The sequence below is a fragment of the Homalodisca vitripennis genome, chromosome 2 (genome assembly GCF_021130785.1).
Source record: "Homalodisca vitripennis isolate AUS2020 chromosome 2, UT_GWSS_2.1, whole genome shotgun sequence".
In the NCBI taxonomy this organism is placed as follows: domain Eukaryota; kingdom Metazoa; phylum Arthropoda; class Insecta; order Hemiptera; family Cicadellidae; genus Homalodisca; species Homalodisca vitripennis.
In genome coordinates this window covers 10004970-10126865 of record NC_060208.1, presented here as the reverse complement: position 1 = coordinate 10126865, position 121896 = coordinate 10004970, and the positions used below count along the sequence as shown (strand labels likewise).

The 121896-nt window shown below is 33.6% G+C and overlaps 2 protein-coding genes across 5 annotated transcripts; one reads left to right on the top strand and one right to left on the bottom strand.

The window, feature by feature from the left end:
- Positions 1-6762: 6762 nt before the first annotated feature.
- Positions 6763-98280, bottom strand: LOC124353533 (protein lifeguard 1-like). 4 transcript variants are annotated; one of them, XM_046803411.1, is made up of 6 exons: positions 98085-98280; positions 87566-87597; positions 42585-42846; positions 36152-36262; positions 34520-34679; positions 6763-7207 (listed from the first exon to the last, which is right to left on the bottom strand). In XM_046803411.1, the coding sequence occupies exons 2-6, from the start codon at positions 87594-87596 to the stop codon at positions 6845-6847; spliced, it is 927 nt and encodes a 308-aa protein (XP_046659367.1). In that variant the 5' UTR covers position 87597; positions 98085-98280; the 3' UTR covers positions 6763-6844. The 4 variants fall into 4 exon arrangements, with proteins under 4 accessions (XP_046659367.1, XP_046659366.1, XP_046659371.1 ...); XM_046803410.1 differs by lacking the exon at positions 6763-7207 and adding an exon at positions 12725-13154; XM_046803414.1 differs by lacking the exon at positions 6763-7207 and adding an exon at positions 28146-29356 and having other exon boundaries at positions 98085-98276.
- A 3608-nt stretch (positions 98281-101888) lies between these two features.
- On the top strand, positions 101889-119928 carry LOC124353532 (probable RNA 3'-terminal phosphate cyclase-like protein). Its single transcript, XM_046803409.1, is given in 7 exon segments — positions 101889-102281; positions 108845-109080; positions 109348-109518; positions 114074-114248; positions 116389-116433; positions 116436-116637; positions 119755-119928. Coding segments are annotated over 7 exon segments (1116 nt in total). The 5' UTR covers positions 101889-102142; the 3' UTR covers positions 119903-119928.
- The last annotated feature ends 1968 nt before the right edge of the window (positions 119929-121896 follow it).

Below are 121896 nucleotides of genomic sequence, written 5' to 3'. Positions count from 1 at the left end.
GCCGAGTAATGACAACTGTGGTTGGCGCGCCATTTGCTTCCTCACCTTTCCACTTCATTCCTTAATTCCTTCTCTTCCTTAATTCGTTTCATTACATTCATCATTCACATCGTTCATTAATACAACATTACACTTACAAAACACCCGACACAAATTCCCTAATTGAATCTCTCCATCAACTTCTACACAGTAGTTACCAAAGAAAAAATGAGACTTGGGAACAAAAAAATTCCAGAGTCTAAGACCCGAATTACAGCTCCTAGCCATTAACTTGGTTGGACAGTAGCAGTGCAGGGCCAAGTCTCTAAACAATAGACACCGTAGAAGTTGAATGTGATGTGATTCCCATAGCGCAAACACGCACACTAACAACACTACACCAAAGACACAATCATTCATTTTGTCTTTTACAATAATTGATGATGTTCATATTATTCTCTTTCATTCCTTCTAAAACTTCAAAAATATACTCTTTCGTTGATGAAAAATCTCGATTTCTTCCGGAATAATCTTTGTAATCATAGACAAAATATCCTAAATAGTTGTACAATAGAATGAAATTATTTCTATTTATCTCTGTTGTAGAAATGTAAACACAAACATTTGCGCTGAAAAATTTATATCTCGGCAGAGTTAGTTCCATAATCTCCATTTATAAAAAAATCTTTTTGTTTAAATGGAAGAGTATAATGCCAACTGTTACAAGTGTTATAATAGAGGAGAAATTATTGATAAAAAATATTTAGTTTGTAGAGATTGTAATTTAATTTTGTACGAAAGACCTAAACCTAGGAAATTTCGAAATAAACTAACACATTTGAATAATCTGCTTACAAAATTGCAATATGGAGGTAAAAAATAAACAAAATTTGTTACAGAATTTAGAAAACAGAATAAAAATTTTTACTTATCTCTTAGAAACCATTGAAAAAATTATTTTCCTTTTCAAAGAATACATTAGGTTTGTAGGTATCGATACACATGTTTATTATGAGAAGATTTTACCTATAATCTTTCACTATTTGGATATTGAATTTGATTACGATTTTAAGCCTGAAATCTTTGATGATTTTATAGTACATTTGGAGAAATTAAATGAAGAACCTCGTCAAAAGAAATGTGGTTTTTTTACTCACATTCTCCCCGACTTCTCGAGTGATTGTTAGCAAATTCCATCATTTCCGTTTATAAGTTTTAATTTATAGTTTATTCGTAGCAGACATTTCCGATAGATTGATTTGACAGCTCAAGAAAGTAGAAGCAAACAGCTATAGATTCGGTAATTTTTCATTCGTGATTTATGGTTCACTAGAGTAGATACAATAAGCCGGTTCTGGGTCGCTTTTGGAGACGAACGGATGTAGATTCGGTAAATTTTTCATTGAGATTTGCTGTGTTGTTTCTCAGCTTCCTTTATGGTTCAATGAACAGTATTTTACATTGATTTTCGGTCGGCTCCAAAAGTGGTCTAGAAACCCCATATTCATATCTACTAGTATATAGTTGACATTTTATATTTTCAAATGTATTATTAATAAAAAAAATTCAATTATTGGTGTAAAAAGTGGAAACTTTTACTGTATAGTATGTGTGGTAAAACTGAATAATTTAAACCTAAATATCACAGAATGTATTGAGACGAACATACATTCACTATTACAATAACTGATTTTCGTCCCATCCACCCTGAGGGTAACTATAGCATTTGGGAATATAAGATCTTTCCCTGTACACCAGTGCAGTGGCACAAATGTTGGGTGTAAGTTCCTGGGTCTCTCCTAACTTTAGCGTCAAATGCATCAAGATGGAATGGAATGCAGAGATAGTTCATTATAAGGTAAGCAAGCTTTGAGAAATGTAAGCAACCAAATCGATACTCCCCACTGTTGTAGTGGGACTACAGGTAATCTACAGCCGCCCGCTGGTGCTGTATTGAGATTACAGGTTTGAGACTACATCACCCCTCTGTTGTAGTGGGACTACAGGCAGTCTACAGCCTCACACTGCCGCTGTATTGAGATTACATCCCCCCTCTGTTGTAGTGGGACTACAAGCAGTCTACAGCCTCACACTGCCGCTGTATTGAGATTACAACCCCCCTCTGATGTAGTGGGACTACAGGTAATCTACAGCCTCACACTGCTGCTGTATTGAGACTACACCCCCCTCTGTTGTAGTGGGACAACAGGCAGTCTACAGCCTCCCACTGCTGCTGTATTGAGACTACACCCCCCTCTGTTGTAGTGGGACTACAGGCAGTCTACAGCCTCCCACTGCTGCTGTATTGAGACTACACCCCTCCTCTGTTGTATTGGGACTACAGGCAGTCTACAGCCTCACACTGCTGCTGTATTGAGATTACATCCCCCCTCTGTTGTAGTGGGACTACAGGCAGTCTACAGCCTCTCACTGCTGCTGTATTGAGATTACATCCCCCCTCTGTTGTAGTGGGACTACAGGCAAGTCTACAGCCTCACACTGCTGCTGTATTGAGATTACATCCCCCCTCTGTTGTAGTGGGACTACAGGCAGTCTACAGCCTCACACTGCTGCTGTATTGAGATTACATCCCCCCTCTGTTGTAGTGGGACTACAGGAAGTCTACAGCCTCACACTGCTGCTGTATTGAGATTACATCCCCCCTCTGTTGTAGTGGGACTACAGGCAGTCTACAGCCTCATACTGCTGCTGTATTGAGATTACATCCCCCTCTGTTGTAGTGGGACTACAGGCAGTCTACAGCCTCACACTGCTGCTGTATTGAGATTACACCCCCCTCTGTTGTAGTGGGGACTACAGGCAGTCTACAGCCTCACACTGCTGTTGTATTGAGATTACATCCCCCCTCTGTTGTAGTGGGACTACAGGCAGTCTACAGCCTCACACTGCTGCTGTATTGAGATTACATCCCCCCTCTGTTGTAGTGGGACTACAGGCAGTCTACAGCCTCACACTGCTGCTGTATTGAGATTACATCCCCCCTCTGTTGTAGTGGGACTACAGGCAGTCTACAGCCTCACACTGCTGCTGTATTGAGATTACATCCCCCCTTTGTTGAAGTGGGACTACAGGAAGTCTACAGCCTCACACTGCTGCTGTATTGAGATTACATCTCCCCTCTGTTGTAGTGGGACTACAGGCAGTCTATAGCCTCACACTGCTGTTGTATTGAGATTACATCCCCCTCTGTTGTAGTGGGACTACAGGAAGTCTACAGCCTCTCACTGCTGCTGTATTGAGATTACATCCCCCCTCTGTTGAAGTGGGACTACAGGCAGTCTACAGCCTCACACTGCTGCTGTATTGAGATTACATCCCCCCACTGTTGTAGTAGGACTACAGGCAGTCTACAGCCTCACACTGCTGCTGTATTGAGATTACATCCCCCCTCTGTTGTAGTGGGACTACAGGCCGTCTACAGCCTCACACTGCAGCTGTATTGAGATTATATCCCCCCTCTGTTGTAGTGGGACTACAGGCACTCTACAGCCTCATACTGCTGCTGTATTGAGATTACATCCCCCTCTGTTGTAGTGGGACTACAGGCAGTCTACAGCCTCACACTGCTGCTGTATTGAGATTACATCCCCCCTCTGTTGTAGTGGGACTACAGGCAGTCTACAGCCTCACACTGCTGCTGTATTGAGATTACACCCCCCTCTGTTGTAGTGGGACTACAGGCAGTCTACAGCCTCACACTGCTGTTGTATTGAGATTACATCCCCCCTCTGTTGTAGTGGGACTACAGGCAGTCTACAGCCTCACACTGCTGCTGTATTGAGATTACATCCCCCCTCTGTTGTAGTGGGACTACAGGAAGTCTACAGCCTCACACTGCTGCTGTATTGAGATTACATCCCCCCTCTGTTGTAGTGGGGACTACAGGCAGTCTACAGCCTCACACTGCTGCTGTATTGAGATTACATCCCCCCTTTGTTGAAGTGGGACTACAGGAAGTCTACAGCCTCACACTGCTGCTGTATTGAGATTACATCTCCCCTCTGTTGTAGTGGGACTACAGGCAGTCTATAGCCTCACACTGCTGTTGTATTGAGATTACATCCCCCCTCTGTTGTAGTGGGACTACAGGCAGGCTACAGCCTCCCACTGCTGTTGTATTGAGATTACATCCCCCCTCTGTTGTAGTGGGACTACAGGCAGTCTACAGCCTCACACTGCTGCTGTATTGAGATTACATCCCCCCTCTGTTGTAGTGGGACTACAGGCAGTCTACAGCCTCCCACTGCTGTTGTATTGAGATTACATCTCCCCTCTGTTGTAGTGGGACTACAGGCAGTCTATAGCCTCACACTGCTGTTGTATTGAGATTACATCCCCCCTCTGTTGTAGTGAGACTACAGGCAGTCTACAGCCTCACACTGCTGCTGTATTGAGATTACATCCCCCCTCTGTTGTAGTGAGACTACAGGCAGTCTACAGCCTCACACTGCTGCTGTATTGAGATTACATCTCCCCTCTGTTGTAGTGAGACTACAGGCAGTCTACAGCCTCACACTGCTGCTGTATTGAGATTACATCTCCCCCTCTGTTGTAGTGGGACTACAGGCAGTCTACAGCCTCACACTGCTGCTGTATTGAGATTACATCTCCCCTCTGTTGTAGTGAGACTACAGGCAGTCTACAGCCTCACACTGCTGCTGTATTGAGATTACATCTCCCCTCTGTTGTAGTGGGACTACAGGCAGTCTATAGCCTCACACTGCTGTTGTATTGAGATTACATCCCCCCTCTGTTGTAGTGGGACTACAGGCAGTCTACAGCCTCCCACTGCTGCTGTATTGAGATTACTCTCTAGCATGTACTCAAGCATTGGTTTACAGCTTGTTTATAGTATATGATCTAGATCTCCCTAGCATTGGTTTAGGGCTTGTTTATAGTATATGATCTAGATATCCCTAGCATTGGTTTACAGCTTGTTTATAATATATAATCTAGATCTCCCTAGCATTGGTTTAGAGCTTGTTTATAATATATGATCTAGATCTCCCTAGCATTGGTTTAGAGCTTGTTTATAATATATGATCTAGATCTCCCTAGCATTGGTTTAGATCTTGTTTATAGTACAGGGTGGAGCGCGGTAATTTGCTGATTTGGAAATGAAATAAAAAAATTATGAACCTTAGAAAAAATTATTTTTCATTTTAATTATATTGAACAGTAAGGGAATTTTTTAAATTACATGGATTTAAATAATGTATCTGGCAAATGTCGACCTTCGGCATCCGCACACTGCTGCATACGTTTTCTGAAGTTTTCATTAACTCCTACAAGCATGTTGACTGATATTCTGCCAATTTCAGCCTCAATATTGTTCTTTAGGTCTTCCAAGGTGTTGGGACGGTTGATATACACCTTGGACTTCAGGTAACCCCAAAGGAAAAAATCGCATGGGGCTAAGTCTGGTGAGCGTGCCGGCCAGTTCACATCACCCCTCAAAGAGATAAGCCGTCCAGGAAACATTTGCCTGAAAACAATTAATGGTAACCCTCGCTGTGTGTGCAGTGGCACCATCCTGTTGGAACCATGTATCCTCTAATGGCATTGCCTCAAGACCCGGCTGAAAAAAATCCTGTATCATAGTCAAGTACTGTTCGGAGTTCACAGTTATGGCACGACGGTTATTCTGTAAAAAGTAAGGGCCAATGATGCCTACTCGTGGCATGGCGCACCACACAGTGACGCGGTCCGAATGCAGAGGTCTCAGGTGGACTTCTCTGGGGTTTGTTTCACTCCAGTAGCGCATGTTTTGCTTGTTGACACACACCAACTGAGGTGAAAATGTGCCTCATCAGAAAACAACACAATTGCGTCACGCGGAATAGTTGCAAGCATGTCTTCACAAGAAGTATGCCGTGTCAAATAGTCCCGTGCTGACAACTGATGGGACCATGCACATTTTATACCGGTGAAATCTCAGTTCATCATGAAGAATCCGGTGGAGAGAACGTCTTGAAATTCCAAGAGCAAGTGATTGCTTCCGAGCAGAGCGTTTTGGAGATTGCAGTAGTGCTGCTCTAACTCTATCGATGTTTTCCGGTGTTGTAATCCTTCTCTGATGTCCCCTTCGTACACATGACACATTCCCTGCTGTTTCTGAATACGCTACCCCATTTTACAATTGATTGCCGACCAGGAACACGTCCGCGTGGGCGAACAGAGAATCGTAAACGAAAAGCACGCTGCGCTGCAATGATCGAGTGGGCATTTGAAAAATACGCTTCAACACAAAACGACCTCTCCTCTCGTGTCCACTGCATGATGGCAACTGGAACGCGGAGGAATACAAATCTCCCGTCAGCCACTATAACCACGCCCACTCTCCCCTCTCTTCGACCAACAGTGCCGCCACAGCCTACAGTGCAAAAAAGCAAATTACCGCGCTCCACCCTGTATATGATCTAGAACTCCCTAGCATTGGTTTAGATCTCGTTTATAGTATATGATCTAGATCTCCCTAGCATTGGTTTAGATCTCTTATATAGTATATGATCTAGAACTCCCTAGCATTGGTTTACAGCTTGTTTATAGTATATGATCTAGGTCTCCCTAGCATTGGTTTAGATCTCTGTTTATAGTATATGATCTAGAACTCCCAAACATTAGTTTAGAGCCTGTTTATCATCTAGCATTGGTTTATAGCCTGTATAAACAACCCTGTGTATGCTATTTATTCCATCCCAACATAGCACTAACGCTAAATACAAAATAGACCAATCATTGAACAATTAAAAAACACAATTATACATATGTAATAAGTTTATTCATAAAACACAACAAGAAGTCTAAATAAAGAATCATAACACTTTTAAATCCTACCTAATGATCAGTTATCTCTAGACGCACCGAAAATTGTCAAAATGTACAGGAACAAGTTGACTATATCGATGTACAAATTGAGAGCTCCAAAAATGTACTCTTCAGGAGAAATAGAGTACTGATGATCCCCCCCTATCATCATCTGGGTGTCGAACACGATGTAGACTGCGAAGAGAAGAGCGCCAAGGGAAGCGTAGACCATCATCATGGTCTTGCCAGGGAAGAACATACAGACTATTCCGAACACCAGGAGGATTATCGAGGCTACGAACAAGATTCCACCAAGAGCTGTGAAGTCTACTTTGGTCTGAAAGGCGAAAATGGTGAGACCTATGGCAACAATGAATGTGATCACAGCAGCGTAGAATATCTGAAAAATATCCAAATGCATTTTTGTCAATCTTTCTGGATAATATTATTTTCTTATTAAAACGTATTTAAACATAAATTGAGAGTAAATTTTAACAAGGTTATTTTAAGATACGTTGAATTTTTCCTTTAAAGTTAAATGTTTTTAAGGAGAAATTATAAAAAACTAGACTAAAATTTGTACCTTCCTCAAGAATTTATCAAGTAAAAATAAAATAAATATCTGTTATCACTCTATCTACTTTATTAACACACACTGTATTAATTAACTGAATTAATAGAAATTATCAATGCTAGTGTGTTTACATGATCAAGATTGTTTTATGTTAGGTATCATATGTTTATTGGAATGCCACAAGGAATATAAATTTGGTTTAGGAAGGAATAAAAATTACGAAACTGTTGCCATTACTTGTAATTTGGCAGAAGGAGTCTAACCTTACCTGTTTTTTTTCTTCAAAATTGTCATTTTGTTAATATTAGTAATAAACCTCTAATTTTATCTTTTGTAAGCCACTATATGGAGAGAACTTTTTACGAAAGGCTAAATCGAATGTAATTTTACTGGCTAAATCTTTTTATGTATCTGGCCCTTAAATTTCTTTAAACCATCAGTGTTCCTTTTCAAGGATGATGTTATACACAATTTCTTTAATGTAGTCACAAAGTACATAACTAAACTTTTCAAGATTAAAGACATAAAAAATTCAAATAAATTTAAATAAATAGCAAAGAAAAGATTAGTGGGCAACTGGACCACCACCAAAAGCAAAACGAACACAAAAATATAAACAATCGAGGAAACTGTTTATAACTTTTAACCATTAATTAAATATTGTCACCTATTAATGAGATATAACTGTGCATTTTTAGATATGTAATAAATAAGTTACAGACTGAGGAATGTTTTCTCTGTAACTGTCTTGTTTCTTGCTTCAGAAGATAGGAGTATCTCTTGGAGTTGACGAGTCAGCTGGTTGAATCCTAGATCTTCTGTGACAAAAACTACACAGATAAAGGCATTTAATTAGTTTAAAATCAGGATAGCATGGCAGCAATGTAATAAATTGTTTATCATCCTATACCAACTGCACAGTAGATATTTTAACTGTGGTCTTATATAAGGGGGGAGGGGCTCAAACCCCCCACAATTTTTAAAAACAAACAACAATTTTTTCCTAGTAAAAGATTACTGAGCCCCTTATTTTTTTAGGGTTTTTAATATTTTCTAAACCAACCAGAGTCAGCCCCCAAAATAATGTTCTATCTACGCCACTGATGTTTTAACCCTTTCTACCCCAGGTGTACTTCATATATCTGAAAGGTATATCAGCTCCTGTTATAAACACCCACCAAGCCTACATTTTATTCCACCATGGATAGATTCATAATGTTATGTTTGTTTTAATTCTTGATGAATTATGAGGTAATTTATTTTTATTTATTTATTATTCAACTAGCGTTTATTGTTCGGGTAATTTTATTAAAATACGCTATTATTTAAATTCATACATAAACCTGTTTAATCTGATGTTTATAATATAAATATTATTACTATTACTTATTACGTATTAACTCTTGTACAAACCAATCTTGTACAATTTTGTTTGATATTCAAGATCTCTCGGTCTCAGGGATTTATTTTAGAAGATTGTGGAATGAATTTAATGATTGCAACAGTTTAAAATCCAGTGCTTAGAACAATTTCAAAATTGTTGTAACATTACACTGAATCACATTTCATCACAGGAAATTGACTGACAAACACTATACAAAATATGTAACACAATGTAGTTTTAATACAATAACAGAACTTACATCACAAATGTATAACAATATTATTTATATTAAGTAAATTATTTATTTTCATTCTCAAATGAGGAAATAATAGTAATTTTTACACTTACATTTCTTGCACATAATTTTAAAATAATGAATGTTACATTTAACATATGTTTCACACCACAGAATTAAATTTCAGTGATGAATAAAAGTTTAAGTGAACAACGAAGTTTTGTGATCCAAGTGCTTTTGCTAACAGAATTCTCATATAATGATTTTAAACTTCGTACTTTTGAAGTTGGGCATATTTTGAAAGGATCCAGGTTATTACTGAACAACTCTAAAAGGAAAATTCTCCATTAAAGTGTGGACATTCATATTACAGGTGTAAATTTTAGTGTGTGCTTTTCTGTGAATGCATTAGAAATACAATTTTGTAATTGGAGGTATGTCATTCATAATTTATCTCATAAAAGTTATTCAAGAACTAATTTAAACAAACTAATATACTAACTACTAACTAAAACTATAAGATCAATCTCAATTAATTATTGGACTATTATAGCCTATCTGTCTTACAGTTAGACATGATCTGTAGCCTACTTGTAAGGTAGGTTGTGAACCAAGAAAGCACATTATCATGCACCCCACTAAAAAATTAAGTTGAGGGTTTTGATTTCTATTAATGCTGTAAAAAGTCTTTCTCATATACAGAAATATTAGAATAACACGCAAGTTGTTGGACGTAACATCATTAATTTGTCGGTTGACATAAAAAATGTTCTTGTATTCTTTAAGCCCATTTTGACACTCGGAAAAGATCTTGTTATTAGAAAAATAAGCCACAGATTGTTTTCCAACTTTTGTTTAAAGAAACAATAGTACAGTATTCTCTTAAAAAAATTGATGGGCCAGAAGTTATTTTTATGTCAAAAATTATTTTTTATGTAGAAGGAACACCTCCAAACATTGTTGTAGGGGAAACTGATTCTGCTAAATGTCTAGGAATACACATAGACAAAGGGTTAACCTGGAAAGTTCACATTAAAAATGTATGTGCTAAATTGGAATTTTTTTCTTCAAAATTTCTCAAAGCTTTGTACATCGTAAGCGTTTTAATGAAGGCTTACTACAGATTAATATTTACATACCTGTCCTACAGAATTTCTCTGTGTAGTAGCTGTATCATATGAAACTTGATGAGTATTCAGACTGCAAAAAAAGCTGTTTGAACCATCGCAAAATTGAACAACTGAGAGTCATTTCGAAGTGCCTTCAAGGAGCTCAACTAGCTAACTTTATCCAGCTTGTATATTTTAGAGACTTTGTTTTACTGACAATTTCAGTGTATAATGTACACAGATACGAGACAAGAGGTCGGGAGTGCTTTCGAGCCCAACAGCATAGAACAGCAGTGTGTGAACGCCTCCCTTCTCAAGCTGGGATCAAATTCATGAACAGTCTCTGAAACACTAAATTTAGAGACCAATCCAAAAAACATTAAAACCCAATTAAAACACTACCTGGTGTATTGTGCTTTTACTCAGTTGGCGAGTTCATGAAGATTGATATTCTCAGCAGTGTTGCAATCCTGGGGGTTGGTTCCATGAATTTTGGTTGTTTGTATGTGTATGAACATGTGCCTGCGTGCAGCTGTATCGTAAGTTGAGTGAATGAACTGAGTTTAAGATAAACACCGTGAAAATTGGTATTATTATTGACTGTTGCAATGCGATGTAATATATATTGTCAACTCAATAAATATATTCTATTCTATACCTTAGAGGTTTAAAAAATATATGGAAATACAATGCCTGAAGAAATACATTAATTTATTACTAAGTAAATAGGTAATGTTAGATTTAGATTATCTGATAAAAAATATATCAAACTAGGTTCTTGAGTTTTAAACCAAATCACAATTGATAAGACTAGAAAAATATACATTGTATATTTTGATGTTTTAGTTTTACATGACCTTGAATCATGAAAATAATCTAAATGGATTCACTAAGGGCATAAATAGTAAGACTATACAGGGTGTTCAGTAAAAAGTGTTCCAATACTTTGGGATTTTGTTCTACACATAAAAATGAGCAAAAAAGTTCATATGAAGGTATGACCTAAAAAATTTAGTTTTCCGTCTATCAGTCTTTATGCGTTTTTTATCAAAATAATTATATCTTTTGAATCTGTTAAGATAAAGTTATGAAACTTGTTAATTGTACTAACCTTTGGTATAGCTGTCTAAAAATAAAATATTAACAAAATCCTTACACCCGTTTCAAAATGGGAGACTTTTGTCGGTTTTGAGTTATTTTGACGGCATAATTTAAACAGCCGTAAAGTATTAGAACACTTTTACTGAAGACCCTGTATACATACCACTAAAAACACAATTAATGATTAAAATATTGTTTTAGAGGACAATTACAGCTAGCATCAGCATTAGATCACTTTGTTTCTTTTTTCCTTTTGCTATTTGACACTATGAAATTGTCAAAATAATAAAGTGACTGTGTTAGATTTATATACAAGGTGTTTGAAAAGTATGGGTACGGCTTAATATTTTAAAAACCATAGGAGATAACATCTATAAACTTTGCACAGTGTCATATGGCTATGTAAACTATTTTTTCTTGCTATTATTACCATGACATGCCAACCATGGGGGGACGGCCCACAGAGGAAAACATGGAAATCTTAAATTAAAGCATGGGTCGAGTGATACCTCATTCGAAAGAGCTCACTTAGTAGAGTTGAATGCCGCAAACCGCATCTCAAAAGGTTTATCCAATCAGAAATGGCGGGTTGTTTTAGATACACATTGTGAAGTACATTATGTGCTGCTATTTCTGACTTCTTACTTTTTTATGCTCATGCTGTAACAACCAATATTCACAATAATCTTCCTTTAATGTTCTGTGGTGTTTGAAAAAATTCTATCTGGAAAATATCTAAAAATAAAGAACAACGTACAGTGGGTCAACACAGCGCTTTTATCAGCTAAGAGCAGATGCATCCAGCCTGGCATTGCACAGAATTTGTTGTTTTGAAACTTTTTTGTAAGGGCTATAATTTGTTATTTACAAAAAGTAACAATAATAAGGCGTAACTATTAATAACTAACTATAAGAAAGGCTGCCTTGGCATCTGCTTCCAAACTTTTCACATAGATAAATAAGAGGAAACAGAAAAAAATAATTGTGTGATTTGCTTTATATTAACAAAATTGTGCCTGTTATTTAAGTCAAATAACATAAACAACCAGTATTGTTTAAAATACATTCATCAGACACAACTATTTTGCAACTTTTATTACAATTCCAACAGTAATTTTTTCAATGAAATCCATTAACTCAAGTGAGCACGATCACTTTAAACATATTCTTACACAAGCCAGGACCAACAATCATGTCAAAATAACTAATAATGCCTTTAAACTGACAAAATGTTTTTTACTCTTGGCTGAAGAATGGAAAGCAATGTATTAATCAGTATGATCTATCCATAGATTAAGCCCTTATTTAAAATAATTTATTTGATAACAATCTTCGCATCTTAGTGAAAATGTTTTAATCTATTAAAATACCTAGGTAAGGTTTATCAAACACTTTTCTTTCACCTAGTATGAAAAAATATCAAAATCGATTCCCTCAATGTGACAAATCAATGACACATAATTCATCAAAAATACATTAAATAAAAACTAAAACTTAACAATCAATTAAGCACGTTACAGACGACAATGTTTTATTTACGAATGAAAAATAATGAGTACAGAGTGATTTAGGGTGTTATCAGTTATCATCACCTGTCAGTCCTAGGAGAGACAATAAACACATAAACAAGTTGACGATGTCCAAGTACAGATTTAAAGCTGCAAAAACGTACTCTTCAGGAGAGATAGAATATTTGTGTTCACCCCCAATCATCATCTGTGTATCGTAAACTATATAAACGGAGAACAAAAACGCTCCGAACGAAGATATGAGTATACGGAACAATTTATTTGGGTAAAACATTGCAACTATCCCACACACAACCAAGATTATCATCCCCACACACAGCACTCCGCCAATCGTGGTGAAGTCTATCTTGGTCTGGAATGCGAAAATAGTGAGTCCGACGGTAATTATCAGGGTAATCGCTGTTGCGTAGAAAATCTGAAAAAAATGTTGTCATTTATTTTTTTATACATCCTAGACTTTTATTCAATAATAATTGTGTTTTCAAGTTTTCTCCAAGTATTGTATTACTTAATTTAGAAACAAACACTCCAACAGTGATTGAATTTTATTTTTAGTATTGTAATTTTTTGAGTACCTATTGTGTAAAATAATTATTTATAAAGCAGGTACAGCATGGTATCGACTGACCATGGGGCTACATCTACAGCCTGGTTGTCATGGCAACAGTTCAAATAATATAAAACATTATTTATAAAGCGGGTACAGCACGGTATCGACTGACCGTGGGGCTACATCTACAGCCTGGTTGTCATGGCAACAGTTCAAATAATATAAAACATTATTTATAAAGCGGGTACAGCACGGTATCGACTGACCGTGGGGCTACATCTACAGCCTGGTTGTCATGGCAACAGTTCAAATAATATAAAACATTATTTATAAAGCGGGTACAGCACGGTATCGACTGACCGTGGGGCTACATCTACAGCCTGGTTGTCATGGCAACAGTTCAAATAGTATAAAACATTATTTATAAAGCGGGTACAGCACGGTATCGACTGACCGTGGGGCTACATCTACAGCCTGGTTGTCATGGCAACAGTTCAAATAATATAAAACATTATTTATAAAGCGGGTACAGCACGGTATCGACTGACCGTGGGGTTACATCTACAGCCTGGTTGTCATGGCAACAGTTCAAATAGTATAACATTATTTATAAAGTGGGTACAGCACGGTATCGACTGACCGTGGGGCTACATCTACAGCCTGGTTGTCATGGCAACAGTTCAAATAATATAAAACATTATTTATAAAGCGGGTACAGCACGGTATCGACTGACCGTGGGGCTACATCTACAGCCTGGTTGTCATGGCAACAGTTCAAATAATATAAAACAACATTATTTATAAAGCGGTTACAGCACGGTATCGACTGACCGTGGGGCTACATCTACAGCCTGGTTGTCATGGCAACAGTTCAAATAATATAAAACATTATTTATAAAGCGGGTACAGCATGGTATCGACTGACCGTGGGGCTACATCTACAGCCTGGTTGTCATGGCAACAGTTCAAATAATATAAAACATTATTTATAAAGCGGTTACAGCACGGTATCGACTGACCGTGGGGCTACATCTACAGCCTGGTTGTCATGGCAACAGTTCAAATAATATAAAACATTATTTATAAAGCGGTTACAGCACGGTATCGACTGACCGTGGGGCTACATGTACAGCCTGGTTGTCATAGCAACAGTTCAAATAATATAAAACATTATTTATAAAGCGGGTACAGCATGGTATCGACTGACCGTGGGGCTACATCTACAGCCTGGTTGTCATGGCAACAGTTCAAATAATATAAAACATTATTTATAAAGCGGTTACAGCACGGTATCGACTGACCGTGGGGCTACATCTACAGCCTGGTTGTCATGGCAACAGTTCAAATAATATAAAACATTATTTATAAAGCGGGTACAGCATGGTATCGACTGACCGTGGGGCTACATCTACAGCCTGGTTGTCATGGCAACAGTTCAAATAATATAAAACATTATTTATAAAGCGGGTACAGCACGGTATCGACTGACCGTGGGGCTACATCTACAGCCTGGTCGTCATGGCAACACTTCACTTACAACATGGAGTGAAGAAGCAAAAGTCCTCACAGTTTTGAGGGACTGTTAACAAGTAGGGGAATAGTATACAGGATACCCTAGTTGAATGTAACTAATTGTGGTAAAATGTCCATAAAATTATTACATTATTATATTATTATTTACCTTCATTGGAGTAGAAAGTCTTAAAAACAAAAAACTTAAAATATTTTTCAAGAAATGGTTTTACGTGGAAGTTTTATACTGTATAAAAGTTTGATACTGTGAAACACAATGGTAAATTTTACTGTATCTAATATTATTGTATGACACTATACATTTTGCAAATGAATTACTTATGTTGAAATTCTTACAAAAACTATAAAGTAACTACCTACCGGTTTACTTCTTAATATCAATTGGATCGATCCCCATGGGTCACTTGCTCTTAAGAGAAAAGAATAGGATTAAACTGATACAACAGAAAAAGGACTTGATAGAAAATAACAAATGAACGCTCACAGATGAACTGCTCCTTTACCTTGGAAACCAAAATCAATAACAGTCCTTCCTTACGCTAAGAGAAACCTGTCTACCGAGTCTCAAGTTCCTAGAACCTGTTTATCCAGAATGATTGTAGTGGCAAAGAAACACCTTTTGAATCCAAAACTAACAGAAATAAAAATGAAATTAAACTATTAGAGGCGAAGTTAGGACTAAGTCCTCACTTCCACTTAACCTCAACAACAAAGTATTTCCATGGAGCAAGTGGACCTATGTATTTGGTTTAAGACTTTAGAACCCTTATATCAAGATTTATCACACAAATGGGGACAGACAACACAATTAAGGGCCTCATTATAATATTACTGGAGAACCTTTACCTTTGCAGTTAATTCTGCGGCAGTCACCCTCTTTCTGTAACATCTTTGGTTGATCATGGTCTTATGCACAAAGTTTGAGTAATCCTTGGAAAACACTAGCGAAAATTAAATAGAGCTGATAAATTATATAAAACATTTATCTAACAAGTAATTTTAAGTAAAATTCTTTACAATGTCAGATAAGGTATAAAATAAAATATAAAAATTAAAATGAGTGAATGTTGCACTAGTTTTAGTGGTAATCTTTATAAATACTGTGAATGCTGGAAACGTGTCAAAATATCACAATTTTTTATTAGTTGGGTAATAATTTCCAAACAATATGGACTTAATCTTGATCATGTGTATTTTTTATTCCAAAAGCTATGATGAATCTTCATTGTTGCTTTCAAACCTTTTTCTTGATCTTGTTTGAAATGATACTCTCTGAGAAAAGTTATTTTCACACTAACGTAGCATTTCCACCAAGCTAATGTATCATTTCCATTGCTCATGCTGAAGAAGTAACTATTTAACTCACTCAGCGTAAAGGAGGAGATACATTGTTTATATATTCTTATTATTCACCTACAATTTTTTTTCGAAATAGCCTGTAAGTTTTTATTTTTATAAATTAAAAACAATAATTTTAGTTATGATTCACACCGCATAACTTTTTTCACTCACTTCAAAGCATATTTTGTAGCATTCATACGTAATTTTGGTAGAAACAAACACACAACTAAAAACGTCATTTTATTGTTTATTTTTCAAATTATGAAACATTGCAATTATTCACAAAGTACCAGCTTATTTCACAGGTAAAATGTGTTTAAGAGGTTAGCCTTTAGTTTTATGAGAGAACAAAACAGTAATGGTAGCCACAAATAAATGTAAAAATAATATTTGTTAATCTGGTGCAACATATTTCATGGATCATTGATTTAGTTTCAAGGTTTTTAAATTTAATTAACAACTTTAACTACCTTCATTAATAATTGTTTATAATTCCTTAATAAACAACAGCTAATCAATGTTAAATATTTTAATGCTTGTATTAAAATAATACGTTGCCATCCCTTGGAAAAAGCATGTTTTATTTAATTCAACTTACTTTCTTTATTGCTAAAAAAACAATAAAGTTATGTATAATTCTAATTATTGTCACATTCATCATTATCTCCAAGGAAGTTGTTTCATGCAGTTAAAGTTTCAAAATCTAATAATGATCTTACACCCTTCTTGTAGTGATTTGTGAAAATTGTTTTATGTTACATTGCTAACAATAGATTTATGGATTTGGCATCGTTGATGGAAAATTGAGAAGAAACTTTTTCCATCATCCTTCTACTGCAACAACCTTGGTCTACGTTAAAAGCTAAAGCTTTTAGACAGTTCTAAATTTTAATTCCTCCAATTATTCAGTGTTTTAGCACAAATGCTGAACGTTTAATACCAGTGTCTCAGTCAGATTAAACTATAGTCACCTCTTAGTAATCATACAGTTGGGTGAGATACAACAAATTATTTAAATTACAATTAAAACTTTTCTCAAGAAACCAACAGTTTAATTGTACAACCAAATTTAATTTTGGGCTACAATCTAAATTATATCAACCTACCAAACCAATCTATGATGAGATGTAATTTTAAAAGTATATCTAAAAGACTAGATGAGAAGAAATGTGTTTTAAATCAACTCACTACAATAACGCAATACCTCAATTTTAATAAACTGAACTATCCAACATTAAAAAAATCTTTTTCTCTGTTATTAATCAAAGGTGTTCTTTTTTTGCTTTGGAATGAGAAACATGGACAACTATGGCGTGTCTATTACTAGATGTCTCGTAATATTTCTGGCCATGAGTTGTTATACTTAAATGAGATAAATAAATAAGGCTTCGCGAACTTTCGGATCATAGCCATTGCAACATAATTCTGTCATGTTTCATGGGCCACCACTAAAAGATGAAAGGAAGAATATCAATACAGCCAGCTTTTAGATCCTCTTGATCACCAACTCCATCAAAGCTTCCGTAAATCCAAGATATGTTTCCACCCGAAGCTAATCAAATTCATTCCAAACAGATTTCAAACTGTCATCCTTAACAAAACAAAGTAGGAACATTTCTGAAATTCACGTTTGTACTGATAGTTAATTTGTAAATGAAACAAAAAAATCAAATTTTTAGGTTTACATGTGGATAATCTTACATCTTACATGGGACTCCCATATTGATTATATAATGAAAAAAATTAACTCAGGTATTTATTCTCTAAAACGAATATCATTTCTCTGTAATTTATCAGTGCTTCAAACTGTATTTCATGCTCATATTCAGTCACATGTATCCTATGGACAATAAGTGTCTATGGCAGGACCTCAAATCAAAATCTAAATAAAATTCTCTGCCTTCAAAAAAAGTCTGAGAACAATTTTGTGATTAAGGAGTGATGATTCAGTCATGGAGCATTTTACCAACGAATATTGAAAGTGTATAGCCAGTATATTTTTAATACAATCATTTATGCAAAAAATCACAAACTCAATTTAAAATTTTTTAAAGACGTACACTTTTATAATACCAAAAACAAAAAAACCATTATATTACCCCATCATAACCTAGAAAAATTTAAGAAAGGCACTACCTATGCTGGAATACAATTTTTAAACTATATTCCCAAAGCAGTAAGAGAAACAAATGAATTTAGAAATTCAAACTATTATTGAAAGATTTTCTTTTTCAGCATGCTTTTTATTCACTAGATGACTTATATTCAGTAACTCATAAACATACAATACAATATAATAATGTTTTTAAGGTTTTCTTACAATTTTTTACTATATATCATATGAGGTTTTACAGTATGAAGAAGTAACATTTTAATAGTAGTTTTAATGCACTTGACACTATTTATTGTGTATTTATACACAATACTAAATAGTGTACATACTAAATAAAGACTTTTTGATTTGAGTTGATCCTCAATAATTGTAAAGTAACACTGTTGTTTTAGTATCTCAGCATCGAGTACAGGATTTCTCTTAGAAAGACTTTCATAACTGCTAGTCCCACAATGTCAGATCCAGAGGGCGGCCAGGCTTTCTCTCAGATTTAGAAAACATTTTTATGAAAAAATATTTTGTTTCACTCTCATTTTTTTAACTACTCGAAAACACTTATCTTAGCTAAACTTTGAGTATGAGTAGAGTTCTTTCTAAACTTTTATTTTTTTATTGTAACAAAATGCAAAATTACCTGTCACAATAACGATGTTACACTGAAACACAGGTGGCCACTTCAAAAACAGGCTCCATTTAAGCATAGAATATGCTAGTTTCACAACGCCCATATTAAAAATAGCACACGGGATCAGAGTGCATAGACTACTGTCGGAATCAATAATACTTCCACACTTAGGACACAGTGATAGACGCCTATCTATTTTGGGACAGGGCTAACATATCAAACAGCAGTAACCTCACACATGCTTGAGGTTCTGATGAGGTTCAGGATAAAATCTAGTGATAATAATTTCAATGTCAATTTTCTTTTGGAGCTTGCAATAAGCATAACCTAGTAGAAATAATCAAATTTAAAATAAATTTTCAATTGATTTAATTTTTTAAAACATAATATTTTATTATGTTGGTACTCCTGCTCCTGAAGCAAAATTTACAAGCTGTATTCATTGTTTACTTTTTCAGTGGCAGTTGATAAGGTTAGGCGTTTTATGAACTCAGTAATTTCCGTTTGTTAAAATAATTGATCAAATTTGAAATAGTGTTAAAAAGTGTGGGAAATGTTAACAAAGACCTATGGTGATTCTGATATGAGTAAAACAAGGGTTTATGAGTGGTATTAACGTTTCAAAGACGGCCGTGAAGATATTGAAGATGACCAACGCTCCGGATGCCCCAGAAAATTAAGAACTGACAAAAAAGTGGAAGAAATGGTTATGAACGAATGTCGTATTATGATCAGAGAAGTCCCTGATAATGTTGATACTCGTATATCAATTGGCACATGCCATGAAACTTTTTTCCAATTATTTTTGGGTATGAAATGTGTGGCAGCAAAATTAAATTTTGAACAAACACAGCAGCAAATGGAAGTTGCTCAGGAGTCATTAAATTAAGTCAACAATGACAAAGGACTACTGAAACATGTTATAACAGAAAATGAAACATGGGTTTATGGATATGATTCAATCATCTCAGTGGAGGCATTCTGGATCCCCAAGACCGAAAAAGACTTGAAAAGTGCAGTTGAATGTGAAGGTTATGCTCACTTTGTTTTTTGACTTTAACGGTATAGGGCATTATGAAGGTCAAAACGGTTAATAAAGTGTATTGCCTGCAAGTTCAACGCTGTTTGCATGAAGAAATCAGAAAAAAACCCAGATTTGTGGTAAAACAATTCATGGCTTTTGCACCATGACAATGCACTAGCTCACACATTATTGCTGGTTCATGAATTTTTGGCAAAAAAACAGTACTGTAACGATGCCCCAGCCTCCGTATTCTCCAGGCATCACTCCATGTGACTTTTTATATTTCCAGTACAAAGAGAACCTTAAAGGACTGTCATTTTAAAAGCATATTAAAAGTGCATCGCTGAAAGAGCTAAAGGCTATCCAAAAGTTTGAGTTTGAGAATTGGCAGAAGCGCTGGCACAAGTGCATAATATCTAATGGGGTTATTTTGAAAGTTGCAACATTAATGTAGAGGAATAAATATATATATATATATATATATATATATATATATATATATATATATATATATATTTTTCAAAACCTCTTGGACTTGCCAAAAATGGTGATCTGCATGTCTGGCAGAAAAAAAGCAATTAGAATATTAGCTGGATTATCATACCAAGAGTCTTGCAGACAACATTTTTCTAGGCTTAAAATTATGACCTTGGCATGTATTTATTATATTTTCTATAACCTAATATATGTCAAAGAAAATGAAGATAGATTTGAAACACAATGTACACTCCATGAGTATGATACCAGATCAAAAGATAAGGCTAGATAAATATTATAAAAGCCATAAATACCAGCAGTTAAAACTATTTAATAAGCTTCCTCTTTTTATTAGAGCTTTACCTTTCAAACAATTTAAATCAAAAATGTCAGAGTGGCTTAAGCTTAAGGAATTTTACAGTGTTGAGGAGTATATGAAATGTGATATGTTGTAAATAACAAATATATATATATATATATATATATATATATACAGGGTGTATATTATGTCTGGAAACACCCAAATATATCCTTTAATAATTTAAATATAAATTTGAAACCTCTTACAATCGTGATAGAGATTGGGCATCTACTTTTTGGAACAATGTTTTGTTATGTCACACCAACGGGGGACGTCCTGCCGAGGGTATCGTGAATATTCTTAATGGAAGCCTATACCTTGTGATACATAATTTTAAAGGTAATAGCTTACTGAATTGAATGCCACAAACCGCATCTCAAAGGAATTATTCTATCAGAAAATAGAGCATTTTTAGTATTGAAAATTTACTGATGTTCAACAATGTAATTTTAACATGGTTTCTTGCCACAAAATGTGTTACACTAATTTTTTTAGCATTTTTTAAATGTTCAATTAAAATAAAATAAACAATTTATTTTTAAGCTGGTTTCATTAGTACAAATTTACCAGTTTTTATTACAATGAATAAAACTTATGAGTCACTTTCTCTGATTACTTATGAATCTGTACTTGGTGTTTTTCCAGTCAGCAGGAAGGTTTAAAGAGACAAAGGTCACTAGCCTATGAGAAACATTATTGTGTTATTAATCATCTGGTCTACAGGTTTCAGTTTGTTGAGCATGGAGCTTTCACTAGACAGGTCTAAGCTTGGGAATTACAAATGGACAAAGGTCATATCATTCCTGTCGAGTTAATCAGTGTCTCTGAAGCATTGCTTGTCAACAAGTTATCTAATTACAGTAGTTCAGTTTTTATTTGGCATTTTAATGGAATTGTCTGAAAGAGAACGAATTACTCTGTTGATGATGCGAGGATATGGCGATCGTCAAAGATCTTATCGGGAAGTTTGTAATTTTGTTTAATGACACTTTCCCAGAAAGGAATCCCATAAGTGTTTCAACAATATCAAAAACTATTGAGCGTTTTGAAATGACAGGGAGTGTACGTAATCGGCCAAAGTCGGGTAGGATACAATCTGCAACAGATGAAGAACATGCACTAGATGTTTTGCAAACATTTATGAAGACCCACATACATCGCTCAGAAAAGCTGCACAGCAACATGATATGCACCCTATGTCTGTGAGTAAGATTTTGAAAATTAATAAATACAAACCATTTAAAGTTCATTTAGTCCAACAGTTAAGTGAGGATGATTACGACAGAAAGAGTTGAGTTTTGTGAACTTGTGATGCGCAAATGTGATGACAATAGAGATTTTCTGACCAACATACTATTTTCTGATGAGGCAAACTTTTTTTCCTAAATGGCAATGTTAACAGGCACAATTGCCGTTACTGGGCTAGTGAAAAACCCACATTGGATTACTGAGTCCCATTCACAGCAACCACAAAAACTGAACGTATGGTGTGGAATTTTAGGTAACAAAATTGTTGGACCCTTTTTCATCAATGGAAATTTAAATGCCGAACTTTTTACTACAATATGCTCCAAAATGAAATAATCCCAGCTATTCAAATTGCATCAGGAGAATACTTTGATAATGTATGGTTTTCAGCAGGATGGTGCTCCACCCCATTATGGGAGACAGGTAAGAGAGTATTTGGATTTAAGGTTTCCTCATAAAATGGATTGGCCGAAGAGGAGAAATCGAATGGCCTCCAAGATCTCCGGATTTGTCACCAATCGATTATTTCCTATGGGGTCATTTAAAATCCAATGTTTATAGAAGAAAGCCTCATAATTTGGAAGACCTAAGAAACAGGATTATAGAGGAGATTGCTTTTGATAACTGAAGAAATGTTAGGCAACTCTGTCGAATCATTTTTACACAAGATTGGCTCATTGTCAAACCGTAGAAGGAACACAGTTCGAACAATTGCTTTGACACCAAATGCAGGTAAAACGTTTGTTGTAAGACTTTTCTAACAGCATACATTATTTTTTATTTGTAATAAGAAATCAATAACATAAGTATTTCCATAATTGTACTGTAATAAAAGCTGTAAATTTGTACTAATGAAACCAGCTTAAAAATAAATTGTTTTATTTTATTTTAATTGAACATTTAAAAAATGCTAAAAAATTAGTGTAACACATTTTGTGGCAAGAACCATGTTAAAATTAACATTGTTGAACATCAGTAAATTTTCAATACTAAAAATGCTCTATTTTCTGATAGAATAATTCCTTTGAGATGCGGTTTGTGTGCATTCAATTCAGTAAGCTATTACCTTTAAAATTATGTATCACAAGGTATAGGCTTCCATTAAGAATATTCACGATACCCTCGGCAGGACGTCCCCCGTTGGTGTGACATAACAAAACATTGTTCCAAAAAGTAGATGCCCAATCTCTATCACGATTGTAAGAGGTTTCAAATTTATATTTAAATTATTAAAGGATATATTTGGGTGTTTTCCAGACATAATATACACCCTGTATATATATAAGGATATTCCATAATTTATTATATTTATTTTAAATTTTAGATTTTAACTCCATGTCTCTGTGTGTTTTTTGTGCTTTTTATGTTTTATTTATTTGAGTAGATTTAAGTATTTGTTATATATTTATTATAATAGATATGACTGCTAACTAGTATATATTTATACTATATCAATAGAATTACGCTGGTAAATAATGTTATTTTGACGAAGCCTATTGTAATCTTTGGAATACTTAATGGCCAATAAAACTTCTGATTTCTTCAAACTAGACATGCCTGAGACTTCAGGCTGGCATTACACAGAAGATCCCTTTTTTTCTAAAAAAAAACCATCATACACAGGAGCAAAACTCCACAATCTACTCCCACCTACGATGAAGGAAGACAGCCCAGAAATTCTGAAGAGAAGACTGAAGATTTGTTTACTGGGGTAACCTGTCTACAGCATAGAAGATATTTTCACCCATGATAAAGAACTTAAAAAAAACACATACCATGTATTTTTATTAACTTTTTTAACCTGATTTTATATAAAATGTTGATACTTACTCTGTACTTGGATGTTCATGAATAAAGCTTTCTGACTTCTGATTTCAAAAATGAAAATTTTCAGTCACTTTTTGAACATAACTTGTATATCCATTGTCAGACTCCAGTGATCTAACAAGATTTCAATACGTTTATTAATGTAATAATTATTTTACTTTAAATGCTGTGTAACAGATTACAAAAACCTCTCTTAAATTGCTAACACAATCAGCTTCAAAAGACAAAATCACTAAAAACAAACTATATTGAGACAGCACAAACAGACAACAAAAAACAGTTTATAATTAGAAAGCAGGCCTTCACCAAAACAAAATCTACTTTCAAACATATTTACATGGAAAGCTGTTCACGATCTTTTTATGTTCGCCTTATAACAGTTTTTATTCTATTTGACTTACTAAGTAGAACTAAATTATTTTTATATATTATAAAGTAATTTTCAGTCATAATATAGTGGATAGCTGAACGCACACCAGACATCGAATCGACTTAAGAGACTTCAGATTCAACAGATAAGTCATTAAATAAATGGGGATTTATTTATAATTAAATTAAACAATTAGGATACATGGATATTTTTCAAACTTAAAAAACACACACATGCAATGACATAGTCAAATCAAACCATTCTTTATTCAATATATGTACACTGTTATACAACCAATAGAGATGACAACAAAGACAATTAAAAAGATCACTAAATATGATTCTCAATGCTTTTTTTAATGATGTAATATCTTACCTAATTTTTCTTGGATGTTGCTTCTTTATGTATATATATATATATATATATATATATATATATATATATATATATATATATATATATATATATATATATATATATATATATAAAGAAGCAACATCCAAGAAAAATTAGGTAAGATATTGTATATATTATATATATATATATATATATATATATATATATATATATATATATATATATATATATATATATATATAAATATATATATATATATATATATATACAGGGTGAGTTTTTTAAAGTGATCCAATAGCTAACTTTTTAATTACACGTCTTAGCACCACACTTTAAATTTGGAACTTGCTCAATTTTAAGTTTCACTCAGGGATACACTTTCAAATTTTTTGAAGATGGCCGCCATTTTCCAATATGGCGGTCAACTTTAAAATCTCTAATGGAACACCCTGTATTTTATGTTGTTTTTTAGATTCTACTCTAAAAAATAAAACCTTTTTGTACTTGAGAGTTTTTCCATATCTCTAATGGTTCAGGAGCTACGCGGACTGGAAGTTTTCATAATTTTTTCCAATATGGCGCCCAACTTTAAAATCTTTTATGGAACACCCTGTATTTTATGTTGTTTTTAGATTCTACTCTACAAAATAAGACATTTTGGCTTCTGAAAGTTTTTCTATATCTCTAATGGTTCAGGAGCTACGTGGACTGGAAGTTTTCGGATTTTTTCGGACTGATGGTGAAAACTTTCAGTCCACGTAGCTCCTGAACCATTAGAGATATAGAAAAACTTTCAGAAGCCAAAATGTCTTATTTTGTAGAGTAGAATCTAAAAACAACATAAAATACAGGGTGTTCCATAAAAGATTTTAAAGTTGGGCGCCATATTGGAAAAAATTATGAAAACTTCCAGTCCGCGTAGCTCCTGAACCATTAGAGATATGGAAAAACTCTCAAGTACAAAAAGGTTTTATTTTTTAGAGTAGAATCTAAAAACAACATAAAATACAGGGTGTTCCATTAAAGATTTTAAAGTTGGCCCCCATATTGGAAAATGGCGGCCATCTTCAAAAAATTTGAAAGTGTATTCCTGAGGAAAACTTAAAATTGAGCAAGTTCCAAATTTAAAGTGTGGTGCTAAGTCATGTAATTAAAAAGTTAGCTATTGGATCACTTTAAAAAACTCACCCTGTATATATATATATATATATATATATATATATATATATTTTAACCATAAGATATGTGGGATTGAATTAAAGCATAATATATGTGTTGTTATCTAGTTATGGGCAGATTTTAAGACTCTAGGCCTTTGTAATAATGATTATGATTATTTTCCATATTATTTTAATACCCCTGAACTGCAAACGGATAATTAATATCAACACACACCTTCACCAGTCATAACAGCATTTGACTAATGTTTCAACACGTTCAAAAACGTGAAAACGTAGTTCAACGCATTATCAATATGGTTTGACAAAGGTATGAGTTGATATTAATTGCTACCCAGGAGGGTTCACTTCTGGCTGGTGTTTACCTTCCAGTTGAACCCACACTGAGTACAGTAAAAACCGATGTCACTTAATTCTGGGAAATGTTATAGATGTCCAGAAGTGGCACATCACTTATGTTATGTTACGTTATGAAGAGGCAACTGCAAATGTTAGTTACTGGGGTGCAAGGGTAGATCAATAGGTCTAGTCTACTGCGAGAGATGACTTTTGGAGTTGGGGCTCCCTAAGCGTTAAGAGGCTAGCTTAGGCATTAGGGCGTGCCACTCCTGCCTGCTTTGACTGGAGAGGCTGGTACAGAGCTGGCTTCCCCTTCTTCCAAGAAGACATAACTGAGACCAAAGTCCAAAATCCTTCCTCGTGGATCTTGACAGGAGGCAGCCTCTATCCCCAACCTTACCCATCCTGAATATCTTATCACTCCAGGAAAAAGTGCAAAGGTCCTTTTAGGACTAATTCCAATTTCTCAGCGTCTTGCCCTACCAAAAATATCATGAACATATTTTCACAAGTCCTAACTCAATGTTCTTTTTACTGCTGGAAAGAAATCATCTTTCGAAACGGATTTTAATTCAACCACGTTTTTTATATCATTCATTTCTAGACAGACTAAGTCAGGAGAATTTAAACAGTATATTCAAATTAGGAAATATCCAGAAATCACATTCAGCAATATCAGATGAATGTGGTTGTAGCCTATGTATATATTTTCTGTCAAAACTGAATATGCCTCACCAATATCAATTTCTGTCTTATAGCTAATCCCATACTAATACATCAATAACAACAAGCTTGTTCAATGTTTTACTCTTTTAACTTTATGGGCTGCCAGGACAGAATTTACTTCCACTGTTACTGGCCATTTTAGAGCCAGTTGTACCACTCCTTAACTGTACATCAACTTTTTATAATAACAAAAAAATTTAAGGTGAATGTTTCTAAAACCTCACGTTTCTATCCATAAACCTCTAACACTTTCCTAATAGTCACTCAAAAAAATAATCTGGTTCTTTCCAAAATGGATTATATTTAGCTCTGGCAGTAAATGGTACTCTGGTACTAAATCCTATTGTATTATACCAATTATATATCTAGAGTAAACTAATCAGGGCCTATATGATGTATTAAAAGTAGTTAAGTTTCTATACTACTCATTAAGCGAAAACTATAAAACGTATCCACAAGGTCAACAAAAAAAACTAATTTTATTAACATCTAATGGATAGGCTGTTTTCAAAGTGACCTACCCCTTGACTTACACAATACTCCAATCAAGTGACTTGCACCTTGAAGGACACAATACCCCAGTCAAGTGACTTGCACCTCAAAGTACACAATATCCCAATCAAGTGACTTGCACCTCGGAAACCCCAGTCAAGTGACTTGCACCTCGAAGGACACAATACCCCAGTCAAGTGACTTGCACCTCGAAGGACAAAATACCCCAGTCAAGTGACTTGCACCTCGAAGGACAAAATACCCGTCAAGTGACTTGCACCTCGAAGGACACAATACCCCAGTCAAGTGACTTGCACCTCGAAGGACACAATACCCCAGTCAGGTGACTTGCACCTCGAAGGACACAATACCCCAGTCAAGTGACTTACACCTCGAAGGACAAAATACCCCAATCAAGTGACTTGCACCTCGAGGGACACAATACCCCAGTCAAGTGACTTGCACCTCGAAGGACACAATACCCCAGTCAAGTGACTTGCACCTCGAAGGACACAATACCCCAGTCAAGTGACTTGCACCTCGAAGGACAAAATACCCCAATCAAGTGACTTGCACCTCGAGGGACACAATACCCCAGTCAAGTGACTTACACCTCGAAGGACACAATACCCCAGTCAAGTGACTTGCACCTCGAAGGACACAATACCCCAGTCAAGTGATCTACCTAAGCATATGCCAGCTCGCAATACCTTTGTCATTTGAATACAATACATATAGCAAAATAATACCAGATAATTTTTAAAATGCCATATACACATAATAAACAATTAAAACCATTCTAATGTTATTAGGAAGAGTGTCAGGTCAAAAGTAAATACAAACACTACACGCAATCTTTTATTAATACAAAAAATAACACTACAGCAGATATATATATATATATAAATACAACGTGACCACATTATCAAGATTTCATCAGTACACAAAAAAGCTACTTTTTTAGCTGTTATGCAGCTGTCACATTATCAAGATTTCATCAGTTTACAAAAAAGCTACTTTTTTAGCTGTTATGTAGCTGTCACATTATCAAGATTTCATCAGTTCACAAAAAAGCTACTTTTTTAGCTGTTATGCAGCTGTCACATTATCAAGATTTCATCAGTTTACAAAAAAAGCTACTTTTTTAGCTGTTATGCAGCTGCGATCATCAACGAGAATCAAAGAGAAACAGAGTGGGCTTAAGGCATTAAAGTGGAAAGATGCTGTTTTATTGTACAATCAATATTACACTCTGCGGCACTCTTACAATCCAACTTCTCTTGCCATCGTTGTTAGACAAATTATGTGAGATATAATATGAAGTGTCCTCTTATAACATCAAGGTAAGAACAATATAAGTAGTTAAAATTATTTTACTCCCTCAACACAAGAAACTTAACTAGTATCATCAGTCTAAAACAAACACTACAGTCTTGTTTATTAACCGTAACATTAAAATTCTTAACCAGGATTAATTCACATAATAAACATGGATTATTCAACGACACCTCTGGGGCTTCATTGTAATTAAAATGAATGTAAAAAAAAAACAGGAAATCATAAAATAAATCTGTTGAAAATTGAAATAGAGGTAGGATACCTATGTTTCTTTATCCACATATAAACAAACAACAGACAGTCTTGATGTGAAAGCGCCATATTTACAGATACAGACAAGGCTTGTGGAATGTAGAGCCTAGTCTCTGGACGCCCCCAAGATGGTGAGGATGTACAGGAACAGGTTGACGATGTCCATGTAAAGGTTGAGGGAGGCAAAGACGTACTCCTCGGGTGAGATGGAATATTTGTGGTCACCCCCCATCATCATCTGGGTGTCGTACACGATATAGACGGAGAAGAGGAGGGCACCGAGCGAGGAGTACACGAGGATCATGGTCTTGCCGGGGAAAAACAAGCAGATAATACCGAACACCATGAGGATTACGACGGCAACAAAAAGTATCCCTCCGATGGCGGTGAAATCAATCTTGGTCTGGAATGCAAATATGGTGAGCGCAACAGTCACCACAAACGTGATCAGTGCGGCGTAGAAAACCTGCGGGGACAGACATTCTTGATTACACACCACTCCCAATACAGGACACTGGGATGGGGATTAAATATAGAAAGGAAAGGAAGGAAATAACTATGAAACCGATCATTTAACTTCAACAGATTTTACAATATTTCAAAAAGAGCTGTTTAAAACCACAATAAAATTATGTTCTTGCATAGTATCGGATTTTTAAATCCTTTGAAGGCAAGAATACATATACCAGACTTCCCAAGCTATCTGAATCCATAACAGTCATTGCTTATTTAATAATACTATACAAAGCTTATAAGATTTACAATAAACATCGTGATGACAAAAATTAAGCATGTAATGAATGAATTACTACTTATAAGAATATTCCTCTATACTTGCAAGTACCAAATGATACAAATTTGCATGTAGCAAATCCTTATATACCTTAACACGTGTAATAAATAACTTGTCTGTACTTTTAAATGTACATTCAATTACAATAAATACTGAAATGATATACTTTCCAAATGACACTTATTTTCATTTTACACAAACAATTCCGTGGTCATTTGGCATAGCTTACTTAATTCCAATACAAAATTCTGTTGTGTACCAATGTATTTAAAAAAAAATCCAATCTCGTAGTTAAAGCAAAATTTTTAAATGATTAATTTTGTCACAATAGCAAAAAATGTATGCATTGTAGGCTAACATTGGTGCAATAGAAATTCTAGAAAAATTTATATTGTTTTTCAAAAGGTTTTGAATGATTTTAGAGCCATCTTTACTCAGTTAAAAACTTTAGCCAGTAAATGTATACGTTCTTTTTAATGGACAAAGTCTATTCCAAAAACATTGTTCACATTCACTTATACTCATAACATTTTACAACATACAGAATACATTCTCTGCTTGCTAAATGTAATAATCGACTCATAGTTATTTAGCTTCAGGATATTGCCAGGGAAGGAGAAAAAGAATTAGAAGGTGAGATATTTCATTGAGAACTAATACTACCTATCAGAAGAATAAATAACCTTATGTTTGATAGCAGAATATTTTTAGTCTAAAATTAATAGAAGTAGTAATGCATATTATATATACTAACAAATATACTAATGATAATATGAGTGGGACAAAATATTTTTAAAAGACAGTGGTATATTTTATGGATATTAGGATAAAGATGTTTAAAATTGCCACATAAAATAGCACATTAATTATCTTGTAATGTATACCAGGATGGCCACTCAAACCTCTTTTCAAATTTCAACTTCCCAGTTTTTCAATAGTTTTCCGGGTTGAAAATTTCCGATTCTCTAGTCCACTTTTAAGCTAAATAAAAACTGTAATACTGTATTTAACCCTTACACTGAGTGGAAAGCAGAAGGTTTATCGTCACCAGCTGTACATGCAGCGGTGGTGCTTGTAAATGTCACGAAGCAGTGGTGGTCAAGCAAATTTTGTCGTTAGCGATATGCGAGAAATTCAATGACGATTCATTACTACCACCTATTTTAAACTCCTTTTTATCTCTGTCTTTCAATGAGTCGACATAACATCAAGTACACCTAATAACTTTCATTTCTATGCTTTTTGGAAAATATGTATCCAATTTGAAAAACTAAAGGGAACAAACAATTACCAAAACGGCACTACTATATGGGGTAGACTGCAGTCAAGCATTGAGGATCAGAGGTCTGACGTGCACAAACTTTCGGTACTAGACAACAATTTTGCCAGTACACAAGTTTGGTTTGGTACAAACCTTCTCCTTTTAAATAATAGAAAGGTAGCTTATAAAGTTAGTTTCCAGAATATATTCCATTTACATAAAAATGTATGGATATATATTTATGAAGTTGTAAGGTTGTACAACTACACAAAGTATGACGAATAAATAAAATAAAAATTAGCATTCTTCTGTCTACCGCCGAGCAGCTAATGACTGCGCATAGAATCAGTAGACAGTAGGTGATGACAAATACAGACATAAAAAATAAGAACTTAAATGAAAATATTATTTTTACATCAAGTTATTTTGTTAATATATGTTTCAAAATAGTTTTTGTACCCAAAGAAATACAAAAATATGTTTTGGCAATCAGTAATTTTCGAACTGCCGACCAATTCTCTGCTACAGAAGTTACCGAAGTGCGGTTAATTCACTATCTGTAGAATAAGTAGACTCCAGTACAGAACAGAACTTCCATAGTTGCCTCTAGAAATACGAGCACAATTACTGGGTCTGAAATATTTTGGGTTTGGCCTTTAAGACCTTCACCGTAGCGTAGAGATAAGGTGCTGCTTTCTAACCAACAGGTCATGAGTTCAATTCACAGGGAGGTCAATAAATATCTGTAACTGGGTTTGGACCATTTTTCCGTAAAAAAAAGATAATACAATAATAGAATCACCCCATGTGACATCACAACTACAAAGTAAATCAATACAAGAAAGGCGTGGTTCAAAACACAACATGTTTGTTAGATTATAGTCATGGACTACGAAACAACATGATGTATGGCTCCTCATATACGCTGAACTATTTGGTTTGAACGGTTCAAATATTGCCCTACCGATCGTCAAGTATGAGGGAAAGTTGTTCAGATTAATAGTTGATCAGAGAACTGATAAGATTTCTATAAGCCGTCATCCAGCTATGATGACAAAACTGATGTGCGTGGTTGATTCAGTCAGCTGACCGTCTGCATACTGCCGACAATTGTAAGTTATTTTTAGATTAGCAAGTAAAGTTGCGAGAGATTAGAGCAACTACATCGCATAATGTAAACAAGATAAGCAATTTTACTCGTGAGATCTGTCATAAGTACTTTTACTACAGCTATATGGCTGGTTGTTGCAGAAGTCTGGTCACACACGGCAGTGATGTTCAGGCAATGTTTATAATTGAAATTTTAATGGCCTACACTGCTCTTCAGTTCATGCAAACAGCTGACTGACCAACACAGATTGCAGCAACGGTCATGACAGGTCTTGGCCTGTTCAGACTAGCAACTTTTACTGTTGGACACAAAACTTAAACAACTTTTTGCCAGTGTAAATTCAACTAGTTCAGTCGAGGATTGGATATGACCATGATATCAAAACATAACATCACTTTTTTCTAACCTATGTAATCTGATCTCCAATCGGAAGCATCATGTCGCCCCAAACACCTCCTTCACGCCTTTACTTGTTGTCGCAAACACACTATTTCACTACTTTTCTTCTCCAGAAGATGTCTTATCATCTTATCAGGTCTGGTAAAAATTCAACTGATACTCTGGAGTCCTCAAAAAATCGGGTTACATCTCTTATCAAACTGTCAAACAGATGATACTATTCACCAAACTGAACTCTAGCTTCTTTATAGAGTAAAAACTGTACATTTTTGGTATGCACAATCTATCAAACAAACGCCTATTCAAAGTGCTCACTCAAGAAAATTCTTTCTGAGACCCATATCAGTGACTGAAAAACACAAAAAACGCTGTTTGTATCATGGCCACTAATGCTTTGCTGCTTTACCTCTTACAGCTATCACTTGTATAGTGGGCAAGGCACGAGACAATCGGTTGGCCAATTTTGATTGTCCAACGGATTGTTACGTGTTTGAAGGTTTTCCACGACACAAGTGTAGACACTAGTGGAGGCAAACCGGCGTCAGATGGGGCTAGTGATCATATGTAAATCTTCATTCACATTTTCACGGACCACGTTGTGTAAAATACAATGTACAATGTTTTGAGATTAAATATGTCCTGATTGAAGGAAGTGTCAAATTATTTCTTAATTTCATAAGTTTAACGAAACGGAAAAATTGTTTTTGAGATTTTTCCGGTTCTACAGGAAGATTCCTGGGTTTTCCTGGTCGGATGGCCACCCTGGTAACTCCATGACTCTTTAAATAAAAGAAAAAAAAAACAGTGGCAACAGCTTGGTTTTTCAGCAGCTGCATTTCTTGTTGCAACTGAAAACTTAATATACTTATGATATCAGCATTAAAATAGAGTGTTCTAGGAATTATCCTTACAAAGTACTTGAAATAGGGTAACAAACGTAAAGTAAAGTAGTCTAATTTTACTAGGCGAAGTTAGGGCTAAGAAGCCCTCTTTAACACTTAAAGATGTATATTTTGTATTATTATTGGAATCATTAAAAAAATATATGCAAGACAGACGTACTGTGTGGCACACAATAAATGTTTTCAGAAAAACTAACCGACTCATCCTCTTCTGAAGTTATGGCTTCAAAATTGAATGAGGTTGTTCTGATATATTTACATCTGCTTTACCCATCAGATTTCACTTCTCGAATTCCCACTTGTTCCCCAGTAACAGAATGAAAAAATGACTAACCAGAAAAAGATTATGTTCTAACGATGGTAAAATTTTGAGAAAAGAGTGCCTATTTTGTTGACTTTAAAAAATGATATTTGGAAGATACATAAAGAATAGACCAGCACTGAACAAATTAAATAGTCATAACTTAAGATTTACTAGTATAAAATATGTGCATACACGTACATAACAAAAACGTTTTTGAACTGATAACAGTAGTAGTTGTTCTTATTATATTAACTCCTGTTTTTTTACCTATTATATCGACTACTTTTTTTACTACATCATTACTAATGAACAATTTAACCAATTTAATTAAATCTAAAATATTTATTAAAAGTACATTTAATTAAGTACAATATACTAACCTTTAGACCTTTAGATCATAGATGAAGGTTGTGTGTGGATTATCCATATTTAATAAAATTATATTGTATTCCGCACATCATTACGTAACATTCCTTACATATAAAACAAACCTACATTTAAATGGTTAACAAAATGCATATATATTGGTTTAAAAAAGTTTTATATGACCTTATAAAAAATTAATTGCTTTCCTACTTTCAATTCGTTAAAAAAGTCAGAATAATTTATAGATTGAAATGATTATAGTGGTTTTATCAAAAATTTATATTAATTTCTATTTTTGTATGAACTACTGAGTGCACAGAGCTAAATTAACGATTTACATCATAATCTACCAATTTTTTATCTGGATGCGTCCGATACTAAGAATTCCGAGGCAACGCACACTTCACACTCACCTACACCTGCACACAAAGACTAAAGATCTACAATGTTAGTGAGCCAAGCCTCAAGTCTTGTCTCCCTCCACCGGACTCACCTCTTCCTTGCGATACATGGATGTGGCGCAGCCCAACAGGAAACTCTCCGCCAATGTGAAGATCCCGAGGCAGATGAAGTTCATGGGTGCCTTGCGCCGTACATCCCCGCAACATGCCAGCGTGATCATCGTGGCGAACATGAAAATCAGGGCGATCCACCTGCACACAAGTACCGTCAACAACAAATCCATTAGTACTAACTGGCAGTACCCAGCAGGGATCACTTCTGACTGGTTTATACCTTCCAGTTGAACCTACCACTGGGCACAGCAAAAAAGTCAGCCAGACACTAACAACGTGGGGAGGGAGGGGAAATAGCCTACCTGCTCCATTGGCAAAACGATGATGGATGCTCAGACGTTGAAATTAATAATATTGAAAGTTGATTGGAGGTTAAAAACAACGGAGGTTATGGTACTCTTACTGATAACCAAATTACATGTATTGCGACTTGTTGCGATAAACATGCTGATAAAAGACAGGATACTGACAAAGTAAAAACTGAAAATATCACTGTTATAAGCCATGCAAAAGCAGCATCTGGGCGAATTAATGTTTATTTCGAGCAACAAGAAGAGACAACATCGGCCGAGCTTCTCATAATAATTGTTAAAAAGGATGCGTGACCGTACGGCACGGAAATGGTATTCAAAGCTGACAAAACTCAAATTAATAAAATTCTTTCAGAAAAATTATACTGTATTATGCTTTATAATGACGTATATTTGTTTTTCCACTAAAATAATTGTGTTCTCTATTTTTTGAAAATTCTCCGTTTAACCCAATTTTTGTTATATCAGATCGGATGCAGTCCCGGCTAGTCAGAATTAACGAGGCTGCACTGTACAATGGAAAATAATTTTAAAATCTTGTATTTAAATTTTTAAATCAAATTTATTTACAGTCTATATATTTCAGTTTCTCATGAAAAATAGAATTTGAAAAAAATGCTCCACTATAGAACAAAATACCAATTGAAAGGGAAAATTAAACTAAACACAAATATAAAAAGATTTGGTTAATTTTATAAAAACTGTTAGTAAAGTTGTGTCGTTTTTAGAAAGCTACCATTTCAATTTTTTGTGTTGTTTGACAAACTTTAAACTAAACATCTAATTAATCTTACAAAATTGCTATAATTGTATTTTTTTCTTTTATTTTCTTTCATTATGTTCATTTTTATCACAAAAATGTATAATAAGTATGCAAAAATAATGGCGTTAAGAATTTTTACTGTGAACGTTCATAGGCATATAAAGACGCCAGCATTTTCCAGTCGTTTACGCAACGTAATATAAATTAACGTTGGTATTTCTCGTAGCTTTTCAAACATCCGTATATACGGACCAACTAAAAGGGTAAAGGAAGATGAAAATCAATGTAACAATAAAACTAACAAGTTTAACTTTAGAAAATATACAATATGTCCTTTACTTGCATAAGTGAAAAAATTTACATCCCAATAAAAATCGAAGATCTTGCTTCTTGGATTATATTTTATATTAATTGCAAAGCATACATGGTCATTAATCTACGACTATCTTCATGTTTTCTGTCCACCCCAGATCTATACATCGCTAACTATAGTTTTGAGATATATATCAGAAGAGTAGTTCTATAAGTATACTTGCCATAATCCAGGGTGCTGTCTGACGTAAATTTGGGTTCCTTGGTGAAATGTGAAAAGTGCAACGATGGCAACTGTGACACCAATCTGACACATCAAGATCCCGTACACCTTCCTGTAACATATTAATTTGATCAGATTATAGACATATCACACAGTTATTTTGTGAAATGTGAAAAGTGCAACGATGGCAACTGTGACACCAATCTGACACATCAAGATCCCGTACACCTTCCTGTAACATATTAATTTGATCAGATTATAGACATATCATACAGTTATTTTGTGAAATGTGAAAAGTGCAACGATGGCAACTGTGACACCAATCTGACACATCAAGATCCCATACACCTTCCTGTAACATATTAATTTGATCAGATTATAGACATATCATACAGTTATTTTGTGAAATGTGAAAAGTGCAACGATGGCAACTGTGACACCAATCTGACACCTCAATATCCCATACACCTTCCTGTAACATATTAATTTGATCAGATTATAGACATATCACACAGTTATTTGTAAAATGTGAATAGTGCAATGATGGCAACTGTGACACCAATCTGACACATCAAGATCCCATACACCTTCCTGTAACATATCAATTTGATCAGATTATAGACATATCATACAGTTATTTTGTGAAATGTGAAAAGTGCAACGATGGCAACTGTGACACCAATCTGACACATCAAGATCCCATACACCTTCCTGTAACATATCAATTTGATCAGATTATAGACATATCACACAGTTATTTTGTGAAATGTGAAAAGTGCAACGATGGCAACTGTGACACCAATCTAACACATCAAGATCCCATACACCTTCCTGTAACATATTAATTTGATCAGATAATAGACATATCATACAGTTATTTTGTGAAATGTGAAAAGTGCAACGATGGCAACTGTGACACCAATCTGACACATCAAGATCCCATACACCTTCCTATAACATATCAATTTGATCAGATTATAGACATATCACACAGTTATTTTGTGAAATGTGAAAAGTGCAACGATGGCAACTGTGACACCAATCTGACACATCAAGATCCCATACACCTTCCTGTAACATATCAATTTGATCAGATTATAGACATATCACACAGTTATTTTGTGAAATGTGAAAAGTGCAACGATGGCAACTGTGACACCAATCTGACACATCAAGATCCCATACACCTTCCTGTAACATATCAATTTGATCAGATTATAGACATATCACACAGTTATTTGTGAAAAGTGCAACGATGGCAACTGTGACACCAATCTGACACATCAAGATCCCATACACCTTCCTGTAACATATCAATTTGATCAGATTATAGACATATCACACAGTTATTTTGTGAAATGTGAAAAGTGCAACGATGGCAACTGTGACACCAATCTGACACATCAAGATCCCATACACCTTCTTGTAACATATTAATTTGATCAGATTATAGACATATCACACAGTTATTTTGTGAAATGTGAATAGTGCAATGATGGCGACTTTGACACCAATCTGACACATCAAGATCCCGTACACCTTCCTGTAACATATTAATTTGATCAGATTATAGACATATCACACAGTTATTTTGTGAAATGTGAATAGTGCAACGATGGCAACTGTGACACCAATCTGACACATCAAGATCCCGTACACCTTCCTGTAACATATTAATTTGATCAGATTATAGACATATCACACAGTTATTTTGTGAAATGTGAAAAGTGCAACGATGGCAACTGTGACACCAATCTGACACATCAAGATCCCGTACACCTTCCTGTAACATATTAATTTGATCAGATTATAGACATATCACACAGTTATTTTGTGAAATGTGAAAAGTGCAACAATGGCAACTGTGACACCAATCTGACACATCAAGATCCCATACACCTTCCTGTAACATATCAATTTGATCAGATTATAGACATATCACACAGTTATTTTGTGAAATGTGAAAAGTGCAACGATGGCAACTGTGACACCAATCTGACACACAAGATCCCATTACACCTTTCTGGAATATATCAATTTGATCAGATTATAGACATATCACACAGTTATTTTGTGAAATGTGAAAAGTGCAACGATGGCAACTGTGACACCAATCTGACACATCAAGATCCCATACACCTTTCTGGAACATATTCATTTTGATCAGATTATAGACAATATCATACAGTTATTTTGTGAAATATGAAAAGTGCAATGATGGCAACTTTGATATCAATCTGATACACTCAAGATCCCATACACCTTAATGTAAACATATCAATTTGATCAGATTATAGACATATCACACAGTTATTTTGTGAAATGTGAAAAGTGCAACGATGGCAAACTGTGACACCAATCTGACACATCAAGATCCCATACACCTTTCTGGAACATATCAATTTGATCAGATTATAGACGATATCATACAGTTTATTTTGTGAAATATGAAAAGTGCAATGATGGCAACTTTGATATCAATCTGATACATCAAGATCCCATACACCTTAATGTAACATATCAATTTTGATCAGATTATAGAATATCACAGAGTTATTTTGTGAAATGTGAAAAGTGCAACGATGGCAACTGTGGACACCAATCTGACACATCATGATCCCATACACCTTTCTGGAAACATATCAATTTGATCAGATTATAGACATATCATACAGTTATTTTGTGAAATATGAAAAGTGCAATGATGGCAACTTTGATATCAATCTGATACATCAAGATCCCATACACCTTAATGTAACATTTCAATTTGATCAGATTATAGACATATCACACAGTTATTTTGTGAAATGTGAAAAGTGCAACGATGGCAACTGTGACCACCAATCTGACACATCAAGATCCCTACACCTTTCTGGAACATATCAATTTGATCAGATTATAGACATATCATACAGTTATTTTGTGAAATATGAAAAGTGCAATGATGGCAACTTTGATATCAATCTGAAACATCAAGATCCCATACACCTTAATGTAACATATCAATTTGATCAGATTATAGACATATCACACAGTTATTTTGTGAAATGTGAAAAGTGCAACGATGGCAACTGTGACACCAATCTGACACATCAAGATCCCATACACCTTTCTGGAATATATCAATTTGATCAGATTATAGACATATCACACAGTTATTTTGTGAAATGTGAAAAGTTGCAACGATGGCAACTGTGACACCAATCTGACACATCAAGATCCCATACACCTTTCTGGAACATATCAATTTGATCAGATTATAGACATATCATACAGTTATTTTGTGAAATATGAAAAGTGCAATGATGGCAACTTTGATATCAATCTGATACATCAAGATCCCATACACCTTAAATGTAACATATCAATTTGATCAGATTATAGACATATCACACAAGTTATTTTGTGAAATGTGAAAAGTGCAACGATGGCAACTGTGACACCAATCTGACACATCAAGATCCCATACACCTTTCTGGAACATATCAATTTGATCAGATTATTAGACATATCATACAGTTATTTTGTGAAATATGAAAAAGTGCAATGATGGCAACTTTGATATCAATCTGATACATCAAGATCCCATACACCTTAATGTAACATATCAATTTGATCAGATTATAGACATATCACAGAGTTATTTTGTGAAATGTGAAAAGTGCAACGATGGCAACTGTGACACCAATCTGACACATCAAGATCCCATACACCTTTCTGGAACATATCAATTTGATCAGTATTATAGACATATCATACAGTTATTTGTGAAATATGAAAAGTGCAATGATGGCAACTTTGATATCAATCTGATACATCAAGATCCCATACACCTTAATGTAACATATCAATTTGATCAGATTATAGGACATATCACACAGTTATTTTGTGAAATGTGAAAAGTGCAACGATGGCAACTGTGACACCAAATCTGACACATCAAGATCCCATACACCTTTCTGGAAATATCAATTTGATCAGATTATAGACATATCACACAGTTATTTTGTGAAATGTGAATAGTGCAACGATGGCAACTGTGACACCAATCTGACACATCAAGATCCCGTACACCTTCCTGTAACATATTAATTTGATCAGATTATAGACATATCACACAGTTATTTTGTGAAATGTGAAAAGTGCAACGATGGCAACTGTGACACCAATCTGACACATCAGATCCCGTACACCTTCTGTAACATATTAATTTGATCAGATTATAGACATATCACACAGTTATTTTGTGAAATGTGAAAAGTGCAACAATGGCAACTGTGACACCAATCTGACACATCAAGATCCCATACACCTTCCTGTAACATATCAATTTGATCAGATTATAGACATATCACACAGTTATTTTGTGAAATGTGAAAGTGCAACGATGGCAACTGTGACACCAATCTGACACATCAAGATCCCATTACACCTTCTGGAACATATCAATTTGATCAGATTATATAGACATATCATACAGTTATTTTGTGAAATATGAAAAGTGCAATGATGGCAACTTTGATATCAATCTGATACATCAAGATCCCATACACCTTCCTGTAACATATTAATTTGATCAGATTATAGACATATCACACAGTTATTTGTAAATGTGAATAGTGCAATGATGGCAACTGTGACACCAATCTGACACATCAAGATCCCATACACCTTCCTGTAACATATCAATTTGATCAGATTATAGACATATCATACAGTTATTTTGTGAAATGTGAATAGTGCAATGATGGCGACTTTGATAACAATCTGATACATCAAGATCCGAGACACCTTCCTGTGACGTATTAATTTGATCAGTTTAAAGAAATATTGAATAATGTTATTTAACTTTAATTCATTCATAATATTTAACACACTGAATATTCTCAGACTCAAAAACTTTAACATCTCAACAATTTGAAGACCTGACATTATTTTTAAGTTGTGCTAAATTTCTTCATGCCAATTTAATTGGTAGATAACTTATGAACACCAAGCTGAAAACAGATATTTGGATGATGTGAAGAAGAATATTTAACTTCATTGGTTAGAACTAAATAACATGTTAACAAAATTTAAGGACACTACAGGTAAGTCTATATTTATAGAAACAATACAAAAATAAAATATATATTTATATTACATACAAAATTGTTATATGTTCTAATTTTAAAATCAAATTGTAATATTGCATAGCCTTTAAACAAAATTAAAATAAATTTACAATGGCAATTATGTTGGCACATGCCTAGATTTATCCTGCATAATCATACCAAATTTTAAATCAGTACAATGATAATATGAAACAATTCCTTTCTAATTATTTGACATATTAATAATAGACATATGTTAATAGATCTAAAATTCACAAAAATGTATGAATCTTGAATCTAACAGTCAATTAACACCAAGGCAACACAGGTTTTTCCAAGGAAGATCAACTACCTCAGCCATTGTCCAACTTTTGCAGGCTGTGTTAGGCCATCTTGAAAACAGATCTATAGCTTCAACAATACTGTTGGATTTAAGCAAATCCTTTAACTGCCTAGGACACAGTCTCATAACAAATAAATTAAAATATCTTGAGGTAAACTGAAAAACACTAAATAGTTTAATAGTTATTTATCTGGCCAAACACAACTGGTTGAACTAACCTACAAGAGCAAAAACACCAAAATCAAAGTCAAATCTAATCCACTGGAATTGAAAAGAAGTGTACTTCAAGACTCAATGTTGTGGACCAATCCTTTTCATACTTTTTACAAACAACCTCCCTGTCTTTCTGCTCAACTATTGTCAAACGGTTTTATATGCAGATGATACAGCTCTTATTCTTGGTAACAGAAACAAAGATCAGCTTGAAATTCAGTTTTATTTCCTTTGAAATAACAAAGCAATACTGTTGCATGAATGATCTGATCAAAATGAAATTGTTTGTTTTGTAAAAAAATACTGTATATGCACTTGCATTTGAACTGTGATTTACTGCTTCATAAAAATATGACTCCATTGCTTTTCTCCATGAAAACGTAAATAAAGGATTGATGATTGATTGAAGTGATTCGACTCACCATTGTGCCAAAACATACTTGTTTAATGTTAACAATGTATGATGTAATGATGTTATAAACTAAAAACAACTGTTGGCAAAATATTGCACCAGGCACTTTTAGCACAGTAGCCAATGGCAATAGATTATCACTATGTATATTTTGTGTAGATTCTGCATTGGCAAAATATTGTCACCTGGTTCTTAAAGGGTTAAAATGATTAATGTGGAGGATTTACTAAACCTTTGTAGAGTAATTAAACTAGTAGTAGGCAATCTATTTCTTAAAGGAATATTACTCCTGAACGAAGAACGGAGGAGATATTAAACTCCAAGAGATAAATTGAGTTTTTTGGTCTCACAATTCTGCTCAAGACTCACGCACCTGATGAAGCCCATCCGAATGGACTTGTCAGAGAAGCCAAAGTCGGCATTGCCGTAGCCATTCTCTGCGTTGTTCATATCGCTCGGGGGTGGCAAATGGAAGGCAGGTGGTGCGGGAAATCCTCCAGGGGGAGCCCCGCCGTACGGGGGTGGGTAGCCGGAGCCGGGCGGGGGTTGGAAGCCCGGTGGATAGCCGGGTTGTTGAGGGTAACCTCCTTGGGGATAGCCTCCTCCTCCTGGGAAGAAACCTGCTGGTGGTGGAGCTGAAACAGAAAAAATATGTTAGATTAAACAGTTCAATCCTAATCAATTAATCACACTTTTAGTCATTTTATTACATAGAAGATGGTCATATATGAAATTTATAGCCTTTATATAAAGAGGAATTCCTCCCATTCAGTGATGTATTCTTCACCTCCCTAACTTGTGTTAGATTAAAAGTTCAGAACCTCGTACGAAATTAATACACTCTGGATGTAAAATTTTTGTGATTTATGAATTACTTATATTTTGACCCAAACTGCACTGAACAATTTCTGAGACCTGTCTTATTTGATAAACGACTCTGTAGATGATTTCAACTACACTGAGTTATCCATCATTCTAAACCAAACTCAGAAATAATCTGCATAATTAGTCATCTGTTGCAGATTATCATTCCACTTATGAACACTTGTGTCAGATAAACTAATTTATTGGAGCTATTTATCTATCTTGACACCATTGTTGGTATATAAATTAAAATTAGCAATAATACAAAGCAGTTAGTTCTATAAACACACACAAAAATCAACGAAATCCAATATCAGCATTTATACAGAGAATTGCAATTTTATATTCTGTTTCTCCGAATTAGAAATACATTTCTCTATATAATTTTGAAACGTAGAATCTATATAAATAATATTAAAATACAACATACTAAAACTTCAAAGCCAAACGTTTCATAAATTACATTTAGGTTAACTGTACTGTACAATGGCCATAAAACTATCAGTTTTCTGTTGAAAAACATTGCAGTATGTTTACGGCCGTAGAGCACAGTTTTCTGTTGAAAAAAACATTGCAGTATGTTTATGGTTGTAGAGCACAGTTTTCTGTTGAAAAACTTTTCAGTATGTTTATGGCTGTAAAGCACAATTTTCTTTTGAAAAACATTGTAGTACGTTGACGGTTGTAGAGCAGTTTTCTGTTGAAAAACATTTCACAGTTTTCTGTTGAAAAACTTTTCAGTATGTTTATGGCTGTAAAGCACAATTTTCTTTTGAAAAACATTGTAGTACGTTGACGGTTGTAGAGCAGTTTTCTGTTGAAAAAACTTTTCAGTATGTTTATGGCTGTAAAGCACAATTTTCTTTTGAAAAATATTGTAGTACGTTGACGGTTGTAGAGCACAGTTTTCTGTTGAAAAACTTTTCAGTATGTTTATGGCTGTAAAGCACAATTTTCTTTTGAAAAACATTGCAGTATGTTTACGGCCGTAGAGCACAGTTTTCTGTTGAAAAAAACATTGCAGTATGTTTATGGTTGTAGAGCACAGTTTTCTGTTGAAAAACTTTTCAGTATGTTTATGGCTGTAAAGCACAATTTTCTTTTGAAAAACATTGTAGTACGTTGACGGTTGTAGAGCAGTTTTCTGTTGAAAAGCATTTCAGTATATTGATGGCTTCAGATGGCTGATGGTACATCTCTTTTTACAAATGACAATTTTATATATAGCAATACTGTTTTAAAGGCAAATCTAAGCATACTCAATTCATAAGACAAAGATTTTTACTTACTTTATTATACATAATACATATCTTAAATGGAAGTATATTTTACATAAAGCCTTCGAAAAAAGACCCCCATTGCTTATTTTACACAGTATTTTTTGCGTTCAGTATTAAAAAAAACTTTAATGTGTTTATAAATCTACCATACACGTTTATAAATTTTCCACGTTTAAACTATAGGGAAAAAAGTTATTTATATTTGTCATGGACAGTTGAAAACAAATAACGCAACAAATTTTATCGTCAAGATTGCATTGTAGCTTTTATAACGTTGCTTTCAAAGATATTTATATACTAAAATCCATACACATATTATATGTTTATTTCAACACTTTTCTACATAATGATTTGCTATATATAGCAATTTCCTTCATATACACATACAAAACATACATATGTTAAACTTAAACTATTTTTAATGTGATAAACAAATTATCTATAATTTACCAAGCATTATCTTTTTTTATTAAATGCGTGTTTTCAAAATTTTAAATTTCTTATTTCTCAGTTCATACCTTTTTTATATCATCAAATAATTTGGTATATTTCATACAACAATAATTTAAACTTTACACCTAACAAAATATCAAACATCACTAATTAATTTAAACTTTACACCTAACAAAATATCAAACATCACTAATTAATTTAAACTCTACACTTAACAAAATATCAAACATCACTAATAAGTTTAAATAAAAAAAATATGTTTAATGAATATTGTGAAATAAAATTTCTACAAAAAGGTAAAAAAAAAACATCCAGTCAGGGGATGTAATAACCATATGTTTAACAAAAAAAATACATGTCTGTAAAATCAACACATTTTACTACAGTTTCACAGTTTTATGTTAGGCCTACTACTGTGTTTATTAAAGTTATTCGATATCAGCAAAGAATTATATCAACTCAATTACTCAATTCAATTAACATGACAATACACTTGCATATCCTTTGTTTGCTGATTGATATATTAATAAGGCCATTGTTTTCTGGTTTGCACTAAAGGCCCACACATTATCTGCTGGTTCTCTCACAAACAGAGTACAGGTGAAATATTTTTAGACTGATTTCATTAGCCTTACAGTAGTTCTGAGAAAGCCATTTAAATTAACCCTTTTAATTTTATATATCTCCTGTCACCAACTATATTGAAGCAGTATAAGTTAATCACGAACATACTTATAGGCCTACATTCAATTCAGTCGTAAAATCTCTACTATACAATAAATAAGGTTTAGATTTCTTTAGACGAGTAGAGTTTCACTGAACCGTATTTCATTATAAGGTTTCAATGAAAAGCAATCAATATGAAAAATTAATGAAATAGAATAATGGTGAACAATGAATGAAATCCGTATTTTTCCGTATGAAATACATTAATAGATTTCTATAGGTAACTAAATCTAAGTTCCACTGAACCAATTTTAACAACCACTGACGTTATTGAACACATGTCACTTCGCATGATAAGAAAAATATGAAAGTAGCATTAAGGTTTTTGGTGGGAAAAAACATATAAATGTATTTTTTGTAACTACTGCATTATCAGTGAGAGCAATTGGACCAGTTTATGCGCTGATGTTTAATGGTTTGACATGGTCATGGCCAACATCACTAATAATGTAGACCATTGGCAGGAGTCCAAATTGACCAATTTAAACACTAGTCTAAACTGCACAATTTGACAATGTAATGCGGGCATTTAAATATGTGGCTCTTGGGTAATTCAAGATGGCCAAGATGTAAGTATTTAATTTAAACACTGTAATTAAAAGAAGTAATAAAATGCATTACAATATTGCCTTTTACACTGTACCAATACCAAATATTTACAGTTCTTTTTGTTTATTTGTTGTATTTTTTATAACTGAACAATGGCAAATGTCCGGAAGAATCATGTTTCATTCACAATCCTTCCATTGTCATAAACAAACTTCAAATAAAGGAGGACAGAAATACTCTCTAATTCCTGTGATTGAGAGAGAATTGTTCTAATAAGTGTGCACCACAGTGAATCATATAAATAACAACCAAACATTCAGTCAAGTTTTAGTTACACAGGACCAAACTGACCCCCCAGCCCCTTTTTAATTTACTTTCATGAATAATAGGAATATATTGTAAAATCAAATATTCCTGCACTCTGATCCACCATGTATCTTACTCTAAACGGCCCAAACCTGCCCACCCCTTGAAGAGAGATAGACTCAAATAATTCATTAGCAATTCTAATCAGAAGAAATGTTTAATTTATATCGCCAAACATTTTAATTCAAGTTATATAAAATGTTATAAATTAGTTAATTCACTAATAGGTTGAACAAATATTTATTAATTGCTGAACATTAGCAAAGCCCATCAATTGATGAGCCTGAAAAATTTCATTTCGTCTGTCTATCTGCACGATAACTATCAAGGTACTCTCAAATAATTCGGACCACTCGGTCCATATGCTGAGAGAATGGAACTCGCTTTATAAAGTTCTAAAATCACGTTACAGAGCTTCACACTGGTTTTGTCACCGGACTTTGTACAGCTGTAACACGGTGTGTTCTGCCTATGCAGTGATTGTGTAACAGTCCCAGGAACAGAACACTAACTTGATGATGTAACAGTTTTTCTAAGACCCGACCTCTCCCAGCAGTGTAGGACACACAGACACTTCAGACCCATGTGTGGGATGGCCTTCAACACTCGAGAAGTGCTGGCAGTGCATAGCACTTTTTACAGAGCACTGTGAGAGACCAAATATATTTTATTAAATACCGTTCCTACTGCTTCAAGCAGACAAAATATCATTACCTAATTCGGAATCATTTAATATAATGATATTCTATAAAAAAGACTTGTATTTAACTACCAACTTAACACTCTCAGCCCCAGTGAAGATTTGATAGTAGAGTGCTGTAGATGTCTGGAGTTGAAAGTGTTAATGTTAATTCTGAACAAATTGCTACAGCAGTAGAGTTCCTACTGCCTTAGACAGACAAAATATCATTAGATAAATCAGAATCATTTAATATAATGATATTCTATAAAAAAGACTTGTATTTAACTACCAACTTAACACTCTCAGCCCCAGTAAAGATTAGATAGTACAGTGTCGTAAATGACTGGAGTTGAAAGTGTTAACGTTAATTCTGGAGAAATTGCTACAGCAGTACAATGTGGAACTTTCTAGATAAACGATTATATAATAGCCCAACTTGTTATGTTTTAATTTGTTCAATTAACTTCCCACTAACTCCCACGCAAAGAGTACACGTGTTGTTCCAGAATAACAATTAAATTCCAATATCAACTCTCCCCTCTTGAGATTAAACCGTAGTACTGAACATTAGCTTAGTTATTGAAACACATCATACATACAGTGGTCTGTAAAATTAATCATCTAAATGTAGCTATTAATATTCAATATTTTACTATCGTTGCTTGATTCAATATTCATTACTACATAGGCTATAGCTTCATTTACATTCAATTAATAATAAAACAGTTTTAATGTAGAGGCAATACGTAAAGCTGAAAGTATTCCGTTTATCTCTCTGTGTTGAGAGATGATGGCTGTATATTAATCACGATAGTAAAATAACATTGCCGCATTCCTACGCAGTGTCACCATAACCTCTAAATTTTAGAATAGTTGAATATTAGCTACTTAAAACCTAGCACAAAATATCAAAACACTTAAAAACCGTGTTATTGTAGGTCACTCACAATTCAAAGCACTCTTGTTTTCAAAATGGAAGGCAACCTGTAGCAGTGGTAAGTCTCAAAATGAATAAGAGGAAATTACCACAGAAAAACAACACTTAGCCACAACTACTACTAGCTAAAGTAGCACATGGGACTGTTAGGCACGGCAGTTGGCTCACTAATGTCCTCCTGCCTTATCAGTGACTGAGTCATGACAGTCTCTCTGTATATCACAGCTTCTAATGTCGTCAGCTGATGCTAGTCTAGTACTATGAATCATAACCAGCAGATCAGAAATGATTATTTGTTATTAACCACCACTTATCTTCACTGATATTGTTATTGATAACGGTTACTCTGAATAATTTAAGAAGACTATAAAGAGATAAACGTTTACAGACCTCAACCAAGTGTTTAAATAACACTTCCTAATTCACAATTTTTGTCACAGAATACTCAAATTCAAAAAAACTTTATTCAACAAAAATTTTTTTTTACATTTTATCATTCCCCATGTGCACTCGCACGTGCGGGGTTATTATAATTTAATTATTATACACTTTATTCTATATGGCTATATATGCAGTCTTTGTTGTACCACCATCTCCCTGTATTTTATAAGCAATATAATTTGATAACAACAAACTATACATATACAGGGTGTCAATTAAGTATGGAACCTCTTTTTTTAATTTTTGAACCATAATAGAAAGAAATACCAAAGTTCACACATGCTTACTGGTGATAGTAACGCACACATCTGCCCAATTACCGACCGGATAATCCCTTTGGGGGACGGTCCACAAGGAGTCAGACAAAATTCTTAAATAGCAGCATAGGTCAAGTTTGGTATCAAATTAAAGGTCTCACTTAGCAGAGTACAATGCCGCAAACCGGACTTAAAAAGGTGGATTCATTCAGTAGTTATAGCTATTTGAAGTTTAAAACAATTGAAACAATGTAAATTATTAAGTATTACAAGTAAACACCAATTTTTAAGTACCTGTGATCAAAGTAAGTGTTTAAAATGTTCCCCTCCCATCATCTGACAATGTAGTAATCGAAGCCAGGAATCAATAATTATTACCAATAACACAACTACTGTTAGAATGTGAAAGTGGCAGATTGAGTCATACACAGCATCCACAGAAACTTAACGTTTGGGGCAGGTATTATAGGAAATCAAATTATGGGCCCATTATTTATCAATGGTAATTTAAATGGTGGACTCCTATCTAGCAATGCTCCAAAATGAGATAATCCCTGCACTACAAGCTGCTCTTGGTCGACAATTTCAAAGAATTTATTTCCAACAAGATTGCGCGCCACCACACTTTGCTCTCCTTGTTAGAGAATACTTGGATACAATATTCCTTCACAGATGGATTGGAAGATGTGGGTGCAGTAGAGTGGCCTGCTCGTTCCCCTGATTTATCTCCGCTGGATTTTTTCTTTGGGGATACCTCAAAGATAAAGTTTATCGTACTAAGCCTTGAGATTTGGCGCACCTAAGAAATCTCATAGTCCAAGAAGCTCAAGATATTCCTCGTGACTACCTTCAAAATGCAGTGGATGGCTTTTTACAACCGCCTAGGACATTGCCAAACGATGGTAGGGGAACATTTGAACACTTACTTTGATCACAGGTACTTAAAAATTGGTGTTTACTTGTAATACTTAATAATGTATAAGGCTTTAGTTCGGACCTAATCTGGAATATTGTACTCTTGTTTGATCCCCTCATTACGCATCTCATATTCACAAACTACAGAGTATTCAAAACAAAATTTTGCAGACTTCAAGGAGTCCGGAGAGGTGCAGCCTATCGGGAGGTCTCTGTCCCCCGCACTTGAGCAGGAATTTCTTCTGCCTACCTACGCTGGAGTGCAGAAGGAGAATGTTTGATATTATTTTCCTGCACAAGCTTATCAACGGGGCAATCGATTCACCAGAGCTTCTGAGTAGGATATCCCTCTTGGTGCCTGCTGGAACCAGATCCAGGAATATGTTTTCAACCTGCCACCACTCAAACAATTACAGCTATCACGGTCCTATTGCTCGACTTCATAGGTGTGGAAACAGCATTCCTTCCGATGGTGAGATATGTTTTTATGACAGCATCGCACACCTTAAAAAGAGACTGCAACAGTAATGAGTGATAGAGTTTTTTTCCCCTTAATATCAGTTGGAGATGATGTTTGTGATTTTTTCACTATTGTAACATTATTTCACAAATCTTAATACTTATTTATTATTCCACTGCATAATCACTACTTTCTGTAATTTAATTAGTTGTTATTTATTTTGTTGATGTTATATTTAAGTTGCATGAAAATGTTGTGAAATTATTTTATATTGGCGGATGCCGTTGAAATAATAATAAATAAATAAATGTACATTGTTCAATTGTTTTAAAATTCAAATAGCTATAACTACTGAATGAATCCACCTTTTGAAATCCGGTTTGCGGCATTGTACTCTGCTAAGTACGACCTTTAATTTGATACCAAACTTGACCTATGCTGCTATTTAAGAATTTTGTCCGACTCCTTGTGGACCGTCCCCCACAGGGATTATCTGGTCGGTAATTGGGCAGATATATGTGGTTTTTCTATCACCAGTAAGCACGTGTGAACTTTGGTATTTTTTTTATATTGTGGTTTTTAAAAATTAAAAAAGAGGTTCCAGACTTAATTGACACCCTGTATAATAACTTACAAGAAGGAATAACAATAAATTAACAATATAACTAACATAACAATAACAATATTAATACATAACAAATAAACTTATTTATAACTCAACTGTCATAGAACTGAATTTTATACATTCTAATAAATATTTAATATTTTATTGCAACCCTTCAATAAATAAGCATTAATAAATAAACAAGCCAAATTAACAATACAAATATAACTAACATAACAATAACAATTAATACATAACAAATAAACTTAAATATGTCAACAATCATAGAATTTAATTTAAAAACATTATAATAAATATTTTTACATTTCACAGCAACTTTAAATAAATAAACATTAGTAACCAAACAAGCAATGGGCATAGTTAAATAACAACAGAATAATCATTATGCATTGCAAACCACGGCTTTGATTGTCCTCTTCAGAATTGGCAAGGTACTGCCCCAGACAACATTTAGTACATTTGAATATTTATTAAATATTTGCAACAATTTATAATTCAGTTGTTTTCTGGAAATTTCCCGTTTATAGAATGGCATAGCCAGAGTATTTGTAACGGATCCTCGAGTATTTCTGAGAAAAACCTTACTTTCAAACATTTTTTATTTTTCACTGTAAACATTAATACAGAAAAAACAAAGCGTTGCTGTAAATTTAAGATGCCTATTTCCATAAACATATGTGATACACTTTCATATCTAGTCATATTACATATATTCCTAACAGCAAATCTCTGCATTAATTGTAAGGGCATCAATATTGTAGGATAAGTTCCACCCCAGTGTACAATACCATACCTCAGAGACTACTCAAACCACGATATGTACAACATTTTAAGATACTCTGACTTTATATATTTTTTTGTGAAATACAACAGATAATTTATTTTTCTTAGTTTGGTATTTAAGCTTTGAACGTTTAAATCCCATTTCAGTTTGCTATCAATTATTAAACCTAAGTATTTAATGTTGGTTACCAACTCAATTGCATCACATTTACAGTAATAAACACAGCTATACTTATGACATATCAACTTTAAAACATCTGTAGAAGCAATTTTCCTATATGAAAAATTTATACATTTTGTTTTGTTTACATTAATCAATAACTTATTATTTGCTAACCAATGACTAATACTGTCTAAGTCTTTTTGTAATCGGAACTTTAACACATCAAAACTAGATCCTGTACAAACAATAACAGTATCATCAGCAAATGAGTAAATATTTGAATGTATCCTCAATTTTAGGAGATCATTAATATATACAACGAACATGAGAGGACCAAGTACTCCTCCCTGCGCTATACCATATTTTAAATCACAATCATTACTCACATAGTTCCATTAATCCTTACAACCTGCCTTCTACCACATGAAAAAGAAGCCAGCCATTTCAAAAGAGTGCCCTTCAGACCATAGCCTTTAAATTTTTCAACCAAAATATATGGATCAACAAAATCAAATGCACAAGCCAAATCTAAATACACTCCAACAACAAACTGATTTTGTTCAATTCCTTTAGTAATTTCACTCACATGCTGATACATAGCTAGGTCAGTTCCCTTTCCAGGTATGAATCCAAATTGATTTTGAGAAAATAATTTGTTGTTCATAAGATATTCCATAAGGTTGTTTTTTACATGGGTCTCTAATATTTTTGACAAACAGCTCAAGAGCGAAATTGGACGATAGTTCGAAATTTCTTGTTTGTCTCCTGCCTTATGCACAGGAATAACAACAGCAGTCTTAAGTTTAGCTGGAAAAGTACCTGCCTGCAATGACAAATTAAAAATATGATACAACAATGGTACAAAAATATCTATATTCTTTTTTATAGTAATAATATTTATGCTATCAACACCACTTGACTTATTATTTTTCATATTTCTAATAATATTACAGACATGTGCAGGTGTTATGTTAATTGAACTCATTTCACAATTTACATCCGGTAGCTTGGGGGGCACCATTACATCCTCACCAAAATTATCATGCTTTAAATAAGCAATGTATTCTGTGAAATATCTATTGAACTCATTAGCAATTAATTTAGGATTATCACATGCTTGAACTGTAGAAACATCAATCTTAATACAAGAGATATTTTCTGTTTTTTTCTTTATAATTCTCCTCACAACTTGCCAGTATTTCTTTGAGTCTTTACTTACTTTTTCAATTTCTCTAGAGTAGTACTCTAATTTTAACTGTGTTATATCCCTTGAAACCTCTCGAGACAAGTCTCTGTAAATATTAAAAATTTCAAAATCCTGCATTTACCGACCACAACTTGTACAATCTATTTTTTACATTTATCTTTACAATTAACTCATTTGTTACCCAATGGATTACGGCTTCTATTTTTACTTGTATACTTAACTAGTTTAGTTGCTCTATTTACACATTCATTATACAGATCATAAAAAATCGACAAAGCCCTATTTACATCCTGTGAGTTTAATAAATCTGACCAATCTGTAATTAATAATTGTCTACTTAATAACATCTCATCAACATATGTAACGTGAGCTTTGAGCATGGTTAGAAACTACACCATCCCTCCAGACCATGTGGTACACACACACACACACAGCAATGTCAGCAAATTCCATTTCATTCTCCTTACTACCAAGTTACAGTACACATTGCAGACTTGTTCCTACAAGTCCATGAACTAGTACCCAATTGAGTCTACTACTTGTAACACCACAGTTTAATACATAAGTTATCAAAGTTATCAAAATCTTGCCCCTTCTCCTTGATAAATTTTGAACAATTGCTGACATAAAATGAAAACTGAAAGTCTAGATCAACAGGGCCTAAATTTTGGTACTCCATAACTCAACAATTTTAAATGGAAATACTATATATCCTTTGTGATACTAATCACTTTTACGTATTTTCTTGAATGTGGCAACAAAAGAAACTCACAAACAAACGTTGGCGTCAGAAATATAATTTACTTGAACCAGAAGTGCTCATACAAGTGCAAAACCTAAGAAATTTTGTGCGTAGCTGTGGGTACGAGTAGTTTAATAATTTACTCTGATAATAATGCCTATTTCCAGACACTCAGCACTGTTATATATTGTAAGTCTCAATATTTAAAGGTATTTTTATTCAATTTAAAAAGTTTCATGCTGTGAGATAAATCTGTGAGATAATACTATAAAGCATGGCTATAAAATGATATGGCTTATAAAAATAAGCCATAAAGTAACTGATGTAAAATAGACTGAAGTTCTTTGTTTACAGCTGTTACTGTAGCACTACAGAAGTATAATGGATACTTGTTCCTACAAGTTCAGAAACCTCTGTACGATATTTCCCTAAATTCCAGCAAAGAAATAAAACATTTTTAAAGCAAAAATTGAGACTTTTTATTGTTTACATAATAAGCATGAGACAGAAACTGGAGCCAAGTTTTTGACTCACTAAACTGTAAAAGAATTATAAATACCATTGAATGTGGTTTGACACGTGTGAACAAATTGTATATTCGTCAAATTCAAAGCTCTTGTACAAAATCAAGCTACAGCAACATAATTTGGTGTTGTGCTTTTTGTGCTTTTCATAATGTAGAATAATAAATTAGAGTGTCTCTAGTGTAAGTGTTTTCCAACAACAAATACAAATGGCTTTCAGAAAACCAAAATTCATTTGCAATGTGTAGTTTTAGCACTTCAGGCCAGTTAAGCATATGTAATTGCTTAATAATACCATTATAAACCACATATTTAAGACTTCAATACAACATTATTAAATATATAGTATAAATAAATGTGTATTATATTATACCAGAGAACTAAATTTATATTTTCGACCTCGGAATGAAATAAAATGTATTATATTCATAAAAGGGAATATTTCAACTAAAGGAAGTTGCTTGAATGAAATAATAATTGAACTAATAACCGAAAAACATCTTGAAATTAATGATTTCATATCTAAACTAATTGACGTCTTCTAAGGATGAAAAATATTTAAATACATTTTATTTCATGGAAAACTTCTTATAATCCTAGCAAACTTGTATAACATTAAAACAATGAACTGGAAACAAAGAAAGTATGATCAACAACCAGATAAGATTGTTTTCCAAGCATAACTGATAAGGAGTTCATATCTCTATGGTCATTAGTATCACAAATTCTACCAATCATAATGAAAACAAAAGAGTAAACTGTGAAATTAACCAAATCTTGAAGCTTGAATTATTTTGTACACAAGGAAGTTTCTTCAGAGAGCTTAAAGGTTTACATAACATTTCCAAGTAGTTCAACAGATACATTGAATTGAGGTTAATAATTTTATTATTAACAGCCATACAATAAAAACTCAATTTAATTTGGTCTCTACCAATATTATAATGTACATTCCATTAAAAAAAAACCTTTACCCAATATTCTGTAGAAGCATGTAAATGATTGATAAATTAAAGTTGCTGTTACGTTCAATACATTTGGTGACTAAACAGATTTTAACATTTTTTTTTTTCTAATAATCAAAATCAACTTAAAATTAAAAAAACCTTGCACTAGTCTATGACCGATTTGAAATGTACAGCTTACAATTTTGTTACCACATTCCAGTTTATAATTTTTGTTTACTTGCTTATGAGTACTCAAATCAAATGATACATCTTAATATGAAAAATTTATTATAGCAAATTTTTTATACAAATTCAACCTTTTTCCAAATTTAATGGATTTTATGTTTGCTACACGTACACAACAATACACACTTGTGTAAATAAATATTTCCCGCCAATTTCACTTAAATGATTTAAGGTAAAACATGCTGTTATTAGTTCAAAACTGAGTCACCACGGAGCAGCACCAAACAGTACAAATCTATTGTCTTTTTATTCCATTAATTTTCAATCTTTTTTTAAATTTAGAAAACTGATTTGTAAAGTACATTATCTTAGAATTTAATGTACAGAAGCAGAAAATTTCTTTTAATTGTAACAACAAAATTATAGTACACAACTTGTATTTACAATTTTAAATTGCAAATTTGCAGTTAGTCATTTTTTGGGCAATACACATTGTTATGAATTTGGAAATTTTTACTTTCAAAATCTTCTTGAAATAAAACTACTTGTATTTGATTAGTTAACGATGTTTCAGTTGCTGTTTTAGACAAACTTATACGAGTACTCCAGTACTACTAGTGTACAATGTTAGATTGGCTACCAAGCGAGCGACGAGTGTCTGATATTACGAGTGTCATCATCACCCACCACCACCAGTCTCCTCGATAGCAAACATAAGCAACATATTTGTCTATTTTAAAATAGAAAACAATTCAAATTTGGTGTTTTTGTTTTTATAATTTTTTTTGTCGTAGTAATGGTGCATGTGCTGCTCTAATAAAGGATTGATGATTTTGTTGAATTAAAACATTGTTAGTTTTGGGAATTATAATCAGAAGAAATGTTTAATTTATAGCACCAAACATTTTAATTCCAGTTTTATATAATGTTATAAATTAGACAATACAGTATAGGTTGAACAAGCCTATTACTTGATGGACCTGAAAAAATTTCATTTATCTGTCTGTCTATCTGCCTACATGATAACTAAAAAAAAAACTATCTATAGACTTTAAATTGCGCATTAAGCTTCATTTCTATATGAGGAACACCGAGTTCGATGATCATTAACAAACATTTTGACATTGGTCTTGTGTGTTATCATGATGACAACAAGAAAATAACAGAATAAGTTCGATGATCATTAACAAACATTTTGACATTGGTCTTGTGTGTTATCATGATGACAACAAGAAAATAACAGAATAAGTTCGATGATCATTAACAAACATTTTGACATTGGTCTTGTGTGTTATCATGATGACAACAAGAAAATAACAGAATAAGTTCGATGATCATTAACAAACATTTTGACATTGGTCTTGTGTGTTATCATGATGACAAGAAAATAACAGAATAAATGTATCTTTAAACAAACTCATTCAACATTTTAACATGTGATATATATTAATAGATGTAGGTAACCTAACTATCCCAATAACATACACTGTGACTTACGGTGACGTGGTATATAGATTTTTATTATTTAAATAGAACCAAGTGCAAAGATATCTAGAAAAATATCATCTGTATACTTTAAATTTTGCATAAAACTTCATTTCTACATAGAAAAGAATAGATTCTATGATGGTGCGTGTACGAACATGGAATTTGGCTCAGGAGAGTTGAACCATATCGCTCAGTAGTCTGACACAATGTTTTCTGTTTCCTGAGGTGTGTAAACGTGTCTGTCTTTCTTTCTGTCAATAATGAAATGAGCTATAAACTTGAAATTTTGCATAGAACCTTAGTAAAGCTTGTTCCACAACACATGGTGTGGTGTACTCCTACCTTGTAATTATTGTAAAATTTCATAATAAAATTAAAATCTAATTACATTGTACTAACATACAAAATTGTGTTTATAAGATTTTCTAGTATACTTAGGATGAGCATCACATTTGTTAATATGAAGGATATTGGAAATTCTCTGTTCATGAGGATACCAGCAGCGTATTTAAATTATACTGTTCAGAAAATATAGAATTATATTCATCATTAATATATCTATCCAATAACAGCTTATTATTAAAGTTGAACAAACCCATTTTTCTAAAATTTATAATTTACAATAAGACAAGCCGTTCCAGTTAAATAGATAATAAAATCAAAAAAACACAGGTCACATCAGTGGTAGATGCTCTTGACCTGGAATAATCATAATGAACCTGTCCTTAATAAATTTTCATAAGGCTTCTACGTATTGCATAAGACGCAAAACCTCTGCACTCTTGACAATTTGAAAATGATTTATTTTTTGTTTGGGCCTCCAAACATATACTAAGCAATTAGAATATATGGTGAAACATAAAAGGTCATCTAAACTATGACTTTAGTTAAACAAAACGTACCAATTGGGATAAGTATAATTAAAAGCAATAAGATTCAGTGAAACTCTCATTTAAAAAGACATTGATATTTTGACTGTATATATAATATGTAGGCCTACACTTTTATACACAACGTAAAATCCAAAGCATTCATCCAGAATAAATATTGAAAATAAGATATATAGGAGCAAACAATCAGTATGGCACAACTATTCAAAGTTAATGTTTTTGTGTGGCAAAGAAAGATAGTTAGAGTTATTGCTGGTGTTAGTAATAGAGATTTCTTTCTGATAGAAAGAATAGTAATAGAAATTACTTCATTAATTTTAGTATTTTAACGTTATCTTGTATATTTATTCTGTATATTTTAATGCATGCCCAAGACCATTTTAAAAACTTAACTTTGATCTCATGTACATAAACATAATAAAGAAACAAAGAAAAATGAGATTTTAATTATGTTCGACTAGAGAATTCTAAAACTAGCCTAATTCTTATGGTATAAGACTTACTAATAAGTTACCAGTACCATATAGAAATATGCCCAATAAGATATTTAAGACAACTATAGAAAAGTTTTTAAAACGTAAAGCGTACTACTCATTTAAGGAGTTTGAAGAGGATAATTTAGACAATTTAGTATGACTTGTAAGTAGGCCTAATCTAGGCTAGCATAATATTTTTACTATGTTTAATTTTAGTAAAATTTGACTCTGTCTATTACACTGCATTGTATGTTTAACAATATTAAAGACTCTGATTCTAATTCCAAATAAATGGTAAGTTGTGCGTACAAATTGTGCCAGGTACAAGAAATAGATTTTAGACAAGAAATAACGTTTGTCAGTCACCAAAACAGAAAAGACATCTATTTACCACTAAACACATCTTTTGCCTAACCCTTTTATCTAAACTTATCATTATGTTAACCAAAATTACACTTGACTAACAATGTGTTCTGACTGGAGACGGCCAATAGAACAAGATTTAAGTTTAAAGAATTTAAGGAATAAAACATGCCAAAAATCTTTGGGATAGTCAGTTGTATGGAGTCAGTTCTTGTCAATACGGAGGGCAGAACATGTTGACGAAACAGTACCATTCTAATCCTGGCCATTGTGAGAGCTGATGTTGGATCTTGTCCAATGGCAACATAAACAAACCATTAGTTCCTCAGTCTGCATTCCATCTCACATCCAGCATTCCATCTTATATCCAGCATTCCATCTCAGTCTCCATCATGTTTCTAATACAGAGCTACTGATTTGCTCAGATTATAGGCTCTGTATCTATTATTTTATATTCTTTAGAAACATTATATAACCACATGCTGTGTCTTTATCTGCACTTTTTAACTCAATATTCTCTCGCGAAACAAAAAAAAAAAAAAACAGTTTCACATTTTATTTGTCTACTAACTACCACGGTTCAATAAATTTTTGTGATTTGTAACACCACTCTTTCTTTTAAGATATTAACCTATTTTTTAGCATCTATATTTAAAACTGGATAGTAAGCACAGATTACTTTGTGCTGTCCATCTTCCATCTATTGTGAATGTACATCATTTGTAATTAATTACTTAAACTTTCAATTTCTATTAGTAATTAGTACCTCTTGTAGCTTTGGAGATATTTAAAATTGAGGAAAACCATACAGGAGCAACAAACACTAAACATAACACTAGCTGATCAGTGATATACAAGAATATATGCATAAAGATGCTTACAACATGCAGAAGGTGTGAAATCTTACGTTGTGTGCTATGTATGCACTCATCAAATTATCCCAGCATAAAAGGTTTAAATAACAAAGATTTTCACCTGCGAAGTTACTATAAAAAAACATTTTGATTCTTAAGATGTAATGATGATACTAACATGTTAAGACAATTCAGTACAGTCTAGTGAATCTAATGTGGATGAAGGATTAATCTTACATATGCCATTGCATTGATGCAAATAAATCATGTATTGACAAACATTGTCTATTTGATGTGAATTTACAATTCAAGTTCAATAATTTACGATTGATACACAATAGTTGATCATTATTAGTTTATGGAGAATTACATTTAAAACATTCGGTAAATATTCAATTAGGACCATTTAAAATTTTAGGTTCAAGTTCATAATCAGTTAAACGTATTCTGACAATTCGTTTCATTATCACAACTAAGAAAAATTGAGCCTTCTTCCTGGAACCAACATTTTAAGGTCCTAGTAGTTTGTTTTGGAAAACGTCTTATTACAAAGAAAATAAATTGATTTTTCGTTAAAAATCTAATTTACATCTAAAAATCAACACTAGTTGACAATTTTAAAAATTAATGTTAATTTTTATTAATTATTCTGTAAATTTTTATGGGTTACCTTCCAAAATGCGACAGTCAGTGTTTGGAAAAATAATAAAAAGGAACGAATAACTATGTACTAAACTAAATTGGTCACAACATTTGGATTATTCGATTTCGTCCATTTATATTATTAGCAGCTCATTTTTAAAAAACCTCATGAAATGATAAAGAAGTTGCTATGGTATTATATTATTTGTGTTCTGATGAGGAAACTGTTTCTAAAATAGTTCCTAATTAATATTTGTAATGTACATTACATTCCACTGATTTTTAGTGTACTTACATTTAAAATGTCACCATCAAGTTCTCAAAATATTATTACTGATTGATAAGAAATTTGTGGTGTAGAACAGACAATCCCTTGATATCCTACTCAGATGTAATTTCTAGTTCCCCCATTAATAAATGAAGTATTTGTAACAATTCAGTACAGATGGCTGCAGCACAACACACAGAACATACCTGCATTAATAACACTTGAGTGACAAGATGACAGTCCATGTACACTGTGAGCTACGAAACCCAATATTACCAACCAAGCCAATATTACTAGCCAAGGTCATCCAATATCAGTTTACAATGAAAGAGCTGCATGGAGTAATTTCAAACCACAGTTACTCAAGTCAAGTTATACTTGAGACATATGATGGGTTATATTTAACTTAAGTGCACTATATTGAATAAATACAGCGTTCTGGCCTTTGGGTAAAAAAACCTAGGTAAAGTTCTATTTTTTTGTATTGTACTTCAAAAATGTCTGACTGTTCATCAGACTTTATTCATTACACAGACATCCTGTGTGGTGAAACATGCCGGTATTTTTAAGAATTATTTCTGACTGGAACTCTATGGAAAAGTTGTCTACCAGTTGCACCCCAATTTTTAAAATAATTTAGGGTTTAAAAGTGTCTGAATTGCTCTGGATAAGTACTAGCTACATTTAAACTGGCAAGTAATTGCACAAATTCTGTGTCCAACAGTAGAAATTGCTAGTCTACACGGGGGCAAGAGCTTTTACAAGCGGTGTCATAGTTGGTGTCAGGCAACCAATTGTGAAAACTGGAGATCAGTGTCACACATTAAAATTTCAATTCCAAACATTGAATAAAAGTTACACGGGTCAGCCGACGCTTCCATGGTTAAAACTATATTGTGACCAATTTTAAATATATAAATACATTTAAGGCCACGAAAAGTAACATTTATTGATGTACTTTCCTTGTATATTGTCTGTACAAAAGTAACTACAAAACCGAGTTCACGTATGTTTTGTCGAAATTAACAAAACCTACATATCCAGTGACATACACCTATGATTTTTCAGGTAAATTCTCTCCTCAAGGGCACTAACCTCACGCAAACACATGTGTGATTATAAACGAGTGTTTGTTATGCTAAGTAGTAAATTGAATAGTATAGCTCTCTTTTCTAGTTCTGAGCTATTTCAAGACCGTGCATCATCACAAAGTTAGTTTTCAGTTGATAAAATATTTTTACTTAACAGACAGAAAAAGAAGCAAGTCAATAGAAACTTAAACTACCACTTATGATATTCACGTTTGTTCATCCAATTTTTCTTCAGTAATCCCAGTCAACAAAACAAAACAGTGAAAAAAGTCCTTTACTCAATCACAATCATAATCACAATTCTTTATTGTCAGAAGACAAATACAAAATTTGCATAGCAATCATCATAAATACTTGTAACTCTATAGACTTACCAATAAATTATGTTAATGTTTAAAATTGTTTTATTTAAACAATTGTTGTACCTAGTAAAAAAAAACAAAATCTTCTAAAATTGACAATGTCAACATAAGAATAGACATGCCAACACCCGGTGAGAGAGCCCGATCAAGTTGTATGTTCCATAAACTCACTCACGCTATAAAACTCATTTAATATTAAATAACGCTTAAGCAATCGTTTAAAATGCAAAGAGTTCATCTGGTTCTTTATATGATTAGGAAGTTTGTTCAAAAATGTTACACCAACGTCAGATGGTAGGCTCTCGTAAGATTTTAGTCTATGTTGGGCAACTCTGAAGTTTGCTGTTTAGCTTGCTATGAAGATTACCATGCAGATAAAGATAAATGCCCCAGCTTTGTATCAAATCAACCAATTAATGCAACACAGCAATTTTATCACACTGTTGATAAGTGAATGGAATATGTGATATGATTAACCTTCACCACATACTCTGTTTACTAATTTGTTTATTCTGTTTTTCCTCATTATAATCTGTTTTTCCTGTCTTTGATTTTTTGTGTCCTGTTTCTGTTAACATAATAATCTGTGTGGTTTTCCTATATGTTATTTTGTTGTTAAACTTTGTGTAGCGTAGATAGTTGTTTGTTAACAAATAGTTTTGTTCTTCATTCATAATAACTTTTGACAGAGAGAAATTAAAACTCCCAATGGACCAATGTGTACCATTTTCAATAGCAATGTAGAAGTAGTAGAGGTAAACATTAATACTCTAGGTCCACTTGTTCGATAGTTATCGTGCATAGAAAGAAATCAGATTTCATAAACTGGCAGGAGATGCTTCGTGAACCGCTAAGCCACAATATTCATTTTTAACCACAAAGATCGTATAGAAACACTGACTGATCATTTGCACAACGAAGTCTTTGTAATAATACCAATCGAAAATTTATTCAATAACATATCAGTGATTTTTTATGGTGTTACTTACACTCATTCCAATGGATTCTTAGCCAGCAGTAATCTCAATGATTACTAACTTTTCATTTTCTCACTTCTATCATAAAGAAGGCTTCAAGCATGTTTTCATTTAATAAACATAAGTGAACGCGATGAACAAATGTTGCAAAACTAAAACTGTTTCCATTTAGATATTAAAACAACAGCCAGCATGTTTTATTTAATAGAATATACAGTAACCAACTCTGGCTTTTTGCTGAGAGTGGGTTGAACCAGATATGAGAAATAAACAAGAGATTAGATAACACAGAGCCAGATAAAGCACAGCTGTGTTGTCTAACATGATTCATCTGACCTTTTGTGTTTTATTAATTAGTATTCAATTAAACTTGGTTTTTGTGGACATGAAAAACTGACAGTTAACTTAAAAATTATTTAGACAAATTCTACCGAAAAGAAGATACATACATACACAATTCCTTATACAAAATGATTCTCATTTCCAAAGTACTTTACTTACAGATATTATATTAAATTTTGTTTATCTTACAGGTAATTGACTCAATACACTAAAACCTAAGATAATTTTGGAAGATATTTTATGAGAATGTTTGGTTACTAAATAGATTTTAACCTTTCATGAGTAGATGAAAAAGACCTGGGGAATGATTTTATGGGTACTTTATAAAAACTTTATTGAGCTTAATTAATACTTAAAATAAAAGAAATAAAATTTACTTTATGGAAAAGTTTTTTTTATGAATTAAAAAATGTTTTATCTCACAATTTAGATAAAAATTAACACACAAAATTTTTATCTAAGTAGGTGGGTATGAAGTTAACTGAAATTAGTTTTATCTTTATGTAAAAATTAACGGAACTTGGTAAAATGTACATCTTTTTACTGGGTTTAGACTCAAGTCCTGTCTTATAGAACAAAAAAAATTATTTACCATAATTTAAACTTTAATCACTTTTTAGAAGTAGAAAAAACTTAGGAAAATCCTAAATAACCAAAATATGAAGAATACTATGCAGAAAAGAAATAGGTTACAAAAATTGTAAATGAACAGAACAAAAAAATTGAGCAATGGTGTAATACAAATTGTATGAGGATTAACGAACAAAAAAAAAAAAAATGTGTCAGCATTACCTTCTGTCGAAATAAAAACCCCATTGTATTTTATTATACTCTTGGTAACACCATTTTATCTAAGGAGAACTGTTTTAGGGATCTTGGAGTACTGATGTCGTCGGTCTTAAGACCAGACCTTCAAATAAACCACGTTTCTAAGAGCGTCAAGAGCACTGAGGTTAATTTTCTGTGCCACCAAGCATGGTCTAAGTGTTGGAGCTATGAAGATCCTCTACATTTCTCTTCTTAGAAGTATCATGTAGTGCAATAATTTGGTTTGGAGTCTCTTCCAGTTTGGCAACATCGATCAGCTTGAAAAGATTCAGAAGCATTTCCTAAGATTTGTTGCCATCAGATTGGGATACGACTACTCTAATGCCTGTGTGGATCTGCTGGCTAATTTTCTTAGTTTTGGATCACTAGCGTCAAGGAGACAAGAGGCGGATGCATTCTTCCTCAAGAAAATTATAACTGGTGATATTGACTGCCCTGACCTTCTGGCTAAAGTTGATTTCAGAGTGCCAACATCCACCCGCTTAAACAACCTCTTCTTTCATGTATGCAGTTCAACATCATACTTGCATGCCAAGGCTCTATAGAATCGGAAGTGAAATAAATAAATTACATGATTTCTTTCTCGCAGTGTTCCCTCACGCATGTCCCTCAAGCATGTATTTTTAAAGTATATGTTTGTCAATGTTTAAGTTGTTATCATTGCTTAATTTATTATTATTGTTATCTATTTATAGTTTTCTTTTCTATGTCTTTGTTGCTTTTTTTATTAGTTTTATGTATACTTGATGTATGATTATAATTGTTGCTTGTTTCAATGGGACGTTTTCCTTAAATTTTATAAGATTTAAAATAAAAGATTTAAAAGATTTTTTTAAGATTTTATATATAATATAGCCATCTTTTACATTATTATCTGTTGTAAAATGGTGTTTACCTTGAATAAATAAATAAATTAGGTAATGGAAATTAAGTAGGAAATCAAAATACTGTGAGTAATAAATCATATAAATGATATTCAGCTCATATTCTTGCTAAAAATATTGCATATAGTTTTTGGAAAAAAATAAATTATTAAAAAAAGTTTTCTATAGCATATTTTATTAGAACACATAGGCGACCTGTAAATAAATACATGTGTCAAATATTAGATGTTACCGATGACTTCGCCCACAATTTTAAAAATCAAACTCTAGTCTACTTAGTAAAAGCATTTATGGTGTAAAATAATGGTCCCCTATGATATTTTTCAAACGTAAGTATTGCATACAGTGAGGTTCATATTATTTCACTGTTCATTGTTAGACGATCAAAGATTGAAGGACTACGTTTTGCATGTATAGAACACATTTCTGGTTCAAATTAATTATATTTCCGATGCCACAGCTGAGTTTTCCGTGATACCCTGGTTAAAAGAATTTATACATGGGTCTCAAAAACCTACTCTGATTAAAAATACCACTAGTTTCAGCTCCTGTGATCTTCCAGATTAATATATTATCAGTGCCATAGTTGAATTTACCTCATTGTCCCGTTGAAGGAAATATATTAACGTACTTAGGACTGAAATCTACCTCAATGAAAAAGTTTCTACTTACGAGCGTTTAAACTCACTTCTAGAAGTTTTTACGATGTCAAATCTGAGTTTGCCTTATTGACTCAATCGAGGATATGTAAAGCAGAATATATGAGTGTGTTAGGAATCCTAGTTGTGTCAAAAAGCGTTGACTTCCGGTCTAAGATATATCCAGTGCCACAGTAGAATATACCGCGTTGTCCTAATAAATAGAATATATGTAAACCTGTAGGACTAAGAACCTCACTTCTATCAAAAAGGTCCTACTTATGTCTCTTACAATCTTCTTCCGGTCTAAGATATATCCAGTGCCATAATTGAGTTTGCTTTGTTGTCATATATATACATACTTAGAACTGAGAAATCCCCTAAGTGTCAAAATCATCCAGTCTCGATATTAAGTAGGAAATTCTTAGGAAGTTTATGTAACTATAGTAATGTCAAGGAAGCCAACCAGTCATGAGTATCTAGACATTCTTGTACATAATCATTCATACATATGTGCATGCGTGTGTGTGTGTGTGTGTGTGTGTGTGTAGAAACATAAATATTGGGTATCAATTTACAATAACGTGACCATGGAAAGGTATGTTCATTTTTTTTTCCTGAAAACTACAATTTTTCCTGAAAACAATAGTGAAGAAAAAATTCGTCGGCAACGAAAATCAAAGGAGTTAAGATTTTTTGAAATCCTCTGAAAACTCTGTTTTTGACAGTACCTCTGGCAATTTTACTGAAATGATGCTGACTAGTACGTTAATCCTGTCAACGATGCCTGCCCGCTGCGCACTGCTTGCTCTTTTAGAAAAAAAAATTAACTCGAGCTTGCAAAAGTCGAATCCCAGATCACGGGATGCCCCTGCTCCTTAACCCTCCAAGTGTTGTTCGACAAAATTTTGTCGGTTATTTTCCATCCTTAACGCAATAATGCCCGAAAGGCATCAATATAATACAATAATATACTTTCCCCCCAGTTTATATGCACCTGTGATAATAATACTTGGCTATAAATGCCCAACCCATGAAAAAAAGTCCATTTTCCATGGTCACGGTATTGTAAATAAATACCAAATATTGTTATTAAAATGCTGGTTAATTGAATTAAAGCCTATTTTTGATAAAGCCTAAAATATAATCCAAAGTATAAGAAACATGTAGCTCTAATTGATTCTCTCATATAGGCTATTTATAGTAAAAAGAATATTTATTAAGACTAAAAATTTCTGTGTTCAATAAGTCTAGGTTAGACCTTTACTATTCTACAAATAAATTACAAAAAGCATAAAATGTAATCAGAATTATAAATTAAATTAAACAAATCATTATAAAATTATGTTTTCAACTAAAGAAATATACCTAGAAAATTAATATTCCATTTTAGGAGAGATAGTCTAGACTAGAGCCACAAAGAAACATTAACTTTGTTGTAGGCCAGCAATAAATAATGGTTTTTAACACTAAAACATGCCACTATACATATATAAAACACTTCACAATACTATTCAAAGTAATTCTCAGCAGTATTTTATTAAAAAAAAGAACTTAACGTACTGAACTGAACGTACCTAGATGACTAGAATGGCAAACTGATTGGACGCCCATTGTGGGAGAAAGGAATTACCTCCAATTTCATTTTGTAACTATTGCCAACCCCAAAAGCACAAAATACCTTCTTAACCCTTACCGAGCCAATGACGTTACTAGACGTCATGCCTAAACTAGCGCTAAAAGCCAACGACGTCCACTGACGCAAATTCAATTTTTTATTTTAATATTATTTAAAAGCATTTCTGGGTAACAAACTTAGTAAAAACTGTCAAACAAGGTTTATCTAAACAAGAGACAATCGTTCGTGTCTATTTTGAAGGTCACGGCTCTTGTTCGATCGACAAAATAGTGGGCGGCCGGATGTTCATAGTCTCCCGCAGAGCCAACGACGTCTACTGATGCGCGCTCAGTCCGCCTGTAGCCTTCCGTGAGGTTAGATGTTTATTCGCCCTTCCATTTTCGATCCGCGTATTTATCTTTTCAATTCTGATGTTAATCAATATTTTTAATCAATTTGCAGTGTAGTTTATGTATTATTATCGTGATGTAGGGCTTTATTGTCAAGTTTTTTTTTTAGTTCATTGATTTTATTTAATTTGTATATATATATAAATTTTTACTATATTCTTTATATTTTCTCTAAATACAAATTACTATATATGCTTGTTTTTTGACGTGACAACGTCTTAAATTAGGTTGCGGCTCGGAGTCACTCATGAAAAAGTGTAACGCCCGGTAACGTTACGATGCCCGTCCAGTGGGTCCGCCGCACGGGATAAAGCAGATAACTGTGGGTCCGCCGCACGGGATAAAGCAGATAGAGGACGTGAGGAACGAGCGGAGCCCTGAGTAGGGGAAGAGGCGGGTAATGGTGGGATAGCTCGCCAGTGGAGGGGAAGTGTAAGATAGCGGCCCAGTGATGTACTACTCTAGGAAGAAAAGTTAGCCCAGTAGGTATTCACAAATGTATAACAAAAATATTTACTAAGTATATAAAAATTGTAAAATACACACTGTTATAAAGGTACGTAACACGTTTTACTAAACTTACTGTACTTAAATACTATGAAATTGGCACTTCACGTTTATATCACGAGAAATAATGTTTTTAGTAAGGCGTGTATGGCACGGTGTTTACTGCGAAAGAGATAGCAGCAAACTGAGCGTCTGCCGTCCCCACCACTGAAAATCCGGTTCTAACTGCTTTCTCTGCTCAAGGTCAGGGACCGCCTCGTTCCTCACGGCCTCTAACTATGTTTATTCGTGAAAATGTGGAGTGCTTAGATTCGTCATTTACAACAACTACAACAATAAAGGTAAATAATTGTACACTGATATTTCATTATCGTAAACTATGATTGATTGATTAATTGTTAGATTGACACAAAAGTTGAGAAACTGAGTTTATAGGTTATGTCATACTATTGACAAATGTTGATAGTGTTAAGTAAATTATTAGTTTAAATCACTCTGCAATCAATCGTAATTCAGTCGATTGAGAAGAAACAGCGCGTATTGCTAGTCAAACATTTAAAATAACAAATTATAACCTCTAACCTGTCATAACAGTGCGACCAAACAAACGAACTAAACCGACCAATCACCACGCGCGGAGTTAGAATTTAACTGTGTTTAGCAAGAATTTCAAATTCCAATTTTAGTAAATGTTTTATTCAACTTTACCATTTACAATAACAAATTTTAATTAATTTCAAATTATGTACAATGTTTTAGTAAACAAAATATATTTCTATAGTTAAAATTTGTGCAATTCTTATTTTCATTCAATTCCTTGTTCCTATTGTGCAATTTAATAATATTCACATCAATAAATATTCTACCGAGAAAAAGACGTTGTCACGTAAAATCTTCGCCCGTAAAAACCGACTTTACAGGCAACCATAATTTTTTTGTAAAATATAACAATAATTGTGTTCAACTATTGTTAATTTTATATATGAACACATAGAATGTCAAAACTAAATTTTTTCAGTGAAATTATGATTTTACCATTTTTTGGCTAAATTAACAATAAAGAGCGAAAAAAAATATTTTGTCGTTTTTTTACCTGTTATGTTATAAGAATTATAAAAAAAAATTGGTTTTGGTATGTGGGAATTTTTTTATTTTTAAGGTGTATGGCTCTTAGGAGTAGTTTTGGTTAGGGTCAATCGGGGCTAATGTGAAACACACAAAAATTTGGGGTTAATGTGAAAACATGTAAATAATTATTAAGTTTTTGTTAGATGGATATCTAAAAAAAAATGTCATTTTGTAGCTTGTATATTACTTAGTTTAAACCCATTTTAAACATACATAGAATCCACTTATGTATATACAGAAAAAAATAAAAAATCATAGTCATGGAATTTTACGTAAAAAAACTTTTAAACGGAATGCAAAAACTTTTTCTCAGTCATAAAAAAATAACTATCAAAAACCCAATAACTAAATTGTTAGGCATTCTAGAGGAGTTGGTGAGTATTTTTAGCTATTAATGTTTGTCTTAAGTCTAACATAACCTAAAATATTAACCACCAAAGTTGAGGGGCTAATATGAAACAGTGTTTGGGGCTAATGTGAAACAGTGGTTGGGGCTTAATTTGAAACGCTGACCAGGATTATTTAGAAACAAAACTTGAACAACACTATTCTACAACATAAAATTTGTATCCACCCACCACATTTGAACACAAATAAATGCATATCTTTTTGATTTTTCATGCAGCTTCTTTTTTTTACTCTGTGTTAAAGGTGGGAATTTTTATCAGCTGGTAGTTCCCAATCAGCTGTTTCACAATATTGTCTAGTTCATTACCATTTGTAGCTAACCTCAAAAAACACCCGATGTGTAACTAAGTGTTGTGTTTTGTTATTTTGAAAATGGTGCGCACTTACAAAAAGAAAGGAAGTAGAAGAGTTTATCCAGAAAAAACATTTTGGATGAAGCTAAGAAAAGAGTAACTAAAGGTGAATCATTGCGTAGTGTTGCTAAAGTACTCAGTATTGAAACAACTTTCTTGTTTCGTTATTTAAAAAAGTGTGAAACTGCAGTTGATTTAAGACCTCCAGGTCCACAAACATGCTTTGAGTAATGAGATTGAAAATAAATTAGCTGATCACTTGAAAGTCATGGCTAAAAATGGTTTTGCTCTGAGTAAGACTGAAGTTTTGGACGTTGTTAAGGAATATGTTGAGCAAAATTCGTTAACTGTTCCATTCAAGGACAATCGTCCAGGCCATGATTGGTACATTGGTTTTTGCAAAAGGCATAAACTAAGCTTAAAAAAAAATGGAGCCTCTGGAGAAAGCACGCAAAATAAACACAAGTGATTCCTTTTCTAAATTTATGAATTTTACGATTTGCTTGAAAAAAAAATAGAGGAATTGGATATTGCAAATAAACCATCACATGTGTACAATCTTGACGAGACATCATTTGCTCGGATCCCTCAAGAGTCAAGTTTGTATCAGGGCATTGGCCCAAAAAGCTCACCGTACTCAAGAAGGAACTGGTAGGGACAATACTACTGTACTGGGCTGTTGTAATGTAGCAGGAGTAGTTCTTCCTCCTTTAATAATTTTTTCAAGGAGCAAATTTATGTCCTCTTGGAAAGGGCAATATGATTTGCCAGGCACCTTCTATGCCTGTAGTGAAAAGGGATGGATGACATCAAATATATTCAATGATTTTTTTGTGAAGTTCTGCCAAGAAGTGAAAGAGAGACCTCTTCTGCTGATTTACGATGGCCATATGACCCATCTAGATGTTCACACTCTGCTATGTATGCTAGACAGAATCAGGTTACAATAATTAAACTTCCAGCACACACTACAGACGTTCTCCAACCTTTGGACACAACATGTTTCAAAAACATTGAAATATGCATGGGACTTAAAAGTAACCGAGTGGTACAGACTGAATCAAAGAAAGATGCAAAAGAAAAATGAGTTTGTCGATTTACTCTGTCAGGTTTGGCATAATGGTTTGACACCAGATAACGTTAGAAAAGGCTTCAGCCATGTAGGCATATTTCCATGTGATCATGCTAAATATCCTGTATCACGCTTTGATGCGGAAAAGCTGGCCAGGTATAGAGCTTTTAAACAAACTGGTAAGGTCCAACTGTGATGGGAACCAAGAATGCATAACAGCTGAATCTTTTGAAAATCCAAATACTGTCACTGAGTCTCTGTCTCTGGGCAATGTAACACCTTGCACTTCGACATCAGATAAGCCACGAGATCTAGAAGTATCATTGTCTACATCTGATAAAACAATGTCTAAGCCTAGTACTAGCAATTCCGAGTCTCTTATTGGATCACCTGTAGGTGATGGGTCACAGTCTTCTTCGTCTTTTGAGATGTTACTGCTCCAAAAAATTAATAGAAACTCTTGCTCCCAAAAAAGAAGAGAAAAAGAGTAGACGCAAGCTCAAAAGTAATTACAAAGCGATGAATGGATTGCTGCCGAGCAATTGAAAAAAGACCAAGAAAATGACAAATTGAAAACAAAAGAACTGAAATGTCTTGGTAAGCTAAATAAAGGAGAAAAAACTGCTAAGAAATCTAACGCAAACAAAAAGATTAGGCCTAAAAATAAACAAAACCTCCTATCATCGATTTCCTCTGGGTAATGGTAATCCTCTAACTTCAAATGCTGAAAGTAAGAAAAACCAATGCAGAAAGTTTAGATGAAATATCGAGTGGTAGGCCAACAGTAATTACCCAAACTGACAACCAGTTGTATCTAAAAATGGAAAACAGTAGTAGGCCCATGAAAAAGAAGCAAAGAAAGGCAGGACATATCAAGATAGAAATAGATGAAGATACCTCTGATAGTGATGAACCGTCTCTTTGTGATACTGACGAGGAATCGTTAAGTGATTTAATTTCCAACTCCAAAAGGGACATAACCAACCCTGTTGCATATGAGGCACCTGTTTTTCAGGAAAATATTAAAGAAAGGGACTTTTGTTTTAGTTGATGTTAAAGGTGGTAAGAGGAAATCAACCCATTACAAATATGTCTGCCTCATAGAACATGTCGATATGGATGATGGTGAAGTTACCGTACAAGGCTTAAGGTGCTGCAATGATGAAATTACCGATTTTGTGTACAATTGAAGGGGACATATTCAATATTGATTATATGGATATAGAAGCTGTGTTACCTTTCCCTTTGACCACATTCAAAAATAGAAAAATTACCTATGTTTTCCCTGGTTGTGTTAATGTTTTTGAACAATGAATGAACAAAGATGTTGATTTTATATCGTGATTTCTGATTTTTTAAGCTTTCTATTTCTGTGAACCATTATTTTTGGCCTAATTTATAATAAAACATTTACAAATTTAAAGCTTGAGAGTTGTTACTAATTTCCCTTAGATTATTTATACCTAAATCCATTTCAAAAAAAATTTATCCTTCCTTATTTTCGTATTAATTAGTGAAATATTTTAGTTTCCATATTAAAACATGAAAAAAAAATCATTAAAGATAAAGTTAAGCAAATTAAAAGGTTATGGAAATAATAGATTATATATATTTCTATAAGCTGATATGTTTTTTAAGTAATCAGATGCTCATAATATGGTAATTATTGAGGATGTTTCACAATAGCCCCTTGGCTGTTTCATAATAGCCCCTTTTCTTGGGGCTAAAGTGAAACACTGTTTTATTTTTTTCATGATTTTATTTTATGACATAAAAACATTATTGATACCATTAACTTATAGAGGAAACAAAGCTACAAATTGCTGAATTTTTGTATGTGGGTTAGGGCAAATAGATTAAAAGTTATATTGCAAAGTTTACATTTTTGTTTCATATTAGCCCCGATTGACCCTATTTATTTGTGGCTCGCTAAGGGTTAACAATTCTTTCGATGTATTAATCCTTAATCTTCAAGGTTTTTTAAATATTTAGATCCATCAAATATTAAGAGTTGATTACATTTTCCCAAACAATGTAGGCTATTTTATGCAATTTACCAGGCCCGATGTAAGAGTTCAGAAGAATGTTTATTATGTACAAAGTAGGACACGGAATGAAATGGCAGTCACACGGAAAGTACCGTAAGTATAATTAATTTCTGCATTTGATGACAATTGGGAATGGTGTGTCAGTCATGTCATATCAGTCCAGTGATTGGTTATATAAATGACATTTTTGGTAGTTTAGCCAGACTGCTGTCACAAGCTTTTAAAATTATATATATGAAAAGTGTTTACTAAGTTCTAAACGTTACAGATTTAACCTATTATATATATAGGTAGGCCTAGTTTAGAACTCCCTGAATAAATTGGCATAAATACCATCCAGATATCTTGTCAATAAATAGTACTTTTATCCAAAAATCCTGAAGAGCATCAATGGTGCGCTTCACAGACGGCTAGGGTTAGATCACATTAGTCTGTTTCAAATATTTCTCATTAAACTACAAATAATAACGGTATTTATTTACAATACCGTGACCATGAAAAATGGACTTTTTTTTCATGGGTTGGGCATTTATAGCCAAGTATTATTATCACAGGTGCATATAAACTGGGGGGAAAGTATATCATTGTATTATATTGATGCCTTTCGGCCATTATTACATTAAGAATGGAAAATAACCGACAAAATTTTGTCGAACAACACTTGGAGTGTTAAGGATCAGGGGCATCACGTGATCTGGGATTCGACTTTTGCAAGCTCGAGTTAATTTTTTTTTCTAAAAGAGCAAGCAGTGCGCAGCACTGCGCAGCGGGCAGGCATCGTTGACAGGATTAACGTCATCATTTCAGTAAAATTGCCAGAGGTACTGTCAAAAACAGAGTTTTCAGAGGATTTCAAAAAATCGTAACTCCTTTGATTTTCGTTGCCGACGAATTTTTTCTTCACTATTGTTTTCAGGAAAAATTGTAGTTTTCAGGGAAAAAAAATTAACATACCTTTCCATGGTCACGATTTTGTAAACTGATACCATAATAACTAATGAAAGCAAATTATTTCTAAATAACCTGGCCCTATTGTATCAGATGTTCTTATAGACCTAACCTATTACATGTTTAGTCTGTACCTATATACAACAAACAGTTAAATCAGATTAAATTATGTAGGCCAATATCATTATACTGACAGATTACACAATTGTTATATTTTGTTATTGCAAAGAACATAGGCAAATTTCTGTCATGCTGTCATAAAAGTTATGTAATGAAATATGAGATAACACCTATGCAATGAGATGAAAAATCAGTTTGAATTGTATCACTAGGCCTAAAGTTATCATTGGATGATTCGTCTGTTAGTTAACTAAACTTAGTTTTGACAAACGTCAATGATTCGAATCAAATGACCTTGAAACGTATGATAACAACACACTAACCTAAAAATTCTCAGTACAATCTCCCGAATGCTACTTACGTTGGTTTTGGTAACTCATGGAAGGATTTTGCGCACTAACAGTACACTTCAATTAACTATCTCACCCACTTGTATGGAGTACGTTTTAACAACTCCGTACTTCAAGAATCCGACAGTAAACAATCTCAACCGTTAATTTCAGACCACTATCCAAACGTACTGGCAGAAAATAGAACGGAATCGGCGGAGGGAGACGAGAATGCAAAACATAAAACCAAATAGAGAGAACTCTGGAACAGCTGCCGTCAGCAGAGGTTATTCTTTAATTTGATTGGTGCTTGCAATTTGCCGACAGGATCTTACAATGCAGCCAATACAACTAAGCCAACATTCCCTTATTCTGTAACTGATTACACAACAGCATAACATGTTTTTCCTAATACACCAAACATCGTGTAATTAACACCAACTTATTTTTAAAACTAGTGTAAATCTTTAAGAAAACATTTCACAATGATTAATTATGTAATTATGACTTTCATATTTTTCTTTCGGTGCATTGAGGGAAAACTAGAGGTAATATTAGTCAACACAAGTCATGTGATGATGATTCAACTAATTCAACCTTGTGAAAATGAGTGACGTATGTTATGGCGGAACAGCATGAATCATGAGGTGGCTAGAGATTCGCTTCAAACTGTCATACGTCAAACAATAACCCAGAGAAACTCTTATATTACAACACCGGTGTACAATACTGATTTCGGCAATAAAGAAAAAATACTGAATGTTACAGTAAAGGCCAAATTAATCCAAAACCAACATGTTTTAAAAAATAAAACAACGACCTAAATTATGTAAAAGGAAATCTTTAAAACAAAATATGGAACTAGTTCCATGATATAAGAGAGAATTTGGTTTTATAAACTTATTTTAAACTATAAAATAACTCCTTTAGGATATCGGTATTTTATCAAATTTTAGACCAGATTCAAATTTTAACATTCTCTATTTGTGAAGTATAAATTATTTTAAATGAATAGTATCATATTATAATTTTATTATTAGAGTACACATAATATAATTGTTTCAAATGCTGAAACAAAGACTTAGATTATGTGCTTGTGAAAAAAATACTCTTCTAGTGAATAAAGAACTTTATTTATTAAAAATGATTTTTAGTTCTAGTTTTAATATAATTACGACTGTTTCATTTTTAATTATTGTAGGGTGCTACAAATTCGAAATTTAATTCTACATATGTGGGCTTTTTTCATATTTTAAGTTACAAGAAGATGCAATTATTTCACTCTCTCCTCTTACGTTGTACAGATGTGATAGACAATAACTATAACGGAATTTAGTAATTTTAACAATGTCCATATTTTTTCAGTGATGAAACAAAAATATGACATACCAAAAGAGAGATAAGAATGAATATTTGCAAAGTACATACTTCTTCAGGTTTAATGATACATGTCATCCATGACTAAGACATACTACATAGAGAATATATACCTGAACTTAACTTTGATATTACTTAACTATTTTTTTCATTCCAGCTTAAATGTTAATCAGTTGTGGAATTTAAGAATTGTGTGTTTTGTTACAGTGAATTTCATGAGAATTATAAATAATCAATGGCTCAGTAAGCACTTCATTTAACATGTTTATACCTAAGACATTCAGTTTTTGTTGTATTAAGTTGTGATTTTTTTAAACTTCTTCAGAAAATAAAATAAGCTATTAGAAATAAGTATATGTTTTCTTTAGTTCAATGAAACTAATTAATTCCAATTCTACAAAATGTACTAATATACATATATATAAAACGTACAAGAATAAAATAGGAACTATAGCTAAACCATTGGGAACACCCATTTCATAGTTCTGTTTGCAAGAATTATCTATTTCCCTTCAGTAAAGAAATATTAATAACCCTTGATGTTTTACAACTCAATTCAGAACTGGTTATATCTCAAACAGTTACATTTAAGGGATTTTTAAAGTTTATTTTGAAAATAACATTTTTTTAACTAGTTTTTTACTGAAGAATTACTAGCTCCTTTAACTGTTTAAGGTAGTTGTAACAATTATTTTATCTATTTGTAAGTTCTTATAAATCCAATATCTTTCACTTTTTGTTACATAATTTTGTTATTTAAAAAGATTCATTAAAATAAAATAAAAACATGCTATACAATGCACTACACTTTTCTATTGCAGCCATATATACATAACCCAAGCACTCACCTTTCAATAGAATTGTGTAATAGAACCAACTATTGTGTAATAGAACCAACTATTGTGTAATAGAACCTCATGTTTCTGATCTTTCTGGGGTATACAAACAGTTTGATAACATAAATAAAATAAATGGAAATAAAAGTAACAAAATAAGAAGTGTATGAGAAGTGACTCCTGGATCAATTTAAGTACAAGTTTCGCAAATAGATTGGACAGAACAAAAAGTGTATCAATGTTGAACCAGCTTATGACTATTATAACTTATTAATGAAAAATTCATTTAGTGAATGCAGTAGGATTTAAGATTAAAATTAAGCACTGAAAAAGGCAAAGAAATGGTTCACTTCAGAATTAAGAACGTATAAAGAACTTGTAATAGCATATTATGATAGATCAGGAGTAGCAGGGTGAAATAACATGAAATTGATTGCAGAAAGAAAATATTTATATTCAAAAAGAATTTATATGAAAAGAATTACTTTGCTAGAAAAGTAGAATATTAATACTAATAACACAGTCATCTAATAAATTAATTTATGTTTTACTAAAAACTAAGTTACAAGCTCTTGATTGGAGCAGTTGTATTGAATCGAGCGATGTTAACATCTGTTTTGATAGATTTCACGAACTGTTATCTGATATTGTTGATAGTTGTAAGTTTAATGTAAGTACAAAAAATAGGTTAAGTAAATCGATTTCTCGTAATCCTTGGATTACTGCAAAACTGTTAAACAAATTTAAAAGGAGAAAAAAAGCTTTAATAAAATTTCCAAACAGAGACCTTATGACAACAAGTACTTAGACTACTATAAAAAATACTCGGAAAATGTATCAAATGAAATTGACTCAGCAAAAAATCAATATTTTTCTAAATTAATTGAAAATTGTCAAGGAGATATTTCTCTTCAATGGAGAGTAATAAATAGGATAAGTGGTGGAGAAGTGAAGAGAAGAGATGTTTTGATAAGCTGGAATTAGATAATGGGGAAATTATAACGGAACCATTAAGTGTAGCAGAAAACAATAAACAATTACCTAATCGCGGCACAATCGGGTTCTTGCGATATAAAGGCCCGGTCTCTACCGTATCATTACCGCAAAGGCCAGTTTCGTTTTTCATTCATCCAACAACTGAAGATGAAGTTATTCCCATTATTAATGGTTTGAAAAATAAAAAATCTTCTGGTTTTGATGGCTTCAATGTTGTTTTAATAAAAAACTATAGCAAATGAAATTTCTTCCGTTTTGATTACATAATTAATTTAAGTTTTACAAACGGAATTTTTCCTGAAAAAATTGAAGTCAAATATAATCGTGCCAATTTTTAAAAAAGGGGTTATCAGTTAAATTTGATAATCTAAGACCAATAAGCCTTCTATCAATATTCTCAAAAATTATTGAAAAAACTCATGAAATTACGCATTATACAGTTTTTAGATAGATTGAATTTTTTTAGTGATAACCAATATGGATTTAGGAAAGGAAGATCTACCGAAGACGCTTTGTTAAATAGCTCAAATCTGATTTATAAAAGTTTCAACAGTAAAAATAAAACATCTGGTCTTTTTATTGATTTTAAAAGGGCATTTGACCTAGTCAATCATGAAATACTTTTAGATAAATTACATGCAGTTGGTATAAGAGGAGTAGCACAAGACTGGTTTCGAAGTTTTCTCACAAATCGTAAGCAAAGAGTAAAAGTATGTGGTGCTCTGAGTTTTCCCCTGACTGTTCTCAGCAGGGGTCCCCCAGGGTTTCCGTTTTGTCTGCTACCCTTTTCATAATTTTTATTAACGATTTGTTAGAGGAGGAGTTTCACGGAAAAGCCAAGCGTTTTTGCTGACGATTTTGCCATGTTTTATTCTGAAAAGAACCCTCAACAAATTTGGAACAACATGATGGACGATATACGAGTTTTGAGAAAGTGGTGTGATGAAAACAAAATGGAAATTAATGTAAATAAAACAAAATTTATGAATTTTGATTTTGTTGGTTTTAGTTTTAACGAAATTGGTAAAATATCACGAGCAAAACTGTAACTGGAAATTTTTGTAATTGTTTGACTATTGGAAAGGTGGATCAATTTAAGTATCTGGGTGTTTTTTTCGATGAAAAGTTATCTTGGGATAAGCATATATTGTTTTTACAAAATAAATTAAAATCTTGTATCAGAAAATTTTATTTTTTAAAAAATTGTGTGTGACGAAAAGTTATTAAGAATCTTATATTACGCCTTAATACAATCCAGGTTGCAATACGCAATTCAATGTTGGGGCGGGACTTTTAAATACCACGTAGAAAAAATTGCGAGTTGTACAAAATCATTTTTATTCTAATCATATTAGGAAAATCTATTAGAGAAAGTTCCTATCCTCTTTATTGTCATTTGAAAATTCTCCCTATACAGCACCTTTTTGTATATAAGGTACTAAGAGTATTTTATATCAGAAGTGGTAATACTGGAACTTTTGAATTAGTTTATAGTGCTAGACGTAATTTTCAGAAACATCTTTCGAGTACCTAAAGTCAACAGATCTTCATTTAGGCAATCCTTTAATTATCTTGGTCCAAAGTACTTTAACAAATTACCGCTTGAAATAAAATTATGTAACTCATTTAATAGTTTTGATAAATCTGTTAAATGGTGGTTGTTCTCGTTGGAGGATACTAATTTCTTAAACAGTATATTAAATTTAGTATCTTTTTGTTTGTAATTTTTCTTTTGTATATAGCCTAAACCTATAATAATGTATGTAAAACACACCATTAATAAAAAAAAAAACAAATTATTTTTGGTTTGTAAATAGCAAAAATTATTACGTTTTTATTTATAGATTTGTATATATTTATGTACAGGGATATGTTTTATGTATGTATGTAGAAAGATTTTTCCAATATTTAAAAGGAAACTTTTTTGTTCTTTGTTTTGGTGACTTATATCTTTAAGGTAGTATTTTATTTAGTTAAAGCTTACACAGAAGATGGCAGTTAAAGTGATGGACTGGACTCTGTTTGTTTATTTATATATTATATTTTTAGTTGCGCTGCCACATAACTGGAAATCGTGGCAGTGTAATTCCGAGGTTTTGTAATGTTATTTAATTGTTTAGTTATTATGGAATAAATCATTATTCTCATTATTCTCAAATTGCAAACCTATATATGGAATGTTATAAAAACTGAGTCTAACTTTAAAAGAAATAAACATGAAACTTTAATTGATTCCACTACTTTTAATAACCATTTTGTTACATTTGTCATGGTAGTCATACCTCAGAGTTTGTCAATACATTGTTATAAATCGAAATGCAGACTGTGGTACATTTAAGTCGTGGTAGTCATGCTTCAGAGTTTGTCAATACATTGTTATAAATCGAAATACAGGCTGTGGTACATTTAAGTCATGGTAGTCATGTCACAGATTTCATCAATACATTGTTATAAATCGAAATGCAGACTGTGGTACATTTAAGTCATGGTAGTCATGCTTCTCAGATTTCATCAATACATTGTTATAAATCAAAATACAGACTGTGGTACATTTAAGTCGTGGTAGTCATGCTTCAGAGTTTGTCAATACATTGTTATAAATTGAAATACAGACTGTGGTACATTTAAGTGGCAAAATATTAAAACAACTTATGTAATAAATACATGGTCAATTTAAGCTCATTGTCCAGTGAAGACTACTACAAGTTTCCAAATAAAAATTATGAGAGAAATATTTATATCACAGTAAATCCAATAACATTTCTTCTTCTTAATAAAGCCTTTCCAATTACCAAATATGTTTTTCTTTACTGCTTTCATATTAAGTTTATTGTTTGGAGGTTTCCATTTATATTTGATATTTTAACTGTAGCAAGGACTCTTCTCTTATAGTTCTATTGTTGATATTTTGTTGTGATGTACTTGTTTATTTATTCATTTCAAGACTAGAGTCCCTCCATCATCTTCCTGACTTAACAGCTATATCTATACTGTATATTATTTTTTTCATGTACAGTTATTTCTTCCATGTGCATACTGCCATTAAAGTTCTGTTACTTCTTGTTACTTTCACTTTATTCTACTTGTAATCAGTATTATGAAATTGTGTACATTCCACTGTCATGGTCATTACTTTGCTTTAAACTCACTATAATGTGTGGTTGAGGTTTCAAAATTGAAATATTCAAATGAATCATTTCCATTAGTTTTTGGGTGGTAAAAGTTGAGCCAGAATAGTAATAACATTGTTTGTCTTAGTAAAGAAAATCCAATAAGATCCTAAATCTCTTAAAATATCAGCATTGTTAACTGGTCAAATTTAAACTATCTTTTATATTGATTTCATCAAGAATGTGACTGAAATCTTTTAAGTGTTTTTATTTCATATACAATTGTAGGACTAGTCCGTTGGTGTGAATTCTGAGAAAGTTTGAAGTGTTCATAAAGAGTGTGGTTAACCTGTCAACCATTGATTTCTTAGGAGTTCCTGACTTGTTCTTATTGTGAAGCAGCATTTTGGTTTGTATCATAGCCATATTACAATGTTCATTAGGACTCTTTGAAAATATTAAGGCCTCTTTCTCTTTTCTTAGTATTTCCATTACATATTTTTGTTTCACTGAAAGAAACATCAGTTGACTCCTTTTTTGTTGTGATGATCAGCATTTACTATTGGCCTCTGGCCAGTTCATTGTGGTTGGTCGGTCGGTGCAGACCTATGTTGACCTGTATTCTTTAGTTCAGTTTTAATAATCAGCGTTTGTGCCTGTTTTAGAAATAGTGTGCACGCTGTTTACACACAACATGGTTGTTGTTATTTCTGACTTATGCTTGTCATAATGCTATGGTATGATTTGTTTATTTAAATCTAGATTGTACTTATGTTTTAGGTTAATTCTCCACCTAAGGAAGATATCAGATTGCAGATCTCGAAACGTAGTGTTACTGATTTCTAGTATCACTGGACGATGGCAAATTTCCAGAAAGATCTTGTTTCCTTTTTCAGTTGCTCCAACCAGTTTACTAACTTCAGAGATGCTGGAAACACTATGATTGGTTAAGAAATAAAAAGTATCAAAATTGTACGCTAAACACTTCCATTCAAAATCAGAAATCACTGTTAATTTTTTTTTGTAGAAATACTTAACAGACATTTATTAAAATAACATGGTGATGTTACATAAATGTCCTAACCTGCACTTATTCCACTTTATCTGGTTATTACTTGCCTTTTCTAACCATTGGAAGTTAAAACATTCATTTAGGAGGTCAAAAATGTTATATACATATATAGAAATCGTTCATTTATGAAAGGCCTCATATCACTTTTTTGTAAATTAGGTTTTATCAAAATAATTGATGATATAAGTTACCATTCACGGTTTGTTTATGAAAAGTGTCTTGGTTCTATTTCAGAAGGCACAGCCACTTCAATTCTCTGTTTATTTGTGGAAGGCCTTATGTTGTTGTAAATAAACAGTTTGTTTTAACACTTTCAGCCCAGGCCCAGGCCCAGGCGTCTAGGTTATTCTACAACTAAAGTAAATTCTTAATATAAACCGTCACGTGGTTGAGAGTGTTATCACAGTGTAATTTAGCAAGTCAAATATTGTTATTAAATTTCCCAATAGAGTTTTTGTGATAAAAGGTCTTGCATAACAGATCAATAGTACAATTATTGCAGTTTTCTTTTCTGTTTTTATTAATTTATTTACAATTACTCAGTACAGTGGAGTCCCGCTAATCCGAACACGTGTAATCCGAACGTCGGTTAATCCGAACAGGGCCAGGAGGAATTATTTATAACGATAATGAACAGTTATAGGAACTAATTACTTAAAAAATGAAAATGGGTGCATCATTTCGTACATAAACAAAGGAAACTTTAATTAAATAGACATACAGTATTTTATTAAGACAAATTGTGTACGGTACAGTACTTAAATAATGAAGTTAAATACAGTACCAAATTGAAACTTATAGGTTAATAGTATGAGTTAAATTACTGTATTAAGAAGTGAAATCAAACAAAAATTGGACGTACAGTACTGATATTATTATTGAGTACAATATTAATTGTTAAAAGACATAAATTCAGTTATTGTCTTCTGTCGCATTGAAGAGAGTCTATTGGATGACGCGTAGTTTCGCCATCGTGTCATAAACATGATATCGGCAGGTGTAGCAGTAGCCTGTTGCTCTAAGTATCGTAGTGCAAGGTTAAGCGCTGCTGCACCGTCTGCGTGTGGCACCAACTCTCCTTTATCACCCAGGTTCTCGTCGTCCCGTAGCGCGTGGACCCGTACAATATCCAGTACGCTCACATTGCTTAACAGTAGAACTCTCACACTAAATACGGTAAATGTGCTTAGTATTCGCAAACACGTTTATTTGTCAATAAATACAATGCAACAGTCAGAAAACATGTTTTAATAAACAATGTTGATAATTCTATAACAAAATACACCCATTCTCAAGTTTAAAACCGTATTTTTCTGTAATTCTGGCTAATCCGAACAATCACATAATCCGAATAGGGCTCGGTCCCAATTAGGTCGGATTAACGGGACTCTACTGTATTTGTAAACAAATAATTTTACAGAAGGCTTTCAATAATAGTCCTCAAAAAAAGTATCAGATGATGGTGAGATAACAAGTGAAGCGGTTAAGAGCGATTTTCAAGGTTCAATATCAGTTGCTCTGATAAGAAAATCGAGCAAAACTGTTCATATATGTACAGATAATTGTGAAAGACCTAGCTTTACACTACTTGGCTTAAACTATTAGTTCCAATTTCTTGTTCAATAACATGTTGAAACTAATAATATTTCTGAAATTTTCAAAGTGAAACCACGATCATTAGTTTAAGCTAAAACTCGAGTTTAGGGTTATATTTTAAACTCCTGCATTTTGTGGTGTAAAATAATTTATCTGTATACATACCATAAAACAACAGAATTGAAAAAAATGTATTTTCAATTAGTAGCAGTATTGGTAAGCAAACAATTCTGAATAAGACTGGTTCCAGCTGATTTCAATAATAGTCAATTATTATCAGTTGTTAGTAAGAACAAGTGAAGCAGATTAGAGCAGCAAAGGTGTCAAGGTCCAATGTCAACTGCTTTGATAAGGAAACCAAACAATGATGTTCATGGTTGTAGAGGTAGTCCTAGCCAGGAAGGAACTTTCTCTACACTACAGGGTACTCGATAAATCTATAATCTGTTATTTTTTAAATCAAATATTTTATCATTTATGGTGAAAACAGTGACTACCATAAAAAGGAAGCTTAATTTTTGTACAAAAGCGATGTGCCCCTGGTGGGAACACCAGCTGGGATGAAGAGTATGTGAATGAGCCACAGCCAACACACTTCCTGCATACAGATATACGAGTATATAAGGTTCCTTCCCTATAAATCACTCAACTACAGTTCAACATGTACTTTACAGTGTTAGCAACACATTCCTTCAACTGCCGTTGGACATCTGCCACTGAGGTTTTACAACTTTTATACCTCATCTAACCTTTTTTACCTCCTGTGCAGAGAAGAAGAGGAATCAGCAGAGCATATTTGACTAAACTGTCCCGCCATATCAAAATTTTGGAAAAGATTCCTGGGAGCATATCTCCTCAATCTCAAGGACATCAGAAAACAAGAGTGCTCAAATCTAATCGGCTTCTGTAAAAGTCTCAGATTCTCAGGACACAAATTTAAGTAAGGGAGGCGCAGAGGTCCTTTTTAGGACTAAGCGCGGGGACAATCCGTCTTTTTCCCTCAGGATTAAAAAAAACCTTTTTGTACAGCGACTACTAATTGAAAAACTGTATACCTAGCAGGACTTTTAGTCCTATCCTCAATACTCAATACATCAGGCATGATGATTGGCAACTCAGGTTAGGAATAACTACCACCTCAATGATCAGCTGTTCTTAATAAAACCTTGTGGAGTGCCAGTTCATTTTTGACTAATTGTATACATCTGACACAAAATTGGGTATTGACTTATCAAACACACTGTAGCTTTTTTTAGAGCTCCTATTTACAAATTCAATACCATTATAAAATTAATAATATTTTTGAAATGTTTTAAGTGTTTCAGTATTACTTTTAGATAATTTCAAGGTATATCATGAAATAATGCATTTTTATACGTAACAATATTTAAAAACTTACGACAAGAAACATGATTTTCCTTAAAAAAAAAAAAATAACGAAGTACATTAAAATTATTTTACTGCTTTTTTAACTGAACTGGCAAACTTTAGTTAGTTACAATATTTATTCTTAAATCCACACTGATTTCCGCACTTTAAATAGAACACTGTTTTAAAAAAACATTAAAAACTTTTAAGATATTGATGAAAACAATTCATCTGTTTATTTCACACAGGATTGCTGCATTCACCAAGCAACAAATCAATAAGATAACTCGACTTAAAAGATAGTAATTAATGTCGGACACAGTTCTACGTTAAAGTATACAGAACTGAACGTCTTCTGCAACAACTCAGTTGATTCCATATTTCTTTACTTTTATATGCTGATTTCATTTTTAATACAGTTAAGCTCACACGTAAAAGGTGTCAAAGAAATTGGATACACAAAAACACTAACAACGGCTTTCGGCATGTCACGATGCGCCATAGTGGATTCCAAAAATTATCGATGGGTTTGACAATGATCTCTCTTCTCCTTCCTCCAAAATATAAATTTATATCATAAAACTCTAAATTTTTATCAAGTTATCACTTTATTAGTTTATAACTTGATGTATTTAAAAATAACAAGTTTAACTTGTTAAACTTAATCACAAAATCTTATAAAAATGTTAAAAAGTCATTATACTTTTTTTTACATTTCAAGGCTAAACATTTTTAACAAAAAGAGACCTAACACTTATTGTAAATGAAACTTTTTATTTATTTTCCGATTAATACCACATTAATCCCTGAAGCATTATTTTACAGAGTTTTCACTTTCTACTTCTACAAAAGTGGTTATACGTAAAGTCAGAACATGTATGTAATTTTGTATGTTTGATCTCTTTTCCTTAAATATTTTAGCTGAATGTATTTTTGTACATTCATAAATAATTTATAAATAGTTTATTACACAATTGCAAAGTTGATTGTTATTTGTCATATTAAAACCTCCCTGTGACCCAAAATCAAATGTTTCCACTTATTTCAAAATGGCCGCAATAAAACTATGGCATCTGTTTTACCAAAACCCACATGAACAGAAAGAAATCAAACAAACAACACTGTTTAGGTACTCACATTCTTAAGGCCAGTAAATGTATTTTTAAGTTCGGGCACAATAAAATTAAACAAATTTACTAGTTATTCCTGTTAACTAATCATACAGTTGCCACCATTTTATTTTTTATTGACAAATGTTTGTTTCTGAAATTTATGCATTTGCTAAGTTGGTTTTCGTGCCGTTTCACTCACCAATTCCACTAAACCAATCACGCAATCTGGAGTCATGTTCATCTAAAGAGATAAAAAGAGTTGACGAAGATGACGCTCAAAATCAACTCTTTACATTGTTTCGAAATCAGAGACACCTAGACCACAAAATATAGTGTAATCTACGTGAAGAGGTATTCTCATTGTGTCATAAGATGCACAAATGAGTGCATTACAACGTTTTAGACAAGATCTCTACGCACGGTGGGGCAACCGAGTTTTCTACACATAACTTGGCTATGCTAGGACGGGTTGATTCAATGCGAATGTTGAGTTTAACTTTAGTTCACCTTCCTCTTAGAGCAGGAGTCAAGTCTGTGTCATCATCAGATTATAGACACTGCACTAAGAGGAAGGTGAACTGTAGCTAAACTTAACATTCATGCTATACATCAGCAAAAAATTCACTATGGATAATGGTTTGTCGTTTTCATCCGTTGCACGGACATTCCATCATATGGTGAAACCCACTAGCACTTAGAAATTCGAAGTATAGAACTACTTCTGACTGGAATATATTGTTTATAAGTTGGTTGAGTGTTTTACAGCTGTTTGGCATTGAAAGTGTGGGACAGAGACAAAGATATTGTTACAAAACTCAGTGTCTTTGACCTTGATTAGTAAATCCCACCTCTGTGTCACCTGATGCTACACAATACATTTTGCTAAAATTTTATTATAGTTTAGGGAGTCAAAAACGTAAATGAGCTGTCTAGTTGGAGTTATAAATAATGTATTAACCAATATAAGCTATACGTCATGGGTTTTTGTAGTGTAGGTTGTTTCTTAAAATAATTATAGTAGTAAAATATCCACAGAAACAAGTTATTTTCTTCAACACACAAACCCACGATACAAAACATTTATTAATTTTCGTGTACCTATGTACATTTCTTCAGATAAGTATAAATTGCATAAATATTTACAAAAATATGACAGAAAAAGAAAGTGAGGAATGAAACAAGAAAAACAAACATTATTTGTTGAAGAGAATAAACTGTTTCTGTGGATATGTACGCCATTGGGCACCTAACCACTATTTGAAGTTGAGAAAAAACCTATAGTATAAAATAATTATATATTAATGGAGTGTTCAGAGCCGGCCACTCCAAATTTGTGAATAAGCTCGAAAAAATAGAGTGTGATTGGGGCAAAAAAAGTACTGTAGGTAAATCTGGATTGCAAAGATATATTTCCACTGAAGGGAAATATCATCTGTATTTTAAGAAAATAAATAAATAAAGCTTAGCAAGAAAAACAAAATCGTACAATCATTTCTGGATGAAATGACAGCCACTTAAGAGGGCTAAAACATTATCCAACTATTATAAATAATCAACATTGCAAAAAAGCAGCAGCATAATCAACAAATAAAAATTAACAAAAATGAAAGCAACTTTTTTTAGACAAGCAAACAAACATTAAGCCGCAAGAAGTACATTAACAAAAACTAGAACCAAAGTTAGTAGATTAAAAATTAAAATTGATCAGTTTACATCGACAACAAAATTATATCAACCTTGCTGCGGATATCCTGATGACTGCCACATCCTGCAAGCAAAAGACAACATCAGCACCAAAAGCTACAATGCAACCAAACACAATACATTAATGGACCAAGTGAATTGTTCTATTATTGTAGGTGTTGATCATTTGATTAATTTGACCGATCCATCTGCACTCTTTGTGTGACTGTCTGTTACTGTGGATCTTAAGAGCAACTGTTAATCAGTTTTTATTCTTCCCACAATTGTTACATGTCAGCAACATTATAACACAGCATACGTCCAGTCAGTAGGTAAATTCTTCCCATACCTCGATCAGTATATCTGACACTGCTTCCATCCTATTTCTTTAGTCAGGTCATAGCAGATGAAGATACACGATCCTGTATGAAGCTGCAATGGTAAAGAATGTATGGCAACAGATTGGGTGTACATAGAGGCCATACAAACAATCCATCGGCAAACTCACTCCCAGTCTAGTGTATAGCATATCTCGCACTCATTACAGATATTGCCACCAAGGCTTTGTCGGATTATAATGTGTCGGTCTTTTAGATTATCAAGTGTCTATTGTAACAGTAGATCACCATCAGTTTTCTTAAATAAATAGAATAGCCTAGGTATATCCATGTAGACCTACAAGGTAGTATCACATTTATTACCATACTTAATGTAATTCACTTGATTTCCGGTGACCATAAAGTTATTTGTCCTAAAATAAATTGGAAATCAAATAAATAAACATGTAATAATATGTAGAAAGTGCATAACTGCTAAATTCTGTTACTTAAAAATATTTTGAAATTTTTTTTAGTAGTATGAACTAATATTCTTGATATTTATTTAACCTATATGTGGAATTGTTCTTTGAAGGAATTGGAGATAAAATCAAATGAAAAAAATCAGAATTTCATAGACAGTGGTAAAATTTATATTATGACTTTTTTGTATGCGAATTAGATTAAAAATACAATATAAGTTATATATTGGAAGTTAGGAAGAAACAACATTTTCATAATGCTACAGTGGACCCATTGGCAGCAATAAAAATATGTATACTACAATAATTTTTGCTGTAGAATAAAAATAGTTTATTCATTTAAAAGCACATATAACAAGGCCATTATCTTGACATAAAAAGTATTGTTGTATTCAACAAACTTAAAGTAAAAAGCTGCAGTTCCATATTGGGCTACCATAACAAGTGAACAAAAAATAAAACTACCGTATATTATTTACAAGTACTGTCAAGAAAGTAACAAGACGTTTTAACGTGATGCGGCAATGGGTGGACTAGTGCCGCCATCTTGTGTCAGAGTGTTCCTACACTCAATAGACAATAGACAATAGACAATATTCTTTATTCATAAACGTTGAGTTTTAGAATTTTTTGTCAATACAATAAAGGACATACAGAACATAAAATTAAAAATATCAGTTCATGATGCAATTGATTTCCAGTTTTATGAACTCTTGAATAGTGTAGAAGGGTTGCTGGAGAAACCAACTTTTGAGTGAGTTCTTCAGGTGTTTGGCTGGTGTTTTTCTTCAGTGAGTCTGGTAGAATGTTGAAATAGATTGCTCCTTTGTATGATGGTTTCCTCTCATATAAACTTAGGTGGTGTGTTTCAAGAGCAAAGTGGTGTCTATTTCTTGTGTTGTAGCTGTGATGGTCTCCAGTTCTAGTCTGTCCAGTTGTTACAGAGTGCAAAATAGTATCAATTATATAAAGAGCTACTACTGTTAAAATCCTCAGTTCTCTGAAGGCTTTCCCTGCAACTGTCTCGTGTCTCAGTCCAGTAAGAGCTTCTGATGGTTTCTCTTTTGTATTACTAAATACTCTTTGTAAATTTGTTGCTGTTGTACTTCCCCATACAATTAATCCATATCTAAGGTGGGACTCAAAGAGAGAATGGTAGGCTGATTTACCCATATCTATATTGCTAATTTGTTTAATTTCGTCGTACTACATAAAGGCAGGAGCTAAGTTTTTTGCAGAGTTTATCCACATGAGGCTCCCAGGATAGTTTGTTGTCTAGAGTCAGACCTAGGTATTTTGTTGATGTTGTTACCTCTAGCTCTGGGAGACCCCTGTGATGGTTTCGGGAGGCAGTGAAAATTAGCTGCTGTGTTTTCTTCTCATTTAGTACCAGATCATTGATATGGCAGTATTGCTTTGCCATATCAAAAGCTATATACGAATTGATGTCAAGTTGTTCTTTGTCTTTCTCAGTAATAATAAGGGCAGTGTCATCAGCATACATCACAACCTTGCAGTATTTCTCCAGATATTGTGGGAAGTCATTTGTCAAAAGAGTGTAAAGCACTGGACCAAGCACAGATCCTTGAGGTACGCCTCTTGTTACTGGTAACAAGTTCCGACTTTATTTTGTGTGAATTATTCCGTTGCTTGATGATGTAAGCTCTACGAGTTGTTTCCTGTTGCTCAAGTAGCTCTTGAACCAGTCCTGCCTCTTTGTCTTCAATTCCTAATGATCTGAGTTTTTCAATTACTAAGCCATGCTCTAGGCAGTCAAAGGCCTTACTGAAGTCTAGGAAGATACTTGTGGCTATACAACCTTCTTCTAGTTTGTCGATAATAGATTCAACTAGCTGAGTTTATTGCTGTGGTTGTTGATTTATTCTTCTTGAAGCCATGCTGTCTTGGAGTAAGAAGTTCATTTTGATTCAGGTGGCCTAGAAGTCTTTTCAAGATGACACGTTCTAGAATCTTTGAGAAGGTTGATATTAGTGAAATGGGGCGGTAGTTGCATGGTTCATTCGTTTGGCCGTCTTTATATTTAGAATATATTTTTGAAGTATTTAAACAATTTGGAAATATTCCTTGGGAAAGAGATTTATTAATTAAATTTGTTAGTGGGATGAGAATTTCATTTTTTGCAATATTTAACCAATTTTGATGAAAAATCATCTTCTCCTGCTGAGGACTTTGTTTTAGTCCATTGATAATTTTGCCAATTTCATCACAGTTTGTTTTATAGAAGTACAAATTGCATTTTGAGGTGTCTTGGTTATTGTTTTCGTGTGCTTGTTATTCTGCGTACTGTTCATGAGTGTTCTTTCAGCTGTGGTTGCAAAAAATTCATTGAGATGATTTGCTATTTCTGTTGGTGAAGAGATGGTTTCCCTGTTGACGATGAGTGTCTAGCTGCATGTTTGAGGTACGAGACTTTCTTTCCTGGTTAATTATATTCCATAAATTATATTCGTGAAATGATGATTGTTACGGAATGTTTAGTTGATTTTCTCCACCAATTCTTCACTCCACAAGACTAGGCCTACCACTGCGATTGGTTATTATGAACACTGGTTCGTCCTACCCTCAATCTACTCAGTACGCAACCAGCTATAGTAGATTGTGCATTGTGACTATCGTACTTTGTATACAGTGGAGTGTTAAAAAAAGCACTGCAATTGAAAATCTGGCCAGTTGTGAAGTTTGATCTGTGATAAGGTTGTTTTTGGCAAAAAATCGGAAACCCATTGAAATTTATCGTCAGATTTGTGATGTTTGTAGTCGAGGAATAATGAAATGGATCAAAGCCGAGTGAGACAATGGTGCATTGATTTTAAAAATGGACGAACCAGTGTTCATAATAACCAATCGCAGTGGTAGGCCTAGTCTTGTGGGTGAAGAATTGGTGGAGAAAATCAACTAAACATTCCGTAACAATCATCATTTCACGATTATGGAACTCTCAGAACATTTCTCTCAAATTTCATGAAGTTTAGTTTATGAAATTGTGGTTGGTGAACTTGGTTACAACAAATTTTGTGCTGGGGAGTTCCAAAAATCCTAATGTAAGAACACAAAAAATAGACTTCCTGCAGCACTGACATTTTTGGAAGACTACGACCAAAGTTGAAACCAAGTCATTGATCGTGTCATAATCGGTGACGAGGCTTGGGCAAAGCACGTCACTGTAAAAAAAAATGGCAGTCGATGTAATGGGGACACACGCTACTGAGAAACTGAGGAAATGTCTGCAACCATGTTAGTACAAAACATCATGGCTACTGGTTTTGGGATGCTCAGGGAGTGATTCTCATTGATTTTCTTAATTATGGCCAACTGTCAATTCAGAGAAGTATTGCCAAACACTCAGATACTTAAGACGCGTGATACAAAACAAGCAAATGTTGGGTTCAGCTCCAGTTCAGCTTCCTCTTACTTGCTGCATCTGGAATTTGATGCTGTTGCAGACTTGACTCCTGAAATCTGAAGTCATGTTCGTCTGAAGGAATCCAAAAACAGTCGGCGACGAAAAACGAAGAAGCTCAAAATGAAAGAGGAAGAGTACTGCACATAAGAGGAAGGTGAACTGGATCTTAACTCAAGATTTGCATTGAATCAACCCTTCCCACCATAGCTGCGTTATGTGTACAAAACAAGCGCCGGGAAAACTCAGCAAGAAAGTTATGATTCAAAACCATATCTCTGATCACACTTCACAACTGGTAAGATTTCAATTGCTGAGCTCATATTTTAAACACTCCACTGTATACAAAGTACGATAGTCACGATGCTCAATCTACCACGGCTGATTGTATAACGAGTGTGAACACTCTAGCTAGCAGTGCTAGTCCCGTCCATTGCCATGTCATGTCAAAACGCCAGTTACTTTCTGGACAGCCCACGTATATATCTACCATTGATACTAAAACATAAATAAATAATATAAATTTTAACACACTGCACAAAAAAAATTTGACAATTTTAACTTTATATTTGTTTACATTCTATTTATTGGGCAAAAATACTAATAATGTCTATTAAAATCATGTATTTAATTAACGATATATTTATGAACTTGTTTTTACAATGGTAAAGCTACATTTTCATGACCTTAAAAGCAAGATTTGGTACCGAAAGTAGCAAAATGAGATGTATGTAAGGAGAACATATGAAGGTGAAAATTTAAGATACACCAAACTTTTATCTAAACCTTAGGAAATTATTAAAAACAATCAAAACAGAAAGTATGTATTATTATACAAATACCCCATTTCTATTTCCTTAACCTGAGAAGAATTGTACAGTACGCGCGCTGAAGGTTCGGCCCTGTCGTTGCCCTACTAACCAAATAAAAACATTGACTCTCCAATGATCCGTCACGGACGGCAATGTTTAATTCTCGCTCGACAATCAACTTATGGTTAGACCAACTTCCTGTACAAATAAAATTCTGAAACTTCGCAGATCTATTTTCCTGTTTATGCCAATGCTAATGGATGTATTAAGTTTCAATGTTTTATTACTTTTCTTCAATAAAATATATTTTTAAATTAACTGTGCCAAAATTGTGATACAAAAAAGTTTGTATGTGAGGATATTTTTATTTGGTCAGGAAACTTTCACCAGCGGGAAAGTTTTTCTGAATGAACTGAAGTTAATTTTAGATTTAACTTTTTTCAGATACATAGTTTAGGTTAGCCGTAACTTAGTCTGAAGTGGAATGTATCACCGACACCGCTGCCCTACAGTTTATGGCCCATTCACGTAAATGCAACACGGCAATACCATTTGAAAGTTTAACATTGAATCACTTTGCAATAGTTTATTTCTGAAAAAAAAAAAAACACTTTAGGCCATAGTGGTGATCTGTGATAAACTAAAAGTTTAAACTTTAATGATATTATGTTGAATTTCATTGTATTATATTCGAATAGAAAGTGTTTTGGGGTGTATTGTTTATACACTAATTTTATGACAGATGAATGAATACGAAACACTGATGTATAAAGAATACTGATAACAGGGACAATAAATATTCAGACTGCAGCGGGCCAAACATTGGCGGATGTCTGCAGAACAGTTGTTATATCGGGCAATCCACCCGTCCCCCGCCATAGTCCGCTCGGTTGACTCGGAGCCGAACCTTCAGCGCGCGTACTGTACCTTGGAAAACAACTGGAATTTAAATCTGTTTGATTCATATGAATGTTTCGTTATGTAACTTTATTTCTTTTGATGTTGTTATTTAATAATATATTGTAGATAAAATCAGATATGAATAATGCGTTTCACACTAATTGTTTTAATAAAACGTTTATAGTTGTTTGATATTTTTGATGGTCCGATAGAGAACCTTCAGCCAAAATATAAGATAAATACAACATCCGTAGGAAACATTGTTTATGATAACTTAATGAATTAATTACAAATATTTTACTTGGAATATGCTCAAATAAATTGTCTACAGCGTAGGCCTAGTTTAGAGTATTTTATACTACATTGTATAGCAAATACCATATATGCTATTGAAACAATAAAACAATCTTGAGAAAACAAAATACATTGTTTAATAATACTTACTATTACAGACTAATAAAAAACACAAAACACCAAAACACATAAAAATGACAAAACCAGATGAATCCAAATTGACACAAATACTCATTAATACCTCAGTATTTTGTAATTTTTATTAAAAAGTTTGGTACTTTCTGATTAAACGGAGGCCACCCGTTTAATGATTAAAAAAGTAGGTATATAAGTAAAATTTGATTATGAACACAAAAATTATACCTTTATTAAGTATTTTGCAAAATTATAAACAAACATTTATATTTGAGTATTCAAAAACTCGACAATGTCGGTGATAAGTGTGACGAAAGCGTTGTTGGCAGCCACTGAGCGCCACATGTATTCAGCATGATAGGGATCAAAAGATAGAGAGCCGTGCTCCGATGTTTTTTATTTATTTCGCCACGTTGCTGATCCCCACATCTTTTGGGTGGGCAGTTACATAATAAATACTAAAGGTTAGGTTAGTTTAGATAAGGTTAGGTTAGTAAACCTAAATCACCTAACCACTTCAGCCGCAGCGTGCTATGAATATGTGGCCTCCGTTTAATCAGAAAGTACCAAAGTTCCATCTCAGGGTAGGTTAAACCTTTGGAAATGTAAAGAACTTAATGCTAATCTAACAGAGTTGTTAAACAATATAGTTATTAAAATTAACATAAATTAGTACTAGGATAGAAAATATGTTTATAGTTTAGGAAACAGAGTCAAATAGGTATAATCTAAAGTTCAGAGAAAATACTTTAGAAGTGAATGGTTACCAGCCATTAAATTGTAAGTTGGAGAAATCGGTACTTTGGGATTATACCGACCACACCAATATGAAGAACACAAAAATATAAATTTATAGAAACAAACATGATAGAACGAAAAAGCAACTCTGTAATTACAAAATTACAAACTTACAAGCATTTCCAGGTATTGTGATCGGTATTGTTGTCGCTGTTATCTTATCTTTCTCGAGAATCCCGATTACGGCAGGCCGCGCGGCATCACATGATTTGCACGGTACATAATTGCCTTTCCATTACAATTCAATTTATATTTCTGATCAGCCCCTCTAGAATTTGATATTTTACTGATAGGTACTATCTCGAGGGATGTTTTTCTTTCGTTGACATCAGCGCGGGCTTCGGCAGCACCTTCGGATTTTGGGAAGGCCGGAGGCACTCGCATTTTGGGTGGCGGAATGTGATCAAGAATAAAAACAAGTTTTGAGTGTTTTTTCAATAAAGAGTTTAGTTTTAATTTGGTAATGTTTGTTTTTGTTGAATTTTTGTGTTTGGAGAAATGTAGAGGTAAAACACGGAAGTACAACAAAGCGACGCGACTCTGCAATCACGTTATCTACTAGACCGCTCGACTTTGACCTCTGTCTGAGGATGGGGAGGGGTTTGCGATAAGACAATTCCTGTTTTATATTGACGAAATATTGTTTTACGCTAATCTAGTAATCAGTAGAAGCAAAATGTCAAATAACGATTCATGTCTGGGTGTGGTCGGTATAATCCCAAAGTACCGAGAAATCCTTTGTGGCATAGGCCTAGGCCTACAAGAGTTTAAACGTAGCCTACTGTTTGAAACACATTTTAACATTTTATGGATGTTTTTGTTCTAATAAAATGGAAAAAATAAATTATCAAACTATCATAAAGGCTAATAAATACAACATTATCAGCTACAGTGAAAAAACTAGCAACTTTTTAAATGAAATTAAGTTCCAGTTTAACCAACTGAAAGATCTTTTTCAGTTTTGAAATTTTGCGCCTTATAATTATTTTGTTATACCTTTAGACATACACTACATGCACCAGAATTATTAAGAGGCCTATTACAAAAGTATCAAGCACTCTCTCTTATCACACCTTCATTGCTATACTTCAGTAATAAAACTGAAGCTTTTGAGTATTTGAAAATTTTCATATTAAGTAAAAGCCAACTATAGTAACTAGTAAACTAATTAGGTTCTGGTTTAATATTTCTGATCTTTTGCTACATAAAAGTACAATACACTAATGAAATGTTACCAACCTTCATAATATAATATTTTAGCATAAATTAAACACGTCATTACAATGACGACAATATTGCCGATCAAAAATGTGCAAATGTGCTTATTAATCTGAAATGGTTATATAACATACATCCTACTATTTATACATAACTGTGTGTACCACCGGTGGTACATGACATCCCTACTTATTAGCTGAGTGATTGATCTAATGCAAAGACTGCCCAAATGATATCCCTGTGTTAAAATTGATATTAAGATAGTGTTATTTCCTCCAAATAAACATTCATAGTGATCTATCAACAGTTTTAGATTAAAAATTGTATTTTATACAAAGTGACCAACCACGACAATTGATTCATCATTTTATTTTTTTTTTATTATCTATAATACCAAAATAAGAAAAGACCATTTAGGCTACATGTAGGCTATCTATTACATGTGACAAACAAAACAGTGTAACATTTAGTTACTTTTTCTTATTTTGAAGGATTTAATATGTATAACAGCTATAACACAAATGCCAAATGTACTTGTGCTCATTACACAAATACCACATAAATTACTTTATTTGCATTAATTTTAAACAATACTGTTATTGAAATGGTTAGGCTGAGCAATAATGAATTGTAAATAACTATGATTAGAATGTTTTTGTATTAAGTTCAGGTATCTTTAATTGATAATTTGGTTCAATGATTCGGGGGAGACTTTAACAAGTGGCCTACACTCGTTAGGCTATTTGGTTGATTTTGTCGAATTGTTCAATATATTATCCAACTTCGATATGAAAAAATCGTACAAAATAAGAGTTATAATAAATTAATTACCGTATCAAGAAGAATCTCGTTTATTACAATTTTAAAAACATAAATTTAACACTAACAAGTGCATGGCAGTAGGCCGCCCCAAGGAAAAAAAAAAAAAAAAAAAACATTACAAAACCAACTAAGGTCTAGACTTACAGATCAAAAAAAACCTTACAATATTTATAACTTGACCACCTTCATAGCAATGAGTAACAGCTTTCGTGAAATGGAGGAAAGAATTCTCCCCATGGGTTACCAGGAGCCAAACATACATGTTGAAGACACTTAAACTAATCTCGTCACTTGTGACAAATATCTCACATATTTTCCTCATATTTGCCATTTTTAGTCTCAAAATATTAGTTACTTCTTGCTGTTTATTGTTTACATTAAACTGCTATAAGTAACTTAATATGGTGAAATCATATGCTACGTTAAATCAATTGTAATATTGAATTATGCCTTCTGATAAAAACATTGAACAATTCGTTAAAACAACCAAATAACGAGTGTAGCCTAGGCCGCTTATTATAGTCTACCCATGATTCATTTGTCAACGTGGCTGAGACATGTCCCGTTTTAACTTAAAAACATATATTTATTTTAATTTTTTAATAGAAGTAGCCTATTTATAATGCATTAGATGGTTACAAAAAACATTTGTTTAAAATGTTGCTGTCTTTCCTAACCCTCTCCCCACCAAAGCAAATAGGACAATAAAAACGTATGGTGAGTTTTCAAGAAAATCTACATTAGTAGGCTACATGTTGTAGTAAATATTTGAAGAGCAAGAGCAACATTTGGGGAGTTGTTGTATGCCCCAAATTGGGAATAAAATGTATGTCTTACTGCCTACTGTATATTTACTATTCAGCATAAGAACACAATTGCAGAATATTACAAAATTTTAATATTGGGAAATAGGCTAACTCTGACAGCCTAGGGGTCATCTCTATTTCTTTCATAGCCTATTGTAAAATGGTATGCTATTGCCTTTGAAAAAATAAAACAAAACAATAATCATTATTTTTAATATTTCAATAGAAACCACTGAACAAATTCGGCCACAGATCAAACCAATAGAATACAACTGTAGTGTTTCAATATATCCAATAGTAATTCAAACCACTACAATAAAAAAACAGAACATGCAGCCACATTATGTTGGGCTACCTCTCTTTTCTCATATAAATATGCAACTAAGTATACATCATGGAGATCCTATTAATATTTCTGAGTGATTTTTCAAACTATATGGCGGATGTATTTTATTGCCGGCATCTTCAATTAAAATATAGGGACCAATAATATTGAATACATGTTGAAATCATTAATTAAATAAATGTATCCATACTACGTGTTACACAATCTGTTTTTGATCTTACCTTCTTGGAACTAAAAGTTTAATTCAATCACTTCCTTATCTCACGAATAAAGTACTTTTTCGCTCGAAAATGAAAAATACACTATTGCTGCACAATTTATTAATTTATATGACAAATAATTATCGGCAAACTTGGTAAATCACGATTTGTCAAGCCGTCGTCTGCTACGTTTTGTTCTAAATCTCCACAAGGCCAATTGGTTATCTCAACTACCAACTCAAAATCTTTTGTTTATCGATGGCAGTGGATTTTGAGTATAAAGTTGCGTGTATACAAAATAATCATAATTCTTTATTTGAACATTAATTTATCCATATAGATAAAGTAATACTTATTTTTAAATAGAAGAAACAAACCAGCGTATATCTAAAATCAAAGTATAAAATAAAATAGTTAATGTGAGCAATAAATTTCTGAATGAGTTGTAAATGTAAAAACATCTTTTTTTAGCATTTTCTTAATTTTATAAATAAATATATTTTATAAAACAACAAAACGTATTATGTAATGTAATATACATATGTTATTTACACATTTTTCCTACATCTAGTACTAATGTGTATGAGAAATGTATTCCTGTTAATTTTATAGTGCGTAAAGTATTAATTGATCACTATTGAGTGACCACTTATTTTTTATTGTAGAAAGACGATTTTTGTATAAATTCCCTCTTTTTATTCCTTCCCTTAGCCGTAAACATTTTATAGAAGGTAGATTTTTGACACAGTGGACAGTTAAAATAATGTTTTCCACATAAAAGTATTATTTTGATCTTTTTGGCTTAATATTGATACCATGAAGCTACAAAACTTTCATGTTAAAAATTTTGACGTGACAACGTCTTAAATTAGGTTGCGGCTCGGAGTCACTCATGAAAAAGTGTAACGCCCGGTAACGTTACGATGCCCGTCCAGTGGGTCCGCCGCACGGGAGATAACTGTGGGTCCGCCGCACGGGATAAAGCAGATAACTATGTTTATTCGTGAAAATGTGGAGTGCTTAGATTCGTCATTTACAACAACTACAACAATAAAGGTAAATAATTGTACACTGATATTTCACTATCGTAAACTATGATTGATTGATTAATTGTTAGATTGACACAAAAGTTGAGAAACTGAGTTTATAGGTTTATGTCATACTATTGACAAATGTTGATAGTGTTAAGTAAATTATTAGTTTAAATCACTCTGCAATCAATCGTAATTCAGTCGATTGAGAAGAAACAGCGCGTATTGCTAGTCAAACATTTAAAATAACAAATTATAACCTCTAACCTGTCATAACAGTGCGACCAAACAAACGAACTAAACCGACCAATCACCGCGCGCGGAGTTAGAATTTAACTGTGTTTAGCAAGAATTTCAAATTCCAATTTTAGTAAATGTTTTATTCAACTTTACCATTTACAATAACAAATTTTAATTAATTTCAAATTATGTACAATGTTTTAGTAAACAAAATATATTTCTATAGTTAAAATTTGTGCAATTCTTATTTTCATTCAATTCCTTGTTCCTATTGTGCAGTTTAATAATATTCATATCAATAAATATTCTACCGAGAAAAAGACGTTGTCACGTAAAATCTTCGCCCGTAAAACCGACTTTACAGGCAACCATAATTTTTTATTATTGATTTTAGTTAGTTGCCACATTTTCACTTAACTTTTAGTCCGTATTTGATTTTTTAAGAAGCATTTTATTTTAAGGTCATTAATATTATATATAACAATTAATATCTTTATTTTTGCGTCTATAAGAAATTTCAATATATGACAAAAAAATGAAAATGATTTGTTTGAAGAAGGGGTAAAAAATGTGGTGGAAACGATAACAGGATTTCAGGCATTTACCATCGTTATAGGTTATAAAAGATATATAAAATGGCAAATGTCCGAAGTCCTGTTATCCTTTCAACCCTTCTGTAGTAAATAACAAACTTTAAACAAAGTATGTGGTGGATTTGCAAAAAGGTTCTTTCCTCAAGTTTTCAAACATAGTTTTATGTTCCGCAACATAACCAGCATACTGATTGAATATAATATTATCATTCGATTCCTCAAACCCCCTCCAACATTTTTTACAATTGGGACTATCCAATAGCTTAATGTGATGTAGTCATGGTGCATTGCAAAAGTGTCCAAATCTCAATCTGAATAGTATAAATAGAAAGTGTATGTTTAAAGTACTTTTTTTCAAATCCGAGGCATCATAGTTTAATTCGATTGCACTTGCATGTACCATTGGCCTTTCTCATAACAATTTGTTTATTTAACTATATACATCTATTGTTTGTAATTATTTATATTTTGTCTAAAAATCATATCATTACCAGCTTGTTTAACAATTTTATCAGAAACTTTAATTCGTTTGATAAACCGGAACCTACAATAACATTGATCGTTTTTTACTGGTAATTAATTCATGAATTATTAAAACGGGAAGCTATTGTTCATTTTTCTTTTCCAGGTTACAGAGCTACTTGAGAATCAGAGAGTATCGTTAGAGAAGTCCTGTCTTATTTAGAGCTTCGTGTATTGCATATAGTTCTACAGAAGCAATTGATGTTGATTGATGTAATTTCATATCAATTTTTGTGTTGTCTCTTGCATCATACTCTTATATGTCAATCCCAACTCGTTATCCAATCTTTAACCCATCTAATGTGCAATGTGTTCTCCATTTCCTTGTCTTGGGATGGATTGACATAAGCACTTGCTTTGCGTAGCTGAAACGTACAGTAGTGAACGGTGAATTACGTGTCTTCAAATTCCACAACTGAATTATAAGACTATAGTAAATGAAAAGATTGAAGACAGGATAAAAAAAATACTAATTTTATAATTTTTCAATGCGGGAACTACCACATTAATCTTGGAACTGACCCGTTTTTTAAGACTTTCGCTAGTTTATTCCATAAACTGTTGTAAGATATTATTTATACATTTTCCTTGCCTGGTGTTTTTATAAAGAATGTTAGAATGGTTTAGTGTGATCTCCTCATTTACTGTGGAAGCTATTGTGTTAATGCTCTGAAATCACAATCAGTTATTAGGTTTACTGTCATATATTGAGTTAATGAGATAAGTAGAAATTTTATATTTGGGAATCAGAATCTCTTTATTAACATGAACATTGAGAACAGTTATGCGTTAGAATATACATACGATACGTGGTAACAATATTTGATCATACGAATTTTGAATTAGCTTCTAGACAAATATGAGACAATTTCCGTCATATGAGCATCTAATCTGTGTTTTAGTAATATCATAAATATATTTACACGGTAGAATTAAAAGAAGCAACGACAGGACTATCTGTGGACTATAAGGACGAAGACATATTTTAGAAGCTGCGTGAATGTTGAATTCAGCTATATTTCACCTTCTGCTTTGTGCAAAGTCTAAAAACTGTCTGTCACAGTTTGAGCCTACATCCGTTTGAAGGGTTAAAAAGGTACATGACAAAGAAACTTAAAACGAACTCTTTGCATTGTATTTACATCAGAGACATATAGATAGCAAAATATAGTGTAATCTAAATGGAAGAGGTGTTTTCTTAAGGTGCACAACGATGTTTTAGACACGAATCACGGTGGAGAAACCGAGTTGTCTACATATAACGAAGCTAACGTTAGAGGGGTGGAGACAGGATTGGCAACAACTCAATTTTAGTTTACTTAATTTTTACTTTATAATTAATTCAGTGCAGGGCGCGGAGTAAAGTGGTGTGGTATAAAATGTAAGTGTACATGGCGTCCACATAGAAATTCCTAAGCTAAACAGAATAATAAAAAAAATTGGCCATGACATCTGATGTCTTTGTTTTGTAACATACCATCACCAACCACCATGTGGGTACAAATTTCATGAACAGTATAAACAAACCTAACCTTATTTAATGTGCTATTCGTTTACGTTGTTTATCTTGTGTTTATGAGAGTTTTGTTAGACATTAATTTTTATTATTATTATAGACAGTTACCTAAAATAGTTGTGTGTAACACACTCACTGAGTACAGCATTATCTTTCATAGTTTGTATTATAAACTTCATGGCACCTTATAGTAAAAACTATTTGTCTTTCAAAGGAAGCAATTATTTAAGACAGAGACTTTTATTATCTGTTTTAAGTGGAAAAGCCATTAACATAAGTGAAATTAGAGCACAGAGTGATGAACCAGGATTACAAGGTGATATTAACTACATATTATAGTCAGATCTAGGTTAGGCCATATTTTGCTGCTATTTGTAATTCGTAGCAAGATTAATAATTACGTTATTGGGGTAGGGTATGATAAGCGGACTCGGTTTTTTATATTGAAATTAACAAATGATATTACTTAATCATAACAATTGATATAATCAATCGATACTGATAAATTATTTTGAACAAATAACTTAAATAATCTATATCAACAGCTGTAAACACTTTCAAATAATACACGTAGGGTAATATTTTAATTTTACATAAGTAATATTTGATTATTAAAAATGGCAGTCAATTTTAGAAAACCATACAACATTGCTTTTGAAAGATGATAAGACATGTTTTTCGTGGCTTCAACATGTTGGACTCGTACTGAAAAACCCAATATTTGAAATTTGTGGGAAAGAAACAAGGGTAGGGTACGATACGCGGACCCGGTTTTTTATATCTAATTTGGCAAACGATGTTACTTAATCATAACCACCGATATAATCAATCGATACTGACTAATTATTTTGAACAACTAATTAACTTAAATAATCTATACCAACAGCTGTAAACACTTTCAAATAATACATGTAGGATATTTTTATCTAATTTATCAAATTTTAATTCTACATTAGTAACATTTGACTATTAAAAATGGCAATTAATTTTAAAATACCATACGACATTGCTTTGAAAGATGATAAGACATGTTTTTCGTGGCTTCAACATGTTGGACTGGTACCGAAAAACCCATTATTTGAAATGTAAGGGAAAGAAACAACTGTAACTGTGAAAGGAGCAAATATGGTAGTCTCCAGTTTTCCTAATTTTGGTTATAATAATTTGTTTGATCACTGTAAATATTAAACTCATATTTTAATTTAAAACATATGATTTTTATTGAGGACTATAGATACTTTTATATCGATTAATAGTCTAGAATTTATTTATTTGTTTATTTCATTCCAACGGCAAAACCAATGTTTACAAATCAAATCTATAACATTGCAAATACTTAAATATACTAGTAACAGAATACTAGCATGCAAGCAGTATAAATACAAGCAGTATGTAACAACTTGAAAAGTATACTAAGAATAAATAACAGCGATAAATATGTATATATAGTAACAAAAACAAAAACAATTAATAAATACTATCTGTACGTATGCAAGAAATAAAAGACAAACCAAAGTTTACAAATCAAACCTATAACAAGCAAATAATAAGTATACCAGCAACCGAATACATGCAGATATAAATACGAGCAAAGTATGTAACAACTTGAAAAATATACTAAGAATAATAACAATCGATAAATATGCATATATAGTAACAAAACAATAACAATCAATAAATACTATATGTACGTATGCAAAAAATAATAACAAATGAAGAATAGATACGGTAGGACGTTTCATGTAGAGTCCCGCTGTGCGGCTGTCAATACTCCTCTCCTTATGGTCGAAAACCCGGTCGTGGAAGAGATCCAACCCGCCGCAGTGACGGTTGCCAATCCTCATCATCCTTGCAAGTGGACCATGGAAGTCATAGTTTCTTGAATATTGGCGCCTCCCAAACAACTCCCTCGAACGAGTCCCGATGGTATACGGAAATCCACTCGCGAAAGCAGCGACGGGCAGTCCAGCTCCCCCCTTATCAGCCGAATCAGCTACAAGACATCCGCCACACAGCGCCTGGTCCGAAGATCTGGGAGAAGAAGCTCGGTCTGCAGCTCAGCAATAGGAATGTCTCTAAACAGCAGTCCTCGCCGCAGTCCCACCAGTCTCAGGAATCTCCTTTGGACCGCTTCCAGTTTGTCAACAAGACCCAGCTGGTAGGGAGACCAAAACAGGACTCGCATATTCTAATAACTGGCGAACGAAGGATGAGTAGAGAGTCCTTAAGACTGCAGAGCTTGTCATTCCACGAGTAGACCTGTTGATGAATCCCAACATCCTATACGCTCTTCTGCACAGCTCATCGACATGGTCATTTGAAGGAAAGATCAGCAGAGAAGGTAACACCCAAGTCCTTAATTTTGAATACTCTATCCAGAGGTTGACCATCCAGTGAATACTGAAAAATACTAGGTTGATGCAATCGACTGAAGGTCATTACAGAGCATTTGGACGAGTTTTAGCTTCATGTTGTTAGTTCTACACCAATCCAGAACACCATCAAGACTCGACTGAAGCAGTGCAGAGTCGTCCCGGCCGGAGACCACCGTGTAGATTTTGACGTCGTCAGCAAAAAGCAGGGCATCCACTTTCAGTATCGAAGTAATATCATTGATGAATACAGTGAAAAGATATGGGCCTAATAAGGAGCCCTGAGGGACGCCCGAGGATTGGTGGAATTCTTGAGAAAAGTGCACCAGGAAGCCTTACTAGCAAGCGCCGTTGCAGCAGATAGTCGCTCAGGCCAGGAGAGGAGTGGGCCGTGAATGCCATAAGCTTTGAGTTTTTTGTCCAAGAATGGTAGTGGTCCAACCTTGTCAAAGGCTTTGGCAAAGTCAATAAAAGCCACGTCCAGCTGTTTACCAGACCCCATGGTGGATAGTATTTTTTCTTCAAATAGAAGTAAATTGGTTACTGTGGATTTGCAGGCGGTAAAACCGTGTTGACTAGGGACAAACTAGAGGTTTCAAGTATGGTCTCAAACGAGACAGTACGAGCCCTTCAAACACCTTCCCAACAGCAGAGAGAATAGTAATGGGACGATAGTTTTCAACTTCTGAGGAACTACCACTCTTAAGTATAGGAACCACGTGTCCCACTTTAAGAATTTCAGGAAATATTCCATGCAGTAGAGATAGGTTAAATAGAGTGGTCAGGGGTTGAACTAAGATGTCTTTGCAGTGATACAAAAATGATGGTGGTACGTTGTCAGGGCCAGCACCCCTCATAACATCAAGTTTCCTCAAGACCTCTAAGACTTCCGAAGCAGGAATTTGAGATGCGAATATTAGTTATAGATGATTACATTCTTCGATATAAAGAACCGGGTTCGCTTATCGTACCCTACCCTGTTATTGGGCTGAATAAATTGTATTAAACATAATGCAGCAACTTTCATTAATTGGCAATGTTTTCAAACTTTTAAGTTGGTAGACTTTGTGGCCTACACTTGTTATTTGGTTGTTTTTATGAAACATTTTTATAAAGTGTATTATTCAATATTATAATATATATTTAACTTAACATGTGATTTCTACTTATTAACGATACTAGTGTTTAATCTGAACAATGAACAACAAGAAGTAACACATTTCTGTAGAAAAAGGCAATGATTATGACAAAATTGTGCGAGATATCTCTTCAAAGTGATGAGATTTGTATCAAATGGCTTCAAGTTAGTTTGGTATTTTTGGTAGGTACTTTGGGATTATACCGACCACACACAGACATGAATCGTTATTTGACATTTTGCTTCTACTGATTACTAGATTAGCGTAGAACAATATTTCGTCAATATAAAACAGGAATTGTCTTATCGCAAACCCCTCCCCATCCTCAGACAGAGGTCAAAGTCGAGAGGTCTAGTAGATAACGTGACTGCAGAGTCTCACCGCCCGTTCAGCTGGTGCGCCGCATTGTTGTACTTTCGTGCGGCAGTGTCTGTCGAGTACGACACTAACTTATCCTTGATATTGCTGCATTCTGGGCGTCACAGAAAACCTATTAACAATTGATAATCGTCGTAAGTTTGTTATTTTGTAATTAAAGAGTTGTTTTTTTGTTCTATAATGTTTGTTTCTATAAATTGATATTTTTGTGTTCCTCATACTGGTGTGGTCGGTATAATCCCAAAGTACTGTATTCTTTTTTATATTATTATTTATTTTTGGTAGAGTACTAAGCAGACTGGGTTTTTTATATTGAAATTATCAAACGATAGTTAACTATTATATACACATTGATATAATCAACCAATAGAAATGAATCTGAACAATAAATAAATCATCTGTACCAACTGTATAGACATTTTCATATTCTAAGCACAATTTTTATCTATAAGCAACTTCTTTTAAATAAAGAAAAGGTAGTTAACTTTAGAAAACTAAACACTTAAAGGTGATTTACTGTGTCCTTTTTGGTTTCAAGATGTTTGCTTTGTTGTTACGTTTTCTTTATTATTTAAATGACATTTTTTCTGTCACTTGTCTCAATTTTATCGTTTCATTAATGGTTATGGTTCCTTTAGTATTTATGACATTACATAATTTTTAAAACTATTTCTATTAATTTGAAACATGTGACGTTAATGTAGTATTTTAGATACATTTATATCGATTGATAATTCTGTTATTTGATATATGAAGTAGCAATGATTGTAACAAGCGAGATAAAAACCGGGTCCGCTTATCTTACTCAGCCCTTTATTTTATTACAAATTGTAATGTATTATTGTTATTGTTGATTTATTATAATTCTTGTTATGTAAGATCATTATATGATATTGAAGTTAGATAATATATTGAGTCTTTCAATAATAATAATCGTTCAACAAGTGTAGACTGCTTATTAGTCTCCTCCTTTCAGTCAGTCATTTGGTTAAGGCATTACGGTATAGTCAATTTTAATATGAAAATATAGCCTAATAGGATTCTTATTGCAAGGTATAAACTTTTACAAATTTGCTAAATTGGACATGTTTCTTGTAACTTGTCCTATAGATAGGTTGCAATACAGAAAAGTGAAACTTTCATAAATGGCCTCTCTCTCTCTCTCTCTACTATTGAATTATTATTAGTTCCTATTGATATTTTAATTACTGGATTTATGTGGTTTAACCAAGACACAAAATGAGTAAATTATATTAACAAAATATGTTATGTTTCTTATAGGCTATTGTGTAGTAACCGGCCAACAAAAAAAATCAAATAATCTTTAGTTCTGGTTATCCAAACTACTGAATAATAAAACAATTGAAATGTCTGAACCAATAAAATTATCAACAACATTACAATTAGTCTGTAGGTATTTCCAATCATTGAAAGTCATCTTTGAATATATTGAATCAGTCTATAAGAAAATAGCCTATTGCATCCAATGATAAAATCTGTTGCCACTTCAAATAATGTGATTACATGACATCAATTAACAAATGAAGGAAACTGTGGTTAGAAATAGATTACAGATAAGTATTAAACGTGTTACATTGATTAGACTACGATAATATTAAAAAAATACCCAACATTTACATTTTTAATTACTCAAAACTCTGATTAATCCATTTTGAATTTGATGTGCACCACATCATTAAACTATGGCATTTTAATTTTTCTAATGTTTACAACTTGGAAACTTAAATCTCCTAATTCAAATTTGAATAATTCAAAATGTCTGTCTTATTTTATAATTCTTATAAAAGAGATGTCATTAAAAGTTTTAGGAAAATTTTGTTTCTCGAGAAAGTAAAAAGGAGTTTTACAATAAAATAATTAAAGCGTACAACGCATTTTTTCAATGTTTATGGTATACCTTTACTTACAGTTACAGAGCTAATCATAACTAGAAAAATGTTGTGTCAAAATAATCAGGAATTTGAGACTTTTAAAGTAAGGTGTAGGCCTACATCACAACCCATGTTTACATGTGAATCTATATATATAAAAATGAAACTGTTCGTGTGTAACAGCATCACTCACAAACGGCTGGACGGATTCGCCTAATTTTTTTTTAAATTTGTTCGTCTTGATCTGTAGAAGGTTATAGGATACTTTTTATCCCTTTCCCGATTCAGGATTCCGCCCCACTGGTTACAGAAATACCCGTAAGAAATGCATTGCAGCAAACATATGTTATTAAGTGAAAGAGTCTTTTCAAATTTTTAATCAGCTGTTCTTTGTAAACATATATAATGCGACAAAAAATATATTTATATATAATTTAATTACTACACTTATAGTTTTAAAGCATAGAGTAAGCTTAAGAGAAACGACAAATTTTGTTTTAAACTGTTTCTGCAATCATAATATATAAAAATGAATGTTTGTGTGTTTGTCCTTTATAGACTCAGAAACTATTGGACCGATCACTATGAAAATTTGTATTTTTCTATGTAGAAGGTTTATACGCAATGCCCATTGATGTAACTAACCACCAGGCTGTACTGCAAGATATAAAAGTTATCAAAGCGCCTGCACATTATAAACTGCAATTACAACACAGTAGTTACGTATATTAAAATATCCAAACACTATTTGAAGGCAAAGAAATATACAGGCAAAGCTTAAGAGACGCGTGCGAAGCCGCGGGAAACAGCTAGTATGTTCCAAAACCACCACACATACTTTCAAAATAGTAGTTTTTGGCATTGCAGACTTTAAAATAATTACACTGAGATCTTTTCAGTTGTAGTTGTGGGGTTAGAGGTGAAACAAAGATTTTATTTCATTTCGCTTGTCTTATTAGTGACCCATGTGGTCTGTCTGATACACTGTATGCATTTTAGAGGAATAGATTTATATGTTTATTTTTACGCAATTCAGGATTTTTATTTTCTCTGAATTCCATACAAATCTGTATCTTTAATAATCTTTAATGTGTACAGAATATGAAGTTAACCTTCTCCGTCTTCTGGACAAGCTGACAAATGGAACAACGCTGGAGATCAATGAAACGGGGACGGAGTTTGATTTCATCCCGGGTGCCTTGATCGGTGGAACATTGGAACACGAGTGTTGTAAGCAGCGTGGGATAGGGTACTACCTGGAGGTGGTCCTTGGACTTGCTCCGTTCTGCAAGAAAGCATTGAACATCACTCTGCATGGAGTGACCAACAACGATGTAAGTCTATGATTTATTATCAAAACAGTAACTAGGCAAACCTGAGATTTGTTTTGTTTGAGATAGTAACATAAGAAATATGTTACTATATATGTTACTATCAAGCTTTTTCTACACTTTCAAGACTATAAATGTAAATAAATTTAAAATAGTGGTTAAACTAATGAAACGTATGACGTGCTGTCGTAAAACAATGTTAACACAAAACAGTTGATTACATTTAACAGGCTTTTTCAGTTAATAATATTTAACTGGCATTTCTTCCAGACGGATCCTTCAGTTGATTCCTTCAAGTCTGCAGCTCTCCCTGTACTGGGCAGGTTCTTGGTGATCAGCACAGACCTCGATCTGACCATCAAGAAGAGGGGGATGGAGCCTGAGGGAGGGGGGGAGGTGGTGCTCACGTGTCCAACCATTCGACAGCTGAAGCCTGTTCAGGTACGTGGAGTATTGGTGATTCTTTCCCTCTCTTGAAATGCAAAGTCTGATCAGGTTCAGTTCTTGATTCAGGATAGATGTAATTACTATATATTATTATTTTATCTTAAAACTAAGAGACGTGGAAAATTTCTATTTGGTCAACTTTCAGGATTTCCAGTACGAATTGAGCTATAGATTTTGAATGTTGCATGAAACTTCTTTTCTACATAAGCTAGATCAACTTGATGATGAGGCATATTCCTCCGTGGGATTTGGCTGAGATTTATTTGACCAATATCACTCAAGAGGATATCTCATAAACAGAGCAATAGATTTAAATTTGCTATGAAACTTAAGTTTTACACAGATCAGATTGGGAATTTCAGGTGCCCCTCAATGAGTTTTCCCTCATCAATCCTTTTTTTTCCCCTTGGGGCGGCCTACTGCCATGCACTTAAGCCTCAAGGGCTTTTTGCGCACCCCAGAAACACACCATGAGGCCCACCAGTCTACAACTTCAGCAGTTCAACAAACCGCCGAAAACAACCTATCAAGTCCTCCTGGGAAAATTCACCACCCCTGTCCAAACTACCAAAGATGGGATACCGCTCTCTTGCTATTGCAGGGCAATCAAAGAGCAGGTGCTCAGCAGTCTCCTCCTGCTCATTACACCTTCTACAGAGCGGATCCTCCTGAAGGATGCCAACTCTGTGAAGATGCTTCCTCAGGTGACCATGCCCCGTAATGAGACCAATGACCTTAGAAGACATTGATCTGTTTAATGAGAGAAGGTTCGAAGCCACCTTGGAGGAAGGTGACTGTAAATTCTTAGTGAAGCCTGTTATGCGACACACAGAGTCTGGTGTAGTAGGACACCTCTGAAGCTTTTCATAGGTTTTTTTTAGGGAAGCCAGTCTTCTTTTTAGTGTCATTCTGCTTGTTACTTGGACCAATGGCTTGTGTGAAGGAAATAACAATTCATAATAAAACATGTTAACATTTCAAATTGACACCATTTCCTAATGGAACGAGATAGACTTCTGTTTTTCACCATTCACATTCTTTTACCACCACTCATTTTAAATGAGATATCAATTGATGGGGCTTTCTATGAACGATATTGGAGTTACCCCCAAATACCCCACTTTAAAATAAGATAAAGTTGTAAATTGACAAAAAAAATATTTTCATACCCTATTAAGATACTGAGTTAAGTTTTGCCAGTTAAAGCATTAGAAAATAATAAGGGCATTTCCACAGTTTTGCCTAATCCCATATTCTAAACTGTATTTTGTAACAAACATTTTTGAAATATTATTTTGTGTTCTTTTCCTAAGCAATTATGTACATTGTTATTCTCCATGGTGAAAATAATTGCAATCAACTGTTTGATTGAGATAATTTGGTTATTTTTTAAATTTTGCATTAGGTTCCATTATTGATATCAGTATACTATCATTGGCATAGCTTTTTGTAGATGTTTACATTATGTTGCATCACTATTCAATTATAATAGTTTGAATAACTGAATGTTTTTTTTTCTATGTTTTACTTACAGATCAATTTACAAGTGAGTATAATGAGTCATAAATGCAGTTATAAAATAGAAGGTATCAACTTTCCAAACTGTACCTGGATCACCTTGTCCAGATTCCTGAATTTGGTAGCAAATAAAACAGGAACTGTGTGAAAATCCTCAGCATCATCCAGCACAAAAACTGAACTTGCCTGGGTGGTTCAGACCTGTACTTGTAGACTCCTGGTTTCACCGGTCATTACGTTATTAGTTAATTGACGACACTTCGTTAGGATTAATCAATCTCGAATATTGACAAGACTTAAAAAGTCATCACTTACATTCTACAGCATTAATTGTAGTGATATGCTTCAATGCTTTGGAGTTTGGCCCTTACACTAAGGATAGCTCAGGTTCCAATTTTTTCTATGATTGTAACCATTTTTATCACTATTGTTAACCTCATACTGTGATAACTTCCCCCTTATTTCCTTTGCATAAGCTTTTCTGACCGTGAGGTCAGACAAAATAAACAAATACCACAGAGTATCCATAAGGACCCAACAGAATGTAATGAAAGTCTTCCATTAGGCAGGTACTTACAAATTTGTTTGCAACTTTACTGCTCTTTGACTTCAAAATCAATTGAGTTCTTCCCTGTACCAGGAGGAAGCTATGTACCAAATTTAGTTTATAGTATTTTTCTATCAAGAGTTATCAATCTTTTAGACAATGACACAATTTTAAAAAGACCTGTCAGGTTCATAACCCTCTTAAGTGCAGTTTTCAACGGTGCCTTGATGAACTACTACCAGATTTATTTGCTATGCACAAAGCTGCTCCGCTGTCAGTATACATGTAGAATGTTTCTTATTCACCGTGATCAACTTCAGTAACATCGTCATTTACCAAACTGCAACCAGTGTCTCCTGATTCCTCAAGTCAGATCTTGTTTAGTAAATTGAGTTGACATCCTGATCGCCAGGACAAATTAAAATTGGTTTTAAACGTCCTTAACGTTATTGCGAATAATTTATGCAATAACAACTGAATCACTACCAAAAAATAGAAAATAAAAAAACTGTAGTAGCAACTTCAAAAATGCATTAAAAAAGTAGAAAACAGCGTTCTGTTTCCAACATCCAGTTAAAACCATCATGTGCTTTTATGATAGTTCCTTAGTTGACCGCCAGAGTGTAGTAGCAATTAGAATAGAATAGAATAATGCTTTATTTCTGAACATCAAGTACAGAGAATGGTGTCAAGTATGTTGAGGTTAGATAATTCAATATTGGATGAATATACAATGTTATCATGTTCCTAAGTTAAGTCCACTGTCTTTGGTCTTGTCAAGAAACTCTTTGATTGAGTAGACTGGATTATCTGTCAACCAGGAGCTCAATCTGTGTTTCAGCGCTTCGCCCGTCAGTAGCTTGAAGTCAGCAGGGAGATGGTTGTAGAGTTTAGCCCCGATGAATGATGGTTTTCTTTCATAAAGAGCTGTCCTATGTCTCGCAACGGGGATTCTTGATGAATGTCTAGTGTCATGAAAATGTAATCTTGTTTCTTTTGGGAGTCCTAATTTATCAACATGGAGTATGACTGCCTGTATGTAAATTGAGATTACTGTTTTAATTTTGAGGTTTTTAAATTCTTCTCGGCAACTGTCTCGTGCTTTTAGGTTTGCTATGGATCTTATAGCTGACTTCTGGATGGTGAGTATACGATTTAAGTTGGTAGTTGATGTGCCACCCCATACTACTATACCATACCTCAAGTATGTCTCAAATAAAGCAAAGTATGCCATCTTTGCTGCTTCTATGTTGCTGATGCATTTAATTCTTCTTATTACATAGAGAGCAGAGTTGAGTTTCTTGCACAGGATGTCAACATGTGGGCCCCATGTCAAATTTGAGTCTAGAGTGAGACCCAAAAGGTCAGTTTGGTCTGCAAGGTCAATATCAGGAAGGGCCGGGATTTGTTCACCTCTTCTGCTGAAATTGATCTGTTTTGTTTTAGAAGGGTTTGCTACCAAGTTATTTGTAAGGCAGTAGTCGTATGTCATGTTTAGGGCAATGTATGCACTGATGCTGATGTCCTCTGGTGTGTCTCCTTTCAGTAAAAGGGTTGTGTCATCTGCGTACATCACCACCGAACTGTAGTCCTTGATGTAATCAGGGAAGTCATTTGTCAAAAGTATAAAAAGTACAGGCCCAAGCACCGATCCTTGTGGTACTCCTCTTTCAATCGAACGTAACTTTGATTTTACTGTTTGAGTAACACCATTTTCCATGTAACTGAGCTCTACCAGTTGACTCCGTCCTCTGAGATAGCTTTCAAACCAGTGTTTAGCAGTTTCCTGGACCCCTAGTGCCTCTAACTTATCAAGAATGATATCATGGCTAAGGCAGTCGAACGCTTTTGAGTAGTCAAGGAGAACAGCAGCAGTGGTGTATTTGCCTTTGTCAATGTGATCAATAATAAATTCTACTAGGTCTGTTAAGGCTGTGGCTGTAGATCTACCCTTTAAAAAACCATGTTGGCAGTTAGTGAGGAGGTCAAGTTGTGTCAAATGGTCTATGAGTCTCTTCAGGACGATTTTCTCAAAGATTTTGGAAAAGGTGGGAATTATTGAAATGGGGCGATAGTTACTGAGGTTGGTTGAGATTCCTTTCTTCAGTTTTGGGTACACTTTTGATACTTTGAGAGCCGAGGGGAAAATGCCGCTTTTGAAGGATTTGTTGATAACATCAACAAGAGGAGCAATGATTAAACAGCACTATTGTGGATTTGAAGTAGTTCAAATAAACAACACTAGAGGCCAACGTGTATCATCTTACAGCTACCGGTGTTGTGCAGCCAAGCAGCAGGTTGGAACATGATAGCACAGGTGTGGCAGCTGAAGACTAAGTGGGATCAAGGGGTTAATAATGCTAACAAATTTGTAATTCTGAGTTTTTAATGGATCTTGCATAATTAAACTGTTAAAGTAATCAGTTTTTAAACGTATGAATTGTAGAATTTTCGATTAATTGAACAAAGAATGAAACTGTTTAGATAAAGGATGCGGGTAAGATAAAGCGGGTGCGAGGGGTGGTGTTTGCGCTGAGAGTGTCTCCTGCCATCGCCAACCGTATCTGTGAGGCAGCCAAGGGCGAGTTGCTGCACTTCCTGCCAGACGTGTTCCTCACCGTCGATCACAGGAAGGGGAAAAAGTCTGGGAAATCTCCAGGTGTGTAAAAAGATAAGTTAATATACAAATTTGTTCAGTAACAGCTGTAGAAGTATACAAAATATGTCTTTTCCATTAAAACCAACTTACTTCCACCAAGGATACAAAGCAGAAAATGAAAAACAGCTGTAGTGCAATGTTACATTCAGTTGTGTCAACTGGATAAGAACTTAACTTTAGCTGTTGACACCAGGATAACAATTAATGGAATACCTGAATATGGGAAGAAGACAAAAACAGGACGGGGGGGGGGGGGGGAGAGAGGGAAAGCGTTATAAATCTTGATCAGTGAGGACATTTTTCAAAAATCATTTAAATTCCGATACTTTCGTTTATTCCTATTTACAGTCCTACTTTTTCATTTGATTGTTATTTTATAAAGACACATTGTGTGTTAATTTTAATATAAAGCATATTTTACTATTATACAAATTATTATTATGCTGTAACTCCATTTACTGTCCATCATAAAGATATATAGTGTGTTAGTTTAAATGAACACATATTTTGCTATAATACAATCATTATTGTGTTGTGGTGTCATTTATTGTCCAAAATTGTATACATTATGAATACACAATATCTGATTAATTGTTCTTGGAAAGTCAACCAGAATTAAGAAAATTAAACTAACATTTTAAGCTGTACGGATAGGAGACAAAAGATATTTTGGAGAAACAGTAAAATCTAAAACCTCTCTAATGTGTTTAAAATGTACAATTTAAATGTTTACAATACTACAGCTTGTGTAAAAAAGCAACAATTGGCAGGATTATGTAATAATGCTTGTTGAAATAAAAATCAAACTTTTTTTGATGGATTTTCAATTACAAGCTTCTTCCCGCACCAATGTACAGAGGAAGTGTGCTAATACAACAGCTAAGGCTGAGGTTGAAGAGATCATTGCCGAATTGATGTCCAGCAAAGCTAAAAACAAAGTGGTCAGACCGGCTTTTGTGTGTGTGTGTGTGTGTGTGTGTGTTTATATATATATATATATATATATCTCACTTGCCGTATGAGCATGCTACTACTACATCACAGAGCCCCAAACATTTATGTACAGGTTGTCCCACGAGTAACCCGACAAACTTCTCAGGTGGTTTACTATCATCAAATTAATGAAAAAAGTTCATATAAACATATGTCCGGAAACACTTTGTTAGCGAGCTACAGCTAGGGAAAGATTTCGCCCAATTTTCTAGGAAGTGGTCGGAAATAAAGCAAAACAGATGTTTTATGGCATAAAGATAGTTGTTAAAGTTATTGGCTTTTATGTAAAATGAACTGAAAAAGGAATAAAATATGCCCCAGACCTATAACACCACCCATTTCTGAGATATCAGTCAAAATATGCAAAATTTGGTCATGAAAAACATGCTTTGTTTTGATTTTAAGTACATTAACTTCATTAAATGGATAATAAAATAACGAAGAACGTGCATTTAATAAACAGATGTTGCATTTTCTGTCTTATTTTTCGTATGTGTTGATTTAATTAAGCATTAATTTTTTAAACTTTGTGTTTGTTTATTATTTGGCTATTTAATATAATTCTCTTCAGAATGTACTTAAAATCTAAACAAAGCATGTTTTCCAAGACCGAATGTTGCATATTTTGTCTGATATCTAAGAAATGGGTGGTCTTACAGGTCTGAGAAATATTTTATTCAATTTTTCAGTTCAATTTTACTCAGTTTTTCAATTTGACATAAATTCCAATAAATTTAACAACTATATTTATGCAATTGAAACATCAGTTCCCATTTATTTCCATCCTCTCCTAGAAAATCAGACGAAGTCTTTCCCCAGCCATAACTCGCTAACAAAGCGTTTCCATACATATGTTCATATGTTCTTTTTTCATTATTTTGATAACAGGAAACCATCTGAGAAGTGTGTCGGGTTACTCATGGGACACACTGTATATATATGTAAACTTTGGAACAGGGGATGGTTTCGGCTCTATGCGTCATGTTCGATGAAGTTATGTGAACAAAATCCTTAATTAACAGCTCATTATGGTGTTATACCTTTGGATTCTATTTACAAATTATATCATAGTATTAAATGATTAAAATTATTGAAAGAACAGTAGTTGGGATGGTTTCAGTTAAAGGTTTATTGTTCTGTGTTGCAGGATATGGAGGCAGTATCCAGACAGAGAGTACTGCGGGGGTGGTGCTGACGGGGAGAAGGTCTCCTTGCCCCCCCCTGCACCCCCCTCTGCTCCCGAGGACCTGGGCCGACAGTTAGCCTGGAACCTGCTGGAGGAGGTGTCTCGTGGGGGCTGCCTGGACTCCAGCTTCCAGAGTCTGGCGTGTCTGTACATGTCACTCACACAGAAGGATGTCTCACAGTTCGTCAGCGGCCCTCTCTCACCGTACACGTGAGTCTGTGCGCGGTTGTGCTAGGTTATCAACTATTAGGTTCATTCAAAAGTGATCTTTATTCCCCCTTCTGGGAATTTTACTTGTAATCTTGTGCTAAGCCAGACTAACTCTACTGTCAGTATTACAAGCCCACCCCCACCTCAGTAGTTTTATCTGAGCCATAAGTTTTCTCACTGAATTCAACCGTTGGCTATTTCAGCTGTTAAATTTAATCTCAATATTACGCAACATTTGGTGGCGAATTTTCCCAGGAGGACTTGATCGGTTGTTTTTTGCGGTTTGTAGAACTGCTGAAACTGTAGACTTGTCAGCCTCATGGTGTGCTTCAGGGGTGCGCAAAAGGCCCTTGAGACTTAAGTGCCTGGCAATAAGCCGTCCCATAGTAGAAGAATCTCAAGAAGACAATATATTATTTTGTAATTCTGAACTCATCCCATGGGTATTACGGGAAATCCTGTGTGGTAAAAATTAATCCACACAGTATGACGTATGACTTTGTTTTCCATCATAAACCGTAGTTCTTCAAACTGGCAATACAATGCATTTAAATGCTACCTGAAAGTGTGACATCAGCTGCACTCTGTTTTTTGTTCTTGTCCGCCTGTTATCAATCCAAAACGGGTTGTAATAGGAACTAAATGTCATTTAACGGTGTACGCTGGCGTTCTGACGACTTTTTCTGCGTGGGAAAGATGATAGAACAAGTCTTAAAGTGTGCGTGCAACCTCTGTTCCTATGTCGAATTGCGTGTTAAATGTTACATCTGAACAGTCTTCTCAGCTGTAAAATGAGTTTAATTGTGATTAAAATGTTGTTTCTTTAAAATAATTATGATTTTTTAAGTTTTAATTAAATTGGAAAATTACATTTTTATTTTCTTCTTATATGTTTATTAGTAAGAAATATCAAATGTCTTTTACAAAATCTGTTTATCTCAGTTGCACAATTGAGTGCACAAGATGTGATAGACACGTTTTCTATGCACGGCAGACTGAGTAATCGAACTCAAGATTCAATTGAATCAACCCTTCCTTCCATAGCTACGTTATGTGTAGAATACTCGGTTGCTCTGCTGTGCTTAGAGATCAAGTCTATCACATCGCAGTGTACTCAATTGTGCAACTGATGAGACAATGAGACTACCACTTCACCTATTTATAGGTGTCTCTGATGTTGAAACGATGTAAATGTTTGGTTTTGAGCTTCTTTGTCGTCGACTTTCTTTGGATCTCTTCAGACGAACATGACTCCAGATTCCAGGAGTCAAGTCTGAGACAGTGTCAGATACCAGATGCTGCAATAAAAGGAAGATGAACTTTAGCTAAACTCAAAACTCAATCAAACCAACATTATTTGAACACTTTGCTTTTTGAAGTCCACTCTTCGCTTACTTCTGATATTCCAAGAAGGTGATTACTTCATCTCGGAGCTCTAATATTGTTGTCAATATGTTTTCTGTTGAGAGCCAGCATACTACTGTATAAAATAGTGTTTTGTAATCACCTCCTAAATGTTCACACAGAGTTTTAAACAGTCGAGTATTTAATGCACTGCTCTTATGGAATGCACTATTTTAATACATAGTTTTAAGACAGCAATGAGTTTGTTCAGAATAAGTTTGGCTGACAAGGCTTGATGATGTATAAAACAATGAATCCCAGTCATATCAGTATTTTTCTCTTTTACCAATTGCATAAAGCCTGAACGAGAACCAAGCATGGGAAAAGACACCATCTGTGTATATGCCAATCATTTTTTGCCAGGAGAATTCATATTTGTCGATAAAGTCTGACAATGCTGCATAGGAAACAGTAGCTAGTCTTTCATTCTTTCGTTTTCAATATATCGAACATTTACAATAGGTTTCACTCCCTCTTTGACTAGTCTTGACACACTTCATTTTGGAAACCCCTGGTGTAAAAAGATCTAAAAAGGTCGGCGACAAAAGACGTTCAAAGGAAACTGCATTATTTTGACATCAGAGATGCAGACTACAAAAGACTTGTCTGACTTACCCAGCAGCCATCCAGAGTAATCTAGATGAAGAGATGTATTCTCATTGTCTCATCAGGTGCACAATTAATTGCACTATGATGTTATTTGTAAAACAATGCAACTATTCATTTTTAACGTCTTCGTTGTCGACATTTTTGGATCTCTTCAGATGGACATTTCCAGAAGCCTGGTGACAGAGTGAGATTTCAGACACTGCACTGAGCAGAAGATGAAATTGAGCTAAACTCAACATTTGCAACCATTGTTTTTTTTCTGTTGCCTACGCCTTCACAACACTAGGAAGTGATTTATAACACTTTCAGACAAAATTATACAAATAAAAACAATTTTTTTTCTCAGTAACCCTATCTAGTATAATTGGTGAATAAGTTCAACAACCCAATTTCACCCTTCTCAAGAAATTGCCCAGTGGCTTTGCAGCATCCCCATCGAAAACCTTGTCTCTTCATCAGACTCAAAGAAATACATACTGGCTTTTCACCACCCTCAGGTTGATATGGGAAATAATTACTTTTTTGCCAGTAACCAAATGTTATCAGCATCATGGTAGGATTCAAAAATTGCCATCCCTAAGGTTTCATCACATTTTCCATTGCTTTATAGGCAAAATAAATATTCTAACCTTTATAATTTTAAACCAGAATCTTCAGAGTTTGTGTTATTTTGTTAAACATGTAGCAGACTAAGATTAGCAAAATGTAATCAAAATTACTCAAATAAATTTTTAGACTTTTTTTTTATGAAAGACATGGTTTTTTATCTGTGTATAAAATGTAACAATTAGAAAATGTCCCAAATTCACTTACCAACTACGCCTATTTGCCAAATTTGTGTAGATTTGGTCCATTCGTTATAATGTTGACTGAAGCTAGTACACAGGTAGATATTTTGTGAAAGCCACTTTGTACTCAGTGGGACAATTTTTTATATTGACAATAAAAGAAGTTGCAGTGGTAATGGATATATCCATCGCAAATCAATTTCATTTTTTTTTGATAATAAAAATACGTTTCCTAAATTATGTGTGAGGGATAAAGTATTATGAAATAGTGATGTATCTTTTACATCAATCTGAAACTGAATATTTCTGCTTTTAGGATATCTTTCCTGCGTCATCTTCGGACATTCTTTGGAGTCACGTTCAAACTGGAGCCCTTCCAAGAGAAAGAGGAAGAGGATCTGAGGACAGGGTTCAACAAAGTGCTGCTAACTTGTCTGGGGGTTGGGTACAACAAACTAATGTAACCTTGTAAATAAATTATATTTTTATATTTCTCTTGTTTTTGTTCCTTGATAAGATATTTTAGTTTGCTGACAATGTGCAGTTCATTTTTGTAGGTTAATTAGGATGCGAGACTGTGTATTTTTTATTTCTTCTTGTCCTACCTGAATTCCCACTATCTTGTAATGGCTCTATGACTTTGATGATCTTGAGATGATGCTGAAAACAAAAAAAAATCAAACAGATAAATGCAATGAAAGAATGTATAGGAGTCCAATGATGAAATTGGGTATCGTTTTAGATATTTATTAGTCTATAATTCATTGTAGATAGCCCAGGATCGTTTTTAATAACTAAAAATAGGTTTAAATCCTACCGTCAATCAATCCAATTGTCATGCGTTCCTATGGTTTCATGTTTCGAAGGTTTTCTTTCATCTTTGGACCTTAGGTGCTGTGATGGTAGATGGTTTCATCATAAAATTAAAATAACACAACACTACGCACGCATACAGAAATAAATATCACTCACACAAATCGACATAAAACATGATTGTGCATGATGTTGCTTGAAGAGACCTAAAGAATTTATATGGAATATTTTTAAAAGTGAAAAATTTCATGAAAAACTACAAAATATCCGTGCTGAGTAAAGTAAGCAAGCTCAATGTGAGCTTTAAATTGCAATTGCAACAAAGATAGTGAATTTCTGTAACAAGATCCTCAGACTATAAGATTGTGAGGAACATGTTTATAAACAGTAATAAATTCTAACTCAAGAAGATCAGGAAAACCTAAATATACTTTTCCTTTCCTCCAGAAGAAATCCCACTTCTTATCTCGAAGAATATTTAGACAATTAGACAATTTCTTTATTAACATATTCTTTGAGAACAGTTACACGTCAAATGGTCAATAAATAAAATTATAATAAATTTCAGCCGTTCACTCCATAGTCCATAAAACTCATTCTCTGAGTAGAACGGCCGTTCCAGAAGCCATGCTGTGAGTTGCCTCTTGAAGTTTTTTGGCTGTTCTCTCTTGAGGTGCTCTGGAAGGTTGTTGTAATAGAGGGCACCTTTGTAAGATGGTTTTTGCTCGAACAGGCTCAGGCGATGCTGTGGGATGGTGAAGTTTGCTGCGTGTCTGGTGTTGTGCTGATGTAGGTCTCGGTGTCTTGGCTGTGTTGTTGTAATTGTGTGAATGATGACTTCCCTTATATAAAGTGATACTATTGTGAGTATTTTTAGGTCCTTAAATGACTCCCTGCAGCTGTCCCTGTAGTTTAAGTTGGCTAGGCATCTAATTGCTCTTTTTTGCTTTACAAGTAATTTATCTAAATTGCCCTTTGACGCCCCTCCCCATGCTGCAATACCATATCTGAGGTGCGATTCAAAAAGGGCATAGTAAGCAACTCTGGCCACGTCTGGACTGCATACTTGCTTAATTCTTCTTATGGTGTACAGGCTAGTGGATAATTTCTTGTTAAGCTGATCGACGTGGGGTTTCCAGGATAGTTTGGAGTCAATTATGATGCCTAGGTATTTTGTAGAGGTTTGTGTCTGTAGTCCGGGTAGTGATACACTTGTGTTGTTGCGCTTAGTGGTGAATGTCATTTGTACGGTTTTGTTCTCATTTAGGACCAGATCATTGGAGGAGCAGTAGAGTTTTGTTCTGTGGAAGTGCATGCTGGTTGTTAGTTCTAGCCTTTCTGTTGTTCTGTCGGCGAGAGTGAGTACTGTGTCATCAGCATACATTATATTGTGGCCTGCTTCACCTATCCATCCAGGCAGGTCATTAACAAAGAGGATGAATAGAACTGGCCCCAGTACTGACCCCTGCAGCACTCCTCTTCTTATACTGGTGGCTTTGGAAAGTGTCTTGTGTTTGGTGTTGTCCTTTGTGTAGGCTATTTCCACATGCTGTGTCCTATTGGAAAGGTAGCTTTTGAACCATTCCGCCGCCATTCCTCGTACACCCAGCCCTTGTAGTTTGGAGATAAGTTGTTCATGGTTCAG

Coding starts and splice junctions, on each gene's coding strand:
- LOC124353533 (XM_046803410.1), bottom strand. CDS start 87,596: ATGTGGCAGTCATCAGGATATCCGCAGCAAG. Junction 42,847..87,565: donor ATCAGGATATCCGCAGCAAG/GTTGATATAATT, acceptor TTTCTGTTTCAG/CTCCACCACCAGCAGGTTTC. Junction 34,680..36,151: donor AGACAGCACCCTGGATTATG/GCAAGTATACTT, acceptor ACTTGTGTGCAG/GTGGATCGCCCTGATTTTCA.